The sequence below is a fragment of the Maniola hyperantus genome, chromosome 7 (genome assembly GCF_902806685.2).
Source record: "Maniola hyperantus chromosome 7, iAphHyp1.2, whole genome shotgun sequence".
In the NCBI taxonomy this organism is placed as follows: domain Eukaryota; kingdom Metazoa; phylum Arthropoda; class Insecta; order Lepidoptera; family Nymphalidae; genus Maniola; species Maniola hyperantus.
In genome coordinates, this window is record NC_048542.1 from 1,368,656 (window position 1) to 1,491,937 (window position 123,282).

At 38.2% G+C, this 123,282-nt stretch overlaps 7 protein-coding genes across 9 annotated transcripts; 5 read left to right on the forward strand and 2 right to left on the reverse strand.

The window, feature by feature from the left end:
• Nucleotides 1-1,033: 1,033 nt before the first annotated feature.
• Nucleotides 1,034-10,189, forward strand: grsm (granny smith). The gene is made up of 12 exons (XM_034970447.2): nucleotides 1,034-1,168; nucleotides 1,828-1,991; nucleotides 2,862-3,041; nucleotides 3,765-3,939; nucleotides 4,557-4,726; nucleotides 5,777-6,004; nucleotides 7,000-7,145; nucleotides 7,476-7,540; nucleotides 7,674-7,765; nucleotides 8,730-8,906; nucleotides 9,457-9,567; nucleotides 9,984-10,189. The coding sequence occupies exons 1-12, from the start codon at nucleotides 1,102-1,104 to the stop codon at nucleotides 10,080-10,082; spliced, it is 1,674 nt and encodes a 557-aa protein (XP_034826338.1). The 5' UTR covers nucleotides 1,034-1,101; the 3' UTR covers nucleotides 10,083-10,189.
• Nucleotides 10,190-12,704: 2,515 nt separating this feature from the next.
• LOC117983829 (coactosin-like protein) lies at nucleotides 12,705-47,360 on the reverse strand. 2 transcript variants are annotated; one of them, XM_034970459.2, is made up of 6 exons: nucleotides 24,936-25,214; nucleotides 24,080-24,237; nucleotides 20,145-20,227; nucleotides 17,509-17,619; nucleotides 16,827-16,956; nucleotides 12,705-13,798 (listed from the first exon to the last, which is right to left on the reverse strand). In XM_034970459.2, the coding sequence occupies exons 1-6, from the start codon at nucleotides 25,114-25,116 to the stop codon at nucleotides 13,682-13,684; spliced, it is 780 nt and encodes a 259-aa protein (XP_034826350.1). In that variant the 5' UTR covers nucleotides 25,117-25,214; the 3' UTR covers nucleotides 12,705-13,681. The 2 variants fall into 2 exon arrangements, with proteins under 2 accessions (XP_034826350.1, XP_034826351.1); XM_034970460.2 differs by lacking the exons at nucleotides 24,080-24,237; nucleotides 24,936-25,214 and adding an exon at nucleotides 46,958-47,360.
• Orc5 (origin recognition complex subunit 5) lies at nucleotides 14,024-15,550 on the forward strand. Its single transcript, XM_034970454.2, has one exon. The coding sequence runs from the start codon at nucleotides 14,095-14,097 to the stop codon at nucleotides 15,484-15,486; it is 1,392 nt and encodes a 463-aa protein (XP_034826345.1). The 5' UTR covers nucleotides 14,024-14,094; the 3' UTR covers nucleotides 15,487-15,550.
• Nucleotides 47,361-48,856: 1,496 nt separating the features above from the next.
• On the forward strand, nucleotides 48,857-50,019 carry Tcs5 (TP53 regulating kinase). Its single transcript, XM_034970464.2, has 2 exons — nucleotides 48,857-48,953; nucleotides 49,034-50,019. The coding sequence occupies exon 2, from the start codon at nucleotides 49,132-49,134 to the stop codon at nucleotides 49,846-49,848; it is 717 nt and encodes a 238-aa protein (XP_034826355.1). The 5' UTR covers nucleotides 48,857-48,953; nucleotides 49,034-49,131; the 3' UTR covers nucleotides 49,849-50,019.
• A 374-nt stretch (nucleotides 50,020-50,393) lies between these two features.
• mRpL39 (mitochondrial ribosomal protein L39) lies at nucleotides 50,394-55,343 on the forward strand. Its single transcript, XM_034970457.2, has 8 exons — nucleotides 50,394-50,584; nucleotides 50,661-50,840; nucleotides 50,919-51,019; nucleotides 51,491-51,632; nucleotides 52,193-52,411; nucleotides 53,078-53,191; nucleotides 54,475-54,590; nucleotides 55,190-55,343. The coding sequence occupies exons 1-8, from the start codon at nucleotides 50,512-50,514 to the stop codon at nucleotides 55,262-55,264; spliced, it is 1,020 nt and encodes a 339-aa protein (XP_034826348.1). The 5' UTR covers nucleotides 50,394-50,511; the 3' UTR covers nucleotides 55,265-55,343.
• A 578-nt stretch (nucleotides 55,344-55,921) lies between these two features.
• Nucleotides 55,922-61,395, reverse strand: LOC117983814 (gastrulation defective protein 1 homolog). Its single transcript, XM_034970440.2, has 5 exons — nucleotides 61,013-61,395; nucleotides 59,716-60,123; nucleotides 58,916-59,027; nucleotides 57,981-58,176; nucleotides 55,922-57,814 (listed from the first exon to the last, which is right to left on the reverse strand). Exons 1-5 carry the CDS (start codon nucleotides 61,193-61,195, stop codon nucleotides 56,689-56,691), a joined length of 2,025 nt encoding a protein of 674 aa, XP_034826331.1. The 5' UTR covers nucleotides 61,196-61,395; the 3' UTR covers nucleotides 55,922-56,688.
• A 1,513-nt stretch (nucleotides 61,396-62,908) lies between these two features.
• CtsK1 (C1 family peptidase 26-29-p) lies at nucleotides 62,909-83,091 on the forward strand. 2 transcript variants are annotated; one of them, XM_069499766.1, is made up of 15 exons: nucleotides 62,909-63,006; nucleotides 63,304-63,391; nucleotides 66,907-67,012; nucleotides 67,449-67,572; nucleotides 68,631-68,802; nucleotides 69,176-69,291; nucleotides 72,131-72,245; nucleotides 72,375-72,455; nucleotides 75,528-75,652; nucleotides 76,909-77,010; nucleotides 77,745-77,871; nucleotides 79,067-79,172; nucleotides 80,218-80,307; nucleotides 81,306-81,403; nucleotides 82,196-83,091. In XM_069499766.1, exons 1-15 carry the CDS (start codon nucleotides 62,943-62,945, stop codon nucleotides 82,380-82,382), a joined length of 1,701 nt encoding a protein of 566 aa, XP_069355867.1. In that variant the 5' UTR covers nucleotides 62,909-62,942; the 3' UTR covers nucleotides 82,383-83,091. The 2 variants fall into 2 exon arrangements, with proteins under 2 accessions (XP_069355867.1, XP_034826339.1); XM_034970448.2 differs by having other exon boundaries at nucleotides 68,667-68,802.
• The last annotated feature ends 40,191 nt before the right edge of the window (nucleotides 83,092-123,282 follow it).

Consider the following 123,282-nt stretch of genomic DNA (forward strand, 5'->3'; position numbering starts at 1 on the left):
TTTGGACGATGGATAAGTGACAGTTACAACATGAAAATTTCTGAACGCTTTTCCACATGACATTAATAGTAGGGATGCACGCATTGGTTTTTAGCTTTCAATCGATTTGCGATCCGAAAAATTTAATTACATGCTCTTGAATCGATATCATTAAAATGGATTATTTCTTAGTTAGTATAGTATAGTATTTTCAGTTGGTTATTTTCTTAATTTACTACTTCTTATACTGGACTTTCATTTAAATTAATCATTATTAGTAGTTAGTTAGTTACCTAAATATAAAAAACTTGCTCTGGGGCGCCACTTTTATATAGTCTATGGTCACTATATGCATAAGGTCTTGTATAAATTCCACGGGTTTTTCGCACTAAGGCGAGGTATTTTATTTTTCTGGTCAGGCTTTATGTATAACTTAACTACTTAACTAATTTAGAATCGATTCGAACCTCAAATTTCAACCCTTTAAATTATTCATTGATTCATTCATCATCAGTCTATAGTCTATACTATAGTATGGGTCTGCTCTCAGAGTGAGAAGGGTTTGGCTTTCCACACTGGTCAAGTGCGGATTGGTAGACTTCACACACCGTTGAGAACATTATGGAGAACTCTCAGGCGTGCAGGTTTCCTCACGGTGTTTTCGTTCACCGTTAAAGCGAGTGATATTTAATTACTTAAGCTATCATAGCTTACATCGACTCATTAATCGATAGAAAAATTAAAGGCACATCCCTAAATCATTGAATTGACATGAACATGATTGACATTTTAGTTTTGACAAATGAGTCAAGTCAAATGACATGACACATCATTTCATACAATGATTTGGCAATAACTAAATGGATAAAGAATAATTTATTTTAAATAAACGAAAGCTTATCATTGCACTTTCTTCGCGATAAAATAATATAAACAGTTGCATTTAATCTATCAATCGATACCTAATATCAATGTTGTCTAGATAGCAATTTCACGGTGCACTAGATTGTGAAAAGTGGGTGGATATCTACGTAAGTGTTTTTAAATGTTAGCGGCTAATATTGCTTACTTTTATCACGTTTGTTATTATTATCGACACGTCATAGTGTTATGTAAGTAATAATGCTGATAGTTAAGCTGATACCATGCAATGCCACTGCGTTGCATCGACACATAATGAACTGTACAGGTGAATGACCTTTACGAAGTTATATTTGGCTAAATTAATATTATCCGTTCATAATTTGCATGTTCATGCACTTTGGCTCGAATTGAGGTTATATATTTTAATTATTCTACTATGGACTAGTAGGTATTCTAGAATACTAGAGCTCTAAAGTGTCTGTATTTCTGTCGTGTTGCTTAGTTACCTTTTTGTGACTGAACTGATCCTAATGGCATAGATATAGTTAGGCAAAATTATACTTAACTAGCGACCTGCCCCAGCTTCACATGGGTGGCTTATTACAATTTTTTGGAGTCTGTAACTCAAAAAGAAAAACTGAACTCTTTTAGGATCACTTTGTTGTCTGTCTGTCTGTCAAGAAACCTATAGGATACTTACCGTTGACCTAGAATCATGAAATTTGGCAGGTAGGTAGGTCTTATAGCACATGTAAGAGTAAAAATCAGAAAACTGTGATTAAAAATTGACAATACTGTTGGCTATATAAAAGATACAACTGGCTTTTGCTTATACCTTGATGTCCAGTGTCGTACTGACCGATTCATTAAGCTTCAGTTCAGAATAAGCTGCTTATCTAGTATTTAGTACATAGTGTCTGTTGATATAACTTACCTTCCTACTTCAATGAGGATATTTGACTCTGACTTCAAATTAAATTGCAGTAAGAAGAATGTCTCACTCACCAGTTAGCATAAAGTTCAAGTGGGGTCTGAGTGCATCAGACCCAGAGCAGAAGCCAGTGCTGTTTGTGGGGCAGGCCTCCCACCTTGCTGCCTTGTCCTGGCAGGACGTTAGCTGCAAGCTCCAGCCCAAAGTCTCTGAAGAGGTAAGAACAATTCCAGTAAGGAGAATGTCTCACTCACCAGGTAGCATAAAGTAACTTGCAACTTGTACTACTGCCTGAAAATCAGCGCTGCAGTAGTCAAATACTGCAGCATCATGCTGAGGCAGTAGCCCTTTTAACTCAAACAAGACATCATTTTTGTTCCTAGTACTGTCGAGCTCAAAGTTTTAAGTTTACCTAGTTTTAATTTTTAACATTTGGTTTATATGTTTTGTTTTTTTTTCTTGTTTTGTGAGCTGAATAAACATTTATTTATTTATTTAAATTTAGAACAGTTGTTGTTGAAACTTTCTGATGTAGTACCACGGTACAATAGAGCTAGGATTGTTCAAATAAATTAAAAGAAGAATTGCAAGACATACTTATTCAGTTAAAATGTTTGAGGAAGTTCAGGACGTCTAGAAAGTAGAAAGTACAAAAGCAAAATAGAAATAAGCATCAAGTTCTAAATTATCTAAAGGTGAATATAAGTGTGTAATATATTTTGTTAATTTTACAGAACCGATTTTATTAATTAGTTTCCGACAAAATTCGGTACACACTAACGCCGCGATAGTATCGCCCTGTGGAGATACGCCCATTGATATCGAATTATCGAATTATTATTGAACACCCGGCTGAGTTTGTTGTGGGCTCTTCTCAGACCTGGGCGCGTTTGGAACCCTCGTAGCTATCAACTTACAAATGCAACAAGTGACTTTCAAAAAGTGTAATTTATTACCTATTTTGAATAAACCATTTGATTTGATTTATGTCACCCAGCGAGACATCGCCGCGATTCTCTCGTCCGTGGAGATGGCGTCTTAGACAGTGTCTACTTTTGGTGGTCTAATTGTTATGTAATTCAATCAGGCTTGGCGCCGAGGCATTAACGTAGCCTCACCAGGGGAGTTGTGTGAGATATGGCCGCGCGCTGCTTCGCTTGGGGTTCTGCCGCCGCGCCGCTCGCGCCACGCGGCGCCCGCGCGCTCTCACGCACTGTCCAAACTCGTGCGCTCCGGCTTGCGCTCCTCTTCTGAAGAGTTTGTAGTGGTGAGTAATGACGAGTGACAACCCTTTTGTGAACTTGTGCTTATTAATAACCCGCAAAGCAACCCCTATTTCATGCCCAATAAGGAGGACACTTAGAATCCTTTAATAAATAAATAAATCATAAATTTTGTTGCCTTTAAGTTACATTGCTGACATAAATTATATAAGGAACACAGATAAAGAACAAATATTAACAATTAAGTAGACCTAGGTGTAGGTCTAGGACTAGGACTAGGCCTGACTTGTTAGTCATCACCTGACTAGGCTTGCCTCATTTATTGTTAAATAAAGTTAATTAACTTACCAGCTCTGCCCAGCCAGGAGATGCTTACCAGTGATAGTGATAATGATCCAATGATAACCCCAAAGCAACCCTTACTGATGTCCTCGACTCTAAGAGCTTGTTGTGGTGTGCAATGATGATTGACAACCCCTTTAGTGAACCTTTGGCTTATGAATGAGCTCCTTAAGTGCCTCTTAACAGCTAGTAGACCTCTTTAATGACTGATTGACCTGATCTATCAACGCACAGCTTAAACTACTGGACGGATCGGGCTGAAATTTGGCATGCAGATAACCATTATGACATAAGCATCCGCTAAGAAAGGATATTTGAAAATTCAACCCCTAAGTGGGTAAAATAGGGGTTTGAATTTTGAGTAGTCCACACGGACAAAGTCGCGAGCATTAGCTAGGTTATACAATAAAATGCATTAATTTCAGCTGGTATGTCGCAAACGGGATGTTCTCGCGAGCGCAGTGGCGATCGCCCGCGCGGTCCCGCTGTACAGTGCCCGCTCCGGGCCCAGTCCGCTACCGGGCAGCCTCACGCCGCCCGTCACCCCCACCACCACTGCGAGGAACACGCTCACTGTGGAGATACACATCGCACATGATGGTGAGTGTCGCACAGTGCCCACGGGCGATGCCAATTTCGATCGCGGGCTGGTGTGAATGCATAGCGTAACTAATACCTACGACACGTGTGCATCATCTTGAATTCCCCGTTCACGCCTGCCCACCGTACATGTGCGAGGGGCAGGGTAGCGCTGCACGCGGACCGTACACTGGCCAGTGTACCGGTTTCGTAATGCAAGCTGAGACAGTTTACTAATACGAGTAGGCATAACTTACCTAGTTGTACCCGCGTTTTTTAAACAAATAATAACTTTTTTTTTTTGTAAGCGAATATACCATTTAAGTATATTGCATTCAATTAATTCGTTTTGTGATATAAATGTAACTATCTATGATTAAACGTGTAAGATAATATTCCTTTATAAACTTTAAGAGGCGCGACTTAGCCTGTAAGTATTAATAATTTAAGTTTAACATTATAATATAACGTTATATATGTTTTGTAAAATGTTTATTGATAATAAAGAATTTAAAAAAAAAAAAAAAATTCGATCGAGTGCAGGCAGGCCTTTTGCCACATGCCCGGTAAACGGGACGCTGCCAACGTCGGTCGCATCCCACACCAGCGCTATTCATATGTTAATCTTTTATTTCTAGAAGGTGATTCTGAAGAAGAAGGCCTGGGTCCATTAGACCCTGAACTGCTAGAGAACACGTTATCTACTGAGGAGTTGAGCACAGTGCAGGATGTGGCGGATGCAACCAGGCTCGCCGCGCGTATCACTGACACGCCTGCTAATATCATGGATGTAGACGCGTTTATTGAGGTAAACATCATCATCATCATCATCATCATCATCCGGATCAACTCTTAATGTATACAAAAATAATACTTCATTTTATAACCCGATAGTTAGAATGTGCAGATTATATAACGAGTTGGTCTCCTCCAGCGATATCGATATATTCAACGGCAAATCTGCTGTGTTTATCAAATCAGTCCGAAAGTGTGACACCCTGCGCACCATATAATAACGTAATTCTACTTTTTAATTCAATTAATGTAATTCACTTATACTTTTGTTTTCTAAGTTCTTATAATTTATATTAATACGTTTTTGTTTTGTATAATAACTAACACAATAACACGTAAGTACTTTATTTGGTGTTCGATTTTTAACAAATTTTTAGTTATATGTTCTTTTATTATAGTATAGGTATTGTTTAATAGTGTGTCCGTTACTAACTTCGTACACGTCCATTACTAATAACTGCATTTGTACACACTTTTTTTGGAGAGTGACTAGTTTTATTCATGGCTTGTATTACTTTATCAATTATTGTCATAATCTGTTTTGTGTGTCCAATAAATAAAAATAAAATAAAATAAAAATAAACCTATCGCCGGCTCACTACAGAGCACGGGTCTCCTCTCAGAGTGAGAAGGGTTTGGCCATAGTCTACCAGAGATATAGGGTTCCAAACATAGGGTGCCGTACCTCGAAAGGAAAAAGTAACCCTTATGGGATCACTTCGTTGTCTGTCTATCTGTCTGTCCGTCCATCCGTTATTTGTGATTACATCATTAAAAAAAGTGTTCATCAACAAATGAATAATTAGTATTTTCAAAGTAACATAACTATACCAAGTGGGGTATCATATGAAAGGGCTTTACATTTACCTGTACATTTTAAAACAGGTTTTTATTTATTTTTATGCATAATACTTTTTGATTTATCGTGCAAAATGTCGAATAAATACGACTGTAATACGGAACCCTCGGTGCGCGAGTCTAACTCGCACTTGGCTGTTTTTTTATACACATCACTGCTTTTTTCAGTACAATTAACAAAACAATTGTCCTTTCTTCTTTCTAGGAAGCATGCAAAGTAGCCAAAGACCTGGACATAGCTGAACCGACGATCATCCGTGGAGAGGAACTGAAGGAGCGGGGCATGGGAGGCATCTACGGCGTGGGCAAGGCTGCAGTGAAGCCGCCTGCACTCGTCGCACTCTCGTATACCGCTGTGGGTGCGACAGAGACGGTCGCGTGGGTCGGCAAGGGCATCGTGTACGACACCGGCGGTCTGAGCATTAAGGCACGGGTAAGATTCTTTCTTCCCAGTCCCACTCGCTTCAGTAAAGCCGCCTGCACTCGTCGCACTCTCGTACACCGCCGTGGGTGCGACAGAGACGGTCGCGTGGGTCGGCAAGGGCATCGTGTACGACACCGGCGGTCTGAGCATTAAGGCACGGGTAAGATTCTTTCTTACCAGTCCCACTCGCTTCAGTAAAGCCGCCTGCACTCGTCGCACTCTCGTACACCGCCGTGGGTGCGACAGAGACGATCGCGTGGGTCGGCAAGGGCATCGTGTACGACACCGGCGGTCTGAGCATTAAGGCACGGGTAAGATTCTCTCACCCCAGCCCCAACCGTAAACAACTCGAGAAATTGGTATTTGAGAGGTTCCAATGTGCTAGATATAACATCATCATATAAGAAAACTCAGCGTTAGTAAACCCCTCTAGACCGCATTATGACTTCCATTTTCAGATCCAAGAATACTGACTTTTTTTTTCAAGGGCAATGACACCGGCAGTACTGAGTGTTTAGAGTTTTATAATACAACTAGCTTATGCTCGCGACTTCGTCCGCGTGGAAATTAAACCCCTATTTCACCCCCTTAAGGGTTGCATTTACAAATATCCTTTCTTAGCGGATGTCTAGGTCATAATAGCCGCATGCCAAATTTCAGCCCGATCCGTCTAGTAGTTTGAGCGTTGATAAGTAGATCAGTCAGTCAGTCACCTTTTCCTTTTATATATTTAGAAGAAGAAGATATTCTCCTTCTAAAGGTCGATGCACATTACTTTCTGCCGCGTACTTTACGTTCCCTAATAGCTCAGCCATTCCAAAAGCCAAATTCCTAAAAGGCCGGCAATGCATCGGCGGCTCCTCTGGTGCTGCAAATGTTCATGGGCAACGGTAATCACTTAACATCAGGTGACCCGCCTGCTCGTTTGCTCGCTATATCTATAAAAAAAAGCCATATCTCAGCCTTGTGCTAGGGCTGTTTCATGATATACTCGCTGTTTTCAGACCTCCATGGTGGGTATGAAAGGAGACTGTGGCGGCGCGGCGGCCGTCTTAGCTGCCTTCTCAGCGCTGGTGAAAGCCAAGCCCAGCATCAACTTGCACGCGGTGTTGTGCCTCGCCGAAAACTCCGTCGGACCGCACGCTACCAGGTAGCTCAACCTTGATAAAATAAGATAAATCGTTCAAGTGCCAGTCAGACTCGCACAGGAAGGGTTCCGTACCATCGTACAAGAAATAATACTTTTTTTTAATTTTCGTAGCGGCAATTTTAAAATTTTTAGTATTTGTTATAGCGGCAATAGAAATACACATTCTGTGATAATTTCAGGTCTCTACCTATTATGGTTCACGAGCTACAGTCCGCTGACAGACAGACGGACGGACAGCGGAGTCTTAGTAATAGAGTCCGGTTAGCACCCTTCGGGTTCGGGCCCCTAAAAGGGCCCTATTAGTTATAATATATAAATTTTTTTTTACAGACCTGACGATATCCACCAGCTGTATTCAGGGCGCACTGTAGAAATAAATAATACTGATGCAGAAGGTATGAAACAAACTCACTTTATTGTAGTCCTTCTTTGGATACCTTTAATACCACAAATTAACGAAAAATAATTAGACTGTTCCAAAAAAACTTGTCTGCATAAATATAATTTGGGTTTCTCGAATATTTACAGGTCGCTTAGTGCTGAGCGACGGCGTTGTATTCGCTCAGCGGGATTTGAAGGCGGATACCATTGTTGATGTCGCCACACTCACTGGAGCACAGGTTATATTATCTATAATATAAAAATCTTAATATATAAAAGGAAAAGGTGACTGACTGACTTACTGACTGAATGACTGACTGACTGACTGACTGATCTATCAACGCACAGCTCAAACTACTGGACGGATCGGGCAGAAATTTGGCATGCAGATAGCTATTATGACGTAGGCATCCGCTAAGAAAGGATTTTTGAAAATTAAACTCCTAAGGGGGTGAAATAGGGTTTTGAAATTTTGTAGTCCACGCGGACGAAGTCGCGAGCATAAGCTAGTGAATCACTAAATGTGTTGGTCATCGCAAATCTCGAGAACAGCTGAACCGATTTCGCTAATTCATTTTTTATAATATTCCTTGAAGTACGAGGATGGTTCTTACGGAGAGAAAAATTTAATCGACTGTTAGACGGAATGAAGTTCGCCAGGGCAGCTAGTAGCATAAATTGTTAGTTATATTATGCTCCAGTAAACATGCTTCCATTATCCGAGTATAATAAGTACGGTAAACCTCACCGAGCCACGAATCACATAAAGACTGCATCAAACAAATTGTTAAATCGTCTACTAATTCTTAATACTTTGTCCTACAACGAATCGCATGTTGCGACAAATCAAATAGTTCTATTTACCATGACCTGTCTGCTGCTTTGGGAACTCAGTGTCTAACAATGAATGATAGCCAGCGAGCTCATTTGACATTTATTTTTAATCCATTAAAGGTTTTCTTCGAAATATTATTTTAGTATCACTCAGTGAAGTAGCAATGTAGTAACTAACCAATGTCAAATGAGCTTGGTGGCTATCATTCAGCGTTAGACACTGAATTAGCAAATCACCACGCAGATCCAGAAACACATTACGAACATGCAACATATCGTAGCATCTAGTAAAACTTTGCTTTTAGATTGATTTCTGACCGTTTATATAGTTTCACGAATAAGTGAACCATAGTTTAACGATATTCGCAGGGTACAGCAACAGGCAAATACCATGCGGCCATCGTATCCAACTCAGCTCGCCTGGAGCGCCTGTGTGTCAGCTCGGGGCTGGTCTCCGGGGACTTGGCTCATGCTCTGCCCTTCGCCCCGGAGCTACACTTCTCCGAGTTCAGCAGTGTTGTGGCTGATATGAAGAACAGTGTTGCTGTGAGTACAATATACTAGCCTCAGAACCACCCTTCTTGACTTGGCTCCCAACAAGTCACACCCAATCATGTAACAGTGTGACTCATTGGGAATCTATTCTATCGATTTTTTACCCATCGAGTCATACCCACAGTAACAGTGTGACTCGATGTGCAAAAAATCGATGGATTCCCAACGAGTCACACTCAATCATGTCACAGACTTGGCTCAAGCTCTGCCCTTTGCCCCGGAGTTGCACTTTTCCTAGTTCAGCAGTTATGTGGCCGATATGAAAAACAGTGTAGCTATGCAACACTGCATCAATATACTAGCCTCAGGACCACCCTTCTTGACGGTGGGCTCCCAACAAGTCACACCCAATCGTGTGACAGTGTGACTCATTGGGAATCTATCGATTTTTTCCTCATCGGATCACACCCACAGAAACAGTGAGATTCGTTAGAAAAACGAGAGGTTAGCGAGATTAAGAACATGGCTAACGCCATCTAGTGGTATTTTTAGGAATTAATTTTTCTTTATTTAATGTTAACAATGGTTGTGTTTGAAGCAGGACCGCAACAACGCCCAGCCGTCTTGTGCGGGGCTGTTCATCTTGGCACATCTCGGGTTTGACTTCCCCGGTGCCTGGCTGCATGTGGACATGGCGGCGCCTGCGCATTGCGTGAGTACCCCGCCCCTCTCCATCGTAGTCCTCATTGCTGAAGGTCGTGGCCCCTTTCCATTAATCCGATAATGGTAGTAGTTTTCCTGGGATGATGGGTTCCCACTCAGCCGTGGCGTGCAGCTCATAGAGACATAAAAGCACTGCTTACCCAAAAATAGTTACCCTAGTTGAAATAGCTCAATGATCCTTTATGACTTGCCAGTATGCCAGATAGCTACCTAGATACCTGTTTTAAACCTTGTGCACGCCACTCCCAGATCCTTCCACACACAGTTCGACTGGGAATGTTAGTGATAATAACGTGCTCTCCGAGGCACTAAACGAAAAAGTCAATTTTAAATTCCGAAGTTGGTCACCCATCCAGTTACCGACTTGGGCCAACGTTGCTTAACAGTTGATAACTAATTTTTCAGGGCGAGCGTGCAACCGGCTACGGTGTGGCACTGCTGACTGTTCTGTTTGGCGCCCAGACGCGCAGTCGACTGCTCAAGGCGTTATCGCCCAACAAGTGACGACGGTATACCCTCACCACCGTCCGCGTGAGCGGCCTCTGACCACCACCCATACCATCCACCATTAAATCAAAATCAAAATATTTTTTTATTCGTTTACCGTTGCTTAGGTTACCATTGCTACCTTAGAATTGGGTATTTGATTTTTTTTTATTACTTTATAATAAACTAGGATAAAAATGATGCCGTAAACTGAAAAAACTAATTAAATCGATCAAATAACAAAAAAGTTATAAGCAAATATTTCTGATTAGACAGTGATAGCGATATAGCATTTTGACGTCATACCTCACTAATGCCATAGTAGCTTCGTGCGGTTTCATACAAATTTTCGTTTTGCGAGAAAGGGATGGAAGACCCTCCCACTCCAAAATTAAAATGCCTGTATCTTTGTAAATTTTTGTTGGATTTTAATATTTTTTTCAGCGTGTCATTATTTTCATCATAGTTTGTAATAAAGTAATAATATTTATCAAATTCAAAAGTAGGAAAGTACCCAATTTAGGGTTTATTATTGTGTGATAGGCCAAAATATTCAAAGCCCCTTATGCATTGTACTTACATTAATTTAGTTAAAATTTATATGGCGATTGAGAAGTCCATCCTTCAACGCCATCTACTTCTTTTATCGTAGCACGATAGCAATATATTTTCATATTGATGGTATAAGGCAGTGGTCCGACCGCCGGCGAGAAAACGACTAACTATCGGCGATTTTCTCTCAAGAAACGCACAATAAATGTACATTCCGTGTAAACGAAAGAGATGCATATATCAAAAGTTGCTCTCTGACTGTTCACACTGCCGGCGACGACTCGCTTTACTAGTTTTGTCGCTGAGCGACGAGCTTTTAAAAATAAACTCGCTCAGCGATGCTCGCTCGCTTACGTACGTACACGTAACGCGCGCGCAGGTTTGCACAGGACTGAGCGACCGCGGGAAAATGGCGCGAGTAATCGCTTGTCGCACTAGCTTATAGTCCGGCGACAAAACTATTGAAACTACACACTCGCTTCCCGCTGATCGCCAACTCGTTTAAGTTTCTAGTCCTACTCGTTTCTCGTTCAACGTCGGCGGTCGGACCACTGCCTAAAGTGGTGAAGAGTGTCTTACGAAACCGTCGTTATGTACCTACTTATAAGTACACTTTTAATTATAATTATTTTAATTTTAATGAAACATTAAATCGAAACAGATAATAATATTAATTAATAAAAATAATAATCATACATTTCACACGAAATAATAAACTAAATGACACCATAAACTGAGAGTATCTTACCAAAATAATAGTGTGTTCAAATAAAAATAATAATGTTTAATAGAAAATAATATAAAACACGTCACTGTTTTTAAAAACATAGTTTTAGGCGCAACACACACCTGCAGAGTGTAGCGGAGCTGAGGCGTATCGTCTTTTAATAAAATAACTCACTCTTCTTTTAATAAAATAACTCAAACTCTTCTTTTCTATATTGTCAAACGGTTAAAATTCATCATCATTATCAACCCATCACTGGCCAATTACTGAGCCGGGTCTCATCTCAGAATGCCATAGTCCGCCACACTGGCCTAATGCGAATTGGCAGACTTCACACACCTTTGGGACCATTATGAGAACTTTCAGGCATGCAAGTTTATTCACGATGTTTTATTTTACTGTTAAGGCCAATGACATTTTATTGCTTAAAACATAGATAACTCCGAAAAATTGGAAACGTATGCCAGAGATCACCACTTTTTTGCCTAATGTCATGTCGGCACTATTATGCCAAAGTAAATAAAGCTTAATTTGAGTAGTTATCAAGAAAGACGCCGCGTCTCGACTTTGCCGATGTGCCTTGTGCTTTGTTACTGCGCCTCGCCGCCACTCTCCACTCTACAGACGTGCGTTGCTCCTTAGGTTTAGATTTTTTTGTCTCGAGATAATTTCGTTTAGTCTCAAGCTATTCCAAACTTTTATCAATATCTAGTTATAATATCTTTTCAGTGAAAGTTATTTCGAATTTTTATAAATATCTATTGTATTAGTATTTTTTAAGAAAGATATTTTAATAATGAATATATGAAGTAAAATGTATTTTTTATGTAATTAACAATAATTTATTATTAGGTATATTATATTGTTAAAAATAAAATATTTGTATGGCTTAATAATAATCAACTGTTGTAAAATTAATAAATACACCTTACGAATTGTAATAACTTTATTTTATTCTCTTAAGCTCCATTTGCTGCGCTTAGGTGTACGTGTAAAGTCTGTTCACTATCATAGTGTCGCTACCCAATTATTTATTTTTATTTATTACAATAAACATAAGAATAATATAGCAGGTATTCTATTTTATTCTTAGAATAGAAAACATTTATTTAACAAACAAACACAGTGAAAAATAATATAATAAAAGCAAAATAATAAATGCGCCTGCGGGTGTAGCGACACTAAGTTAGTGAACAGACTTTATACTTTATACACGGTAAAAAAGTAGTGGTTCGATCCCAATATCGCCAATCTAGGTCGAGTGTGTAGCATTCGCCATTGGAAGCCACGACGCATGAGCTAGGCCGGCTATTCTTCAGCTCTGTTGTAGAATCAGGGTAGGTAAATTTAAAAAAAACCCCTTTTGTTTTGTTAATTTTTATTACCTGTCATCAAAAATTATGTAGGGTGATATAATACTAGTCAATGTATAGGTATAAAAGCAAGTAAAATCCCAATGCTTGTATACAAATGTAGACAAAAAATAAATGCACTTTTTGCGCCTTACACATGGCAACATCGCAGTTATTATGTCATTCTCATTCTAAATATTATGAATATTGCACCCTGCCACTAAACTAAGGTTTATTTAAAAAAATCAGTCCATGAATAAAAATATTTTTTTACAATCGTTAAAAAAATAAATATATCTCCGCCGTCAAGAAAAATAAATAACAATTTGTTTAGTTACTGACTGATATGAAATAAAAAATCGCAAGTATTTATAAAGAAAAAGTTGACTATTCTACACAAAGGTTTTTTTTAAATATTAAAAGGGCAAGATGCAGCAGTAAAAATATAGTAGCAGACCAAGATTTTCAGTCAGATTACTGCCGAGAAATATTATAAGTATTATACAAATATATTGTCACACAATATATTAATACAAAATATAAATCGAAATTTCAATTTATACGATATAAAACATTACAAAAATTTTAAATCCTTTACGATTACTTTAATCTACTAATTTTTTTTTGAATATGCCACTTTTGACCTGAATTTAAAAATAGTTACCTTTCACACAAAATATCTCCTAACAAAGCAATACATCGAAAAATATGCCCTTTAGGTGGTGTAAATTAATATATAGGCAATAAATAATCATCAAACAAGGAACGTGCCTTATCCTAACCGCATCAAATCGTTGATAAAGATAAAATACAAGTAGGTAACTAGGTATTTCAATATTCTGCCTCTCATCCGTATAATCGATACTGCTTATTGTGCCTTTGTAGGTGCCAAAATTTCTGCTCAAAATAATTTATAGTTCGACTACGAAGTATTGCTTTGTTAAAAACGTATACTTTGGTAAGGTGGTTTCGTTTTTCTATTCAATTCATAAATCCCTGATCCCAGTCCCGTAGTTGGCCCCGCCTGCCCTGTTTAGGGTGTCTTTGAATTGATCGATGTCTATTTCCGATTGACTTTCCAACTGAAGCTCCACTGCGAAATTCTGAAACAAACACAAACATTTTATTTAAATGTTGTTTGTAATATTCATTTAGTTTATAAAAAGGCTTGTAGCTAAAATGTAAAATTCAAAAGAATTAGACCGTAAATTGATTAATATAAAAACGGTGTTGAAAGGCGGCACGTTATGTTAGCGCTCAATCATAAAACGAAACGTTAAAATTTATGTTAACCAATGAGATTTGTTTATTTCTTGACATTTCTTGAAATTGACATTTGCGATTCATAGTTGAGCACGTTGTTTACTTTGATGATGCTGATGTTGATTATTTCGTAAATATGAACGAAATATATGAAAAAGTGCCTTGTAGAAAAAGCCAACTGCATGATTTGTTGAATCTTTTGGGTGAAGACGATGAACCGCTACCAGTTTCAGTATTTATCAGCGGCAACATGGCTACTGGAAAAAGTCTATGTGTAAACACAGTGCTGCAATATTTAGGGTTCAAACACGTTATTATAGACTGCATAGAGTGTTATACACCGAAGATTATGTACGAGGCTATTCTAACAGGACTTTACGACGATCAGGTAGATATCAAATGCGATTCTTTATGGGAATTGATGAATAACCTAAACGCATACAGTGCTCAACTAAGTAGCTATGAACCCGTCGTGTTGGTGTTCGATAGAGCAGAACGCTTTCAGAATATGGATCAAAGCATAATGCCCACATTTTTAAGACTGCGCGAGTTCTGCAGCCTAAATATTTGCACATTTTTCGTTACTCATCTCACCTACGACAACTTCAACTTCAAAATGGGAGTCCGAGAGCCTATAAAGATGTATTTCCCAAACTACAACAAAGACGAACTGTTCAGAATCATATTTATGAATCAGAAAGCGTTCGTGCGTCACTTGACAAGCAATCACAATGTTGATCGCGGAATAAAAGAAGATATTGAACGGCCAGAGTTGTTTGAAAACTTTCTTAATGCATTCTTGAGCGTCTTCTACCGACCGTGTCGGGACTTAATCGAGTTACAGCACATGGCGAAAGTAAACTTCGTGAAATACTGCGAACCCATCATAAGACACGAGATTAAATCAACTGACTTACCAAAGTTGTGGCGCCACATTGCACCCATACTCAAAATAAGCTTAGAATTACTCTACTTAAGAGTGAGCACATCAAATCCTACCACACTGTCCCCCGGTAAAGAAAACAGTGAGTCAACAGAACCACAGAACTACAATTTTCAGAATATTTTAAAAGAAGAACTTCTATCAACTAAAACATTTGCTCAAAGTTTTGAACTCCCATACTATGCGAAATTCCTTTTGATCGCTGCTTATTTAGCCAGTTACAACCCACCGAAAGAAGATAAGAGATTGTTTATGAAAAATCATGGAAAACAAAGAAAACGATTACAACAAGTTAAGGCGAAGGCTAAAATTAGTGAAAAACTTAACACACAGCTTGGACCTAAAGTATTTACATTGGATAGATTGCTGGCAATCTTTTACGCTATATTAGAGGAGAAAACCAGTTTAACGAGTAATTTACTGGCTCAAATAGCCACTTTGGTAGAATTAAAGTTAATTGCAGGCAGCAAAGAAATAGATTTGGACACTTCTAAGTATAAATGCATTGTTGGTTACGATTTTATTTCAGCAGTTGCTCAAACCGTCAGTTTTAATGTAAGGAAATATTTGTACGACTTCATTTAAAGAAAGAGTTTCATTTAGAGATAGAAAAGTTTTTATTGAGCTTTTAATAAATAATTTATTTTTATTATAGTGTTTCACTGGCCCCGATTCTCTAGTCTCTCTCTAAATTAAATTTGGAGTGTCTGCATCCTTTTCTTTTTACTAATGCTAAAAAAGGAACGGAACATGACTTTCACATTTAAAGACTCTAAATTTTAGTGCACAATACAAATTTAAACAGTAGGTTCGCGAGTGCGTGCTAAAATCACGGGTTTTACCATCTAAAAATTAAATTTAGAAATGTCAAACTGCTTCTGTCCTTTTCATATTACAATAGTAAGAAGAGGGTGCGAATACTCTAAAATTAGGTTGTGCTTAGAATCGGTGCCACTTTCCAGTGAAAACAACAATTTACAAACTTTACCACTTTATTTTATTACTAACTTATGCTCACGACGTCGTCCATGTGCACTACATTTTCAAACCCCCATTTAACCTACTTAGGGGTGGAATTTCGAAAAATCTTTTCTTAGTGGATACCTACTCTTTATAAAGAACACACCCTCCAAATTGCATGTCTCTAGAACCAGCGATTTTGGCTGTGTGTTGATATATGTATAAGTCAGTCAGGAAATCGCTGAAAATAGATAGAATTCTATTCTATTCTATTCTAGTTACGCTCTCTTCTCCCTTTTTCCAAACTTATAAACTTTACCACTTTATCTTTATATTAGTAGTGAAAAATAAATGAACTGACTGCTTTAAAAGGAATTAACTATAGTTGGAATCAATATCGTTATTCACTCAACCCATTTATATGATAAAGGCGATTATGATGATGATAAAATCAATATTTAACGGTCGTGATAAGTAATCGTAACATCGCATAATGCCGAGCCACTATAAGACTTATTTATATCAGCACTTCACTATATCTAAGTTAATACTAAGAAATGCTTATTAATATTAATAATACAGGATAAAATCAACTACATATTACTTTGATTCGGAGTTGTAAAATATAATGGGTTCTTCAAATTCACAAATTAAGTAGGTAGGTAGGTCCGTGTGGAGTATATACATTTCAAATCACTATTTTACCGCCTTAGGGGTTGAATTTCAGAAATCCTTTCTTAGCGGATGTCTACGTCATAATAGCTATCTGCATGATAAATTTCAACCCGATCCGTCCAGTAATTTGAGCTGTGCGTTGATAGATCAGTCAGTCAGTCAGTCACCTTTTCGTTTTATATATCTAGATTTCATTGAAACACTAGTGACTTGTAACATTAGTGAATTGAAAAAAGCTGGAAATGAATACTATTTAATAATAAGCCTGATAATAAGAACGAAATACTCACAGAAATGATATCCTTAATGATGGCTTTGTCGGTGGACATCTTGGCGCGGTTGATGACGGACACGTTGGGCCCCACCCACGTCACGAACATGAACTTCTTGCGCTTGGACATCTCGTCACCCATTTGAAGTCTGCCAGACAAAAGTACAAAATTAAAAGGTCTCCTGCCGCCGCTCCTGTCGGAAAGAACGTTAGGAGGACCTTATAGGAACGTTAGGAGGTTTAATAGTTTTACTAGCTTATCCCCGCGATTTCGTCCTCGTGGACTACACAAATTTCAAACTCCTATTTAACCCTAACCCTCTTAAAGGGTTAAATTTTCAAAAATCCTTTCTTAGCGGATGTCTACTTCATAATAGCTATCTGCATGCCAAATTTCAGCCCGATACGTCCAGTAGTTTGAACTGTGCGTTGATAGATCAGTCAGTCAGTCACCTTTTCGTTTTATATCTAACTAGCTTATGCTCGCGACTTCGTCCGCGAGGACTAAAAAATTTCAAAACCCTATTTCACCCCCTTAGGAGTTGAATTTTCAAAAATCCTTTCTTAGCGGATGCCTACGTCATAATAGCTATCTGCATGCCAAATTTCAGCCCGATACGTCCAGTAGTTTGAACTGTGCGTTGATAGATCAGTCAGTCAGTCCTGACCTTTTCGTTTTATATACCAAATTTAATCGTTACCTGATGTACCCAAAGGCGCGCTCGTCGTCTGCGAACTGCGTGCGGAACTCGGTGAAGTCCGAGCCGCGCGCCGAGCAAATGATCCGCGCGCCGTCGAACTTGAACACCGCCCTGTGGAGTGTGGACACATCAATACACCATTCGTTTGAACATCAGCTAAAAGCGCAACGTAAGTCTACTCTGTGACGTAAAGCTCTCGCCGACACCGATTGCAGAAGTCGAGCCTCGCTCTTTTTTAGGGTTCCGTTCCATTCAGCTTTATCGTCCGCGACAGGTTGAGATGACAATCGGGATATGAGGCGGGGCGTTCCCTCCCCGATTGCAATCTCGTCCTGTCGCGTACTAAGTACAATATGTCTTTGATACGTTACATTACAAAGAAATAAAAATGAAGTGTCTGTCTAGGATTTCATTGCCATCTGTCTTTTCCATCTTATTTATGATTAGATAATTTATTTGCACCTTATCAAAATCCAAATAACTACCTAGGTATTCTACCTGTTTTTAAAATTCTTGTCAGACAAATAGATGTCGTCAGTTGGTCTGTTTAAATTTTGAACCATAGTCTTATAGGTTTGAACCGATTTTGGTTGGTAGAAGTCTATTTTTATCCTTGAGGCTGGTTGAGGTCTAAGTATAGAGCGCACTTTGACTTTGCTCAAACTTAAGACACTTAAAACGAGACAGCTGTATATTATATCTGGCAAAAATCTGCCTCGTTTTAAACAAAACTTAATGCTGAGCAAAATCAAAGTAGGTAGGTACGCTCTATAGATCTTAGGCTGAAATCTATAGAACGCAATTTGACTTTACTCAGACTCAAGACGATGTTAAGACGAGACAGCGTTATAATATAAACGGCATAAATTCGTCTTCTTTTAAAACGACCTTCTTTCAAACCTTAGACCTAGTGAAAAGCATTTTATTCCGCGTGGACAAAGTCACGGGCAATATTCTAGTTAGTATAAAAAAAAACTGCAATCAATAAAGTTATCTATACAAACAGTTTTGCTTTTGATTCAATCGGTAAACCGCTTAAACCATTTTTTTATCCAGCCAGAAGCCAGGCTTTTCTGTAAGCCTTTAAAGTTTAAATTAACATCGCCCCGCTTGTTTTTTTGGGGTTCCGTACCTCTAAAGAATAAACGGAACGGAGAATTACTTTGTTGTCTGTCTGTCTGTCTGTCAAGAAACCTACAGGGTACTTCCCGTTGACCTAGAATCATGAAATTTGGCACGTATAGGTAGGAAAAATCTGAAAACCGTGAATTTGTGGTTACATCACACAAAAAAAATTAAATGTGGTCGCGAGCTAATAATATTGGTGTTTTCAATTTTCAAAGTAAGATAACTATATCAAGTGGGGTATCATATGAAAGGGCTTCACCTGTGCATTCTAAAACAGATTTTTATTTATTTTTTTATGCATCATAGTTTTTGAATTACCGCGCAAAATGTCGAAAAAATACGACTGTAGCATGGAACCCTTGTTGCGCGAGCCTGACTCGCACTTGACCGGTTTTTTGCATCGCGAAACGGCTTCACAGACATAAAAGCTCAATTATTGTGATTGGTACAGAACTACAGACTGCAGACACTGCTTAGCTACCATACAGACTACATACAGTGCGCGGCCGAAAGTAATGTACATCGGCCTTTAGAATGGCATTTCGGCTTTGTAGAGCGTTGTCTCTGTCACTCATACCTATATGACGTTTTGTCGGTCTCAACGACAGTGACAGCGCTCTACAAATTTGCTATCTCCTTCTAAAGGTCGATGTAGGTACATTATTTTCGGCCTCGTAGATATACTGTACTTATTATATTTTTACTGGCGCGGCCCTTCGCTCACATTCTGTGGCCTTACTGTATGTTTTCTACACTATGTTTCAGAGCACAGCAGACGAGTGTACGCAAATTTTTGGCCGTTTTTGTTCCATGTCTCGTCGTATCGCGATGTCTTTCATTTTTTTTTTGGAAACAGGTGTTTTCTGTTTATGAATACACTTTCCGTATTTGTTTTTTACTGTTCTGTCAAACTCAAAGTGATCGTTTTTGATTTCATTTCCTGTCAGTTGAGCTGGGTGTCAACGTCATAAGAGCCTCAATAGCTCAACGGTTAAAGGAGCGGACTGAAAACCGAAAGGTCGCCGATTGAAATCCCACCCGTTGCAATATTGTCGTACCGACTCCTAGCACAAGCTTTACGCTTAATTGGAGGGGGAAGGGGAATATTAGTCAGCAACTTGGCTAATATTCTTTCTAAAAATATAATATTATTATAAGCTAAGCTAATAAGCTAATATTATTTCTAAAAAAAATTTGAAATTTGGTACAGAGGTAGCTTGCAACCCGGCGAAGGACATAGGCTACTTTTTATCCCGGAAAATTTAAGAATTCCTACAGTATTTTTAAAAACCTAAATCCACGCGTACGAAGTCGCGGGCATCAGCTAGTAAAAAATAAAAAAATATTTCGTAGTCTAATTTTTATCGTCTTTGGTATAATGGGAACAATTTCATACCAAACAATTGATGTCGTACCTACGAAACTTAAGGAATTTTAGGTTTAGGACAGCGGCACCTCTACGCCACTCCACTCCGTCTGTGAGCGTTGTGCTTTATAGTAAAACTTACCATTCTGTGGGTGAGGCGTCGGACCTTACATCGTCGTACGCCGATCGTATCGTGTCCCGGTCTATCCCAGTTGTCATGGCTACCTGGAACAACACACAATCTTATTTGACATCTCGTGAGATCACTGCATAATAATTTTAAAAGTTTTTAAAAACCCGACTGCGGTTTGCAGTTGTATGTTTTATAATAAAAACTAACTTATTCCCGCGACTTCGTTCGCGTGGACTACACAAATTTCAAACCCCTATTTTACCACTTAAAGGGTTGAATTTACAAAAATACTTTCTTAGCGGATGTCTACGCCATAATAGTTATCTGTATTCTGCATGCCAAATTTCAGCCCGATTCGTCCAGTCGCGAAGAGCTGTGCGTTCATAGATCAGTTAGTGAGTCAGCTTTTAGTTTTATATAATAGATATCCAGCCACAAGAGGATAGCAAGAGGAGGCAAGTTTTTACCTAGTTTTTGAAATTATAAACACGAGGACGAAGTTGCGGACAAAAGTAAAGTGAATTTTTTCAGTCAAATTAAATAGAATAGGTATATACAGTGCCGTATTGCACACCACCTCATAGCAGCTATGACCTGTGTAATTAATTTCTATAGCCAATTTTGTAGTTGGTATTATATTCTGTGCCTGTAGGCATTAAGTGACAAACTATTAAATACTTAGTAATTAAAAAAAACTGCATTCCACGAGCAGCGGCGAAGTAAAATGAGTAAAATGTGTCTTTTACTGATCTCCTTTCACCCGCATACTCGACACTCGTCTCTGCTGCAGTCGCTTGCGATGTGAAAACGACATTTCTTTGTAATTAACGCCTCTTGTTAAATTGGTAAGTTTCTGCACGGTAGGATGATTAGTTTTCAGACTTTAGTAACTACTTTAGTAATTTAGAAATGAACTAACTAGATTTAATTTAAAATATAAGCTAAAATCCTATTTTAGCGTTTAAACTACCGTGAGTGATTTCCATTATAAATACTATCTGTCCCGGCTTACTCACGTGTGTAGTCGACGTTAGCCCGACTAGTTTCGAACCCATCCGGGGTCCTTTTTCAAGGGAGTCCGTCCGCGCACGCGCCGCGGTTTTGAGTGACGTGAGTAAGCCGGGACAGATAGTATTTATAATAAAATCCTATTATAATAAACAAATTGTAATGATCCCCATTTTTGTATAAAATGTAATGTAATAAGTAACACTATTATTATTATTATTATGTATTAGGAAGTAGACGGAATGACACACTTTTTAAACCTTCGTGGTTTTTTGCTGTGTCTAAATTGGATTTGTTAAACATACTTTATATTGGTAATTTAAAAAAAAAAAATAACTAATACATATTTTATTTATTTATTTATTTGATGTACCGACGATAAATTGTAACAACATTCATAATATTTAAAAATAGGTCACACATAATTCTAATACTATTACAACTATCAATAATTATGGGCATATACAGCATTGCAGGTCTCCGGTTCAAATTTTTAACAACAAATAATCGATAAGAATAGTGAAAAAATACATTACAAACTATTTACATTATCAACTAATTAAAATGTACCTACTGTTGCTAAATTAATGAAATTGTCATAACGGAAACTAAACACAGAGGGTACTCAAAGAAGAACGAAATGCTGAAATAAATAAAGCTTAGTTTGAGTTGTCATCAAGAACAAGAAAGACGCGCATGATTCCACTTCAATCCACTCTGCTGGTCTGTGTCGTGCTTTAGGATTTTATGTTTTAGAATGGAACCATAAAAAAAAAAATTACTTAGATGTTATTTTTACCTGGAGACGGAATTGCATCAAAAGAATCGTCAACTTCAGAATATTAGACTAGGCATAGCTAGGCGTTGGAGCTCTATCAATTTAAAAAAATTCAAACCAACGCTTCCGGTCTGCCCTCCGCTCTGCTCTAAAGTCTAGCCTCGAGGTAAACCTTTTATTTTTGCAAAATCTATTGTTTGAGGAATCTAAATAGTTTTTGTTATGAAACAAATCCAGCCGCCCTAAAGGGCTCTTGGCCAAACCACTGTGATGAATGCTTGCGTAAATGTTTTTTTTTAATAGAGATAGTGAGCAAAGCAAACGAGCAGGCGGGTCACCTGATGTTAAGTGATTACCGCCGCCCATGAACATTTGCAGCACCAGAAGAACCGCCGATGTGTTGCCAGCCTTTTAGGAATTTGTTGGTCCGCCCCTTGAATAACCCCATGTTGTAATCTAGTGCAAGCAGGCTCGCGCAACGAGGGTTCCGTACTACAGTCATATTTTTCCGACATTTTGCACGATAATTCAAAAACAATGATGCATAAAAATAAATATAAAACTGTTTTAGAATGTACAAGTAAAGACCTTTCATATGATACCCCACTTGATATAGTTATTTTACTTCGAAAATTGAAAATACTAATTATTAGTTCATGACCACAATTAATTTTTTTTGTGTGATGTAACCACAAATTCGCGATTTTCAGATTTTTCCCCAAATGTCAGCTATAAGACCTACCTGCCAAATTTCATGATTCTAGGTCAACGGGAAGTACCCTGTAGGTTTCTTGACAGACAGACAACAAAGTGATCCTATAAGGGTTCCGTTTTTCCTTTTGAGGTACGGAACCCTAAAAACTACTGGGTAGGTAAGTAAATAAAGTTTGGGGAACGTGGGCCGTGGCGTGCCGCGTGTCACGAGTCACGACCCGCGAGCAGCCGGGTGCGGCAATCTATATTTGTCAACACCCACCCTTCACGTTATTTCACCATATTTTCCCTTTCAGCCACCAAACAATGGGCTCCAATAGGCATGGCATTCCTACTTTAATTAAACATTTAAGTAGGTACTTTTCCGCGTGTGTGTGGTTTGATTTTTAATACTAATTCTTTCTAGCTTTGTAAAAGAGTTCTAGTTATTGGAAATAAACTGTATACCTTGGACGATCTAACCTAGGTTAGATCGTCCAAGCTGTATACATAAGATTATTTAGCTTATTTAAAGAAGAAACACAAATTAATAAGGTAAAAAATATATAAAAACAAGTAATAAAAAAACCGGCCAAGTGCGAGTCAGGCTCGCGCAATGAGGGTTCCGTACTACAGTCGTATTTTTCCACATTTTGCACGATAATTCAAAAACTATGATGCATAAAAATAAATAAAAATCTGTTTTAGAATGTACAGGTGAAGACCTTTCATATGATACCCTACTTGATATAGTCACTCACTTCGAAGGTTGAAAATACTAATTATTAGTTCATGACCACAATTTTTTTTTTTGTGTGATCTAAACCCTAAATTCACGGTTTTCAGATTTTTCCCCAAATGTCAGCTATAAGATCTACCTACCTGCCAAATTTCATGATTCTAGGTCAACGTAAAGTACCCTGTAGGTTTCTTGACAGACAGTCGGACAGACAGACAGACAGACAGACAGACAACAAAGTGATCCTATAAGGGTTCCGTTTTTCCTTTTGAGGTACGGAACCCTAAAAACAGGTAAATAAGTACAGTACGCGGCAGAAAGTAATGTACATCGGCCTTTAGAATGAAATTTCGGCTTTGTAGAGCGTTGTCACTGTCACTCGTACCTATATGACGTTTTGTCGGTATTGTGGAATTCTAAAGGTATAGATCTCGCTGTCCTATCTAAAATCTAAATGCTGTGAAGGCATCATCATCATCATCATCATCATTAACCGATAGACATCCACTGCTGGACATAGGTCTCTTGTAGGGACTTCCACACGCCACGGTCTTGCGCCGCCTGAATCCAGTCCGTCCACCTAGTGGGGGGTCTTCCAACCCTGAGTCTTCCGATGCGAGGTCGCCATTCCAGGACCTTGGGACCCCAACGTCTATCGGTTGTACGAACTATGTGCCCTGCCCATTGCCAGGGCACATAGTTCGTGAAGGCATAAAAGGAAGATACCTTGGAGGAACAAGAGAACCCCGAATGGCAGGACTCCACATCACGCACGTCTTCGCTCGACTTTACTGACACGTCCTCTTTGCCGTCCTTCACGATAGCGTACAGCTCGTCTATCCTAGTTCTCAGCTGTTTTATATCACCCTTCAATTTTTTCTTGTCTAAAAAGAAATAAAGGAAACCCGTTTGTTTAGTCATCATCAACAGGCCTTTGTGGGCCCCTGGCCTACTCAAGAAGATCATCCCATCTCTATCATTTGCGCTCATTTTCCAATTTTTTATTTAAATAAACTCACTTAGGTCAATGTTTTTTATTTATTTTATTTTATTTAATGTTTTAAAGTAGGTACCTAATATTATGCAGTGGTAAATTCATTTGGCTATTGAAAACTTATGCAATACTAGCTTATCCTCGCGACTTCATTCGCGTGGACCACACAAATTTCAAATCCCTATTTCACCCGCTTAGGGATTGACTTTTCAAAAATCGTTTCTTAGCGGATGCCTACATCATAATAGATATCTGTCTGCATGTCAAAAATCAACCCGATCCGTCCAGTAGTTAAGCCGTGCGTTGATAGATTAGTCAGTCAGTCAATCAGTCACCTTTTCCTTTTATATATTGTTTAGATGAGTAAATAATTTTTTCATACTCAAAGAAGTAAAGCGCAGTGTGGGACGACCTCCAACCCGCTGGACTGACGACCTTAAGAAGATAGCGGGAAGTGGGTGAATGAGGAAGGCGGAGGATCGTGTGTGGTGGCGTGCTCTTGGGAAGGCCTATGTCCAGCAGTGGACGCAAACAGGCTGATTGATTGATTGATTCAAAGAAGATTTCAATTATCAAAAAGAAGAAAACCTGTCGTAATTTCCTCAAGTGCGACCATCTTCTCCGAAAGCTGTGCTAAAATCTTTCTCATCTCGTCTACATTTTTGGACAGGATATCGAATTTGTTGATAATGCTGCACTGGTTCGATGTCAACTTGTCGATATGGCTCTGCAGGTTTTTGTGACTGCTGTGCGATGTTGCATCGGCCATGACGGAAAGCAACGATTTTTATTCACCCCCACAATTAGTAACTATCGTTTGAACATTATTTGGGGGGTTTACGGTAAAATTAAAATCTGTGAATTCTTTTTAACAGTTTCTGTCTAATGGGGCCTTATTTGACATTAATGACGTTTGGATTAGGTTTTAATTTGACTTGAAAAAGTGTCGAATAATAACTCGAAAAATTCAACTTTTTGTGAAGAACTGAAAATACCTATAGGTACAGTACGCGGCAGAGTCTCCTCTGTGGCGGAGGGATGTGTCATGTGACCAAAAAACTTAGCTACGTTGTCGGTATAAAATTCAATGGTCGATCATTTACCATAAGTATCTACCTACATAATACATATAAATAATCCAGTCCCTTTATGTCCGTGATTTTTCCTGTTGTTATGAGGCAAGTAGGTAAGTAGTATTTGTTGTGTGACCATGACTGGACAATAATACACGGCAGGGCGAATTGATACAAAAGCCAATGACATCAACGGGATAGCAAAACATACAATTGTTAATGCCCTAAAACCTAAGCCCTAGTCGATTGACACTAAAATCACAAAAGACCATAGTCGTAGATGCAGAATCAGTATAAAAATCGACTAGAGGGATTTAAACCAGTTGAAGGAGTTAGTTTAAGGAGTTAAACTTTTTTAGGTCGACTGCAATACCAATTCGTAATAATCGATCGATTCTCATTCTCATGATCTATTTGAGATTAATTTTAAGGCATTAGAATTGAGGAGGTAGATAGAACTTTGAAAAAAGCTTTATCCATTCATCCACAATTCACAGTTGAACCTGTATTCAACAGTGGACAGGTTCAATCAGTGGGAATTGCAAGGTAAGAACAGAATCAGTGAAGAACTACCCTAACCCAGGAATCTCTTCTCTCCCTACCTTACCTATAACGTGAGGTTTATAAAAGTTACAGGAAGTTTTAAAGGGGTGGGCTGCCAGGAAAACAGTAACCTTCCAAATATGCGAAATTGGTTGAAATCCTCTATCTATGGGAAAAATGGTCGTAATATAGGACCGATAACCCGCCTGGTGATATCGGGCGCCCCTCTATAAATATATAAACATACCAGAAGTGACATTAAATATTAAGGGGACTCAGTTCGGTGCTTTCTTCATACAAACGTAGGAGGGAAATTACAACAATATTCGATATTGTACGCACAAAACTAAGACTTATATCGATTTATCTCGTCATTATCTAGGTTTATTGATATATAAAACTTTGAAAAAAATATTGATTTAAAAGTAACGAGGCTCAAAAGATTCCTATTTTAACACTAAATTAATGACAACTTTGGGCGTAAATAAATAAGATTAGGGATATGAAAATTCTAAAACAATTTATCATTAGACGTAGTTTATTTATTTATTAGTTGAAATAATTTTACTTTGCAAACATAAATTCAGCAGTTTTTTCTCAAAAATACTTTTCCTGAACCCTTTTCGCGCGCTTGATTTCAGTGAAAATCATCGTGCCTCTCAACTTTCTCATACAATGTCAAGTGAAAAGCAAACATGTTACCCACGTGCGCTGCCAATTTCGGTCGAGCGTCCTGCGTCACCTTAATCAGAACGCGCAGAGGTTTATCGAGAGTTTTACCTTTTATAATAAGCTAACTGCAATATTAACTTGATTAGGGCACAATAATTGCTATTGCAACCACTCAATCAAAATAGCAACCCAAACACAAAAAGCATTTAATAGTCGTCAATTCTCGAGTCGGAACGAGACTAACTTAAAAACCATCAACCACCCGCATTTATACAATCGACTCAAGATGGCTTCCTCGCAACAGATTAGGTGACTTCCGTTTCAAAATGCGTCATCTACAAGTGCGACAACAAAGACATAGCTACATCATATTTCTGCCCTTGGTAATGATCTAATGACTGTACCACAGATTTGAAATGTCCCTAACAAATATTTAGTCAACAGCACTTCAATGAGATCAGCGGGACTGATGTCGCGGCTATATATAAATATCCGTTGTTTAGCTAAGCGTCCAGCTATTCGGCTTTACGGCGGAAGTGGCCAGTTGATGCACAAACTAATGGAAGATAACGCAATCTGAACCAAGTGAAATTGGAGCTACTTTCATCCTTTAAGTACAGGAAATAAAGTACCTAAACCTAGCCAAGCTTCACGCAAATCCTAATTCTACCACTGATAATGCTTTGCCCCTACTGTTTGCACTATTTCTGCAGCCAACTCCAAATCATGCCGAGAACATCGGGGCATCCGAGGATACTGTCTCAACTCTCATGTTGGATTCATTGATTCTTGGATATTTTCGGCGTCAGCCTGGACTTAGTTTATCTTTTTGCTCGCTCACTTAACTTAATGTTAAATCAATGTTAATTTGTTGTAAAGTTTTCTATTAGATTCTATGACATCAATAGTTATAAAAGATATTCTGTTTATTATTGTTATAAAAAGAATACTCGACGAAATTCGTGGCTTTCTTCACAGGAGGCTCTCGTTTGGAGTTTGGACTCGTCGTAGCTTTTAAGTTGTCGAATGCCTCACAAAAATGGAAAATTGCTTATTCGTGAACTATTTAAAAAAATCCAGCAAAAATCTATTTGATTTGAATAAAGATAATTTTGAGTTTGAATCTAAATGCAGTGTACTATGAAAGTCTAAATACCTACATTTTCTTCTCGGTTTCAGTTTCATAATTTACACCAAAACCACTGGAGTTGGGTAATTCTGCAAATTCCTGCACCGTGGCAAAGGTGTGAAAACATATTTAGACCAAAATGCCGTGTCATGACCCACTTGGCAACACTACACAAATTGTTTTCGAAAACTACACGAAATATCGGATTACGTGCCCAATCTACGAGCATGGTCCCAGAGGGGAATGTTTTACGAAACTTTGCATGGCCTGAAATAGCTAATGACCTAATATTTTTTAGAGTTCAAATGGAAAAACGGAACCCGTATCGGTCACTTTGTTGTCTGTCTGTCCATCTGTCCGTTGTGTCTGTCCAGAAACGTATAGGGTACTTCACGTTGACCTAGAATCATGAAATTTGGTACGTAGGTAGATCTTATAGAGTATAGGAATAAATCCGAAAACCGTGAATTTGTGGTTACGTCACAAAAAAAATGTGTTCATGAACAAATAATTAGTATTTTCAATTTTCGAAGTAAGATTACTATACCAAGTGGGGTATCATATGAAAGGGCTTTACTTGTACATTCCAAAACATATTTTCATTTATTTTTATGCATCATAGTTTTTGAATTATCGTACAAAATGTCGAAAAAATACGACTGTAGTACGGAACCCTCGTTGCGCGAGCCTGACACGCACTTGGCCGGTTTTTTAGGGTTCCGTACCTCAAAAGGAAAAACGGAACCCTTATAGGATCACTTTGTTGTCTGTCTGTCTGTCTGTCAAGAAACCTACAGGGTACTTCCCGTTGACCTAGAATCATGAAATTTGGCAGGTAGGTAGATCTTGTAGCTGACATTTGTGGAAAAATCTGAAAACCGTGAATTTAGGGTTAGATCACACAAAATAAATTAAATTGTGGTCATGAACTAATAATTAGTATTTTCAACTTTCGAAGTGAGTGACTACATCAAGTGGGGTATCATATGAAAGGTCTTCACTTGTACATTCTAAAACAGATTTTTATTTATTTTTATGCGTCATAGTTTTTGAATTATCGTACAAAATGTCGAAAAAATACGACTGTAGTACGGAACCCTCGTTGCGCGAGCCTGACACGCACTTGGCCGGTTTTTTTTAAATATAAGCTAAATATATAGAAGGAAAAGCTAACTGACTGACTGATCTATCAAGGCACAGCTACAGACCCGTCCGTCCAAATTTCGGACGGATCGGGCTGAAATTTGGCATGCAGATTATTTGACTGGCTGAGAATTGAGATGCTGATGATCATTGCTTGATATTATTGTAAAAGTAGAAAAAAGCTAAAGCGCAATTTTGGGAAAGGAGATTAGGCGATTTTATGAAGAAGACCAAATACGACCCATTTAGTACCCATGGGTAAAATAAATAAATAAATTAATGTAACAGTAATGTGTGAGTAAGTACCTGAGGGTGAAATCTATTGAGCGCACTCTGACTTTGCTTAAGACATAGTTAAAACAAGACAGATGTACCTCTCAGACCTCTCACATAAACCTGTCTCGTTTTGTCAAAGTGCGCTCTATAGATCTCGCCCTCAAAGTCAAATTATTTATTAATTTATTCATAATGTTACGCTTACTAATGGTCAAAATTAGTAATTTGTAAGATGATAAAGTGGTGATAATTAATTACGTAGGTACTTAAAACTAAAGTCTGGCTGGAATTGTTTGCTCATGTCTAATTCAGGCCAATATTCACGCGTTTCCTGTTTATGTCTCGAGTAACGACATTTAAGGATAATACTGTTGATATTATACCAAGAATTCTATAGATTTATTTGGTCAGAATATGGTTAGGTATTATTTGCCTAATACGTGAATAATTGCAGATATTTTCCAAAAAAATAAATTATTGGTAATTTTTTTATTATTTTATTTATTGAGTCTTTTTTTATTTTTTGGCTAACAAAAGCACAGAATAATCGTGGTCGTAGTGTAGAAAAGTTGGCGTAAAGTAGAGTAAATTATCAGTAAGACTAATCAACCAATCGCATGTTCCCGTGCGGTAAAAAGCTCGCGCCTGATTGGTCCGCCAAAGAAAATCGACTACGCGCATTTGCTGCGCGTTGCTACTTGCTCCGATCAAATCAGCATCACTTTCAGTAGATCTATCTACGGTATTGCTCTCCACAATGCTAAAGACCATTATGAGAGAACCGGCGATCCGTGGCAAGGATCATGACCCTCAGCAATGAGCAGAGACAGAGAGATACCTATAACTTTATTTAGGGTAAACTCCAAGAGCTAGCAAATCTTGTTGTTTCGTTGCTGTTCCATCATCGCTGCACGCGAGGCTGCATTTTTTTAAAATTGAAATATTAGCCACTCTAATCATTAATAATATTCCCGTTTCCCCTCCAACTAAGCGTAAAGCTTGTGCTAGGAGTAGGTACGACAATAGTGCAACGGGTGGGGTTTGAACTGCCGAGCTTTCGGATTTCAGGCTCTATATTTGGCATTGAGAGGATAGCACCGCAGACATCCTTTCCCTTACATTTAAATCACATCTTAATACGACTTACGAGCAAAAGGATGTCGTCTGCGAGCAACCAAATGAAAGGAAACGCGGGTATTTAATTTAAATCCCCTCCCTCGACCCTCCCACCACCTAAGTCCCCCCATTTCATCAAAATAAATCAAGTACCACGTCTAAAAGAAGATCTCTTCTTTTAGGCGCGGTACTTGAGCCCCTACGAGGATCTACTTGTATCTAGGGTTCTCATCTTACTAATAGGGCTGGCATTTCTCGCAGGGGACATTGTAAATCAATGTATGTACATTGTACGTACATAATAACAAAATATAGGTAAGTAAACCTTCACTCACAAGTCACGACCCTTTCTTGCATGTGACATTATGTAAAAAATGGAACAAAACATCAATTCACGCATATTTTAAAGCCACCGGCCGGCACCAGTAAAATGATTTGGCTTTTTGACAGCCGCAAAAGAAGTTACCCTAATCCTCCCAACTAGCAAACATTCTTCGATAATAATTAATTATAGAGCTACGTAAATGTAATACCTACTATCCCTTTCACAATGTTTTCTTCAGAATGGATGGATGCATGTATTTCGAGGCCACGGCCACGGATGCAAACGGGTTGATTGATTGATGCATAATAATTGAAATAGAGTCGGTGCTCGGTGCTAACCAGAGATGTAGGTATTGTAGGTACCTATGTTTTTGACATAATGATCCTGTAATTTGACAGAGAATGTTGCAAATGCCGCCTCTCCCTTCGAGGGGAAGGACCGGGTTGCTCATTCCATCAAAACACATCTAAATAAAGGCGTGCGTTCAACTCACGGGTTCGCGTCATGATTATTTTTAATCTGTCGAATATTGACCTAACAGCTTGGCGACTGGAGTGCAAATACCTACATAATTTGGATTTCTAAAACCCCACATGTTATAGAAATCCAAATTCGATAATAAATTAAATTATTTTTCAATTTTTAGTGTTTGTGTATCGAAGTCGGTTTTTATTTTTTTCACAATTTTTGGGGGCCACTAAAAATTTATTTCACAATTTTTAGTGGCTCCATGGTATTAAAATATGCTATGCCTGGTTAAAAATCTACTGTTTACTAAGCTATTACACTGATCGCGAGCAATTTACTCTTATCCGTTGAGGAGTTCCATTATCTATCATCGAAGACGTTCATCAGATCTTCACCAAATTTATATGGGACCAACTTTGAAGTATACCCTTTCAAACAAAAAAAGAATTTTCAAAATCGGTCCAGGCGTCTTCGAGTAATCAGGTAACATACATTAAAAAAAAAAAAAGATTCCGACGAATTGAGAACCTCCTCCTTTTTTTGAAGTCGGTTAAAAACCCCACATGTTATGCAGACCCAATTTTTCAGGAGACAAAAACTGGTAATTATTATGCTGTCTGGGATCGAAGTTCGAAAGGCGATAGTTTAGGGGTGGATTTTACAACTCGTATCCTCACCTTAAAACATTTTTTTTTTTTGCAAAAAAGACCCCTAAATTATTGCTAGTTCGATCCCGTTCGACACACTGTGTGTGTACCTATACATGCTACGTTTACTAAGTATATTATAGTCGCACCATTATTCATTTTCTACAATTTTCATACAGAATGTATTTTTTACAATATTTTGCTTATCATTAAAACACAAATGCCGTCATTTTTACGCAATCTTTGTAACATTCATTATGATAACGGAAATATTAAATCCACTACATTATTATATCGTAACTAGCGTATGCTCGCGACTTCGTCCGCGTGGACACAAATTTCAAACCCCTATTTCACCGTCTTAGGGGTTGAATTTTCAATCGATCCTTCCTTAGCGGATGCCTAGCTATCTGCATGCCAAATTGCAATTCGATACGTCCAGTAGTTTGAGGTGTGCGTTGATAGATCAGTCAGTCAGTCAGTCAGTCAGTCAGTCCTTTTCATTTTATATATTTAGGCTAAAGTAAAATATAGAAATATTTTATATATAGCTATACACAGTGTATATATAGCTAAGAATTTTATTGAAGCAATAAATTAGCAATCGCATTTCTTTAGTTTCTTATCTGGTAACTGGGTGGATACGGGTAAGTTCTTATCTATAAGTCTTTTTTTTATCCATACACCTTTGGTTTCTACACGGCATCGTACCGGAACGCTAAATCACTTGACGGCACGGCTTTGCCGGTAGGGTGGTAACTAGCCAGACCAGAAATTTAGGAATCATAAAATTCCAACCCCTGCCGGGAATCGAACCCGGGACCTCCCACTAATAAGATCACAGCGCTTACCACTGCGCCAGAGAGGTCGTCGTGTTAAATAAATAGATTACTTAATATGCGTAATAAAACCAACATGGTCCGTTGAATTTACAAATTGCTCTAGAAACAAACCGCGCAACTATACTACGTGCTTATTATAAAAAAGAGAAATTATAATAAAAACCGGCCAAGCGCGTGTCGGGCCACGCGCAGTGTAGGGTTCCGTAATTGGGTATTTGACTACATCAAAAACAAATTATTTCTCTGTGATTATTACATAGAGAATCTTCCAAAATACGTAAAATTCAAGTCCTTTCTTAGTTTAAAGAATTAAACTAAAAAAGTACGTCATTATGATGTGATGTCACAGTAGAGTATTTCCAAGTATTTCATACAACATCGCATTCGCATACCAAGTGCGCGTTTTGACGTTTGATAAAAAGTTACTGATTCTAGTTGTCAAATACCGTATTGCTCACAATATACGGTCTACTAGCTGTAGCAGGTTTCCTCACGATGTTGCCTATCCTTCAAGCAAGTGATATTTAATTTCTTAAAACACACATAACTTCTCCGAAAATGCGGATCCGCGGATGCGGATTCGAATATATCCGTAACACCCCTAGTACAGACGGACATGGCGAATTCCTTGTTTACTACGGAACCCTACAATGAGAAATTATAATAAAAACTATACACAATGTTACTATGATTACGTTGGTCACGAAAAATCGAAAGTGCAAAAATTGCTGCGCGTGAAAACAATTAGGTACTAAGCAGAATAGATAATTAGACAGACGAGAATGTAAAATTAATTGCTTAATTATTAGATATCGTATGAAATTATTGTTTAGAGATCTATTATTGATTAGGATAATGATTTATAAATCATCTTGTCATATAGGTAACAGTATTCAGTATAAAGTCTTGCAAATTGCTAATGCGCGTTGCCGCTATTTTAGTGACGTCAGCACTAGACTGAAAATTCGAGCTGATGTAATATTTTTCAATAAGTATTTTTATTTCGGCTGACGTCAAAATGACGTCATTTCGATGCTAATGAGACATGGTTCCAGTGCAATAGCAATTTGCGGGACTTACATGCCAATTTTTTATTTTATTTTATTCGTTATAGGCGCACGCTTGACCACGATCACACCTGATGGAAAGTGATGATGTGGCCTAAGATGGGACGCGTAATAGGGATGAAAACTGCTGGCGTGTGTACCGAAAAGAGCCGATTGGCGTTTTTTAGGGTTCCGTACCTCAAATGGAAAAATGGAACCCTTATAGGATCACTTTGTTGTCTGTCTGTCTGTCTGTCCGTCGGTCTGTCAAGAAACCTACAGGGTACTTCCAGTTGACCTAGAAACATGAAATTTGGCAGGTAGGTGGGTCTTATAGCTGGCTTTAGGGGAAAAATCTGAAAACTGTGAATTTGTGCTCACATTACACAAAAAAAATTAAATTGTAGTCATGAACTAATAATTAGTATTTTCAATTTTTGAACTAAGATAACTATATCAAGTGGGGTATCATATGAAAGGGCTTCACTTGTACATTCTAAAACAGGTTTTTATTTATTTTTAGGTATAATAGTCTTTGATTTATTATGCAAAATGTCTATAAAATACGATTGTTATACGGAACCCTCAGTGCGCGAGTCTGACTCGCACTTGGCCGGTTTTTTTAAACAATGAAGCAATTTTTGAGCAAGTGGGTGAAAATAATAGTGCATGTCATTCGAAACGCAATCGGCTGGCAAGTTGCCCACACTGATGCACTCTGAAGTTCGAGGTCACGTGATTCTAAATTTGAACTTTCCCGCCGCGGGTATTTCTGTGCGCACTACCCTCCGTTGGTTTAAAATTAGCTTGTTACCAACTTAGCGACTTGTTACTGCTATTGAACATAGGTAATTATTGGTTCACCCCGAACCCCGTGCTTGTGCTACTTTATTTTTCTAGGTCACAAGAACATAGTGAACTGTAAGTACGTGTTAGAATAAACTAAGGACAGTTATTGGACTGTAAATTAGATTTAAAAATTAATCATAAGTAGAAGTTTAAGCTAGAATAATATTACTTATTAGCCCATAGGCTAGATGGTAGTAGTAATAAAGCTGCCATTTTATAATGGTGCTTTATGGTAGGAAAAAAAAAAAAAAAAACCCGAACTAAGATCGTAGGTAGGTATATAAGTCCCGCAAATTGCTATTGCGCTGAAACCATGTCTCATTAACATCGAAATGAAGTCATTTTGACGAAATAATAATCAGTATCAGTACCCTAATTATAAAAGCGAAAGTGTGTTTGTTTGTTGGTTTGTTGGTTTGTCCTGCAATCACGTCGCAACGGTGCAACGGATTAACGTGATTTTTTGTATAGATATAAATAAAGACGGAGAGTGACATAGGCTACTTTTTATGCCGGAAAATCAAAGAGTTCCTGCGGGATTTCTAAAAAACCTAATTCCACGCGGGCGAAGTCGTGGGCATTAGCTAGTCCGTAATAAAACTCGGTCGTAACCAACAACAAGAAGGCTCGTTTCAGTTTGTCGTCGCGTGAAGATGCCGGAAGTACTTTGCCACGTGCTCCACACAGCATCCTTTGTTCCGAGATCCATCTCAGCCGGGGCGATGACCTCCATATCGAGAAAAGGGCTTCGATATTACGAAAATATTACTGAGCAGTGAAGGATGGATCCTCCCTACCAGGACGCGGCAGAAAATAATGTACATCGGCCTTTAGAATGACATTTCGGCTTTGTAGAACGTTGTCTCTGTCACTCATACCTATATGACGTTTTGTCGGTCTCAACGATAGAGACAACGTTTTACGAAACCGCTATCTCTTTCTAAAGGTCGATGTACAATATTGTCTGCCGCGTACCTACTGCAATTTATAAGTAATCCATACTAATATTATTAATGCGAAAGTATGTCTGTCTGTCTGTCTGCTAGCTTTTCACGGCTCAACCGTTCAACCGATTTTGACGAATATTTGGTACCTACAGAGATAACTTTCATCCCTAGGAAGGACATAGGCTACTTTTTATCCCGGAAAATTGAAGAGTTCCCACAGGATTTTTAAAAACCTAAATCAACGCGGACGACTACTAATAAATTATAAATTTCCTGTAGTTGAAACAAAATATAAAGTAGGTAACTAGCTGATGCCCGCGAATTCGTCCGCGTGGAATTAGGTTTTTTAAAAATCCCGTGGGAACTCTTTGATTTTCCGGAATAAAAAGTAGCCTAAGCACAGATGTGCGAATAATATCCTTTATCTATGAGCCTAAGTATGTCACTCGCCAGGTCTTTTTCTATACCCATACAAAAATCACCTCACTCCGTTGCACCGTTGCGACGGACCAAACGGTCTCACCAAACGTTGCTAGAATTCGAGAATCGAAACACAATACAGTCAAAGTAAAATGGACCTAAAGAGCCTTGAATTGAAGTCAAAAATTCAATGCCACTGATTTTAATTTCGCAACGTTTCCGCTTGGAGCGCTGGCTGTAGTTGTGTAGACAAAGTTGAGCTTTAAAACAAGGCAGTATCCAGTGGCCCTACCGCGGTTGTTTGACAGCTACAATGTCACGATCGCAATCATCTCTGATTGGTTAATGCTCGCTCACTATTGGCCACAATGCATTGTTGCTACAAGAATCGCACAAATTCAGCCAATCAGGACAATTGAGATTGTAATAATGATTGATGCAGGTTTTAGACAATCGCCCTACAGTTTACTATAATGCGGAAGGTTTTTGACACTCGAATACTATCAACGTTGGTGAGACATAAAATCTCGTACTAAGCGTACAAGTTGTTCTAATCGCTGGAAGATTCGAGATTTTATTACAATGCTTAGTCACAAGTTAATTATAAGTTTAGAGCGGAAAGCGCGAGAAAGTACCATATTGCCTCATTGGCTGTGAGAAATGAGCATTACTCATAATTCATTCATTCTTTATTTATTTACTAGCTAATGCCCGCGAATTCGTTCGCATTGATTTCATTTTTAGGGTTCCGTAAGTACTTCAAAAGGAAAAAGGAACCTTTATAGGATCACTTTGTTGTCTGTCCGTCTGTCGTGTCTGTCAAGAAAACCTATAGGGTACTTCACGTTGACCTAGAATCATGAAATTAGGTAGGTAGGTAGGTCTTATAATACACGTAAAATGAAAAATTTGAAAACCGTGACTTTGTGGTTACATCACAACAAAAAAAATGTGTTCATGAACAGATAATTAGTATTTTCAACTTTTAAACTAAGGTTAGGTACCCAAGTGGGGTATCATATAAAACACCATTGCACATTCTAAAACAGATTTTCAATTATTTTTATGCATAATAGTTTTTTAGCAAATTGTCTAAAAATACGACTGTAGTACGGAATCCTCGTTGCGCGAGTCTGACTCGCACTTCACAATTATTAATATCGCAATTTATAGAATTAAATTTTTCATTAAAAATGCGAGTTTCTTGGAAGAATGATTGCCTAGAACGCAACCTATGGGCTATACGACTCTTTATTTATTATATTACATATTAACACGAACTATGGCCATAATAGATTTTTAGTGAGGACATGCGATATATACAATAAGAAATATGTACAATTAGATCATTTTCAACACAAATTTGGTAAATTTTTAGCTGAAATAAAAAAGTTTAAATAATTATATGTAGGTTTAGCACGATTAGAATTATATACTTTATTTGTAACCACTTCATAACAAACTAACTTATTATAATTTAATTTAATGTAATTACTAACCTAACTAACTCCCGCACAAAAATTAAATAGATATAATGTAAATGAGTGAACACTTAATAGGCATATGTACAAACTAGAAATAAGTAGCTAAGTAAAAATGTAAAAGCTGTTTGTGTTCCATAATAATAATAAAAAAAAAAAAAAAATTACTGACGTTATAATTTATCGAAACTCACAAACCAATAAAGTTTTCGAGACTTGCAAACTTGTACTAAGGGTACACAGTTGACCTCCGCCGCTAATTCCTATTTGGGCCCGCTAAGGTCAACATGGTAGGTTGCCTTTTTGCAACGTTTCCAATAATCAAGTACTTTAACCGGTAATTGAGCAATTCGCAACCACCTGGCGTCAAGTGCACTGCAGTTGAGGGGCTTCAATGAGTTAACTTTTTATATTTATTCATTTATGTTAATTGGGCTACGCTTATATTATGTTGTCTACTAGATACCAGCAAGTAAGTATGTACATAGATATGGTCATAGCGCTAGATTAGGTGTGCCGTACAAAATAAGCTATTTTTAGGGTTCCGTACCCAAGGGGTAAAAGGGGACCATATTACTAAGACCGTCCGTCCATCTGTCACCAGGTTGTACCTATCTCAAGATTCGTGATAAGACAGTTGAAATTTTCACAGATGATGTATTTCTGTTGCTGCTATAACAACAAATACTAAAAAATAGAATAAATAAATATTAAAGGGGGCTCCATACAACAAACGTGATTTTTTTGCTTTTTATTTTTACTCGATATTGATTACGGCAACAGGTAGACGCTTGAAATATTTACAGAATATTTAGTTATAGGTACACTTTAAAAATAAATTAAAATAAAACACATATTTAAGGGGGGCTGGCTCCCAAACAACAAACTTGTTTAAAGTAAGTTTACTATATTAAGTGGGGTATCATATGAAAGGACTTTTCCTGTACATTCTAAAACAGATTTTGATTTATATTTACACACAATTATTTTTGAGTTATCGTGCAAAATGTCGAAAAAATACGACGGTGTAGTCCTGTTGTCCCCGTTATCGATATCCGGTATCTCCCCGTTAACGGGGACATCGGGATTTGAATTAAATTATTAAAAACTTATCCCGTTGTCCCCGTTGTCGTTTCTGTTTAACGGGGACAACAGTATTTCAATAAAATTATTGAAAATCTATCCCGTTGTCCCCGTTCTCTATTCCCCTTCAACGGGGACTGCGGTAAATGAATAAAATTGTTAAAAACTCTTTCCGTTGTTTCCGTACTCTGCCCCCGTTAACAGTATCCGAGAGTCAATTCCACAGTCTTATGGAATCTTGCTATGGGGTAAAGCAGCAGATATTTGAAAAAAATTCGTATTACAAAAAAGGGCAATACGTGCAATTTATAATTTAAAACCGCGCGATTCCCTAGGAGAGAAATTTAAGGAAATAGATATTCTTATAGTAGCTACTCAATATATTTACAATAATATAATTTTTGTTAGACATAACATTCTCCGTTACAAAAAAACGGTGATTTCCACGACAGACAAGCTAGGAACCGTAATAAACTTGCAACTACTACGCTTATCTAAGATTTTTTTTACGAAAACATAGAGGTTTTTTACAGAGGTAAAATTGAAGTTAAAAGGTTATATGAAAGTCCTATGTTTTTGAAGTTACAGGTATGAAAATCGCCAATAGGCTTGAGTTATTTTGGAAAATCCCCTCTTAAGGTTTGTAGAATAGGGGATGAAATTTTGTAAGCGAATATTCTTTTTAAGGGGTAAGTTTTTGTATCAAATGTAATGTAATAAGTGCTTCTATAAACAATGTAAATTGTTCATAGAAGCACTATTATTATGTATTAAGAAATAGACGGAATGACACACTTTTTAAACCTTCGTGGTTTTTTGCTGTGTCTAAATTAGATTTGTTAAACATTCTTTATGTTGGTAATTAAAAAAAAAAAGTATCTGATAAAGAAAGATTTTGTGAAAATACACTCCTAAGGGGGTGAAATGGGGGTTGAAAGGTTACATGAAAATCCTATGTTTTTGAAGTAAGAGATATGAAAATTGGCATTTAGGTATTCTGGGTTCTGTGCCTTAAGGTGAGTAGGTTAGTGACGCCTTTTGCAGCGGGAAAATTTCTGATCTCATGAGAAACCAGAAATTTTACGCGGACGAAGTCGCGGGATTATCTAACATGATTTATACAGATTTTTATTATTTAAAGCTAGTAACCTAAATGACAATTTTCACGTCTCTAACTTCAAAAACATAGGACTTTCATACAACCATTGACCCCCCTTTCATCCCCATAGGGGGGAATCTTCTTACCTGATACCTACCCCCTAGAAAGAACTTACGTTTCAAATTGCAAGTTAAAATAACAATATTTAAAACTTTTCTATAAAACTATTTTACCACCCTTACGAGGGGAATTTCCCAAATTGACTTATACAGATTTTTATTATTTAAACTTAATAACCTAAATGTCGATTTTCACTTCAGTGAGTGAGTGATATTTCTATATACACGGTGAAATTTTAGTGTTTGTCTTCCCGCAGCAGAACGATTTGCCCTCAGTAGTACTATGGAAATTTTAAGTTAAACTTAAAAAATACAAATGTTTTTGTCTTAAAATAATTTTAAAAAATCGACAACTCTGAAGTGTGAAAAACAGTAGTACCTCCCTAGATGTAACGTGAATAGTGGGTAGGTACATCCACTCGAACCACGCTGTCAATAAAGTGAAAAAGTTTAGAGCAAAATAAGCTCTCACGCGTAGTGATGTGGCATAAACTAGCCTGCACGCACGTGGTATCACTATTGGTTCGAGGTCTCTCTCGAGGTCTTTTCTCGATTGTAAATTTGTCATTTTTGACTCAAATAATTTTTTTTATTTTTAAATCGATTGTAATACCACGACACAATCATTTTGCTTTGGGGAAAACAACCATTAAAATTTCAGCGTGTATATGTCGCAGGTATATTGTCAAAGCAGTGATATTATAATTTCAGTAGTGATATTATAATTAAACGGTAGATTGTCAATCGACTTCATTTCTCAAAATTTAACGGTCTGGTTTTAGTGTCATTGTAATGTCACGGGGACACTATAGTGATATTGTAAGGCAATGATATTTTGACAATTTGCTGGTCATTATGAGGCCGTCTCTGATTGGCCGTTTCGAATGTCAATTTTGCAATCATAGAGTTATAAGTACTATTGTACTAATATCATAGAAAGTAATAAGATACTTTTCTGGAGGAGGACTTTTTTGACCAATCAGAATGCTCGACGTCTCCCACTGCCAACTTCACTCATAATAAATAAATAATGAATAAATAAATAAATATCTTTATTTGCAAAAAGATTTGGCACATACGACTTTGACCACTGGCTCCCAAAGAAGTAGAAAATGTGTCATGGGAGCCAGTAATATACCTAGATTTATTATAATGTCGCTATAATGATCCCGTGATATTACAATACCACTAAGACATAACTAAAACCAGGCTATTAAATTGTAAAAAATGAAGTCGATTGACAATCTACCGTTTAATTATAATATCACTACTTTGACAATATACCTGCGACAGATATAAGAAGAAGAAGAAGAAGATAATTTAAAGCTAAACACCTCCATGTTTATGGTTTTTACTAAACGATTTCATTACAGTGAAAAAACTGTGTATATGGTACCTAGGTACTTAGTTTAATTAAATAATAATGTCGACTCTCGGATACTGTCAAAGGGAGCAGAGTACGAAAACAACGGAAAGAGTTTTTAACAATTTTGTTCATTTACCGCAGTCCCCGTTGAAGGGGAATTGATAACGGGGACAACGGGATAAGTTTTTAATAATTTTATTCAAATCCTGATGTCCCCGTTAAACGGAAATGACAACGGGGACAACGGGATAAGTTTTTAATAATTTTATTCAAATCCCGATGTCCCCGTTAACGGGGATACGGCTAACGGGGACAACGGGACTACATGAATACGACGATGAGTCAATCTTTTAAGTCAAGCTTTTCTTTTTATAAGCATTATTCAGTTATTTTAATGTTAAATGAAACCGATTAAGCAAGCAGAGCCGCAATCAAAGACTAGTTTAATGGTTCCCAATATTTGAGAGCACATTTGCCAGTCATCTTCGTACTGGGCAGTCATGCAAGCAGTGGCGTGCACAGTGTTTGAAGCCAGGGTAAGCATTAGTTAGGTAGGAATGTGTTTACTGACAGGTCATAATGAAAAATATGCATTGATCTATTACAACTAGGGTAAGCAGTGCATTTATGCCTCTATGACCTGCACGCCACTGCATGCAAGGCCCGTTACTCGAAACTTAATCCTAATTAGATTTGAAGCATTGCGAGAATCATTCACTAATCTTCTGTTATATGCATCGATATAAATGACAAGATATGGTCAAGCGAACAAAAAATTTCACGGTTTTGGAACCAAAAAATCAGCGCCACCGCCCACCTCTTAGATACTAATGACCCGTTTGAAATCCAGACGTCACTGAGGTTGCATTGGTGCTAAAGCAACACTGAGCCGGTGCCATTTTGTTTGTTGAATAGCCCTGTCCATACGAACTAATATATAAGTCAATGGTTATAGGCACCAAATAACTGGTTTACTGTTTATTTATAAACGGATCTCTATATTTATGCATATAATGATAGTTAAGCTTAGTTTACACAATGGTAGTGATTCTGTTATAGGTACCAAATAACTGGTTTAGGTACTGTTTATTTTATGTCTTTTTTCTTGTACCTTTATTTGTATTTAAATTTATTATTAATTATCTAGTTAGTGTAAGTGGCACTGCCGTTCTAATAAGATATAAAAAATAAAATAAATAAATAAATAAACGGATCTCTATATTTATGCATGTGATAGTTAAGCTTGGTTCACGAAATGATAGTGATTCTGATGGCAATTGGCAACTATAGTAGATCCAACGACTAGAGAGATTGCGTTTTTGTTTCGTTAGTAGTGAGCCTATTTCGTAAAACCTGCATCAATCATTATTACAATCTCAATTGTTCTGATTGGCTGAATTTGTGCGATTCTTGTTGCAACAATGCATTGTAGCCAATAGTGAGTGAGCGTCAACCAATCAGAGGTGATTGCGATCGTGACATTATAGCTGTCATTCTCCCGCAATCGCGCAGCAGATATCAAATTAATGTGTGCGAGAGGGCACACAATATTATTTTGTACTAACTGATACCTGTGACTCCGTCCGCGTGGATTTAGGTTGTTAAAAATCCCATGGAAACTCTTTGATTTAATCACGGGATAAAAACTGGTTCGTCCTTCAATCACGTCGCAACGGAGCAACGGATCGACGTGATTTTATGCATGAGTATGAGAGTAGGAGTTTAAGACCTGGAGAGTGATATAGGCTACTTTGTATCTCGGAAAATCAAAGAGTTCCCACGGGATTTTTATAACCTAAGTCCACGCGTACGAAGTCGCAGGCATCAGCTACATTTTAATAAGTGACAAAATTAATTTAGAATTAGCAGTGTGAACCAAGCTTAACTTTTAATAAGTGGAAATCAGAAATGTGGCATCGCCGCCGATCGCGACGATCATTACAATTTCTGAACGCTAACTCAAATGGCGGTTTTTTATTCGAACAATAATTATTATGAGCACGTGCTCCTATTACCTACATTCTAAGAAATATTATTCATTGTTAAATGATGGATAGCGAATTTATTATACTTAGGTATTGATTTATTGATGACATTTTATTGGTTGGAAACTAAAAAGAACCACAATTTAGAGAGGAATGGAATAAAATGACTTCTAGAAATAAGAAATTAATAACATAATTAGAAATTCTAAACATTTTTAAATTAAACGTTCTACGTTGAATGGAAATGGAACGCAATTTTAGACAGAGGTTGTTTCCTTGTTGGTGTGATCTTAAGTAAACGTACAGAGCGACAAGGCTATCTTGGCGCGTGGTGAAAATCGGAACTAACGTTGCCGTTGAGTGTCCCCTTTGTTCTTGTTTGAATATTCTAAGCCTTTATTGTTCTCCAATAGCGCCCCCCTGTCAATGTCATTAAAGTGCCAAGAGAACCTTGTCGCATTGTACTGTACCTACCTACCTTATATAGTACGCGACAGAAAGACGACCTTGGAAGGAGATAGCGGATTTGTAGTGCACTGTCTCTGTCGTTGAGACCGATAAAACGTCATATAGGTATAAGTGACAGAGACAACGCTCTACGAAGCCGAAACCTCTTTCTAATAGGCGATGTAAATTACTGTAGTTACTTAATAATAATTGATGTCTTTGAAGAAAGCGCATCTTACACGTCATCATCACTTACCATCAGGTGATATTGGAGTCGAGCGTCTATTAGAAGCTAATAATGTTATTATCTTGGCTCGTACTTAGCTCGTATCATAGTGATTAAAGATAAACCGATAATCATTAAATGCAATAAATACTTACCTACTTATCAGCTTTTCAAATAAATGGCGTCTAATTATTATTATCAAAAAATCTACTTTCTAGTAGGTACCTACCTATATACTATTGGTAAATGGTAACCATTATTTATTTACTAGATGATGCCCGCGACTTCGTTTTTTAAAAATCCCACGGGAACTCTTTGATTTTCCGGAATAAAAAGTCTTTCTCCGGAATGTAAGATAACCAAACGTCATAATATTATAGGTATCTTTGGCAGGGTGTTCACCCTTTAAATACCTAATAAATATTAGACCGTTAAAAACAAATTACTTTATCAAAAACGTCCGAGCAATGCGAACCGGAAGTCTTCGGCTTAACTGTAATGGCAGTACATCCTGTCTACAATGGGATTTATTTAAGAAAAAAAGTCATACAAATTTAAGTTATATTATCGTATGTATTAACTGGGTATTAAGTATTAACATACGTGTACCTTACCATGTATAAACATTGAAGATCAATCAACTATGTTTCACGTAGGTGCGGTCATTGCCCTGCCCTGAGTTCGGCATGAACTTGAATCTACAAAAGCGCTGTTCGAGTTTCAAATGTTTGTCACAGAAAACCTAATTCTCGCACAAAACAAATAAGAGTTAATAAAATAAAAAAATTCTACTGAGAATAAAAAGTAAATAACTGACATTCTATTTTCTTACATTAATTTTCCGGTTTTAAAATAAACATTTTGTAAAATAAAGTGACTGTCTTCAATTAAAAGTAAAACACAAAAGTATTTATACATGGAAAGTAAAAAATCTCAATTCTCAAGGTACCTAACTACTAAGTAACGATCCAACTTTTTTGATGGAAAAAAAGTAGAGCACTAATTGGCTCAACATTTCTTGTAAACATCATGTGTATTGTTTAGAACGAGAAATGTAATTGCTTTATTTCATGTAAGGCAGTATTCTAGATAGTAAAAAATGTAGTGAGTTTTTAAAAATATTTTTTGTCTTTTATATTATTATTTTTTTCGACTGGTTCCTCCTTCACCTTTCTACTATCGTACCGCAAGGCATCGCCAAGGTCTGCCCCCCTACGTAGTCAAAATTCCACGGATACATACGAAGCGATTTGCCTCCTCATTTTTAGACCCCAAAATACTAAATTTTCAGAAAGGGTTTCTAATAGCACATAATGAAATTCCTTTTTTTGCATTTTTTCTAATTTCAAGAGCAAAAAATCAAAGACCACAAACAAAAAATAACGATCAAACGTCTATAGATACTTACTTGAAATACACACTTAGGTATATTTATTTTAAATTGAGAATAGATCCATTATGTTAATTCAAATGGTTGTTCATCGACCCATGACCGTCGTGGGTGTGTTTACAGTCATGCTTTTTTGTAATAACAGTAAAAAAAGTTGGTGCGTTTTTGTTATACATATATTGATATTGTTTTTAACACATTTTTGTTCTTAAATTATTTTGTAATACTCTAGGGGGTTACTTTTATTTCGGTGTGTATATTGATAAAAGTATTTTGAGATATTTGGAAATGGAATAAATAAATAAATTAAAACACAAAACAAATGGAGTGGAAATACGCACAGACGGGAAAAACAATCTAAATATATGAAAGGAAAAGCTGAGTGACTGACTGACTCATTGATTTATCAACGCACGGCCCAAACCACTGGACGGATCGGGCTGAAATTTGGCATGCAGCTATTATGCCGTTAAAAAAAGATTTCTGAAAATTCGACTCCTAAGGGGGTAAAATAAGGGATTAAAGTGTAGTCCATGCGGACGAAGTACAGCATATAAGCCTAAGCTAGTTAGATAACATATGTATTACTTAAGTTACTTTATGATGGATTGTTATCTATTGGTCAATTATTAATAAATAAGTAAATATTTTTTGTCTGAGTATGTTTATTTGTCTTTCGCATTTGCATTTTGCTAAAATATAATATTGTAACGGCCATATTTGTTCAGATCTCGGCCATCCATTGTTCATAGCTGTACCGTTTCACTAATAAAATCTCTTGGAACTAACTGTTTAATTTCACCGCTCCCATGCTTTTGGTGGGAAAATGGTGATTTTGAATCGCTTTTAAATCGCTTTACATATTTTTATTAAGTTCAAAAAATTAGGTTTTCAATTAAATGCATTCACCAGTTTCAACCTGCTATAAAAAAAATTGAATTTGTTTTGAGCTAGGTACTCCGCGTTTAGCAATAACTATTTGCCAACAGATTACAGATAGAATAATTATTATTTAGTAGAATAAATGCGTCTCCGCATTGATGTGTTATTCTACATATTTCGAATCGTAACGATATCATAATCTCAAATGAGTTCCGTTTGAGTAAATCTTGTTAAAATTGATAAAGCAAGTGTCTAAAATATATTGCAATAAATATTGCAAATCCATACTAATATTATAAATGCGAAAGTGTGTCTGTCTGTCTGTCTGCTAGCTTTTCACGGCCCAACGGTTTAACCGATTTTGATGAAATTTGGTGCAGAGGTAGCTTACATCCCGAGGAAGGACATAGGCTGTGTTTTAACTCGGAAAATAAAAGAGTTCCCACGGGATTATAAAAAATATCTTAATCCACGCAGACGAAGTCGCGGGCATCATCTAGTAAATTATAAATATTTGCAAATTGCAAAATAATAGTCACATTTAAATGAATTTATTTAATTTTTAGGACGTTCATTTAAAATTATCCAAAATTATCAACAAATTTACATCATATATCTATGTATTTTACGGGTTTTAATGATACCTTAATAGCTGTGACGACCTACCGAGTACCGACATAAAATGAAAAATCTAACAAGATCCCAATTGGAATTTAAAAATAATTTTATGGAATTCCGTTAAAAAAGTTATAACAAATCAAAAGAATAGGTAATCTTAGTTTAGATAGGTGTTCATCTTCCAGAGTCCAGACACAAATTCAAAGATTTCCATCAAACGAAAATAACATTAGCTGGATACAGGCACGCCTGCATTGCTATATCTACGAAAATGCACCCAGACATTTCTATAGCACGCCACTTCACCCCCCCTCGCATATCAATACGGTGCGCCATGGTTAAGCCATGACTAACAGAACATACGGCTCTCTCATGGCTATTTCACACAACAATCAACATAAAATAATATTTAACTTACTTTCTTAGGCCCATTCTGTACGATGTTGTCGTATTCCATACCTTCCACAGCAGACATTTTCACTTTTAAAAAATATTATCACTAAAAGTAAAAATTTGTATACACTCAAAAGAGTTTTTATTTTTATCGCTTCTATTTTTTAATTAAATGCACTTTATCAGTTCTTGGACTTAACCCAGTCGATTAGGGATGGCACTCGATTGTAAATAGTCTCGTTAAATCACTGTGTCCATTAAAGAATTTGGGGGAATTAGGCGGTCACCGGATCGTACGTCGTGCGGACTGCCGGCACGGGTGCAGCCAATATCAAACGCCCACACAGCCTCCCTTGCTCTCTAGCGAGTGAAACAGTGCTATCATACCTACCTACTATGTATAGAAAGTTGATATGGCAACAACGAGTGTTGAATGTTAAAGTGCGGCCTATCTACGACGATTTTGAATATCTTTGCTGCAACGTTTCTGTTCACAGTTTTAATCATTATTATATTTCTATATTAATTACAAGAAAATAGGTAATAAGAGTTCATAATTTGCAAAAATATATATGCCCTAGAAGTCGGAAGTACTTGCATAATATATCATTATTACTTTCCTTTCTTATTTTTAAGTTTTTAATGAACTAAAATAAATAAACTTCTACTTTTTGAACTATATTTTCTAAACGAAAGATAAATGTCAAATATGACATTATGTCTAGTGTCACTGTCAAGTCAGTGTTTCCACTTTTAGGAATTTCCTAGGACCCTATTATAGGGCGAAATGACTCATATTAGGTAGTGCTTTTCATATTATACCAAACGTGACACTGGCGAAACACTCTGTGCCCAGCTGGCACACCTAAAAGCTAATAATTGGGAATTGAATTCAATTCATATTATACCGAGGATTACGGTAAGTTGGAGTAAAACCGAACTTCAGGTGGTAGGTAGCCCTATTTTTCACATCCACTTAGTGTTTACGCCATTTTTACTGTACAAATCTTATGCCTACACACTCGAAACTATATAAAATATTTATTTTTTCCAACCTACTCCTATCCATATACATTGGCCCGGGACCGAAAGAGACAAAACTGCAATCATAGAAAAACTCATTAGGAAGAAGTTTAGTCGCACCTTGACCACGCCGCCGCTAATCGCTCGCATTGCATAATTGCAATATTAAAATAACAGATCGATCTGACGTGTTAACAAAAATAAATTAATTACTTATGGTGGAACGAGTGTTAAAATCAGCGACCAGTGAAGTGTACCTATCGAAGGAATAATTGATATAACACCCAGGTGAGTCCCACAGGGCCCTCCTTTTCACTTAAAGATTTCCACCACTTAGTGTAAAAAGGTGTATTGTAGGAGATAGGCTCATAATATGTGCCTCTTTCAAGCTACTTGACACTGGCAAAGTGGTCTGGCAGTGGCACTACAAAAGAAGAAGAAGGGCTAGAAAAGGAGCAAGATGTCAATTTATCTGGGAATTCATAATTATTCGTATGAGACTATTTAAGAGGTAGGTATTATAATTTAAAATGAAAGAAAATGATACGCATAAAGGTGTTTGGATCCTAAATCCCAAATCTAACTCCTAGGATCCTAAATTGTAAGACAAAGGTTCGTCACAAGTATTACGATTAAGGATCATGAAATGATATTAAAAAAGTGAAATGATGTTGTTAAATAATAATTAACGTGAAATAATTGTTATGCGCTCTAAATCAAGATTTTTTTTTAGGTCAGTTTAGGCACTAGTATAGATACATAGGTTTTAGTATGTACATAATAGTACAGTAATTTAGAGTGAATTCTTACAGAAATTAGGGTAAAACCAAAATCACGCGTGGAAACACTGTATCAAGTATCAGTCATCAACTGTCAAAGTCCTGTCAAAATCAAATTACCAGCCCAAGACCCCGCACTGCCCGCTAACCTTTTATTTCTGGTCGGTGCCGCTATAATGTACCTACTCTGTGGGTGCCGCTATGGCTATTGGCGAAAAAGTTAATAATATTTTATTTGTGTTGACTAAAATAATTTAAGAGTTTTAAAGATACATAATTATTATACTTACTTCTTACAGTTTTCTAAATCCACATCCAGCCAGGTGGGTATCAGAAGGCAATAATAATAACATTTTTTAGGTTATAAACTTATTCTACAAAATTAAAATACCACAAAATGGGGGAAGAATTAAAGATATTAAAACAAGGTGCCGAGGCTAAACTTTACATCTGCAATTACCTTGGAAAACCTACTCTAATCAAGGAGAGATTCAAGAAGAACTATCGGCATCCTGACTTGGATACTTCAATAACCAAAGAAAGAATGAAAAACGAAGCCAGATCTATTGTAAGGTGTAAAACAGCGGGAGTCAAAACTCCAGCTTTATATTTGGTAGATTTTGAACGCAGACGTATCTATATGCAACATTTTGAAAACAGTATTACAGTTAAGGATTTTATTATAAACTTAAAAAGTAGTAACAACCAGGGCGATATGAATACATTAGATGTGTATGCTGATAAAATTGGTGAGGTGATACGTAAAATGCACGAAAATAATATAATACATGGAGATTTAACTACATCTAACATGTTACTGGTTGAAAGAAATCCAAGTAATGTAGAAGAAAATCCTAAATGGTTAAACCATACTAATATAGATTTAGTACTAATAGATTTTGGCCTATCTTTCATAGATTCAAGCACAGAAGACAAAGGTGTTGATTTGTATGTGCTTGAGCGAGCTTTAATTAGTACACACAATGAATATCCAGATTTGTTCAGTAGAATATTTGAAGCATATAAAAATTATAGTAAGAATAATATAAAGGAAATAATTAGCAAGTATGAAGATGTTCGAGCAAGGGGAAGAAAGAGAACTATGGTAGGTTAAGTAAAAACTTAAGTATTAAGTAACTAGATAATTAGTGTCTTATATTAAGCAACCTTTAATTGGGAAATCATTTCCAAATATTGTAAAGTTGTTTCTAATTTTCTATCATTGCATAAAATGGTAGAATTTCGTATTCTTATTAGAAGAAAGAAATAAATGAATCATTTCATTTTCAATTGTTTTATTTCTAAAGGTAGTTAAAATTTCTTTAAAGAAAAATTATTCACAACAAATAAAAATATTGAATTCTATATCCTATGTATATTTTATTGTTATTACTTAGTTACCTTTAAAGAGATCAAACAGGGATTGCACAAAACTGATAGTTTTTTTTATTTTATAAAAATGAACGTGCAATCGGGTCCTAACTCCTAAAGGGCTAGGCTAGAAAGTACAATCTAAAAAATTAAAAAATCTGCTCTTTACTTAAGGTTGACACACATTTTGTTTTTTCAATGGAAGCTGAAGGAGGCAAAATGGTGTCAGACCGGTCTTAAAAATAATAATAATGAGTATGGCAACATTTCTCTCTCAAATGTCAATGTCAAACTCATGTTTTGATTTTAGAAAATAACCTCAAAAGTCAAAATTTTTATTTGTTTGTGTAAATTATTTGCAATTTTTAACAATTATTATTACAATACATTATTATAGACATTCACAATGAAGCAACATGCGTTATCCTTTTCGAAAAGTCTGCTTTTAAATAACAGTGCAAAAAATCTTGCTGCAATAAGTAATAATTCTGATACCTACAAAATTAAATTTACTTTGATTTTAAAATTATATTAACAGTTTATTGTGATTTTAAGGATGTCTAAGCACCGAGGAAGCTGTTGAGCGCCGCAATCACCTTTTTTTGTTAGAAAAGAAACGGCAACTTGAAAAAGTAGGAAGAATTGAGAAAATTGAAGTGAACTACAAAGGTGTACCTAAAGACTGTACTTTGGTTATGAACAAGGATATTTCTACACCTTACGATTGTGCGAGACGTAAGTAGACATTACTCCATTACTTTTACTGCGCTTAAGTACCAAATATAATATTAATTTTTTTAATTTTCTTTGTAGATTTCAGTGAATGGCACACGGACAATAGTGCACTGGCACTGTTAGACGGTACAGTACATTGGGACATGCATAGACCACTCACTGAAAGCTGTACATTACAAGTAAGTAGTTGCGCTTAGTTAGGCAAAAGGGTTAGAACCCAGAGTTGTAAAATCAGTAAAAAAAATTGTTGATAGTTGGGTCTGATTCAGTCTAAATAAAAATAAATCCATACTTAATATTAAAGATGCAAAAGTGTGTCTGTCTGTCTGCTAGCCTTTCACAGCCCATCCGTTCAACCGATTTTGACGAAATTTGGTACAGCGAGAGCTTGCATCCCGGGAAAGGACATAGGCTACTTTTTATCTCGGAAAATCAAAGAGTTCCCACGGGACTTTTAAAAACCTAATTCCACGCGGACGAAGTTGCTGTTAGTTTCCTGAACTGATCTGTGACCTGTCTTTTGACTTAATTACTGCAACTGCATAAAAGCCAAGTAATAATTTACCTCATTCTTACCTGTTTAATTTGAAAAATGATTTTCAATATGAATCTGTAGTTGGTAAATAAACATCTTTTCTTTCTTCTTCTAGTTCCAACAGTTCAACATAGCAGAGCCACAGCAGGTCAACAAAGCCTTCTGGCGCACGTGTTCCCTGGTGCTGGGCGCATGTGCCACTGTGGCCTTCAAGAGTGCCGTGCCTGCGGTGCTGCACAGCTTCCCCGGACCTGACAGTAAGGATCTTTTGATAATATGGAATAAATTAGCATTTAAACTATTGTGAGTGATGGGATACAAGCTAGCATATATGCATGGATAAACATAGGATTACTTTTATAGTAGTAGTAGAGTGCTCTGAACAGCTTTTTGAACTCATTCCACCCTCCTTTTTCTACAACCGCACCGCGCGCCACCGTAAGCAATTTCACCCTCAACCACCTGAGTGTCTGGTGCACTTCGACCGTCCGCTGTGCGATATCCTTCTTTCCACGCACATGCTAACTGTGGAACAAACTCTCATCAGCGGAGTTCCCACTAGATTACAACATGGGGTTATTCAAGGGGCGGACCAACAAATTCCTAAAAGGCCGGCAACGCATCGGCGGTTCCTCTGGTGCTGCAAATGTTCATGGTCGGCGGTAATCACTTAACATCAGGTGACCCGCCTGCACGTTTGCTCACTATCTGTATTAAAAAAATATCGACTATTATTTCATTCACAATTTCAAATCATTCTTGACAAAAATTATTACCATTTAATGTTTTTGCATTTTGTCTCTTTTCTTCATTACAGTCCGAAGTGGTTCATTCATATACGACATAGATCTGCCAAGCCTATCAGATTGGCGGCCTAGTCCACAGGAACTACACACTCTCACGGCGGAGTACATAAGTCTGTGCAGGAAAAAGCTGCCCGTGGACAGACTCGACGTTAGTGAAGAGTTGGCGTTGGAGATGTTTGTGGATAACCCGCACAAGACCAAGCAGATACCTAGCATTGCCAGGACCAATGGTAAGAGATAATGACAGACACATATAAGTCCCGCAAATCGCTAATGCGCCTGGCCGCCATTTTAGTGACGTCAGCACTAGACTGAAGTTTCGAGCTGATGGTATATTTTTACTTAAATATGCGTCAAATAGCCATTTACGGGGCTTATAACATAAAAACCGGTCAGGCGCGAGTCAGACTCGCGACCGAGGGTTCCAGACTGCAGTAGTATTTTTCGACATTTTCGACATTATAATGCATAAAAATGTATAAAAATCTGTTTTAGAATGTACAGGTTAAGCCCTTTCGTATAATGCTTCACTTGGTATACTTATCTTACTTTAAAAGTCAAAAATACTAATTATTTGTTTATGAACACATTTAGATTTTTTTGTGAGGTAACCACAAATTCACGGTTTTCGGATTTTTCCCCTTGCATGTGTTATAAGACCTACCTAGTACCTACCTACCAGTACCCTATAGGTTCCTTGACTGACAGACAGACAGACAGACAACAAAGTGATCCGCAGGGGTAATTGTCTTCGTCTTGGGAATTCTAGATGCAACACCCTCGCTGCGCTCGGGAGTTACTCTGATATCCCTTGTTACACTTGGGATTTATCCCAGGGCCAGTAACGTAAGACATTGTATTACACCCATGTTGAATAATCTATTATTTTATTGCAGGTAAAGTGACGCTGTACAAAATAGACAAACACGTGGACATATCCAAGGGGCCCATGATCAGCAACACGGGGCAGATCGGCAAAGTGGCTGTCACAGCTGTCCACAAACTCACTGGTGAGTTCTATTTTATTGCAGGTAAAGTGACGCTGTACAAAATAGACAAACACGTGAACATATCCAAGGGGCCCATGATCAGCAACACGGGGCAGATCGGCAAAGTGGCTGTCACAGCTGTCCACAAACTCACTGGTGAGTTCTATTTTATTGCAGGTAAAGTGACGCTGTACAAAATAGACAAACACGTGAACATATCCAAGGGGCCCATGATCAGCAACACGGGGCAGATCGGCAAAGTGGCTGTCACAGCTGTCCACAAACTCACTGGTGAGTTCTATTTTATTGCAGGTAAAGTGACGCTGTACAAAATAGACAAACACGTGGACATATCCAAGGGGCCCATGATCAGCAACACGGGGCAACTCGGCAAAGTGGCTGTCACAACTGTCCACAAACTCGCTGGTGAGTTCTATTTTATTGCAGGTAAAGTGACGCTGTACAAAATAGAGAAACACGTGGACATATCCAAGGGGCCCATGATCAGCAACACGGGGCAGATTGGCAAAGTGGCTGTCACAGCTGTCCACAAACTCGCTGGTGACTAGTATTTTAAGGGGATAAATTAGGGGTTTGAAATTGGTGTAGTCCACGCGGATGAAGTCGCAGGCATAAGCTAGTACGGCTAAAGTATTTTAAGGATTATAAGTCCCACAAATTGCTATTGCGCTGGAACCATGTCTCATGAACATCGAAATGACATCATTTTGACGTCAGCCGACATAAAAATATACCTACCATCAGCTCGAAACTTCAGTCTAGTGCTGACGTCACTAAAATGGCGAACACGCGAATTAGCAATTTGCGAGACTTATAAGTACCGTGAATGTGGAGCAAATGCGCGTAGTCGATTTTCTTTGGCGGACCAATCTGGCGCGAGCTTTATACCGCACGGGAAGACGCGATTGGTTGATCAGTCGCCCCTAGGCATAGCGCCCACTTGTTTATTTTTATTTTATTTGTTTTTTGCAATCAACAGCGATATATACAATATAATTTTACATAATAACAGACTGAAAATAAGGCCAAATAGGATTACAATTTTTTACAGATTACTTAAATAGATATTAAATATAAATTTATAACAGTACGTTTGATAATTTAAACAAGCTTTACAATAATATAATAATATGAAAATATAAAAGTCAATTAACTAGTAAAAATACCACACTACGCTGCTTTTTACTCAAGTTGTTTGCTGGTCACTGACCACTGTAGTATTCTGTGCTTTTGTTAACCAAAAACCGGCCAAGTGCAGACTTATAAAAAAATATTTTTTGCAGGTTCAAGTGAGAGTGAAGTGAAGCAGCTGTACAGGTTTCAAGGCGTGGCGCTACCCATCGGAGTGATACTGAACCATTTCGCCTTCTCCATACTCATCGAGAGAGCTAAGAAATTGGTAAATATGTTTATCTTACTGATAACTACTGGCGAAACCTCTCCGTTACTGGCGAAACTTCAAAGTCTTGTTCACCGCCGCAAGGTTGCCGGCTTATTGGTGTTTTATATATACTAATAAAAAAAACCGGCCAAGTGTCAGGCTCGCCCAACGAGAGTTCCGTACTACAGGCGTATTTTTTCGACATTTTGCGACGATAATTCAAAAACTATGATGCATAAAAATAAATAAAAATCTGTTTTAGAATGCACAGGTGAAGACCTTTCATATGATACCCCACTTGATGTAGTTATCTTACTTCGAAAATTGAAAATACGAATTATTAGTTCTTGACCACATTTTTTTTTTTTTGTGTGATATAACCACAAATTCACGGTTTTCAAATTTTTCACCTTATGTCTGCTACCTACCTGCCAAATTTCATGATCCTAGGTCAACGGGAAGTACCCCGTAGGTTTCTTGACAGACAGACAGACTCTACAAGTGAGTACAACTAAAATGTCCCATTGGCACCCTAGGTACGGAACCCTGAAAAGAAAAGAAACCCGATTTTTGGAATAATTTGTTTAAATAATTGTTTTTTCTTAATTTTATTGCAGAACTCAGCGCGATCGCCAATTCATCCGATCGTCGATACGAGGGAACCTCAAGAAAGCGTCGCTGCTAGAGCATAACAGATAACTTTATGTATAAGTAGTATTTTTATTTAGGTACTGTATTATGATAAGAATTTAATTTAGAAATAAAACAATTTCAATATTAACGTCTCGTTTTTCTTCAACACCTTTTTTGGGTTCCGTACCTCAAAAGGATAAAAGGAACCCTTATAGATTCACTTTGATTTTTTTAATTTATAGACAAGACCTTGGCTGCAATCAGACCTGGTGGCAAGTGATGATGCAGCCTAAGATGGAACGCGTTTGACTAGAAGATGCCTATTCACTCTTGACTTCAAGGTACCCATATTATAATTGGAGGGGAAAACTGATGCTGGAAGGGTGTTCCAAATCTTAGCGGTTCGGATCAGAAATGAGGAGGCAAATCGCTTCGTACGTATCCGTGGAATTTCGACTACGTACGGGTGCAGACCTTGGCGATGCCTTGCGGTACGATAGTAGAAAGGTGACGAAGGAACCAGGAATGTGTGTCATCATATAACCTTTTTTTCTTTTTAGCACCTAATCTTCACTATCCAGGACGCTCGAGTAAATCCCTATTTAGCATCTTTGGTTCTACTATAACTCCGAAAAGTTAGAGGTGCGTGATCGAACCCCCGACCTCCGATTAGAAGGCGGACGTCCTAAGCACTAGGCAAAAATAAAATGCATTCATTGATTTTCTATGATTTATTTCATTCAACGCTAATAAAATGCGATTAGAATAAAATTACATTATTATACAATAGTATTTACATTGACATTTTAACTACATAAAAATGTATAGTTATAATAATTATGTCCATAAATAATTTCTAAGTTTAAAGTGCAAGTGTGAAGCCTGTGGAGTTCTTTAGGGCTCCGTACCGAAATTAATTAAAATAAATAAATAAATAAATAATCATTTATGAATACTAAAATGTCCCACGTAACGTAGTAATAGGTCCCAATAGGACTTATTACTTATACTATTTATATTTTAATAGGTCCCGTTGGCGCCCCTATTATTATTAAACAATTATTAAACCCCCACAGTCCGTCCGTCCGTTTGTCAGCGGGCTGTATGTTGTTAACGGTAACAAGTAGAGAGTTGAAATTTTTACCGAATGTGTATTTTTATTGCGGCTATAACAACAAATGATAAATTTAAAAAGTGCTATTCCTTATACGATAACTAGTTTATGCTTACGACTTCGCCCGCGTGGACTACACAAATTTCAAACCCATATTTCACCCCCTTAGGGGTTGAATTTTCAAAGATCCTTAGCGGATGCCTACGTCATTATATCTATCTGCATTTAAAATTTCAGGCCGATCCGTCCAGTAGTTTGCGCTGCGCGTTGATAAATCAGTCAGTCAGTCGCCTTTTCCTTTTATGTATTTAGATACGGAATCCATCGTGTGCGAGTCCGCCTCGCACTTGATGGATTTTTATAATTTTTTCAACCGTCCGTCTTTGGTTTCTTAGCATCGGAAGGTCCATCTTCACCATCCTGAAAAATAGGTTTCGGCTGAGTCTTCTTATAAGCCGGAGCAACCCAGAACGGGTTTTCCTCTGCGTCCTTTGCATACTTCAGGATGGCCTCTCTCGGATCCTGGTCATCATCAACTCTCTTACTCAGACCAAGGTTCCTTATTACAAAGGAACTTAAGGTACTGCCTGACGCAGCGACTCTGCCTCCTTGACCTGATGTGATCGGCAAGTCTGGGCGTCTGGACTTCATAGGGTCAAGTCTGTCCTTCTCCATTTTCTTCTTACTAGTCCGTAGCTTCTCTTGTCTGAACAATGGTAATGCATGTGGGGTTATTATTTGCTGTGAACTGACAACCTCCATAGATTGTTTCTTTCTATGAGTTTTGACTATACACAGTTTGGCTCCACGTAAACTCTTTTTGTTGTCATAATAACACTTGGCTATACCGTTCCCACATCCAACGAAAATCTGGTTTAGTTTCGCATGCCATACCCCTTTAATGACATGGGATTTAGTCACTTCTATATCCGTGACGGGTTCAAACGTTTTCGCGTTGAAAAATCTCAATCTACCCACATTTTGATCCCTTTGTAAGGATTCCCCCGTGAAAACCATAGAATCGTCCGGACTAAAACTGCAATCAGTTTGCTCGTACCTCGAGAAAAGATCACCGAAAACGTTTAAAGGTTTCTTGAAGTTTCTTAAATCCCAGATTTTGAGCGTATCGTCATTTCCTCGACTCACTAGATTTGAGCCGAGATATGAGAAGGATATACACGAAATTTCGGATTGTTTTTGATGCGCGTCCCGCAAAGTTACTGTTGTGTTGACAAAATTTTTTCTGTGATCCCACATTTGTATGGAGCCGTCGAAGCATCCGCAAGCAACGGTGTTGCCATCTCGGGAAAAGGCGCAGGAAGTTGGGTTGGTTTTGAGGCCGCCTTGTTGTCTTGGTTTGATGACGTGTTTGTGTTGTTTAGGGTTCTCCGTGAGCCAGAGGCGCAGGGTTCCGTCCTGGGAACACGTCATGAACTCTTCTCGGATGTGCGGATGCCAGCATCCGCTGTTCAGTGTTGCAGTGTGGCCTTTGGTTCTGTAAAAATTTATAAACAACATTGCAAGAACAGGATTTACAGTGTACAGAAAAGGAATAGAATCAAAAGGAATATAAGGAACCCTTGTAGGATCACTTTGTTTTCCGTCTCCGATCCGTCCGTCCGTCAAGATCCGTCGTGTCTGTCAAAAAAACCTATACCTACCTGGCCATATCAGTAATGTACTGGTCCCCCTTGACACACTCCAGCACCTCGAAGCCGTCCCTGTCCAGCACCTTGGCCTGCGCTGCACCGCTGACTACCAAGATGGAATCCCCCGTGGCGGAGTACTGCAGGGCCTTGATTGGATGGTTCTCGCAGGGCTGCAGCGTGCGGAAGGATCGCATTGATGCGTCCATACCTGAAACAATTTAAGAATGGATTGGCTGGTAAAGCAACATCATCATTAACGTCAACTCTTCGCCAGCGCACTACTGAATATGGGCCTCCTCTCAGAATGAGAAGGGTTTAGACCATAGTCCACCATTTCCGGTGGGAGGTTACATCACACAAAAAAAAACGGCCAAGTGCAAGTCAGGCTCGCGCAACGATGGTTCCGTAATTCAGTCGTATTTTTTCGACATTTTGCACGATAATTAAAAAACTATGATGCGTAAAAATAAATAAAAATCGGTTTTAGAATCCACAGGTGAAGTCCTTTCATATCATACCCCACTTGATATAGTTTTCTTACTTCGAAAATTGAAAATACTAATTATTAGAATAGAATAGAATAGAATAGAATGTTTTTTTATTCATGTAAACTTAGTGCTTATGAATAGTCAGGTAGTTTTAATTTACCACTGGTTCGGAATGCCGTTCCTACTGTCTTAGGTTATGACCACAATTTAATTTTTTTTGTACCTATGATGTAACCACAAATTCACAGATTTTTCCCCTAATGCCAGCTATAAGACCTACCTACCTGCCAAATTTCATGATTCTAGGTCAACGGGAAGTACCCTGTAGGTTTCTTCACAGACAGACAGAGAACAAAGTGATCCTATAAGGGTTCCGTTTTTCCTTTTGAGATACGGAACCCTAAAAGAGACAAAATTTTGTTAGATAACACTGAATTTAGCAGCTAGATGAAGTCTTACCAGCAAAGTCCCAGAAGGACACCTCGTAGTCCACAGAGCCAGTCGCCAGCCTGGCACCAGAGGGGTCCACGGCCAGAGCCACCACTGCTTTTGTGCCGTGACGCATTTCAACCTGACAAACATGAATTTATTATTAATTACTAGCGTAGGAGAACCAGAGTGACCGACAGCCCAATGAATTAGACAGCTGAAGTGGCAGTGGGCAGCCCACGTCTGCCGCAGAACCGATGGCCGATGGGGCAGACGTGTTCTGGAGTGGAGACCGCGTATCAGCAAGCGCAGTGTGGGACGACCTCCAACCCGCTGGACTGACGACCTTAAGAAGATAGCGGGAAGTGGGTGGATGAGGAAGGCGGAGGATCGTGTGTGGTGGCATGCTCTTGGGAAGGCCTATGTCCAGCAGTGGACGCAAACAGGCTGATTGATTGATTGATTACTAGCTGATGCCCGCGACTTCATACGTGTGGATTTACATTTTTCAAAATCCCGCGGGAACTCTTTGATTTTACGGGATAAAAAGTAGCCTATGTGTTAATCCAGGGTATAATCTATCTCCATTCCAAATTTCATCCAAATCCATTCAGCCGGTTTTGTGTGATTGAGTAACAAACATCCAAACATCCACACTTTCACATTTATAATATTAAGTAGCATTTCTTGTACAATGGTACAGAACCTTTAGTGTAAGAGTCTGACTAGCTCTTGACTAGTTTTTTTCTTTCTGTAAACCAGGTGATTTTTCAAAAAATCAAATTGCTGAAAAAAAATCTTAAAGTCTATAATTGGTGATTTGAGCTAACCTCATGTGTATTAGGTATTCGTTTCTCCAAGCTCAGGTCCTCATCATCAGAACCGCTCAATTCATCATAACTGTCTCCATCACTTTTTGTATCATCATTTTTACCATCGTTACTTTTTACTTTATCAGGATCTTTTGCCAACAGAGTTGAGGGTATAGGGGGCCCTATCAAGTCATCATCATCATCATCACTTGATTCATCACCGGATTTATCATTTCTTGTTGATTTTGGTGGTAAAGGACCTATGATATCATCTTTTTGTTCAAGTTTCTTGTCAGAACTTTTTTCAGTTAAACTTTCTTCCATCTTCTTTTTGCTCACTTCGTGGGCAGTTTTTCTTGCTTGTTCTATCATTTCTTCAACATTAAAGTTCTTTGCTTTCTTGCCAAAGTTTCTAATGCCCATCACCTAAAATAAATAAACAAATAAGTAAATTAAAATAGCCACACACTTCATCTATAGCAAATAAATTATGTTTAGAAATACCATCAGAATTTTGTCTATGCGAATTGTGGAATTTATAAAAATCATTTTATTGTGGGTGTGTACATCGTGGAAAAAACCTATATATGCAAAATCTCAGACAGTTTTAAACACCTGAAGTCTCTGGCATCAGTAACTAACTGATCTTTAAAAAGTTTACTTCAGGTGTTTAAAAAGCATCTAGCACTATCCAGGTTTTTTAACTATACCCATGCATAAATCACAACCTATAGCTTTGTTGCAACGTGATTGAACGGTAAACCAATAAACAAACACACTTTTGCATCTATAATTATAGGTAGTGTTATTTTTACTAGATTTTTTTTACTAGTTGATGCCCATAATCTGCCAGCTGGATTTAGGTTTTTAAAAATCCTATGTGAAGAAACTCTTCGAAGTTGCAGGGTTAAAAATAACCCATGTCTGTCCCAACTACATGTATTGGGATGCAAGCTATACCTGTACCAAATATCGCTAAAATCGATTAAACGAATGCGCCGTAAAAAGGACAGACACAATCACATAAGTATACTTATAATACTAGCCCCGGCGAACGTCGTACCGCCTAACAGTCGATTCTTTTTCAGGATTTTAAAAAAATATTTCTCTCCTCAAGAACCATCCTCGTACTTCAAGGAATATTATGAAAAAAGAATTAGCGAAATCAGTTCAGCTGTTCTCGAGATTTGCGATCAGCAACACATTCAACGATTCATTTTTGTATATAGAGATTAGTATAGATAAACTAGCTAATGTCTGGCATGCTTTTTAGCAATCTATCTAAAGAAAATCTTTGGTAAAATTAATAAATTACTTGGTGGACATGTTGGCTTTCCAAGTCGTCTGCAATTTCCTCAATATCCTTCTGTTCCTGGATCGGCGTACGTCCGAACGTGCCGAAACCTGACGTAGATTCATCCTTGTTTTCATCTAAGCTGCCTTTGGTAAAATTAAAGCTAATTTTACCGAAAGATATTGGTTTTGTTTTCTTGCTCATTTTGAATAGGTGGATTAGTAAAGTTTGGGTCGAATTTTGGGCACTAATATGGTTCTAGACTCTGGTCGTTTTTATACACCAGTTAGTTAAATTATTACGATTTTTGCAATTATTTTAATGAAAGACTTGAACACACAGATTTATTTGTAGTTTGTACCATTGTTTTCTAATTTTCAAAAACTTCAAAGATGATAACCTCCTTGACATTGACAATGATATACAAGAACCATCCTACTCTATGACAATAACTGTCAACTGTCAAAAGGTTTCTTTTGGATCCATCGAGTACCTCACCGACCAGAAATAAAAGGAGTACCTACCTACCTAGTACTTAGAAATTCTTTGTTTGGATCTTGGATCCACGGATAGCCTGTGCTTGAATCTTATGCCGGCTTCAGACAGTCGGCCAACAAGCCAACACTCCAACAACCACACACGTCAACAGTGTGGAGACGAGAGACGATCAAAACAGAAGGGGACAGCATGACAACCCACAAGAGGGTGGCGTTAGTTCCAATTTTCGCCAAGTGTCAAAAAAGCCTTGTCGCACTGTGACAATATTTTTTTTTTTTTTTTTTTTCATTTATTTGGATCACTAACAGCTAATCATATACATCAAATACAAATTTAACAATACAAAAGTTTTAAGATAATATGACGAGCTAATTAAAAGTAATCACCGCATGCGAATGTGTCAGGTAATTTTACTACTAAAAAAAAGTTACTTAATTAAAAAATAATAATAATATAAATAATATAAATAAATAATAAACTAATAAACAAATGTAGGTAAGCAGTTCACATGGCATCAAGTAAATTACTATGGCAATTCACTTAATGCCATATGAACTGAATTCCGGAATTTAACCAGTGAGTCCGCGTGTATGTCTAGCACATTGAGCTTATTATAAAGTTGACTTATTCTAGGGATTGGCGAGTTAGCACCCATAACTGTTGAGCGTCGAGGAAAAGATAAAGAAGAATTTAAAGGTTTTCTAGGATATTTCGAAGGAACCCTTAATTTAAAGCTATTTGAAAGAGAAGAACAATCTATTTTGTTGTTGAAAATCTTAAATAAAAATATGAGATCGAGTTTTGTTCTACGAGTTTCTAAGGATTCCATATTAAAGAAATTTAGTCTGCTATTATAACTTCTTAGGTTTTTTACTTTTCCAGCCGCAAACGTAAGATGCCAAAGAAAGCGCTTTTGCACTCGCTCAATCCTAAGCATATGTGTAGCATAGTGAGGCCGCCAAACAACACTGCAATATTCTAAAGTGCTAAGTACTAACGCCTATAAAACAATATACGTATAATAATAAAAAATATCCAAATAGGTACATGGCGCGAAATAATTTGCAGCTGAAGTTGGAGCGTATGTACACGTCTGTCTCGCCTCGCCTGAGTGAAGCGACCGCAATGATGTGTGGAGGGTCTGTTCGTGTGAGTTGGTCTCCTTTGATCTGGGCACGATTTACCGCCATCCGAGCGACCACGCGCCAACACGAGCCAACATCGTCAAACATATTGTACGAACTATCAATCCACACGTGGAAGGCTGGACGAGCAGTTCGAGTGTTGGCCGACTGTCTGGAGTCGGCACTACCAGATTTTGTAGATTCATGTTGATGTTGAAGTGTCATTGATTGTCATGTTTTGTGACGTTTGTGACATGCTAGTTTTATTTAATTTGTCAATGTCATTCTCATATTCTCATTTGTGTAGTGGATGTGGGTGGTCGTTCGAAATGTTTGCTTTTACTTTAATTTGTGTTTTTATCGGATCAGCTTTAGGTTTGCACATTGATAAAGGTAAGCGAAGTATATCGCAATATTTATAATGCTTAAAACATATCCAGGTGCTCGGTGCACTATTTGAATATAGACTTACCGGCAAAAACGATTTACGCTGTGCAATTTTTTTTAATTATAATTAATTAACTATAATTATAATATTTTTGCCTTTGTTTCGGCCGGCTGGTGTTTTATTTAAGTAATTATTTTGAATTTGGCTGCCTGTAACTGCGTTTGTAGCACTTTAACAACAAAAAAGGACTGTTTTCTGCTTCTAAACTTTTTTACCTACCTGTTTTAATTTAATTTTTTCAGAATCGCCCCCGCAATGGAGTGACGTATATACGGTCAAGGGAGTATTAAATATTCCGTATGCAGAACTTCACGAACCGTTCTATGCTTGGTAAGAATTTAAAAAATACACTTTTTTAATTAGCAAAACTGTAAGGTAGATGTGTGGGAATAATAAAACCCTATAAGGTAAAAATATAGTCATCCGGTACTTGCTTTTTCTGCTCTAAACTAGTGTAATTTACTAAAATCAAAAAAGGCAGTCGGTAGGGACTCCCAACACAAGTAAAAACTTAAAACTATGAAATTACACTGTTTATTTTTTGGATTTTCAAATTAATTGGTGTAGTTCGCAAAAATTATAGGTAGGTATTATATGTTACGGTTTTTAATTGAGAGCTTTAAAAAGTCAAATCAACAACATGTAAGTAATTCGTATTTATATTCCATCAAGAAACCCTATATTAAAGCTTTTTAATAGTTATCCTATTCTATGCTATTTTAGGTACAAAACAAAACTATATGAAACATCTGAGTATACAAAAATTGATGATTCAATGCAAATTAATGCATATTGTTTACTGCAGCAATATGATTATACAGTTTATACCTACTACATATAACTACTTATGTAGGTATTAAATTGCTGATCTGTGGTATTACTCATATTACAAACAACTAATAATATGTGCTATCTATTCTATACTAGAGGATGTACGCGACTTCGTCCGCGTGGATTTAGGTTTTTAAAAATCCTGTGGGAACTCTTTGATTTTCCAGGATAAAAAGTAGCCTATGTCCTTCCCCGGGATGCAAGCTATATCTGTACCAAATTTCGTCAAAATCGGGTGAACGGTTGGGCCGTGAAAAGCTAGCAGACGGACAGACAGACACACTTTCGCATTTATAATATTAGTATGGATTATGCACTAGTTGATGCTGCAGTTTCATTTGCATGAATTTTTTGCACATCCGTTTAACTTTAACGACGGCGAGCAACTTAGGCTACTTTTATCCCGGAAAATCAAAATGTTCCCACCGAATTTTTGAAAACCTATATCCACGTGGGCGAAGTTGCGTGCCTCATCTTGTATTTGAAGTTTTAACAAATCTCAAGTGTAAGTAAGCATTGACTTATATATTACTTTGTATGGACAGGGTCGTTGAACAAACAAAATGGCACTGACTCATTGGTGCTTTAGCACCAATGCAACCTCAGTGTCGTCTGGATTTCAAACAGCGGCCCTACCGCGGTTGTTTGACAGCTACAATGTCACGATCGCAATCATCTCTGATTGGTTAATGCTCGCTGACTATTGGCCACAATGCATTGTTGCAACAAGAATCGCACAAATTCAGCCAATCAGAACAATTGAGATTGTAATAATGATTGATGCAGGTTTTAGACAATCGCCCTACAGGTCGTTCATTAGTATCTAAGAGGTGGCGCTGATTTATTTGATTCCTTAACTGTGAAAAGTTTTGTTCGCTTGACCATATCTTGTCATTTATATCGATGGTAAGTAAGTGATTAGCACAACTAGAGGTCATGTGTGGCGAGACATTATAATGAACTTTATCTATGTTATATGTCCAACAGGTCATGTTGGTCAAAGATAATTTCTGTTTATTGCTTATTATTTTATTGTTGAACTAGCTGATGCCCGCGACTTCGTCCGCGTGGATTTAGGTTTTTAAAAATCCCGTGGAAACTTTGGATTTCCGGTATAAAGTAGCCTATGACACTCTCCATATCTCCGGTTTTTAGGGTTCCGTACGTCAAAAGGAAAAACGGAACGGTTTCTCTATCAATTAAAAAAGAAACTACACAAATCGGTTCAGTAATCTCGGAGATTTCGGTGTACATAGGTAAAAAAACACAACTCCTCCGTTTTTGAAAGTCTGTTAAAAAGTAGCCTATGTTACTCCCTGGTTAATCCTCTACTTGTCTGTGAAAATAGGTTCAGCCATTCCGAAGATTAGCCCGTTCAAACGGACAAGACAAAATTTTTAAAAACGTGTGATTCAGTTATGGTACAGTTCAAATAACTATAATATGAGGTAGTTATTTCGAAATTACAGGCAAACACTTCAATTATGTTTATTAGTAGGTATAGATTTATTTTGTTTAGCATTGCAGAGTGTTAACCCAGTTTACAGTTTATTTTGATTAGGATTGTAAAGTTTATGTAAACACTAGGTATAGTTTGGTGCCCCGATTATGGTTCTGAAATAACAATCAATAGAGCCTCAATAGCTCAACGGTTGGGGAGCGGACTGAATTCCGAAATGTCGCCGGTTCAAACCCCACCAGTTGCACTATTGTCGTACCTACTTCTAGCACAAGCTTTACGCTTAGTTGAAGGGGAAAGGGGAATATAAGTCTTTAAGTAGCATGGCTAATAGGTATTCTTTTTAACAACAAAATAAAATCATCATCATCATTCGATAGATGTCCACCGCCGCCGCCGCTCAAACCCAGCGGCTCCCTGCGACCTGCTGATATATCTTCTTTCAACGCAGTGGTTTTCGGGCTTCCCCGTGCGAGGTTGCCATTCTAGCACCTTGGGACCCCAACGTGTTTCGGTTTTTCGAACTGTGTGCCCTGCAGTGGCGTGCACAGTGTTCGAAGCCAGGGTAGGCATTGGTTAGGTAGGCTGTTTACATGCAGGTCATAATGAAAAGTATGCATTAAGCTATTACAACTGGGGTAAGCAGTGCATTTATGCCTTTATGACCTGCACGCCACTGGTGCCCTGCCCAATAGCTCAACAGCCCAGCGTTAAGGCGATATGCGTCCCAAAAGTGGTGTTGAGACTCATTTCCGATGTTCAAACAATCAAGTTTTGGCTTCAAAAACTATTTTTTTTTTTAATATTATAAAAATTAAAGATATTATTTAGTGAATTATGAGAGCTAAAACACGATTGGCACAATTAAAAAAATTGCGAAGTTCCCCAAAATACGAACCCGGGACCTCCCACTAACAAGACCACAGCGCTTACCACTGCGCCAGGCGCACCTAATACTCGTTAAAACTTGTTAACATATACGTATAACTAGCTTCTGCCCGCGGCTTCGCCCGCGTGGCCTACAGGAAACAAATGGCATTTTTTTTCAGAAACAAACATTATAACATCAGGACGCGCACTCTGAACAGCACCGAATAACACATATAACCTTCCAACCCCCATTTCACTCCTTTAGGGGGGGGGGGATTTTCTCATAGTCGTTTCTTAGCTGACACCTAACCTCAAGAAAAACCCTACTTTCCAAATTTCAAGTCAATTATAATATCAATAATTAAAACTTTCCCATACAAACTTTCATCCCCTATTTTACCACCCTTATGGGCGAATTTTCCAAAAATCCTGAAACACGTATTTCTTCATTTGTGACCGAAAACCCAAATACCAATTTTCATGCAAATAACTTGACAAATGACGGACTTTCATACAAATTTCCATCCCCCATTTCGGTGGAATTTCGAAAAATCCTTTCTTAGTGGATACCTACTCTTTACAAAGAATAGACCCTCCAAATTTCATGTCTTTAGGACCATGATTGATATATATGTCAGTCAGTCAGTCAGGACTTTGAATTTTATATATATAGATATTGCTTCAGGTTCGACAGCAAAAATGGAAAGTCACGGATCGATTACTACGGTGCAATGGTCAAGACCTATCAGCTCGCATCATCTGTGTATCCTGTCTTCGGCACTTCGATCAAGGTATGTTCGTCTTGTCAAATTGCCGGCCCAGCGGACTAAAAGACTGCGATAAGCGATTGTTGCATAAAAAAATCGAATAAATCGAACAGATTAGCCCGCTTCCATCATATAGGCATCATCACTTACCACCAGGTGAGATTGCAATTAAGGGCTAACTCGCATAAAAAAAGTCTTATTTGTCTTCACAATAAAAAACAATCGAATAAAAATCCACAATCGATTGTTCGATTAATTCGATTGTTATTTAAACTATCCGTTAAGAATGCAGATTGTTACGCACTGTCGATTGTTATCGAATAACAAAAACAATCGAATAATTGGATTGCTTTTCGAATGAATCGCCATTCGCTAGTCAGATCATGAGAGTGGTGACCTCAGAATATTTTTTTTTAGAAATCTAAATAAATACCTAAATAAAGAAAAATTTATTCGATAGATCGCCCCCGTGACGACGGAAAAAGTGCAAAACCAAGAAACCTGTCTTCAAGTCAATGGCACTAAAGACCAGAACATCAATGTACAGACGGTGTTACCCGATATGACCGACTTCAAATATGTCGGTGAGTATAATGGCTCCAGTACACATTGACCCAATGCGCTACTATGTATAAACGCTGTTTGTATGAAAACTCCCAACATTCAATAAGATCGTCTTTTGACGAGGTCTATCTCAAAAACCAAACTAGTTAGGAACGTGAAATTTCGGTATATTTTATTTACTATACAAGCTGTGATAGCCTAGTGGTTAAGACGTCCGCCTTCTTATCGGAGGTCGGGGGTTCGATCCCGGGCACGCACCTCTAACTTTTGGGCGTTATGTGCGTTTTAAGTAATTAAATATCACTTGCTTTAACGGTGAAGGAAAACATCGTGAGGAAACCTGCATGCCTGAGAGTTCTGCATAATGTTCTCAAAGGTGTGTGAAGTCTACCAATCCGCACATGGCCAGCGTGGTAGACTATGGCCAAAACCCTTCTCACTCTGAGAGGAGACCCGTGCTTTGTAGTGAGCCGGCGAAGGGTTGATCATGATTGTTATGAGCGCAAACTCGCCAACAAACTGATGTACAGTTTGGCGAGATATAATATATTGTTATCTTACGTGTTAAGGCACTATAATTTAAAAAAAAAACACTGAAAACAAAGATTCATAAAGTGAACTGTGACCAGAACAAACAAACATTTTTTGGGTTTTTAGGGTTCCGTACCTCAAAAGGAAAAACGGAACCCTTATAGGATCACTTTGTTGATTGACATTCGGGGACCGTGAATTTTGGGTTAGATCACACAAAAAAAATTAAATTGTGGTCATGAACTAATAATTAGTATTTTCAACTATCGAAGTGAGTGACTATATCAAGTGGGGTATCATATGAAAGGTCTTCACCTGTACATTCTAAAACAGATTTTTATTTATTTTTATGCATCATAGTTTTTGAATTATCGTGCAAAATGTCGAAAAAATACGACTGTAGTACGGAACCCTCATTGCGCGAGCCTGACTCGCACTTGGCCGGTTTTTTATTTCATGGTTTGTTGCGATGTCTAAGATCAGAAATGGAATATTTTATACACCCACAATTTGTTGTTATTAAATGTTATGTACGGAACCCTAAAAGAGCGGGGTCCTACTCGCACTTGGCCGGTTTTTTTAGATACAGAAACGATGCAAGACTCTGACGCGGCGAAATGGCGCATGGTGCAGACTATCGGCGACAAGATCAACAAGTACACCATGTGGGTCAAGTACAAGAAGAGTCTGAGGGGCGACCCCATCCCCATTCCTCTCAGGTGAGATTAACTTGAAGACTAAAACTGAGATCTACAGAACATACTTTAACTTTCCTCAGACTTTACTTAGAGTTAAAGTGAGCCAGACTCAGACTAGGCAGAGGTAAAACGAGAGTTATCTATCTCGTTTTAACTCTGCCTAGTTTGAGCAAAGTCACAGTACACTCTATAGATCTCAGCCTAATGCTACTTTGACTTTGCTCAGACTTAAGTTTCATTTAGAACGAGACAGATTTATGCCACCAATACTCGTTTTAACAGTCTGAACAAAGACAAAGTACGCTCTACGGATTTTCACTAATCTCAGCGCGCACAGATGAATTCGTCGTCGGAACTTTGTTGTATAATATAGTGATTATTGTCGTATTTCCAGGTATGAAATGAAAGGCTTCAACTCTCTGCTCGGCTCGCACTACGACCACTACTACATCGACTATAGGGACTACGACGTGGACGACATCGACCAGGACGTCTTCAAGATCGATCCCAGTAAGTTGAATACTTTACAGGCATAACACTGAGGCCACACGATGCGTTTGAGCGGGGGCACACGATGCGTTGCGGCGGCACACGGTGCGTTGCGGCGCCGGAGCGGCGTCGCTGCGTCGTCTTACATAGATCTGTGGCAATTCACACGATGCGCTCCGGCGCCGCACTGGACTTGCAACCAGTGGCGTGCACAGTGTTTGAAGCCAGGGTAAGCATTAGTTAGGTAGGAATGTGTTTACTGAATAGAATAGAAGAATAGAATAGAATAATGTTTATTCGAGGTATATAGGTGGTACATGGTGCAGGCAATATCGTCCTGTACAGCAGTGCAACACCTCGAACAGGTAGGCCACTCAGCTTGTGTTGAGACGTCGGGCCCCTCAGACACAAACCTCTAGAGCAAATATCTGAGGTACCAGATGCCCCAACGCTGATTTTCAGTGACCGCCTTTTAAATATTACCTAAACGTCAGTGGCATAGAATATATAAAGTTGGCGAGTAAATGGATAAATAAAATAAAATAAAGTGTTTACAGTTTTTAAATTTAAAGTGATATAGGACATAAAAGAAGAAATAAGAAATAATACATTGAAATAGATGTTGTAAATTGTAAGAATAGGAAAATTGTACAATAGTTTTTTTTTTTTTTTTTTTTTGTAAGTATAATAAAGAAAAAATAAAATAAAATAAAATAGCTCGCAAGGTGTGGATGAGAAAGTAAAGTTTGGTAAGATAAATAAATTTTGACTAAATCTGTAACTTTTGAATATTTAAAAGATGTTTTTTGAATTTTACTTTAAAAGCGCCAGAAGTCTGGAGGTTTCTATAAGGTGGAGGAAGGTTATTCCAACATTTCGTTGCATTATACTTAAAACTACCTCTGAAAGCCGCAGATGCATGACTGACAGGTCATAATGAAAAATATGCATTGAGCTATTACAACTAGGGTAAGCAGTGCATTTATGCCTCTATGACCTGCACGCCACTGCTTGCAACCACCGAGACGAGGCGGGGAGGGGTGAATGCGTTGCGACGTCGGAGCGGCACCGCTCAGTTGTTTATGCGTCACAAGGAAGGACACTGTCCAACGCTGCTACGGCGCCGCTGCGACATAACAAGTAACAACGTTGCGGCGCCGCACCGCTCGTGTGCCCGCTGATACGGTGAAATCTTTGCGGTGCGGCGCCGCAACGCATCGTGTGCCCCCATCATGTCTTTGCGGTGCGTTGCGGCGCTGCACCGCTGTGGATTCAAGTACAGTAGGTACGCAGCCGAAAGTATAATGTACATCGGCCTTTAGAATGACACTAGCTTATGCTCGCGCCTTCGTCCGCGTGGACTACACAAATCCCTATTTCAACCCCTTAGAGGTTGAATTTTCTAAAATCCTTTCTTAGCGGATGCCTACGTTATAATAGCTATCTGCATGCCAAATTTCAGCCCGATCCGTCCAGTAGTTTGAGCTGTGCGTTGATAGATCAGTCAGTCAGTCCCCTTTTCCTTTTATATGTTTAGACAAAGACCTCTGTAGTAAGTACCTACTACGCAAAAGATAGGACGCTTGTTAAAATTGCTCGGATTTTAGTCACGTTTAATTTTTTTTAACATACACAGAATATTTTACATAGTTTAAATATTATGACAATAGTTAATCATAATAAACGACATTCCTAAAATATCCAAGAAGTGATAAAAAAAGTTCGTTTGCTATACGAATATGTCAAAAATGTTTTTATCGAGAGAAATGCGTGTTTAATTATCAATATATCAATTATATAATGATATAATTAAACACGCATTTCTCATTTTGGATAATTATCAAAGCATAAAGATTTTATATAAAATCATGTTCCTCTGATCGAATTTCTGTCGAAATGTATAAAATTCGAAAAACAAGCTGTGATAGTCTAGTGGTTAGGATGTCTGCCTCCTAATCGGAGGCCGAGGGTTTGATCCCTTGTTGGATTTGAGTTATGTGCGTTTTAAGTAATGAAATATCACTTGCTTTAACGGTGAAGGAAAACTCCGAGAGGAAACGTGCATTCCTTGAGAGTTCTCTAATCTAATCTAATGTTCTCAAAAGTGTGTGAAGTCGGCCAATCCGCACTTGGCCAGCGTGGTAGACTATGGCCGTGGTAGCTATGTAGTGAGCCGGTGATGGGTTGCTCACACATTACACTCTCAATATCTTCATACTGATGACCTCCCTGGCGCAGTGGTAAGCGCTGTGGTCTTGTTAGTTGTAGGTCCAGGGCTTGATTCTCGGCAGGGGTTTGGAAATTTATAATTTCTAAATTTCTGGTCTGGTCTGTTGGGGAATATGGCCGTGACTAGGTACCACCCTACCGGCAAAGCCGTGCCGTCATGCGATTTAGCGTTCCGGTACGATGCCGTGTAGAAACCAAAAGGGTACGGGTTTGATTTAAAAAAATCTGCCACACCCCGTCCCAGGCTAGCCCGCAATCTAAGATAGATTGCATCATCATTTACCACCAGCAAAAAATAATTCTCATAGTCCATGTGCAGCTAAATAACTAGTCACTTATTTTTAAAGAATATTAGCCATGTTAAATGACTAATTTTTCATTTCCCCTTTCCTCTCCAACTAAGCGTCTAGCTTGTGCTAGGAGTACGTACGACAATAGTTTAACGGATAGGGGTTTTGAACCGTCGATCTTTCGGTTTTCAATCCACTCCTTTACCTGTTGAGCTATTGAGGCTCTTATAGTCTACTTTGACGATTTTCCTGGCGTAGTGGTGAGCTGTATTGGCTTAAAAATAAGAGGTCTAAACTCTAATTACTTTGTACCTATTTAAGCTCGTACTATTTTGTTCCAGGCCTCCAATGCTCGTCATTCCCGGGCCCCGGGTTCCGTCACTTCGCGACTTTCAACCCGATGAAGGAATTCGTTCACCCCATACATGACGCTCACGTTCAAGAGGAATTCGAGAGGTAAGGGAAACAATATAACGCTGGAAACACACTTTACAGTACGCGGCCGATGTAGTAGTCAGTTAGTTTCCCCCTTTTAATATAAATCGTTCGATAGATTTTATACATGTTATAAATAATTTGTTTCAGGTTTAAATTGAAGCACAAGAAACAATACTCGTCAGATATTGAGCACGCCAAGAGATCTAACATTTTTAGACAAAATCTCAGGTGAGTCTTACTTTACTAGCCATAACGCGTTTATGGTTTGAAATATGAGATACTAGCGAACCGCCCCGGCTTCGCATGGCTGCAATGTAGATACTAATGTGGTGTCAGTGAGGAGTGATTAATAATTCATACTTCCATACTAATACTATGAATGCGACCACCCAAGTAACACAAAACTGCATTAAAAGATGTCACATGAGGTCCACATCGGTACTTTAAGCGTTTATGAAGAGTTATTAGAGTCCACCGTCACTGCAAAAGCCTAATATTACGCTTTCGCCTGTATATTGACTTTATTAAGCACCACGAAGGCACCGCTGTAATGCTGCGAGCGTTACTAGCAGGTGCACAGGTCATGTTATTCAGCTATTAGCAAGTTTAAGCACTGTCAGCTATAATAAAGTACATTTGTGGACTCTAACTCAGCTATTTTCTGAATAAAAGGTCACAATTGTATCTTTCATATGTTTGCATTTTAACAGAGCACATGTGAGTTATTATAATGCTATCAGTTATTCTGTGAATTCCATTAACGCTTTATGCTGCATATAGTGGAACTTTCACAGTTTTAATCAGCTGATATACGCACTCCATAACTGCACTTATCTAGGTCTTGCCACCGCCGCCTCTGTCTCGTTTTGTTGCGCGTTAGTTTTAATTTTACGATAATTCATATGTATTTTGTTGCGTAATTTAAAAGATCCACGCGTTCAAACCTACATAAAGACAGCGGGAAGCGACTTTATTTTATACTATGTAGAAATAGAGATTGTGCGTCACAACGGAAAATGTGGCTATAGTCCGCTTTAAACTAAACTAACAAGTCTGAATCTAGTAATATCCCTTTCATCATGCTTCCTGTGTAAATGGATAACACTGATGATTTAAAGCTTATTTCGTGGTTTAACGATATATTTTAATGTAGATAACGTCGTCCCGTCGTGACCACGACCCGTAGCAATTGGCTTGAAATATCGACAAATAAAAACATCAAATTCATCGTGGTATGTACCCGTTATCTACATTGAAATACGTGGATAACACTAGATTTAGCCAAAATATGAAAAATATTGGTAATCTCATGCAGGCCAGTTTATGACTTTTGACTAATCAAGACTACTAGATGGCGCGATTTAATTAACTTTTTACCCGACTGCATCCGGAGGGGAATGATTTTTAGAGTGTATGTTAGCAAAAAAGTTTGACGTCGCCAGTTTCTTGTTTGCATTGTATCTAGGGATTGCAATCCCGCAGCTTACTCAATCCCGCGGGATTGATATGCGGGATTGATCAATCCCGCGCGGGATCCGCGGGATCCCGCATATTTGAAATTATTCACAGTAGTTAAACTTTTTGCCCCGTTTGTATGTAAGATAAAGTATTAATTTTTTGATCTTATAGGGCTATAAGATCGAAAAATTAATACTTTATCTTATTTAAAATTATGTTATAAAATCGAATTGAAACTACAGGTTTTTGTTTCAAAAATCAAGTATTATTAATTAAACATGTCTTACATTATGTACGTATTATAACGCCACAGACCTTTACCAAGTTGATTGTCGTCGCCTTTATTCCCTTTCTCGGAATTCTCAGTTTCATTGGACTTGGACATGATTCATTTATTCGTTATCTGCAAGTATGTATTTAATGTGTACTTGTAAGCAAATGTTCACGCCACATTACGACATATTCCCATTTACGGGCATAATCAGCATATAAAATAGCACAAAGCAAAAAATAAATAGAATACATTAATATACTTACGTTAAACGCCGGACGGTGAATACGAAAACACTCTGTCTGTCACATACAGAAACGACGCGCGAAGCGCACGGTGGTCGTAATCTATGGTGGTCGGTGAGTCTATGTGACACGAAGCCGCCCGCCAGCCCCCGCCACTGTGCGAAACGGCAACGTCGTGCTCGAGCCACTCGCTTTCTTACGCAAAACTTCACGAATGTTTTAGCGGTAAATTTAAATTTGCGGGATCCGCGGATCCGCGTTTTGAAGGTGCGGGATCCAGCAGATTAATAAGTGGAGCGGGATCCCGCGGGAATGCCGGATCCCGTTTTGCGGGATTGCAATCCCTAATTGTATCGTATACGACCGAGCACGTGAGTCTCGGTGATTTGGGTCCGATCTGACCCAATTTTTTTACGCAGATGCGGTCGCCTTTCAGCTCTATTCAGGCGATTATAAGCTTTATCCTGATAGAAATAGAGTTTAATATTCTTTGCGTATGAATCCGAATGAACCAATTGACCATAGACAACATTCACTCAAACCTAAGTTCATACAAAAAAAAAGAAAATTATTCAAAGTCATAGCGCGCGGTTCTGTGGACATGACGGGTGGCGCCGGTGCAGTGGCGCGTCCGATCGTAATTTATTTGGCATACAATCGGCCATGTTAGAGCCCTCGCCCACGGCGACTTTTTGTAGCGATACAGTAGCGATGCTGTCGCGCTTCCGCATCGATACAGTCGCGAAGCGGTCGCTAGCTGTGTGCCCTCGCCCACGGTCTTAGATTCAGTCGCGATGCAAACGCGATACTGTCGCGCTTCCGTCTCGATGCAAACGAGAAAAAAATGTTGCACTGATGCTTGGTTCTCTATTCATGCGCCACCCTCCCTCCGTTCTTTCCCCGATGTCGTCCGACACGGTCGCGCGTTTGCATCGATACAGTCGCGATGCAGTAGCGCGTTGCTAATCCGACTAACACGCGTTAGTAGTGATGCTGGCGTGAGTTTAGTAAACGCGCGACAGCATCGCTACAAAAAGTCGCCATGGGCGAGGGCTCTTAGACATTGTGGAGGTTAAATATGTGAATTGATTTTAATTGTGTCTCATGTCAATAAAGAAACGAATCGAAACGAAGTGGCGTTAACTATTCCCTCTCACTCGCATGCTGTACACAGATATAGCGCGTAAGTGAGAGGGATTAACGCCGCCATTTTGGAATCGTTTCTTTCTAGGTTTCTTTACATACACGGCGCGTAAAGGTTACCACACACTTATTTATTTATTTACTGGGCTTTGACTAAAAGAGTATTTATTTATGCAACTAAAGGTACATCCACTCCAACAACCGCGCTAACCGCGGCTTCACGTTGGCCGTGAACCATCTCGCGGACCGCACAGACGATGAGTTGGTCGCGCTGAGGGGACGTCGATACTCTGGCCCCAACCCTATGGGTATGCTATAATGAAAATTTCAAACCCCTATTTCACCCCCTTCTAAAGGAGTCCAGCAGGTGTGGATTTCATCACATTGTAAAAATGGCCACCGACAGAAGCCGATGGAAACAGATAAGCCATTCGAGGGCAGTTTGCCAGGACCACGATCTTCAGCAATGAAGGAACGACCGGAGAGAGAGAGAGAGAGTGATTTCACCCCCTTAGTGGTTGAGTTTTCAAAAATCCCTTCTTAGCGGATGCCTACGTCATAATAGCTATCTGCATGCCAAATTTCAACCCGATCCGTTCAGTAGTTTGAGCTGTGCGTTAATAGATCAGTCAGTCGGTCATCTTTCCCTTTTATATATTTAGACTAGCTTATGCTCGCGACTTCGTCCGCGTGGACTACAAAATTTCAAATCCCTATTTCACCCCCTTAGGAGTTGAATTTTCAAAAATCCTTTCTTAGCGGATGCCTACGTCCTAATAGCTATCTGCATGCCAAATTTCAGCCCGATCCGTCCAGTAGTTTGAGCTGTGCGTTGATAGATCAGTCAGTCAGTCAGTCAGTCAGTCAGTCAGTCAGTCACCTTTTCCTTTTATATATTTAGATACCATATTTTATCTATGGAGAAAAGTTAATATAGGACTCTCTCTGTAGCGTAATCCCATACAAATGACAAAGATAAAAACTCAGTGGGTGTTAACCATTTTGAGGCACCAACCAATCACAAAGGAACAAAACATTACAAATACAAATACAAATACAAATATAAATTATTTATTTGCTGATTGTAGGTACATTTATAAGTTGTCAATTACAATTTTTGTTTCGAGCTACAATCTACCATACTATGGTGTGCAAATTTGAATAGGTACACAAATAGAATTATTAATAGGAATCCTTACTACAACAATACGCAACACAACAATTATTTATTAATACAATAGCTCAAATATCTCATTATTAACATATTATTCATAGTTCATTCGAAGTTCTATTTGAACATAATGTATAGATGTTATTTATCAGAATAAATATCGCGATCTTATTGAAGATATTCCATCTCTCTTATATTTCACTAAAACAGTGAATGTCAGATTTTTAAACGTAGCAACACCGCGTATAAGGGGACAGCGTGACGCTTCACAAGATGGCGGCGTTAGTTCCGATTTTGGCCACGCGCCATATAAACCTTGTTGCACTGTATCTCGAAAGATAAGGTTAAGAAGAAATTTTTTGAATATTGTTAATAATAATTTTATGTGGACAGGTCTGCCGTTCCCTCACAGCGAGAAGGAACTGCAGGAACTGAGTGACAAAGTACCATCTGAATTTGACTGGAGACTTTTCGGCGCTGTCACACCTGTCAAAGGTAGGTTGTATTGTATTGTATGACTGCTTGTTGGTCTAGTAGTACGCTTCATCATCATCATCATCGTCAACCAATAGACGTCCACTGCTGGACATAGGTCTCTTGTAGGGACTTCCACACGCCACGGTCTTGCGCCGCCTGGATCCAGCGGCTCCCTGCGACTCGTCTGATGTCGTCCGTTTACCTAGTGGGGGGTCTTCCAACGCTGCGTCTTCCGGTGCGAGGTCGCCATTCTAGCAAGGTAGTACGCTTATTCGGGTGAAAATCATGAGTCGAGATCCAGGTCGGGTAAAATATGAAATCTGCTTAGACCAGTATTGGTACCGATTCTAAGCACAACCTAATTTTAGAGTATTCGCACCCTCTTCTTACTATTGTAATATGAAAAGGACAGAAGCGGTTTGACATTTCTAAATTTAATTTTTAGATGGTAAAACCCGTGATTTTAGCGCACAGTCGCGAACCTACTGTTTAAATTTGTATTGTGCACTAAAATTTAGAGTCTTTAAATGTGAAAGTCATGTTCCGTTCCTTTTTTAGCATTAGTAAAAAGAAAAGGATGCAGATACTCTAAATTTAGTTTAGAGAGAGACTAAATTTAGTTTAGAGAGAGATTATTATTCTATTCTATAACAGTATTAGTAAGTCAGTTAATTTAGATTTCTTGTTAAGCATTTTCATGCTTAAAATGAGGCACTTTTGACGATAGTAATTTTATTGTTGTATGGTCACAGATCAGTCCGTCTGCGGCTCGTGCTGGTCGTTCGGCACCGTGGGCGCAGTGGAAGGCGCCCTGTTCCTGCACAATGGAGGGCACTTGGTTCGACTCAGCCAACAGGCTCTCGTCGACTGCTCCTGGGGGTGAGTACACGGAGTGAAATTGATAAAAAAATAAAAAACCGCAATGAGGGTTCCGTACTAAAGTCGTATTTTTTCGACATTTTGCACGATCATTCAAAAACTATGATACATAAAAATAAATAAAAATCTGTTTTAGAATGCACAGGTGAAGACCTTTCATATGATACCCCACTTGATATAGTTATCTTACTTAGAAAATTGAAAATACTTATTATTAATATATGACCACAATTTAATTTTTTTTGTGTGATCTAACCACAAATTCACGGTTTTCAGATTTTTCCCCAAATGTCTGCTATAAGACCTACTATCTATAAGATATACTACCTGCCAAATTTCATGATTCTAGGTCAACGGGAAGTACCCTGTAGGTTTCTTGACAGACAGACAGACAGACAACAAAGTGATCCTATAAGGGTTCCGTTTTTCCTTTTGAGGTACAAAGATTCAAAGATTCAAAGATTCTTTATTTGCGGAAACATTTTACAACGAGATGTTATTACATAAAATTGTCCAGTAGAAATGTTTCGCCTTAAATATTAGGCATGCAAAACAATTAGTAAACCTAGTAAAACAATAACTATAAGTAATTTGACGCACGTTGTCTTTGTCTATGTTAAAATTCAAAATTTAAAAATATCTAAGTTGAAAAAAAATCGTTAATGTTATATAATGTCTTGTCTATTAAAAAATCATGCAATTTATTCTTAAATTTATTTATATTATTACATTTCCTTATCTCCCCTGGTATCTTATTATATTATATCTTTACCGCCATGACACAAACACTTTTGTTAAGGAATGAGGTTTTGTGAGTGGGAAACCGAAATCTGTCTTTACAGCGTTCTCGGTTAATTCGAACAAACAAATTTTCGTTATTTTTTAAAAATAGAGCTAGTTCGAATATATATAGCGATGATACAGTGAGAACATTGAGTTTTTTAAAGTAAGGCTTGCAACTATCCCTTTTTTTATCTTACATATCGCTCTTGTGCACCTTTTTTGGGCAATAAATACGTGATTGATCTCACTTGTGTTGCCCCAGAAGATTATGCCATAGCGAAGAATTGAAGCTACCTGTGCATGGTATGCCACCAATAATGTTTTTTCATCAGCTTTCATTAGGGTACGGAACCCTAATAAAAGTCGATAATAGTCTGAAAGTGATAATCCCTAAAATATGGTAATTTTTCAGTTTCGGCAACAACGGTTGCGACGGTGGGGAAGATTTCCGGGCATACCAGTGGATCATGAAACATGGCCTGCCCACCGAGGAGGACTATGGCGGCTACTTGGGACAGGTATTTCTAATTGCCCTCCTCGGGTATAAGCTGTGATAGCCTAGTGGTCAGGACGTCCGCCTTCTAGTCGGAGGTTGGGGGTTTGATCCCGGGCACGCACCTATAACTTTTCGGAGTTACGTGCTTTTTAAGAAATATCACTCGTTTAAACTACCGTGAGTGATTTCCATTATAAATACTATCTGTCCCGGCTTACTCACGTGTGTAGTCGACGTTAGCCCGACTACACACGTGAGTAAGCCGGGACAGATAGTAAATATCACTCGCTTTAACGGTGAAAGAAAACCTGCATGCCTGAGAGTTCTCCATAATGTGATCAAAGGCGTGTGAAGTCTACCGATCCGCACATGGCCAGCGTAATAGATTATGGCCAAAAACCCTTCTCATTCTGAGAGGAGACCCGTGCTCTGTAGTGAGCCGGCGATGGGTTGATCATGATGATGATGATGATGATGATTCTCGGGTTGGGTATAACGGTGTATGGTAATGTCCAGTGGCGTGCAGCTCATATAGGCATAAACGCACTGCTTACCCACGTTGTAGTAAATCAATGCTTATTTATCATTATAACCTGCCGGAAAATAAGTTCATACAAAAATGCATACCCTGGCTTGAAATCCTGTGCACGCCACTGGTAATGTCCCAGTGGTGGGTCTGCTTCGTCGAACACTCACTGGCGGAGTAACAAGGAGTTGCTGGTCCCTTGGGCTCCGTCGGCAGCGGTGGGATGGAACTTTGTGAGGTTTTTAGTCCGTTCCTACGGACTCCTGTCCGTTCTCCCTGATAAGTATTCCTCACGAAAAAAAAGGTATTACTAACTTACCAAGATTATGCATTTTAAGATATGAGTTTAGATACAGTAGCGTACATGAAACTACATAATTAGGTATTAAAACCCTCGTCTGGTGGCTCGTTTTTTTAACCTACACTCTTGTTTTATTACCATTTATTACTATGCAATTGTTTCACAAACTTTTACAAGTGCTTTCGTTTCTTCTGAGAAGTCCACCTGTTTTTGAAGATATTAAAATTCTCGTGTTTTTAGGACGGCTACTGCCACGTCGACAACGTGACCCTGGTCACGTCGATGAAGGGATGGGTCAACGTTACCGCCAAGAATGAAAACTCTTTGCGGGTGAGTATTTCAAAATACAGTGTGACTAGGCTCTTTTGGCGCGTGGCAAAAATCGGAACTAACGTTGCCGTCAAGTGTCCCCTTTGTTCTTGTCTGAATAGTCTAAGGCTTAGACTATCATATAGTCCCGCCTATTATATAGTTATATTATATAGCCCCCCCCCCCCCCCCCCCCCCCCCCCCTCCCCCCGTCAATGTCATTCAAGTGCCAAGAGAACATTGTCGCACTGTATTGTGCTAACGGTATAGAATGAAATTATCCTGACCTTTTTATGGTACCCAAAGGGTAAAACGGGACTCCTTTGGGTACGGAACCCTTTTTTTGGGGTTTAGTAACAACTAAGATTCCGCTGTCCGTCCGTCTGTCTGTTTGTTTGTCACCAGGATGTATCTCATGAACCGTGATGGACAGTTGAAATTTTCACAGATGATGTATTTTGTTCCCGCTATACAGGGTTACAGGAAAATAGGACACGATCCCGATAAGGGGTTATAGTACAGGACATTAGCTATCAAACGACCCCTAAAGTGAATTCTGTGAAAATTTCAAGTCTCTACCTATTAGGGTTCATGAGATACAGTCCGCTGATAGACAAACAGACGGCCGGACAGACAGACGTACGGACGAAGGATATGTACTAGCAAGAAATAAAAAAAAATCTGATGAAATACATTGTTCCTTTTTTTTTTTAATTTTTAAAGTTACAAACCCCTTTACCTAGAAAAAAATAAAAAAATGAATAACTCGAAAACGATAACTTTTGCATAAGCACTTTAGGGGTCGTTTGATAGCTAATGTCCTGTACTATAACCCCTTAACGGGATCGTGTCCTATTTTCCTGTAAGGCTGTAACCCTCTATATAACAACCCGCTGCGGGCGAACGCGGGTAACGTGCGGGTGTACGGGGCGTCCCCCGCCTCATACCCCGATTGCAATGTCAACCTGTCGCGGACTATACCTTCAGGAACCGTAAAACGAATACGATTTGTTTTCCAGTACGCGATCTTCAAGTACGGGCCCGTGTCGGTGGCCATCGACGCGTCCCACAAGAGCTTCAGCTTCTACTCCAATGGCGTGTACTATGAACCTAAATGGTAAGTATAACCTTCTATCGCTGATTATAATCCATATCCATACTATTCTTAAATAACATATAACATAACATATATCTTTATTTGCAAAAAAGGTTTGACACATAAGACTTTGACCACTGGCTCCCAAAGAAGTATAAACTGTGTCATGGGAGCCAGTCGCAAATGCGAAAGTCGGTCTGTCCCGCGTCTGCTAGCTTGTCAAGTCCCACTTCTTTAATGAATTTTTACAATGTTGAGGTCCTAATTGGATCGCGCTTGCGTAAAAGATGCTTATTCTTTTTGCTTTTTTTTATAGAGATAGCGAGCAAACGAGCAGGCTGGTCAATTTACAGTAACGGGAGAAGCGTGCTCAATTGATCCTGGGCATAGAGGCTATATTAAACGGGGTGTAACCAAAACGCTAGCAGAAACTTAGCGTTATTGTTATACCACCTAAACACAATCAAATACCAATACCCATTTTCCTCGTTTTGTACTTTTAGTGATTAAGTATTTTTCAAACCGGCAATGTATTGCATGCAAAAGTCCGGTCAATGCCCCGCCTACGATGCGGCATTGACTCCGAGTGGGCCTACTTACGCAACGTTAGTTGACCTCTAGCGTCAGTCAGATTTTTATTTGCATTAAACTTTTGTTTTATTTAAATTTTTTTTTATTTCTTTTTCAGTAAACTTTTACAAAATTATAGTTTTTTTCTCGTGTTTTTTGTGGTATCATATCAGTAATCATCAGTACTATCACAATGATACTGTATTATAATGATTTTTCGATGATACTATTTTAATTTCACAGTAAAAACCAAGTGGAAGAGCTGGACCACGCAGTCTTAGCAGTGGGCTACGGCATCCTCAAAGGGCAGAAGTACTGGCTCATCAAGAACTCTTGGTCCAACATGTGGGGCAACGACGGGTACGTGCTCATGGCCACCAGGGACGACAACTGCGGCGTCCAGGCCGCGCCCACTTACGTACTTATGTAATATGAAAAGATCAGAAGTGGGATGCTGATCAAAATTTTAAATCTCCTTTAAGGCGATTTACACCAAAGCCAGTGGGGTTTTTGTATGTCACCCGTATAATAATTAATAGGGTTACCATCTTATTGATACATGGATTCTCAAAATTATAGATTCTTGGTCCAACCTGTAGGGCAACGACGGATACGTCCTCATAATTAGGGATACCATCTTATAAAACTCTGGATTCTCAAAATATCGCGTCCCAAAAATCTATCTGTTGTTTTTTTTTTTTTTTTTTTTGTAGAAATATCACGTGAAAATTTCGCGTAAATCCCAAAATTGATGTTTTAGATTTTGCTATTTTAGACGTAGATAAGCTACGGTATCCTTAAAAGACAGAAGTACTGGCACATCAAATAAATGTGTTGACCCTATGTAGTGCAAATTATAGATTAAACTATACAAAAAAAAACTAAGCATCTTTTTATAGTCAAAGCTGTAATTATTTCTTTATCAAGTTGGTTCCTTGATTTCCCTAAATGGTAATACTTTATTTAGTACAAAACTTCAAAATGATCTGCAAAAATGTGAAGTTTAATAAATTATTGGTGTTTATTTGTATTCGTAGATTTAAGTGTAGTAGATTTTATTTTTACCATAAATTAATATTGTTAAGGCTTAGAAATATTGTGAAACTGAGCTATGAAATCTCATTAAACAAATTTTTATATATTTGTCTTTTATTTCACTCAGGATAGTTTTTTTTAGATTATATCTATAAAAATAATAACAAGTATAGTACTGTTTTAGAAGTTTATTATCATGAAACAATGACATACTTAAGGCCTGTGCAGACGAAGAATTATTGTCCATGGAAAACAAAAGTCCGTTGTCTTTTACTACGGTTTTCTATTGTTTTTTTTTAAACCAGAGATAGCGAGCAAACGAGCAGGCGGGTCACCTGATGTTAAGTGACTACCGCTGTCCATGAACATTTGCAGCACCAGAGGAACCGCCGATGCGTTGCCGGGCTTTTAGGAATTTGTTGGTCTGCCCCTTGAATAACCCCATGTTGTAATCTAGTGGGAACACTGCCGATGGGAGTTGATTCCACAGTTTGCATGGAAATAAGGATCTGACACAACGGACGGTCGAAGTGCACCAGACACCCAGGTGGTGAGGGTGAAATTGCTTACGGTGGTGCGCGGTGCGGTTGTAGAAAAAGGAGGGTGGAATGAGGTCAAAAAGCTATTCAGAGCACTACCCCATTGTAAAAGCGATAGAACACGCATAGAAAGCTTAAGTCTCTGCTGTGCTCCAGGCTTTCCAACGAGTTCATCATCTGCGTTCTGCGTTATTTTTGTCCTCCGCGGACAATAGTCCGTCGTCTGCGCAGGCCCTTATTATAAACTACATTTGAATACATAACAAATCTATGTATTAATCACTAATGTGGCGGTGTCCATATACACATGTGCCCAATCTTTACTTGTGTCCCAGGACATATATCTTCATGTATAGTCTTTTTATACTGAAAAACAAATAATAAAATTGATCAGAAGAAATGTAACATTTGGAATTTTTATGATATCAGTACCTACCCTTATTATAAATGTGAAAGTGTGTGTTTGTTGGTTTGTCCTTCAATCATGTCGCAACGGTGCAACGGATTGACGTAATTTTTTGTATGGGTATAGATAGATAAAGACCAGTGACATAGGCTACTTTTTATCCCGGAAATCACAGAGTTCCCAAATCCCACGGGATTTTTAAAAACCTAATTCCACGCGGACGAAGTCGCAGGCATCAGCTTGTTCTTTCTAATTTTTTTCATTCATAGAGAACATTGTGAAAAGAATGACATATATTTAAGCTTGTTACAGTACCCGGCAGGAAATGTACATCGACATTTTGAAAGAGATACGGTTTCTTAGAGCGTTGTCTCTGTCGTTGAGACCGACAAAACGTCACATAGGTATTAGTGACAGATAACGCTCAACGAAGCCGAAATCTCTTTCTAAAGGTCGATGTACAATATTTTCTGCTAGCTACTGTATTTTAGATTCATTATCATCATCGTCATTTCACTCTATGTCCATTGCTGGACATAGGTCTCTTGTAGGGACTTCCACACGCCACGGTCTCGCGCCGCCTGAATCCAATGTTTCCCTACAACTCGTTTGATGTCGCCTGTCCACCAATTGGAGAGTTTGCCAACGCTGGCATTTCCGGAGCGAGGTGCATCAATACTTCATCATCATCAGCCCATCGTCAGCTCACTACAGAGCACGGGTCTCCTCTCAGAGTGAGAAGGGTTTTGGCCATAGTCTACCACGCTGGCCATGTGCGGATTGGTAGACTTCACACACCTTTGAGAACATTATGGAAAACTCTCAAGTATGCAGGTTTCCTTACGATGTTTCCCTTCACCGTTAAAGCAAGTGACATTTTAATTACTTAAAACGCACATAACTCCGAAAAGTTAGAGGATATACCCGGGATCGAACCCCCGACCTCCGATTAGAAGGCAGACGTCCTAACCACTAGGCTATCACAGTTGTTTGCTGTCACCAATACTTACTGTCCAATAGTTCCACGGAGAATAGTACGGTATCCATTTTTTAGGTTTCTCATCCTGCTTCGGCTCTTTACCAGGTGGTAAGTGGTCATGCTCCTCCCCAGATTTCCCAGTTTGAGGTGACCTTAACATATTGTTGAGAACATTAATAACTTTAGCATACGCGCTAAGCCTTTTGGATTCTGATTTGATTGCTTTAATCTTCTTCTGGACTTGTTTAACCAGTTGCAATGTTTTATCTTTTAAATCTAAATTACTTCTGGGTTTGAAAGATTCTGATAACTCTGCAAATCTGATATCTTTCAACTTTTTTTGGAGTCTTTCAAAATCATTTTTGGAGGTTTCGAATGGCTCTAATAAATCTTTATCGTTCAAATCATATTGTAGTTTGTATTTTTTATGTTTAACATCTTTAGGCGATTTAAATATAATGTTTTCGTGTTTTGAATCTTTGTTTTTGAAATAATTATCGTATCGTATATTCTTTGATTTTATGTCATTGAAAAATTGGTTTATTGTTTTCGTTTTGTGTACTCTTACTAAAGGTTTAAATGCAGTGTTGAATTTATGATCGTATTCAATGCCTGATGGTGCAATCCCATGTGGAACAATTCTTTTTACTAGTAATTTGTTTTTATAGTTATTATCTTCATGGACACTTTTCTTGAATACATTCCATAGTTCTTTTTCTTCATTTCTATTCATTATTTCATTGTTATCTTGAAATCCTGGTCTTTTAATACTATAATCAGCAACATCATCTTTAAATTCATAATCATTTACAAAACCTTGCACTAATTTTGGTTCTGGTAAATCATTTACGTCTATTATTATATAACTACTTATAATTCGGTTTAAATGAAAAAATATAAGACAATGCAATACTCTTTCAGTTGTGAAAGTTATCATTTTGTTAGATTTGCAACTTGTGGTTGATTACAATTGGCTAACGGCATATCCTAAGAATTTAATCAATGATGATTGGAATATAAATTAACCGTGCAATGTTTTTCACATTTTATCATGATTTTAAGCGTATTTTACTTACTTCTTAAGGAGAGTTTCATTGGTTGGTTTAGTTGGTGTAAAATATTGGTAGGTATACCTGGGGGTGCCAGCCAGGTAACCTGCCAGTGTGCCTGGGTGCTGCTGGTCCCTTTTGGATACGTCCGAGGGGAAGACCAGTATGCGGGCCGGTGCACCCCGGTAACATGGCTAATAATTTCTCTTCGGGAATATTGTTGGCGGCTAATGACCTGGCAGGGGGAGATTTCTACGCGTGTCCCTCTGTCTAGCAGAGGGCATTACTTATACTAGACGAGGCGCCAGTGTCGACGCGCAGGAGCGCCGCTGGGTTTTAGTTGCTTTTCCGGTGGCCTCTCGGCGAGTCCCACATACCTTCCTTCCAGTTGGGTAGCTGGCTGGCTTCCGCAGGCTGTAAACGCATTTCCCAGCTATAAAAAAATTTCCTTAATTCATTTCTAACGCAATAGCTGAGATATTGTCCGTTGATTTCCGTGGCGACATTTTGTCTTGCTACCTATATCACTCTTTCGATAAAAGATTATTTGAAATCAAACAGCATTATAGTCGAACTCATTTATTTTAAAAATATCTCCCAATGAAGTCAGTCAGTCTTTGCTTATCCAAGTTCCCTTGGTCCTGGGTCATGGCTGCGTAGATGGGAATATCGAACAGGTCTACTTCTGGTGGCTGCAAATCCCTCACTGGATTGTTCTTCCCGTATAGTTTCTCGGGTCTCATGTTGCACCATTTGCAGTATGGTTTTGAATTGCCTGCGACATAAAACCGAAATAGGTGGAATTTCCACAACAAGTTTCGTCAACAAGTTTCAACAACTAGTTCAAGAAAACTTCTAACATGATATTACAGATTGAATCTAAAACCAGGAGAAATTTTACCTGTTAAATATCGAAAAATAGGCTTAGAATTATCTGTTTCTAATAGCTCTTCAGAGGATGATATCCTGTCTGCAAACATTGTTACAAGTTCAGGCATTAAAAACAAAATAACGTGTGTTGATTTCATCTGAAAAATGTGCAGAAAATAAAATAATATTATTGAAATACCGTAAAGTCGAATTGTTACTTATTTAGTGAGAAGTCAAGCGGTAGATTAAATTTAATTTTTTTCATATTCACCTTACGCAGGTACCTAAAGACCAACGTGAAAATTAATTATTACCCATAAAATGTTCTCAAACATGTGTAAAGGCTGCCAATCTGAACTTGGTCTGCGTGGTGGACCATGGCTAAACTCTTCTCCTTCTAAGAGGATTCAGTAGTGTTCAGTAGTGAGCCGGCATTAGGTCGAGATTATGATGATTCCGATAACAAGATGATGATGTTTGTTACTTGTGTATCACGTCCTAAAGAAAATTCCAATACCAAAAAGCTGTGTATGTAAAATCTAGTAGTTTAGTTAGCGACCTAAATGTTGTACAGAAGCAGGCATTACTTTGCTGTAGTCTTACAAGGAACCAAATCTGTTCCGTGGCCCGCCCTCCCACTACTAAACAAGCAGGAAAAGTAAAGCAAGCAAAATTAAGCTTTTGGTTCCTTTTAGCCTAACCTTTGAATACCAGGAACACGTCATAATAGAGAGATAGAGCCAAACTACCCGCTCGGGACGCAAATAAAGGTAAGGACCCACGTGGAAAAGTATTAACCATAAAATGTCTCGAAACACGTCACGTCCCCTATAAATGTTCCCCTAAAGATCCCGTTGTAAATTAACCCTAAAAGCTTTCCCCGGGACCGAAGCCAGTTTGTCGCGATTTTTTGACGCTTGTTGGATTATCTAAATATACCTAAGTATAAAAGGAAAAGCTGACTGACTGATTGACTGTCCGTATAGCTCAAACTACAAGACGGATCGGGCTGAATTTTGGCAGCTTTAAATAAGACAGGACTTTTGAATCATCATGATCAACTAATTGCCGACCTACTACTACGCTATTGCCATAGGAAGGTTTTAGACGGTAGTCTGCCACGCTGGCACAGTGCGGATTGGCAGACTTTAGGTACACACCTTTGAGAACATTTTGGAGAACTCTCAGGCATGCAGGTTTCCTCACGAAGTTTTCCTTCACCGTTAAAGCAAGTTTCATTTAATTGTTTGAAATGCACATAATTCTGAAAAACTGGAGGTGCATGCCCGGGATCGAACCCCCGAACTCCTGAATAGAAGGCTGACGTCTTAACCACTAGTCTATCATCCATTGACTTATATTATATTATTACTTCGTATGGATAGGGCTATTGAACAAACAAAATGGCACCGACTCAGTGGTGCTTTAGCACCAATGCAACCTCAGTGACATCTGGATTTCAAACGGGTCGTTCCTTATAGTAGGTACCTATCTAAGAGGTGGCACTGATTTATTTGGTTCCAAAACCGTGAAAAATTTTGTTTGCTTGACCATATCTTGTCATTTATATCGATGCTTCATCGCTTCTTTTAAAATGAAATCCTAATTACAAGGATTGAAGTACGATCGTAAAACCAAGTAGAAGTGAATACCATTTTATCAATAAAATGTAACAAAAACACGGAGGATTTAATCTGTACGCGTCACGTCGTCTATAAATGTTCCCCTAAAGGTCTCGCTGTAAATTAACCTTAAGAGCTTTGTGTAGCAGCGAGCAAACTGGGTTTGCGCTGACTACGCTATTGACTGGCGGGAAAATGGCGTAAACTCAGTTTTTGTCCTAACCTAAAAATTATAACGTTTATACCATAAAATAAAATACCATAAAATTTGTGGTTACATCACAAGAAAAAAAAGGGATAAGTACAGTGACATAGACTTTTTTATCCCGGAAAATCAAAGAGTTCTCATGGGATTTTTAAAAACCTAAATCCAAGCGGACGAAGTCGTGGCCATCAGCTTGTGACAAATAAATATTTCACATGGGTATACTCATGTCTCCTTACTTATGTTTTATTTAAGTTTGGATTGTAAATATTTGTTTTATGTTAGGATTTAACAACCTCGTTGATAAGTCGGTACGTGTGTACAGCTACTAGCTCTATGTACCTCGGAATGCGGTAGATTTTTATGAATATTTTACGATAATATTTTTACGACAATATACAAGTGTTGGCATTGATGCAGTAAAACCGAAACGCACCGAAACGTGTCATATTTCTGGACATTGGCAGAATTTTAACAGTCGTCATTTTTGTGTAACCTTTAAGTATTTTTTCATATTTTTACAGGGAAAAAACCGGCCAAGTGCGGGTCAGGCTTGTGTACCGAGGGTTCCGTAGTAGTCGTATTTTTTCGACATTTTGAACGATAAATCAAAAACTATGATTCACAAAAATAAATAAAAATCTGTTTTACAATCCACAGGTGAAGCCCTTTCATATGGTGCCCCATTTGATATACTTACTTTGAAAATTAAAATAAACATTAAAATAACATTTTACTATACTATGATAATGTACTATAATAATTATTGGTTGAAGGTGTTAGATCAAAATAGATTTTAGACCAAATTGTACCACATTCTAGCAAATAAAAACTATTTCTATTTCTATTTACTCTGATGCAAAAAAGGTTTAGTCGCTTTTAGAACTCTAGACCGTCGGCAGTGGAATTAACACCTATAAAATATAATCCAGTGTATAATGCACCGCAGCCAAGGAATCTGTGGAACAGAAAATTGCCTTTCACACTCACGTTCGAGAACAAAGTACACGCGACTTCACTTTATGATGTCAATTTTGGTGTATAGCTTGATATAGGGTTACCATCAATGCTGATTTCCGAGGACAACCATAAAAGCAGACTTTCTTAACATAGGTAGCATAAAACATTAGCATAGCTAGACAGATCTGTTATCGAAAGCAAATCTTTCAAGTGGTTATAATAATATAAATTCAATTCAATATAAATAAATTGATCATTATCAACCGATGGATGTCCAATGCTGGACATAGGTCTTCTTGTAGGGATCTTTTACAGGCCACGGTATGAATCTAGCGGCTCCCTGCGACTCGTTTGATGTCTGTGGAGGGTCTTCCAATGCGCTTTCCGGTGCGAGCCGCGAGGTCGCCATTCTAGTACCTTGTAACCTCAACGTCAATCGGTTTTTCGACCTATGTGCGCTGTCCGTTGCCATTTCAGCTTCGCAAGCCGTTCAGCTATGTCGGTTAATCTGGTTCTCTTACGGATATCCTCATTTCTGCAAGCATAATATATAATAGCTCTCTCCATCGCCGATCCTCGCAAATGTAGGTACATGGGCTACATGGGCGAATTTAATACCTAGAAGTATTTTCAGCTGGTCTTTGGTAATGTGGACAGACTGATAGAGCAGTGCGTAGATACCATGAATAAATTAAAAGAATACAGAAACATAGTAGATATATTAATAATAGTTTTTCAGGACCAAATAAAAGCAAAATAGAAAATATAGTCATCCTACTCCCTTAGCAAAATTTATTTAACCCCAAATCTCGCCCAGGTTATAAAATGTGGTGTAATAAAATTTAAAATTTTTCCAAAATCGATATTGTGTTAAATTAGTTTAGAGATTGTGTACAATAGAATCGGCCCCATCTACTTGATACTACTAATAAATAAAATTGAAGTGTCTGTCTGTAATTTCGAAATAACTACCTCATAGGTTATTTGAACTTTACCATAACTGAATCACACGTTTTTAAAATTTTTGTCTGTCTGTCTGTTTGAACGGGGTAATCTTCGGAACGGCTGAACCTATTTTGACGGAACTTTCACAGACAAGTAGAGAATTAACCAGGGAGTAACATAGGCCACTTTTTTAACCGACTTTCAAAAAAGGAGGAGTTGTGTTTTTCTACCTATGTATAACCAAATCTATGTAAACCGGCATCAGCTAGTTGTTAACTAAAACAAATGTTAATAAAACGGGAGGCGCTGCTATTCTCGCAGAACTTTTAACATGAGTGGCGTAGTGAATAGATACCGCGCTGGTGTCTTGTATTTTTAACCGACTTCCAAAAAGGAGGTGGTTCTCAATTGAGCCCGTTTTTTAGAGTTCCGTACCTCAAAAGGAAAAACGGAACCCTTATAGGATCACTTAGTCGTCTGTCTGTCTGTCTGTCTGTCTATCTGTCTGTCTGTCTGTCTGTCTGTCCGTCTGTCTGTCAAGAAACCTACAGGGTACTTCCCGTTGACCTAGAATCATGAAATTTGGCAGGTAGGTAGATCTTATAGCTGACATTTGGGGAAAAATGAAAACCGTGAAAGGGTTAGATCACACAAAAAAAATTAAATTGTGGTCATGAACTAATAATTAGTATTGTCAACTTTCGAAGTGAGTGACTATATCAAGTGGGGTATCATATGAAAGGTCTTCACCTGTACATTCTAAAACAGATTTTTATTTATTTTTATGCATCATAGTTTTTGAATTATCGTGCAAAATGTCGAAAAAATACGACTGTAGTACGGAACCCTCATTGTGCGAGCCTGACTCGCACTTGGCCGGTTTTTTTTGTTAATGTATGTACGCCGATTTTTTCAAGGCTTCTGGACTGATATGCAATTTTTTTTAATCAACAGAAGATGTTTCCGTGGTGGTCCCATAATTTTTTTAAGTTATTATCAAATAATGCCTTAGCTTCACTTCACTCCATAGGTAGGTATGCACTACGCCTTACAGTTTCCTTTGACACTGAACCAGATTGACTTGATAAGAATTCGGATAAAGCTAACAATAATTAGCTCGTAATCTCGCCTCGAGCTGTGGGTTGTTCCGAGAGACATATTTATGGCCGCCATTACGGGAATTATCCTAAAGACGCCTCCTTACGTAGGTACGTTCGTAGAACGTAAATTCTTGCGTTTTGTGACATTTTACTTTAAAGAAATATAGTGTCGCAAAACGTAATGTAAAGAACAAAATAATATTATACAATAGGTAAGGTGGATAACCCCATGTTGTAGTCTAAAGGGAACACCGCCAAAGGCAGCTGATTCCACAGTTTGCATGTGCGTGGAAAAAAGGATCTGGCACAACGGGCGGTCGAAGTGCACCAGACAGCCAGGTGGTGAGGGTGGAATTGTTTGTGGTGCGGTGGTATGTGTGGCCAGCATTAGAAAAAAGGTTGCCAAAGATTGCAACCCACAAGTGACACAATGGAAACGCGGCGTTTTTTAGGCAAGTTACGTTCTACGCTAACTGGGAATAGGTACCTATAGAGTATAGGGGAGATGAGAATGTTCCCTCGGGCGCTTATCGACTATTTACTGCGCTAAACGCGTGTAACGATGACATTCTTTATTCTTGTGCTCCTAAAGACTGCTTGTGACACTGTCCGGTCATTAAACAATTCTATACTCTATCCACGGAGAGAAGTTACTAAATTCAACCTCTAAGGGGGTGAAATAGGGGTTTGAAATTTTGTAGTCAACGCGGACGAAGTCGCGAGCATAAGCTAGTCTTAAATATACCTATAAAAGGAAAAAGGAGGCTGAGTAGGAGTACTGACTGATCTATCAACGCATAGCTCAAACTACTGGACGGATCGGGCTGAAATTTGGCATACAGATAACTATTAAGACTTAGGCAACCTTTGAGAAATGATTTTTGAAAATTCAGCCCCTTATGGAGTGAAATAGGGGTTTGAAATTTTTGTAGTCCACGCGGATGAAATCAAAATGATTTACAAAAACGATTTTCTCGCTAAAGAGCCATCTACGCCGTTTTCAGCCATTTCTTGATGGATAGTTATTAGGTTCCTACAGGATATTCTTCCCACGCTGTCATGTAACACTTCCCAAGGCTTTGGTATCAAAGGAAGTAGAAAATATCGCCGCGGGTCGGTATCGGTGGTCTATTTATTTCGCTAAAAGCTCGCGCGCGACACAATGACGTGGTTTATTATTATTTTGCTCTGAAGGACCCGCGGCCCAAAACCCAATACGTAACCCTCGTCATACTAACGCCATGGTAAAAGGAAATACACCTCCTGCCCAGTCATGGGTAGGTACTTTTTCAATTTGATCTAAAATAGATATGGCGTTTTATACAAATGCATTTCTCCATACCTACTCACTCCTTGATCGCAATCGATCTACGCTATTACGTAGATAATTTATAAAATCAGTACCCTAATAAGTCCGAAAGTGTGTTTATTTGTTGGTTTGTTGGTTTGTCCTTCAATCACGTCGCAACGGTGCAACGGACTGACGTGGTTTTTTGCATGGGTATAGATGAAGACCTGGAGAGTGACATAGGCTACTTTCTATCCCGGAAAATCAAACGGGAATCAAGTTCCCACGGGATTTTTAATAACCTAATCCCACGCGGACGAAGTCGCGGGCATCAGCTAGTCAGCTAGTAGATGATAAAATATAACTACATCTCAGTTCTCAGAACGAATCCCCTTTCGTAATCTTAGGATAGAATCCTTTTCTTGGCGAGATTAATGAAGAATTAATAAGGAAGCCTACAATGGTATCGTACCAGATAATCCGTCCACTATTCAGCCTTCATTAAGGTAACGTCTCCTAAATCTGGATCGTACCATTAATAGAATAATGATATCATCATGCGATAAAGGGCCTACGGTATTTTTAAAGGTATGACAAAGCAGTAGCGTTTTGGTGCGGCCCTCAACGCTTCCTCGTGGCTTTTGCCTCGTTTAGTCGATGCAAAAGAGGCGTGTGGCCTAGCAGTGACTACGCATATCAATCGATTGCGATTGTTAAGCAATGTTGACGCAAGTCGGTAACTGGATGGGTGACCGAATTTGGTGGTCCAAATTTGGCCTTTTCGTTTCCTCCGTGCCTTGGAGAGCTGTACCCGTAGTACAAGATTTTACGTCTCACCAAACGAAACCAAATTCGAGAGTCGAAATACTTCCGCGTTACAGTAAAATGGACCTAAACAGCCTTGAATTAAAGTCAAATATTCAACGCCACTGATTTTAATTTCGCAATGTTTCCGCTTGGAGCGCTGGCTGTAGAAGTGTAGACAAACTTGAGCTTTAAAACACGGCAATTAAGATCCAGTTTACTGTAACGCGGAAGTATTTCGACTCTCGAATTTGGTTTGGTTTGGTGAGACGTAAAATCTTGTACTACGGGTACTGTTAGTCCTGGTTATTGTCACTAACATCAGATAATAACTGTATAACCTAAAACTAAATCTCGTTCTCTTAGTGAGTTGTATGCGGAAGGGTCTGGGAACCCACCGCATTATTATCCCAAGAGAACTCCTGCCATTATGTGATTAATTGAAGGAGTATCGACCCTCAGCAATGGGGTATACAACTATAAAGAAATTGATGAAAAATCCGCGAGTGAGCTGTGATTATGTTTACGACCTGCGTAGACTAGTGACTATTGTCCGCGGAGGACAAAAATGGATCACTAAGAACTGCTCTACTACTGGATTACGAGTAGGCACATGGAAACACCGTAGTAAAAATGAGACACTTTTGTCCGCCGAGGACAATAGTCCCTCGTCTGTTAATAGAACTTATATTGCGAACCAGGTCTTGCTTATTTTTTTTACTAGTGGGCTGGTGGCTATGAATAGTCGTAACTAATTGCTACGCGTAGCAATCCGCTACGAAACTAAAATAAAGATATGAAAAAAAAAACAATATCTGAGGCATTAAGGTGGTAAAGGTTGCGATGACACTACGAAGTACGTGATTTATTAAAAACTAGCTGCCCCGGTGAACTTCGTACCGCCTAACAGTCGATTCTTTTCAGGCAATTTTTTTAAATTTTTCTCTCCTTAAGAACCATCCTAAGGTACTAGAATGGCGACCTCGCACCGGAAGACGCAGCGTTGGAAGACCCCCCACTAGGTGGACGGACGACATCAGACGAGTCGCAGGGAGCCGCTGGATCCAGGCGGCGCAAGACCGTGGCGTGTGGAAGTCCCTACAAGAGACCTATGTCCAGCCGTGGACGTCTATTGATTGATGATGATGATGATGATGAAGAACCATCCTCGTACTTCAAGGAATGTTATAAAAAAAGAATTAGCGAAATCGGTTCAGCTGTTCAACTCTGTAAAGTGAGCGTACGTTTCTTTGGACCTCATAGGTTATCACTTACAAGTAGAAACAATGGTTGATTCATTACGAATCTCGAACAATTCCTAACCTTTTTTTAGACCTCAGGCTATCGCTATATTTTTGTCATGTCCCTTAGTAAGGCAACAGAGTGCGGGTAATGATTCGCCAATGTGCTCAGAGGGACATATTTACTGGCGCACGGGGCTAGCCGTTAGATTTTACTGGAGATTAAGAGATTCATGGCACATAGGGTGCTCTGATAGAAATTCCCTTACGGTTATCGTTACCGCTGGGACTAGAGCTTTATCATTTAGTACCTAACAACTAGTTTATGCTCGCAACTTTGTCCGCGTGGACTACACAAATTTCAAACCCCTATTTCACCCGCTTAGAGGTCGAATTTCAAAAAAATCCTTTCTTACCGGATGTCTACATCATAATAGCTATCTGCAAGCCAAATTTCAGCCCGATCCGTTCAGTAGTTTGAGCTGTGCGTTGATAGATCAGTCAGTCAGTCACCTTTTCCTTTTATATATTTAGAAGATTCATTCATTCATTTATTTTTAGAGACATCTGGAATATTAATTTCTATAACGTGTCTACAAAATATCAATGAGTTTGATTGATCATTCAATGACAATCAAACTACGTTTGTTTGGAGCGCGCAACTAATCAACTCCTCATAAGACAAGCATGACAAAAACTTACAACTAATATACAGACTCAAAGTCATCCACTAATGATAAGTGAATTAATTTGTATGACAAACACTATATCTTCATCAATCTCGGGCCCTTAAGTACCTCTCAAAGATCGTCTTGATGTGAGAGATTATCACCGAACTTGGTCTCTGATTACCATCATAACACTTTGTCACGAAGACTGATCGCTGAGGAACAATTAGTTAATGCTCGTCTGAAAGGACCAGCCCCCCGATTGTGTAAGAAAAACGTATTCATCGTTATCGTAATGGTCAACAAATTCTGCCCTTTGATTGGTTGATTCGCAGTTTACACTTTTTCACAGCCAATCAAAGAGCAGAATTTGGTGACGATTACGATAACGATGAAACGTTATTCTTACACAATTGGGAACCATATCTAAATATAAGAATAAGAATAAGAATAAGAATAATTTATTTTGAATTTAGAATTTAGGCACAAGAAACAAGTTTCCTACCCTCTGCACTATATATAAAAGGAAAAGTAGACTGACTGACTGACTGATTTATCAACGCACAGCTCAAACTACTGGACGGATCGGGCTGAAATTTGGCATGCAGATAGCTATTGTGACGTAGACATCCGCTAAGAAAGGATTAAGTATAATTTTGTAAAAGTGTGCTATACATTGCAAATAAAACATGTGACTGACGCTAGAGGTCAACGAACTTTGCATAAGTAGGCCACTCGGAGTCAATGCCGCGTCGTAGGTGGGGCATTGACCCAAGTTTTGCACGCTATACATTGCGGGTTTGAAAATTACTTAATATACTAAAACTACAAAATGAGGCAAATGTTTATTGGTATTGGATTGTGTTTAGGCACTATAACATTTTGATGCATTAACTATTGATGCATTAACTAACAGCTTTTATTTATATAACAGTTTTTTACCTATATTCTATTAAATTTGTATAACGCGAACTCGCTATCCTCACATAAACTTCAACAGTTTCTAGAGGATGGCGAACGGTCTATTTTAAAATGTATTATTGAAATTTACGTGATCAATAAAAAAAAAAACAATAACGCTAAGTTCTTGCTAGCGTTTTGGTTACACCTTGTATTTTTTTTTTTAATTCAGTTACAAGTTAGCCCTTGACTGCAATCTCACCTGGTGGTAAGTGACGATGCAGTCTAAGATCGAAGCGGGCTAACCTGGAAGGGGTATGGCAGTTTTTAATAAACCCATGCCCCTTTGGTTTCTACACGGCATCGTACCGGAACGCTAAATCGCTTGGCGGCACGGCTTTGCCGGTAGGACGGTAACTAGCCACGGCCGAAGCCTCCCACCAGACCAGACCAGAGAAATTATAAAATTCCAAATCCCTGCCAGGAATCGAACCCGGGACCTCCCACTAATAAGACCACAGCGCTTACCACTGCGCCAGGGAGGTCGACAAATGAGTATAGGTATACCGTATACTGATGCCAAGTGACGCTGGTTGTATCGTAGGGTAGTGTAGAGATAGTATCAGAGGTTGTGTCTGCATTAAGTATTAATTCAATTTATAGTATTCGGCTAATTTCGTCCGCTGCGCTGCGTCAAACGCTTGGCTAATGCACTAATTAGAATAATAATTATGTGCATGATTAAGTATACTAATTACAATGTTTGCCACGCGTTAAAATTTGGCCAGGAATGTCCTATGAGCCGGTATTGTTATTAGTATACTAAGCTTCCGCTGTCCGTTCGTCTGTGTTGGGACATTTAGAATTCATAGGAAAAATATCAGTAAAAAGAAAAACTTGGACGTCCTGTTTGAGATATATATTTGAAGTAAGCGAATAAGTCATCGAATGTAAAACAAAAAACTCTTAGAAAAAATAAGAATAAGAACATATTATTTAAACATAAACAATTTAGTTTACAGCCAGTTCCAACAGTCTGTCTGTTAGCAGGGTGTATCTCATGAACCGTAATAGGTAGAGAGTTGAAATTTTCACAGAGTTTGTGTGTATTTCTGTTGCCTATAAATTTCTGTTATCTATAAAAATAAATAATTAAAACCGGCCAAATGCGAGTCAGACTCGCACACCGAGGGTTCCGTACTAGAGTCATATTTTATCGACATTCGGCACGAGAAATCAAAGACATAAAAATAAATAAATTTTTTGACCCTTTCATATGATATCCCACTTGGTATAGTTATCTTACTTAGAACATTGAAAAAACTAATTATTTGTTCATGAACACATTTTTTTTTTTTGTGACATAACCACAAATTAACGGTTTTCGGATTTATTCCTTTACTTGTCTTATAAGACCTACCTAGCAAAGTGCGGATTGGCAGACTTTACACACCTTTGAGAACATTATGTAGAACATCCAGGCATGGAGGTTTCCTAAAGATGTTTTCCTTTACCGTTAAAACACGTGACATTTAATTGCCTAAAATATTATTTTGTTGTATAGAAAAAAGTCCCAATTTATTGATTCTTAAACATGGCGTGCCTTGTAATTACTATTGTTAGAGACAGTTTATATTATTGTTTCACGAGACACTATGAATATTCAATGCAGCCATTATAGGGGTGATCTGGATTACAAAGCCGTTCTGTTGAAGTACAATAGCAGTGGGTAAGCTATGTCGACCTGAGCCTGTTATCAGATGAGGGAAGATGGGCCCTAGTGGATTGACACAATATTTGTTCAATGAGGAAGTTTCAGGGCGAACGTTCCGTAAAATTTTCATAGATGGCGCTGTTTACTGCACCCACTAAAAACGAAAAATAATTTCCGAGCGAAGGTATACCTACGCTATAATAATTTGTACGTAAAACATCCTGCAAAACAACAACGTCAATAAAACATACGGACAGCCAGGCAGCTCTTTCAGCTCTGTCCTCTGAGGTTGTTAACTCAAGACTGGTTGAAAACTGCAGAGACACCCTGGCCCAATACCGGGTGGTTCTACGCTAGGTACCAGAGCATGCTGGAATAGTTGGCAACGAAAATGCTGACATTCTGGCTAAATCATATTTATATATATATATTAATATATTAATATAGGTATTATTTTTCGTTTTTAGTGGGTGCAGTACACAGCGCCATCTATGAAAACTTTATGGAACGTTCGCCCTGAAACTTCCTCATTATGATTATAACAGTCCCTTAGATGTATAATTACAACTTGGTACACTTTATCTAGCGGTGATAGGCTAGTAGATAAATACTAATGGATATAGGTAAGACCCGTAGGTAGTCGAAATTCCACGGATACGTACGAAGCGATTTGCCTCCTCATTTCTAATTCGAACCGCCAAGATTTGGAATTTGGATACCCTTCCAGCATCAGTTTTCCCACCGAATTATAATATGGGTACCTTCAAGACAAGAGTGAATAGGCATTTTCTAGACAAGCGCGCTCCATCTTGGGCTGCATCATCACTTGCCACCCAGAACTGATTGTAGCCAAGCGCTATTCTATAAATTAAAAAAAAAGACCTCAGCTTTCTATTCGGGAGGTCCGAAGTTTGATCGCCGGCACGCACCTCAAACTTTTTGGAGTTAAGTATGTGGTAGATATCACTAGCTTTGACGGTGAAGTAAAACATCATAAGGAAACCTTTTTTTTTTTTTTTGTTTTCGCTTAGGAGGGGAAAATCCTCATGGACATAGTGCCGGACTCCTACCGACTAAAAACCCCTCCTTTCTCTAAGCAGTAATATTCCCGCCTTGTTGGCCTACCATTACTGCCGCGGACTAACTTACTTACTTTCCATTATACCTTCCATGTATTTCTGAACTATCTGCCACTTTTTTTCTCTTCCAGCATTGTGCTCTCCACTCCAAACTCTCCTCCCAGCTCGGCTACGACATTCCTTCTTTCTTCCTGAAACTGAGGACAATGGAACAGTGTATGTTCTGCATCGTCTATCGGTTCAATGCAGTACATACACTTACTGCTGTCTCTTTTTTTTATGCGCTCTGTATACTGCATAAACACCCCATGTCCTGTGAAACACTGTGTCATTCGAAACGTCAGTATTCCGTGGTTCCTGGATACCCAGCTATTTATATTTTTAATCAGTCTATGCGTCCATCGTCCATTTGTAGACTGGTCCCATTCCTCTTGCCATCTAACCAGGGTCCTTTCTCTGATGGCTTTTCTTTCTTCTGGTAATTTCAGTCCATAGCTCTCAGATCTTTCCCTCGCCAAGAGATGAGCTGGGATTAAATTCGCCAGTACGAGGGCAGCATCAGTGGATGTTGTTTTATAGGCGCAGCAGGTTCTCAACGCCATCATAATGAAACCTGCATGTCTGAGAGTTTTCCATAGTATTCTCAAAGGTGTGTGAAGTCTGCTTATCCACACTTGACCAGCGCGGTGAACAATGGTTCAAACCCTTCTCATTCTGAGAGATAGAGATTAATAGATTGTTGATTATGATAAATGAATAATTTAGCAATTTTGAGGGCCAGGTGAATGGACAAACATACATAAACTAGCTTATGTCCGCGACTTCGTCCGCGGGGACTACACGAATTTCGAACCCCCATTTTATCCTCTTGGAGGTTGAATTTCCAAAAATCATTTCTTAGTGGATGTCTACGTCATAGTAGCAATCTGCATGCCAAATTTCAGCCCGTTCCGTCCAGTAGTTTAAGCTGTGTAATCTAAATATATAAAATGAAAAGGTGACTGACTGACTGACTGACTGACTGACTGACTGATCTATCAACGTACAGCTCAAACTACTGGACGGATCGGGCTGAAATTTGGCATGCAGGTAGCTATTGTGACGTAGGCATCCGCTAAGAAAGGATTTTTGAAAATTCAACCCCTAAGGGGGTGAAATAGCGGTTTGAAATTTGTGTAGTCCACGCGGACGAAGTCGCGAGCATAAGCTAGTAATAGATAAGTCAGTCAGTCAGTCATTCACCTTTTCCTTTCACACATTTAGGAGATCTGCTAAACACGACCCTCCCCTCCGTAGTCGGGTAACTAGGCCGACCACGTCTGTGGTACGTGGAGTAGACATTAGGCCGTTAGATAAAGCTGAAAGCCTCGCATAATTATTATTACTCCTAAGGCATGAACCACACAAAATGCGCGACTGTATTTTTTACTCCATTACATTAGCCCTTGACTGCGATCTGACCTGGTGGTCACTGGACTCAGCACTCATCCGCGAAATTTGGAAAGAGTATAATAAATGGCTCCTAGAATCTATAATAAATTACCAAAAGAACTCGCAGATAGATCTCTTAGTATAAGTATGTTGAAATACAAACTTAACTTTGATGATAAATTTTAAAAAAACTGTAAAATTTTCTTCTACAAAACTCAATACTATTATTTAATTATTTTTGTGACTAAATATATAATGTGACTAATTTTATCAAGACTATGTACACGTTGTTAGGTATATCATAACATATTGCATGCTGATAGGCAGAATTTGGCTGTACTTTTTTGTTTTGTAACATCTTCACTGTTTACCCATATTCGCAATAAAGAAGTTTGTATTTGTATTTGTATTTGTATTTGGTAAGTGATAATACAGTCTAAGATGGAAGCTGGCTGGCTGGCTCTTTCCTAAGGAGGTAACCCTTAGAGTTTGAATTTTCAAAAATCCGTACTTATTGATGTCTACGTTGTGACGTATCTAGCTATCTGCATGCCAAATTTCAGTTCAATCCGTCTAGTACCCGTAGTACAAGATTTTACGTCTCACCAAACCAAACCAAATTCGAGAGTCGAAATACTTCCGCGTTACAGTAAAATGGACCTAAACAGCCTTGAATTGAAGTCAAATATTCAATGCCACTGATTTTAATTTCGCAATGTTTCCGCTTGGAGCGCTGGCTGTAGAAGTGTAGACAAACTTGAGCTTTAAAACACGGCAATTAAGATCCAGTTTACTGTAACGCGGAAGTATTTCGACTCTCGAATTTGGTTTGGTGAGACGTAAAATCTTGTACTACGGGTACTGTAGTTTGAGATGTGCGTTGATAGATCAGCTAGTTTGGAGGCTCATTTGCTCTAGTTTGGAGATCATGGGAGGCTTTTTTTTTTTTAGCCGTGGCTTTAGTTGCCACCCTACCGGCAAGCCGTGCCGCCAAGCGATTTAGCGTTCCGGTACGATGCCGTGTAGAAAACGATCAAGGTTTAATGAAACTGCCACTTTCAGGTTAGCTCGCTTCCATCTTAGACTGCATCATCACTTATCATCAGGTGAGATCGCAGTTAAGGGGGAACTTGTATCAGAATAAAAAAGTCTGTTACTCAGTCTTTTCGTTTTATAATCAGCTTATTTCCGCGATTTCATTCGCGTGGACTACACAAATTTCAAATCCCTATTTTACTCTCTTAGGGTTTGAATTTTAAAAACTCCTTAGCGGATGCCTACGTCATAATAGCTATCTGTATCCCAACTTTCAGCCTAGTAGTTTGAGTTATGCGTTGATAGATCAGTCAGTCAGTCAGTCACCTTTTCCTTTTATATATTAAGTGCGTCTTCGGCGCGGCGTCGCGGGTTATGTACAATTCAACCTTAGCAACGCGTTCACGCGAAATAATTTAAGGGCAGTCGACAGTTTCCAAGTTTCTCGAAACTTCCCGAAACTCGTATCAAAAACTGTGAGCTTGAGGGACGAACTTTTAATCGTTAAAATTGTTAAGGACTCTTTATTACTTTCGCTTAAGAGCCGTGTCACCCCTTTCTAGACGTGGAAATGAAGGCAAAAACCTTCATCGCTACGAGACTTTCAAATTTTCGAGAAATTTGTGGTACAGAACAATGGAAAATGCTTAAAAGTTCATTGTACTTATCGTTCTTCATGTGACAATCTTCAAATCGAGGGGACCTTATAATAATTACTAGCTTATGCTCGAGACTTCGTCCGCGTGGACTACACAAATTTCAAACCCCTATTTCACCCCCTTAAGGGTTGAATTTGCAAAAAGTCCTTTCTTAGCGGATGCCTACGTCATGATAGCTATCGCCTATCTGCATGCCAAATTTCAGCCTGAATCCAATAGTTTGAGCTGTGCGTTGATAGAGTCGGTCAGTCAGTCACCTTTTCCTTTTATATGTTTAGATAGATAGTAGCAAGATTTCAGGTTTTGAGCATTTTTGTTTTATAATAATGTTATGGAAATCAAATAAATTAAAGTATTTTCTGAAAACTTAGAGTAGGTACTTATTAGGTACGTTCTTTCTAGTCCTAAGTATTTTCGCAGTGAACCTCCGTCAATTAATTTAACAGAGAATAGCAGTGAAGTAATTAGTAAGCCAGTAAACCGAGTAAGTGTTTGCTTAGCCCAGTTACAGCTTTACAACTTACAGCTTAATGAATAGCTTAATATTTCACGCGTTGAAAGCGTTTTGACTGTATACGAAATTACTTGCAAAATGTGAGAATATTATGGTTTGGTATTATGATTAATTAAACTTGTGCTATTAAAAAAGTCGTAATAGGCCTCAATTTCAGGAGTCCGGGATTCGATCCCATACCTCCAGATTATCTGATTATGTGCGTTTTAATTATCACTTGCTTTAACGGTAGCTAAAGGAAAACATCGTGAGGAAATCTGCATGCCTGACAGTTCTTCATAATGTTCATAAAGGTGTGGGAAGTCTGAAATCCCGCTCAACCAGCGCGGTGGATAACGGCCATTCTCATACTTTGAGGACTGAAGAGAACACTATGAGGGCGAGATCTATATAGAGCGCACTCTGACATAGCTTACACTTAAGACAGGGTTAAAACGAGACAGAGCTATATCTCTCACATAAAATATCTGTCTCGTTTTAACTCAATCTTAAGTCTGAGCAAAGTCAAAGTGCGCTCTATAGATCTCAGCCTTAGACTTACCTAGATCCCAGTTATAAGCTGTATGGAATGCAGATATACTGAATTATGCCTTTAACAGATACAATTAATAGGGTTCTTGTTATACGACTGGATCTTAAAAACTAACTGTTCTTTTCTTTCTTAAACTTTAATAGCTTTTATTTAATTAGCTCTATTAAATAAATAAAAAAATATTTGTTATTATTTTTGTATGAAATTTAGATACAAATGTAACAATGGATATAAAATACCAGTGAACACAATACCTGCTATCTGTACGTATACACTGAAGGCCAGAAAAAGTGAGGACCTTAAATTAATTAATTATGAAAACTTAAACATCATGCTAACAAACATAAACACAGTGTTTTTCTATTGTAATAGGTACCTACGTCGTGTCCCAAAAGCTGATCCACGCGTCTGGTGACCCAAGAGCTGGTGCTTATTTCGCTCAACGGTTGAGCCTTGCCGTTCAGCGAGGTAATAGCGCCAGTGTTTTGGGCACAATGCCCATGTAGATGCGTGGATGACAATTTAAATATTTTTCTTGCAGTTGTAAATGATTTATTGAGCGCAGACCGTTGGTTAGTTTTTAACAAGAAGAAGAAAGGAATTTATGAAAACGTCAAACGATACAAAAAAATGTATAGAAAATTGCAGGTGGTTATAAAAATATTATGTTGCATGAACTGACATTTGGAAAAGATAATAAATGTGTGATTTTAGATTATTAATGTTTGATTCCAAAATATTAAACATGAGTTATAAAAGTGACTAATTTATATATATACAATAACAAAAATACTATAAAGAAACAGTTAAATAATTAAGTGAACGATAAAATTATGAATCGACGAATTGGTACGCATTTGCTGCAAAGATGTTGTAGGCGCCTCAACAGCCCATAAATGACCATTTGGACGGCGTATATTTTTTGTAAATATAAATTTTTTAGTGATAAGTTTTTCTGTATGTATATACTAGATATAGTTTTTTGTTTTTTGTTATATTCTATTAAATAAACTTAAAAATGTATATAATCGGTACCTACTTATATTATTATAGTAATAAATATCGGTATTAATCTAGTGACATTGGTATACTTAGATTATTTATGTGAATGTTTTATTTAGGTTTTCATGTCTTTCAATTTTTTCCCCTATATTTTTATATTAATAAAGACTTCCCATTTCATTTGTCTGGCAGTGTACCAACTTTCAATTCACTAAAAAGACAGCGAAAATGATTTTCATTTCGTAAGTTAGGTAGCAAGCGGAAAGAGGAAAACAAATATTTTACGATGCCGTAACACAGGGAGATATCATATTATTAGAGAATGCAATGTTTCGCAAAATGGCGCACTCATCCTGACTGGTGTGACGCCATGACGCGGTTACCAACACACACGCCTGGTAACAGGCCGCCATTTTGTTGAAAGGTGCCAAAATGTGCGTAAGCCCTGCGCCATTATCTATGTAGTCTATGTTGTTATGCGTATGTATCACACACACAAAAATTCATGTAAAGTTGTCTTCACTTTTTAAAATACAATTGTGTTGCCTATATTTTCCAACAAATAAGTTTCATACTACAAAACTTCGAAAAAATATATATGTCTTTCGTTGTCATCGTTCTTCGGACTATGTATTCGTATTTTATATTGTTATTGTTTCTGAGATATTCATTTCTCTGCTTCGTATTAGCAGTTAGTATAATGCATTAATTTTGAGAACAGACTCGCCATATCTGCTCTACCTATGTGTCAACTGCCATGTTAAAAGTAGGATTTACCCTTAGAATAAGGTCTAAAATATGACAGAAATATGGCGAACCTTTTCTCCATGCACTATAAGTACAGCCAAGTAAAATGTTTCTAGTAAGTAAGTTATTTACAAAATTTGTATGCAACTATTGTTTTTGGTGTAAAAAATAATGGTACCTAACAATTTATAATACATACATTTACGTCGCTTGGTGTATAAAGTTAGCTCCTCTGCAGTAACACATCTCTATGCCGTAATGTTTTTAATACTGCGGCCTACGGAACGAACTTCGTATTCATAATGAAAAACTCTTTGAGATGGTATACCTACATTATAATTTATATTTTCTCATAAAACGCAATGTTTTCAACAATACCCACTTATATAAAGAAAGGATTTATTACGAACTACTTTACCAGCCTGCCCCGGCTTCGCTTGGGCGGAATTTCTCTGAATTCAGAAAATACTTTCTTAACGTAACGAGAGAACCTCATGTTTTTATTTCCAGTGGTTTAGTGGTTAACTAGCTTATGCCCGCGACTTCGTCCACATGGACTACACAAATCCGAAACCCCTATTTTACCCCCTTATAGTATATGAATTTTCAAAAATCTTTTCATTTGTTGGGATATTTCCTTACTGAAACCTTCATATAACTTAGAAAGCGTTCGACTCACATCAAAGTGGGTTAAGTCTAAAACGTACATATACCTATTCCATTAAAGCTCATCGCCGACTTGCGGGAGAGCGGCGACGCGTTCCGATCGGCCGAGTGTCGGCGTGTAATGAACTCGACCCACTTACTCCACGCGGCACGTAACGAACCCGGGTACTGTCGAGTGAAAAACCAAACTCCAGGCTCCAGAACTCCGGTAGGAGTAATAGAGTTCTGTGCTCCAGAAGCGCCGAGCGAATCGCGTCGATGTGTCGAAAAATGTGTAATTGTTCGGGAAGGTTTCTGCCATTTACTTAATTTTTTAAGCGAACTAAAGAAAAGGCAACTAAAGCAATCTATGTGTCTTAGTCAAAACTCAAAATGAACAGCGGAATTTACTTGCCACTAGACTAACAAGGCAGTTTAAAAGCATAGCTCATAAATATAATCGTTAATGCCATCATTAATTAATATTTCATTCCAGCAAAATAAATCAAAATTTAATATTTCAAAAGCACTTTTGTCACCGAGTGTTTGTGACTTAGGCCCGTTTAACTTAGTTAAGGCCGGGTGTACACTGCCGTCCTGTGATGATATGCGCGGGCCGCGTTAAACTTGTATGGCAGTACAGTCCGATCCTTTAGGTCCAGCTGCATGAGGGACGGTTAAAGCTGTTACACTTACTATTGAGTAACCAAGTATTATGCTCACGACTTCGTCCGCGTGGACTACATGAATTTCAAACCGCCATTTCACTCCCTTAGGGGTTGAATTTTCCAAAATACTTTCTTAGCGGATGTCTACGTCATAATAGCTATCTGCATGCCAAATTTCAGCCCGATCCGTCCAGTAGTTTGAGCTGTGCGTTGATAGATCAGTCAGCCAGTCATTCAGTCAGTCAGTCACCTTTCCCTTTTATATATTTAGAAGATTATGCACCAAATTCATGTTTTTTAAATGGTTGTTATTGCAAAAAATGTGAGTGCGACTAAATTGTATAACCAGCTGTACCAACCCTAACTATCTATATGTATAGATCGCTATTACGCAAAATTGCGAGCGCACTGTATCTCCAGAGTGCCTTAAAGGAGATCGCCCGTGAACGGCCCCTCTTTTGTGGCGTCGTGTCAAAACTTAAATTTTTTTTTTTAAAAGTGAGTTATTTTTTTACGATTATGTTTAAAACGACTTTTTTCACTATATTATTGAAAATATCCACAATTACAGTTAGAATCGTAAACATGCATTTATTTTGAAGAAATATTAATTAAATATAACCTCAATATCAGCAATATAAAAAATAAGATTTCTTTATAACCAGGGTGAATAAATAGAAATCGTTTGCAGAATATAAAGAGTTAATTATTTGTCTACAAAATAAAATTAAAAGCATGGTGACATAACAATTATATTAGGGGGGGCCCAAAGCTCCTAAGAAAATGGGCAATCTCTTTTGAATGGAAATTTGAAATTCAAGTCTCCAACAAAAGACCCCAATTTAGCCCCGAAGCGCGGTGCAGGTGCATGGCGGGGCATCTGATACCCACTAATAACTTATAATACCTGAGTATTTAGGCTAAATAATGCACCAAACTCATGTTTTTTAAACGGTTGTTATTGTAAAAAATGTGAGTGCGACTAAATTGTATAACCAGCTGTACCAGCCCTAAATATTTATGTGTATAGATCGCTATTGCGCAAAATTGCGAGACTGCATCTCCAGAGTGCCTTAAATTTGAATGGAAATTTGAAATTCAAGGCTCCAACAAAAGAGCCCAATTTAGCCCCGAAGCCCGGTGTGGCCCGGTGCAGGTGCATGGCGGGGCATCTGATACCCGCTAATAACTTATCACACAGAGTATTTAGGCTAAATTATGCACCAAATTCAACAATATTTCCCCTAAATTTCATCAGAATTTAGTGGAAATATTCGAATTACCTTGCTTATACAATATACCTACACCACTCCTTTTTAATTATAGTCCGTACAAAATTAGTTTTCATGCGCCACTACGTGTCAACTGTCATGTTAAAAGTACGGTTCAATAGCACCTTTAAAATAAGGGCTAAAATGGTATAGTACGCGACGGGTCGAAATGGCCATCGGTGAGGGAACGCCCCGCACAGCCCCTGCGCTAACCCGGTGCGGGTGAGTGAGGGTGACGTACGGGCGTCACCCTCGCTCACACCCCAATTGCTATCTCGACCTGTCGCGAACTAAACTATTGACATGACACATAAAGTTAAAATGGCGCGTGAGAACTCATTTTGTACACATTATAACTACTATAAAAATAAGGGCAAATACAGGAAAAATCTATTGTTTTAAATGCGCATCTCTGAGTTTCCATAATGTTCTTCAAAGGTATTGACGACCTCCCTGGCGCAGTGGTGTGCGCTGTGGTCTTAATAGGGGGAGGTCCCGGGTTCGATTCCTGGCAGGGGTTTGGAATTTTATAATTTCTAAATTTCTGGTCTGGTCTGGTGGGAGGCTTCGGCCGTGGCTAGTTACCACCCTACCGGCAAAGCCGTGCCGCCAAGCGATTTAGCGTTCCGGTACGATGCCGTGTAGAAACCAAAGGGGTATGGGTTTAATAAAAACTACCATACCCCTTCCAGGTTAGCCCGCTATAATCTTAGACTGCATCATCACTTACCACCAGGTGAGGTTGCAGTCAAGGGCTAACTTGTATCTGAATAAAAAAAAAAAAAAAAAGGTGTGTGAAGTCTACCTATCCGCACTTGGCCAGCGTAGTAGGAAACCCCTTTTCCTTTTGAGAGGTTGTATTTTTTCTTAGTGCGAGATAGGGTTGAGCTTGCGTGACAAGTAGTAAGAAAAGAAAGTAGGCCATGCGGACTCAATGCTGCGTCGTAAGTAGGGGCATTGACCCAAGTTTTGCACGCTATAAATACATTGCGGGTTTGAAAAATACTAAATCACTAAAACTACAAAATGAGGCAAATGGTTATTGGTATTTGATTGTGTTTAGGTAGTATAACAATAACGCTAAGTTTTTGCTAGAGTTCTGGTTAAATTCTGTACTATGCCCAGCAGTGTTGTTATTTATGATGATGATGATGATGAGATGGATGTCGACCACTCAAGGGTGCCAACCACCGAGGAGTATAGTCTGTAGTGCCAACGTTCACCACTTCTCGCTGTTCTATGTATTTTAGTAATCCTTACTTCCATACTAATATTATAAATGCGAAAGTGTGTCTGTCTGTCTGTCTGCTAGCTTTTCACGGCCCAACAGTTAAACCGATTTTGATGAAATTTGGTACAGAGTTTGATTACATCCCGGGGAATGACATAGGCTAAAATTTTAATTTTGGATTTTCTTTCGCAGGACGCTGGGGCCGGTGGAAAGCAACGCCCTGAGAGATTTTCACGTGAAAATTCGAAGAACCGGGACAACGACGCAGGATTTATGCAATTTCTTTAAGCAAATCTATGAAGTTTGTATGAGAAATTTTACTTTGCTATATCACCTCGGTACAGATGTCTATGCTGAGATCGGCGCACGATTTTCCGCGTTTTCCGCGCGGAAATTGGCGGAAAAGTGGTCAGGCGCACGGTCCTCACGCGCGGGCACCGTCCGAGTCGGAAAAGACCGGAAAACTACGAAAATTTGGGGTATAAATTTTGCCGAAAATTTTTGTAAGTGAAATTTTTTTGAAAATTTTAATTTTGGATTTTCTTTCGCAGGACGCTGGGGCCGGTGGAAAGCAACGCCCTGAGAGATTTTCACGTGAAAATTCGATGAACCCGGACAACGACGCAGGATTTATGCAGTTTCTTTAAGCAAAACTTATTATCCCGGAAAATTAAAGAGTTTCCATTTGATGTTTCCAAACAAAATGTTTGGATTTACCACGCGGACGAAGTCGCGGGCATCATCTAGTATAACAATAAATAATTTGAATGTTATATGTAACACCGATACATATAATTTATGTATGGGCACTAAACTAACAATTGCGTTTGGGCAATAAATTGTTAGTAGGTAGTCATTTTATGTATTTTATTATCAGTGAAACGAGAATTATAGCAAGTCAGAAACACAATGGATGGGCAATTAAAACTTTTTTGGCTGTAGCCTGTATATATTATAATAATAAATAATAAAAAATAAATAAATAAAATCATTATATTTCAGGTCTGGGACCCATATAAAACATGTTGATAATTAAAAATTAAAATGTGTATAAACAATAATATTTAGTTAAAATCATTTAAAAAATGAATAGTCATTTTGCGTTCGGGATCTGGGGTACCCTTAGCCAGTGTTTATAGAACACATTGTCAGGGGATGCCTGAGCGACGACTTTAATCATTTTATTATTAGAATTACGGACGGTTTCCCAGAAACCCGCAATTCTATTTCGTATAACGGCGTAGTAGTCCGGGACTCCAGCGTCGGCGAACATGCCCGACGCGCTACAATACCTCTGCATTTTTAATAAAATGCGAAGGGCATCATTATATTGTACCCTGAGGATGTTAAAGGATCTTTTGGTGTAGTTGATCCATAATTGTGAAGTATAAAAACTCATACAATAAGCTTTAAACAACGTAACTTTAACCTTCTCAGAGCACCGAGCAAATCGGCGAGCGAGCATGTTGCACCGTATTGCCAGTGACCTTCGCTCTCGTTCTATGTCAAAGTCGTCACTCAGGGACCCCGTCAACATATGTCCGAGATACCTGAACTGTTGCACAACCTGAACTGGTGTCCCATCTAATAAAACTGATAGGATACCAAGGAAAGAGGATACCATCTCCGGACCCTTACCAGCTCTAAAAATCAACATTTCTGATTTGCGTACATTGTATTTTAATCCATGTCTCAAGGCGTAACTTTCGCAAATTTTTTAAGTTAAAAATTAAAATTTAAAATTTTAAAATTTAAAAAAAAAGTTAAAATTTATTAGTTTCCTCTGTGTTTCAAAGGGCCTTTCGCATGTTATCATATTGTGCAAAGGCAAGGTTTTGTACCTACTGTCCTGTAAAATTAAGTTACTAAGATGCACCTAGTTTACATTATTTTCTGCTGCGTTCTGTAATTTAGTTGAAGTTATATTTGGGTACCTATATAAGTAATATATTTAATAATATTATCTATCTAAATTCTATTATATCTTTTCGAATGAAGAATCTATGTAGGTAATATTTTTAGAGAGTAAAACGCCGATGTACATTATTTTATGCCGTGTACTGTAAGTTTTTCATCGTAGGTACCTATAATGATTTCATTGTCAGCTGTAAAAAGGTCGTTGAATCTAGTTATAAGTCCCGCAAATTGCTGATGCGCGTGGCCGCCATTTTAGTGACGTCAGTACTAATCTGCAGTTTGGAGCTGATGGTATATTTTTATTTAGGCTGACGTCAAAATTACGTCAATTCGGTGTTAATGATACATGGTCCCAGCGTAACAGCAATTTGCGGGACTTATAATAAGCCATGAACTGGTACGAATGTTTCCTTTATATGAATTCGCGAGTGCTGTACAAACCGCGCACGAAGTCTGAGCATTAAAGTAGTTTCTCTTTACACAGAGTAGAGGCAGTAAAGCAAAGTGAGCACTCATAAAACGGCGAAAACTAACTTTATACGGACATTTTAAAGCTTTGCAAAAGGCGTGGAGTGTCTAAATCCTAATTTGCGTGTTTTACGCAAAACGAAATATTCAAATAAATCCGAAAGTGTATCTGTCTGTCTGTTACATTTTCACTACCCAAGTGTTTGTCCAATTGAGACGAATACGAAATAGCCTGCATCCCGAGACAGTCATAACTCTAACTTTGGGCTAAGTTTGAATTGTCATCATTAAAAAAAAAACAAAATCAAAAACATTTATTTCAGTAAAACAATTTCACATAGTGCGTAGAAAAGAGGCTGTGACTTGGGTCCAATCTATTGTAGACACACACGATTTCTACTCGGTGATTGTAGGCTTGCGCTTGACTGCAATCACACCAAACAGTGGCTGCCTCTTCAATATAGATAAATATATAAATACTTATTTTTAGGGTTCCGTACCTCAAAAGGAAAAACGGAACCCTTATAGGATCACTTTGTTGTCTGTCTGTCTGTCTGTCAAGAAACCTACAGCCTGACTCGGCCTGTTTTTTTTGGGACCATATCGCAAACAACACTTAAAGGCCGGCAACGCATCGGGCAGTTCCTCTGGTGCTGCAAATGTTCATGGGCGGCGGTAATCACTTAACATCTGGTGACTCACCTGCTCTTTTGCTCGCTATCTCTATAAAAAAAAAACTGTACACAGTACAAAACAGAACAAAAACATACAAGCAAACAAGCAAAAAGATTACAAATAAGTACGGCTTTCCATGCATTTCAACCGAGATAACTACAGCCATTTCGAGTACGTAGCTTTACAAGAAAGTGTACGTCTATACAATAAAATTAATCCAAAAAAAAAAATTGTAATGCGTGGATATAATACGTGCGTGTATTGGAATACTTTAAAAAAAAGTCTTGTTTTGGCAATCTAGCGACTCTTTGCCACCATTGTTCTAACGACCAAAGCTTCATCGTTAAATTCGCAAAGTGAAATTCGTAAGATAGTCGTAATAAAATGTTAATAATTTTATTATGTACGTGATAGTTCGGTACAACAACTATTACAAAGTTTTAATCACATTATTTGTTCCCTGTATGAGAGTTTCTCATTTGTTAATGTTTAGTATTCAGGTATCTGTATTTGGATCATAGTAGCTTTGGGAAATAACTAGTATAAAGTCTAATTAAAAAAAAAAAAAACTTTCTGACGACTTCTTTGACGTCAGATTCTATACACCTTTATTACCTGTTATCTTCCAAAGCCACCGTGATCCAAACAAACATCCAAACAAACGTTACTCCCAGTGTTGGTGAAGAATACGCAGAGAAACTTTCAGCTTTTATAAAATAAGGAAGGAATTTTATATAATAGGAAGGTACATATTTACATTATATCCAATCTTAAATGTCGCCTCATTTTACTTAATCAAACAAAATAAACGACGTGTCGCCTTTCAAAGAATTTCCGTTATTCGTTATGAATAAAATTGTAAGAGGGCCCTAAAACACCGTACTGTACGCTTAGTATAAGAATTTACGTCTCACCACAACGTTCCTAGACTTCGAGAGTCGAATAACGTCAAAGTTAAATGGACCTAAAGATCCTCGAATTGAAGTAAAAAAATTCAATGCCACTGATTTTAATTTCGCGACAGAGCTTGGAGCGCTGGCTGTAGATGTGTAGACAAACTTGAGCTTTAATACACGACATTTAAGACCCAGTTTACTATAACGCGGAAGTGTTTCGACACTCGAATACTACGAGTATCAACGTTGGTGAGACATAAAATCTTGTACTAAGCGTACTGTATTAAAAGTCACGGGGGCGACAAATATTTGCTTCTTTTTTATTTTCCTCATAAAATTAGCTTGCGTTGTGAAAATATTTTAGTATATTAAACTTTGTAACGGGAAAATCTTTAATAGCTCAAAAGAAAATTACTTACGTTTGGATTATAAGGAGCCACTAGCTAACCCGCCCCGGCTTCGCTCGGGTGGAATTTAGAAAATCGAGGTGGAGGTTGAATTTCCAAAAATTCTGAAACACGTACCTACCTATTTCTTCGTTTGTGACTGAAAACCCAAAAACCAATTTTCATGCAAATAACTTGAAAAATGACGGACTTTCATACAAACTTTCATCCCCCATTTAACCCACTTAAGGGTAGAATTTCAAAAAATCCTTTCTTATTGGATACCTACTCTTTACAAAGATCACACCCTCAAAATTTCACGTCTCTAGGGCCAGCGGCTTAAGTTGTGCATTGATGTATATGTCAGTCAGTCAGGACTTTGAATTTCATATGTATAGATACAGATATTTGACGTGCCGCATCACGTCGCGCGTGTAAGGGTAAAATCGAGGTAAAAACGAGACAGAGCTATATCTCTCACGTAAATCTGTCTCGTTTTAACTCAGCCTTAAGTCTGAGCAAAGTCAAAGTGCGCTCTAAAGATCTCAGCCTAAGTGTGTTTGGAGTTTGGACCTTTTCCTTTTCTTGTTTTATTAAAATCTATTACAGTTTGTACAGTTTCGACCACAGTTTTATGAACGGGTGCCATATTATTGCGCTATAGAGGTCTTTACAACCTCAATTCAGGGAGACGAATAAGTTTTATAACTGGGTAACATTTGTTACTCTTCGGGAGCGGTTTGCGATGTTCAATCTAATGGAAGTTCCAAAGTTAAGAGGGCTCAGGACGGAGCTTTCTTCATACAAACGTAGGAGGGTAATTACTACATTATTTGATATTGTACGCTCAAAACTAAGTATTATATCGATTTATCTCGTCATTATCTAGGTTTATTGATATATGAAACATTGAAAATAATATTGATTTTAAAATTACGAGCCTCAAGAGATTCATATTTTAACACTAAATTTATGACAACTTTGGGCGTAAATAAGTAAGATTAGGAGTATGAAAATTCTAAAGAAATTTAACATTAGACATAGTTTATTTATTCATTAGTTGAAATAACTATACTTTGCAAACATAAACTCAGTAGTTTTTTCTCAAAAATACTTTTCCTAAACCCTTGATTTCGGTGAAAATCATCGTGCCTCTCACCTTTCTCATACAATGTCAAGTGAAAAGCAAATAGGTTTGGTCGAGCGTCCTGCGTCACCTTAATCCTTGCTATCATAGCCGACATAACACTGGGGAGCCGTTGCCTAGGTCGGGTTATTTCTTGTTAAAACATCCACCGGACTCAATGAGCGAAAAGATAACAAAAATCTAGTAATTATTATCTACTGAAATCAGTACCCTTGTACCAGTGGCGTGCACAGTGTTCGAAGCCAGGGTAGGCATTAGTTAGGTAGGAACCTGTTTACATGCAGGTCATAATGAAAAATATGCATTGAGCTATTACAACTGGGGTAAGCAGTGCATTTATGCCTCTATGACCTGCACGCCACTGGTCAGTACCCTTATTATAAATGCGAAAGTGTATTTATTTGTTGATTTTTTGGTTTGTTGTGTTTATTGGTTTGTTGGTTTGTCCTTCAATCATGTTGCAACGGAGCAACGGATCGACGTGATTTTTTGCATAGATATAGTCAAAGACCTGGAGAGTGACATAGGCTACTTTTTATCTCGGAAAATCTAAGAGTTCTTACGGGATTTTTAAAAAACCTAATTCCACGCGAACGAAGCCGCGGGCATCAGCTAGTCTAATATTCTTAAAAAAAAACCAGGGTTCCGTACTACAGTCGTATTCTTTCGACATTTTGCACGATAATTCAAAAACTATGATGCATAAAAATAAATAAAAATCTGTTTTAGAATGCACAGGTCAAGCCCTTTCATATGACACCCCACTTGATATAGTTATCTTACTTCGAATATTGAAAATACTAATTATTAGTTCATGACCACAATTTAATTTTTTTTTGTGTGATCTAACCCTAAATTTACGGTTTTCAGATTTTTCCCCTGAAGCGAGCTATAAGACCCACCTACCTGCCAAATTTCATGTTTCTAGGTCAACGGGAAGTACCCTGTAGGTTTCTTGACAGACAACAAAGTGATCCTATAAGGGTTCCGTTTTTCCTTTTGAGGTACGGAACCCTAATTAAAGAATTTGTTGGTCCGCCCCTTGAATAACCCCATGTTGTGATCTAGTTGATAGATGGATCATAATTGTAATTAGGTAATTAAAGGCCCCACACCAGTGAGGCAGATCGATGCGAGAGCAAACAATAATGCCTGCCGCAGATTCTCATCATCGTCTCTGGAAGCTAACCGTTAATAATGTCTCTTTGCATCGTAAACAACTGTACTGTTAAGGTCGATCCACATTTGCGAGTTCGTTCGACTGTTTTGGTGAATTACGAGTATAGTGTATTAAACTAGTTCCTTGAAGAAGAAGCTTCTATGAATCGAACATATTAATATCGATTCTTAGAGAATAGAAACCTATAATCAAATAAACAAATGTTAGCTGTGATAGCCTAGTGGTTAGGACGTCCGCCTTCTGATCGGAGGTCGGGGGTTCGATCCCGGGCACGCATCTCTAACTTTTCGGAGTTATGTGCGTTTTTAAGTAATTAAAATATCACTTGCTTTAACGGTGAAGGAAAACATCGTGAGGAAACCTGCATGCCTGAGAGTTCTCCATAATGCTCTCAAAGGTGTGTGAAGTCTACCAATCCGCACATGGCCAGCGTGGTAGACTATGGCCAAAACCCTTCTCACTCTGAGAGGAGACCCGTTCTCTGTAGTGAGCCGGCGATGGGTTGATCATGATGATGCTGATGATGATGATAATCAAATAATCAAAAACATTTAATAAAGATTCATTTAATTACTAAAAAAAAAAAAATGTTTCGTTTAAAGAATATTACTTACAACAAGATTTGAGATTACATTCTGGAAAAAAGGCTCACACATTTATCGTAGGCTCTAGCTCGTAGCGCATAGGTCTCTCGTAGCCTAAATCGTAGCGTGTTTCTATCTATGTAATTATCTACATACCTACTCTAACTTTTCCGAGTTAAGCTTATTTCACACTACGGGATATAATCCGCACTTGGCCAGCGTGATGGCCAACCCTTTCTCATTATGAGAAGAGACCTGTGCTCAGCACTGAGACAGCGATGCAAAACCTTGTATATGCGTATTATTGAGGTTGAATTCTCTGTGGATACCGCTAATGGCACGGCATACACTTTCTGATATCTATTTTTTTTAAATAGATATAGCGAGCAAACGAGCAGGCGGGTCACTTGATGTTAAGTGATTACCGCCGCCCATGAACATTTGCAGCACCAGAGGAGCCGCCGATGCGTTGCCGGCCTTTTAGGAATTTGTTGGTCCGCCCCTTGAATATTCCCATGTTATAATCTAGTGGGAACACCGCCGATGGGAGTTGGTTCCACAGTTTGCACGTGCTTGGAAAGAAGGATCTGGCGCAGCGGACGGTCGAAGTGTACCAGACACCCAGAAGGTGAGGGTGAAATTCCTTACGGTGGCGCGCGGTGCGGTTGTAGAAAAAAGAGGGTGGAATGAGGTTAAAAAGCTCTTCAGAGCACTCCCCATTATACAGGCGATAGAACACGCATAGAGAGCTAACGTCTCTGCGGTGCTCCAGGCTTTCCAACGAGCCGGTTAGTTTGGGATCGTCCACAAGTCGAACATTTTATAGTTCGCTAGTCGACGTTGATGACAATTTTAAAACAAAATAAAGTTACGAGGCAATTAATTGTTAGTCCATTTGGCGCTTTGTTGCGGCTCTCGTTCATCAAATATGAATGGCGCCGATCCGGCTAACAATTCAGTTATCTGCTATTCTAATTCCTGATGTATCGCTAACAGCCCATGTTCGTTCAATTTTGCCGCTGTGTAACATAATATTATATGTATCGACGTTGTATATTTTTTTAAATATTTATTTTGGCAAAAAACATTCATTACGCGGCAGAAAGTAATGTACATCGGCCTTTAGAATGACATTTCGGCTTTGTAGAACGTCGTCTCTGTCATTCATAACTAATATGACGTTTTGTCAGTCTCAACGATAGAGACAATGCTCTACAAATCTGCTGTCTCCTAAAGGTAGATTTACATTATTTTCTGCCGCGTACTGTTTTGATAGAAATTACTTATTGAGTTATTTTAAGAATATTAGAGTAGCTGATGCCCGCGACTTCTTCCCCGTGGGATTAGGTTTTTAAAAATTCCGTGGGAACTCTTTGATTTTCCGGGATAAAAAGTAGTGCAGTTTTGTTTCTTTTTAAAAATAAGGAAATGTTTCCTTAAAGTGAAATGATCTAACTACCTCATAGTTCCTCTGGGGGGCCCATAGTTTTTTCCACCCTGTATAATATAGATTCCACTTTTTTCTAAAGATTTAATAATCTCAAAATGTCTTCACTTAGCATAAACACAGTGAGCTTATCGTCTTTTAAGTTAGGTGGGTACCCAATAATTATATTTCACCACCCTTCTGAGGTCTATACAGCAAAGTACCTTCTCGTAATTGTGTAAGTAGATATGGAGTATATTAGTTTAACCAGTGGCGCAATATGGGTGCAATAATAGGATGGCAAGACAGGCAGAATACCAAGGGCCCCCGACCGAAGAGGGCCCCATGAGGGACTACAAGGGAAACACACATTTATTATTACAAAATTTAGTAAAACGTCCGTCGTCTGTCTATCAGCGGGCTGTGTCTCGTGAACCGTTATATATAGTGTTGAACTTTCACAGAATGTCTATTTCTATTGCCGCTATAACAACAAATAAATAAATTAAAAAAATATTATTTCTTGTACTATGGTACGGAACCCTTCGTGATTTGTGTGCAAGTCCGCCATTTTTTTGTCAGTTTGTATTTTCGCCGAGGGACTATTGTAGTAGTCTTGGCTCTAGTGGTCTAGGTACTTTTGGGAAATCACAGCTTACTGCTTTGTAAACTGTATAAATTATAATAGTTTTACTAATAATAGTAATTACATTGAGGGAGGGCCCCATCCGACGAATTTGCCACGGGCCTGTAACGTATAGTTACGTCACTAAGTATTAAAAGGGCTTCCCTCAGGCCTCAAGCGAGGCGCAGGTGGTTTTGAGGGAATTCGCTTATTATGCCGCGCGTTCTACCGAGAATTACGCTTGCTCCCGGGGACCTTTATACGTGGTTAAATAGCAAGAATATTTAAGTGCCTACATATAAATATCATATTATTGACTCAGACTCAGAAAAATTATGGACACTTTCCAGATGTTTAACTACATTCTTGCTAAAATTATCCTCAATCCTAACGGATTAACGTACGCAGTAATCTGCGTGGTTGAAGGGCAAACCAACAAACACTTTCGCAATGATAATAATATGGATAGTGATATGCAGTGGCGTGCAGCTCATAGAGGCATAAACGCACTGCTTACCCTCATTGTAATAAATCAATGCTTTTTTTTCATTATAACCTGCTGTAAAATAAGTTTATACCTAAATGCATACCCTGGCTTTGTATTTGTATTTGTATTTGTATTTTGTATTTATTTCGATTTAGACTCATTACAAGCGCTTACGAAAGTCAGATCGGCATAGAACAATACAATAATAAAATGATTGTACAAAATATGGCATATTATAATCTAGATAATACTAGTTAAAAATGGCATAAAAATTATTACGTTACTCAAGCACTTGCTTGAACTCCTGTGCACGCCACTGGTGATATGCCATATTATTTTCCGTTACAATATTTTTGTAGAACATATCTAAACTATAAGAAATACGCCTTTCTTTACATTACAAAACTCCTTTCTCGTCAACACTGTAAACCGCCATGACAATATAAAACTCCTTTCTCGTCAACACTGTAAACCGCCATGACAATATAAAACTCCTTTCTCGTCAACACTGTAAACCGCCATGACAATATAAAACTCCTTTCTCGTCAACACTGTAAACCGCCATGACAATATAAAACACCTTTCTCGAGCAAGGCGGAAGTGGGCAAGCCGCAACACTTTAAGCGATATATGTGCGACAAAAAGCCTATTTATAATCTTTTATGGCAACACTTATTTATATTTACCGCTTTTATGAATATATGTGGTTTTGGTCACGATGTATAAATATTGTTTTCTTTGATGGGGCTATAGCATACTATGCGAAAGAGCCGCCAAGATTCTTATATTCTATACTGACTCGGCGAACTTCGTACCGCATAACAGTCGATTCTTTAATTTTTATTTTTTCCACAGACAATTTTTCACGGACAGATTCATTTTTATATATAGAAAAAAGAAGATAGGCAAATGCTTGACCACAATCACACCTCATGGAAAGTGATGATGTGGCCTAAGATGGGACGCGTTTACCTAGAAGATACCTATTCACCCTTGTTTTAAAGATACCTGGGTTGTAATTGGTAGGAAACACGTATCGTGGAAGATATCACAACCCAACCCATTTATTTAGTGCATCAGTGGGGCCGATTCTCTTGTACACAATCTCTAAACTAAACTAAATTAACAGGTCTAAATCTAGTGCTATCCTTCTCCGCGAGCAACATTATGAAAGGGATAGCAATAGATTTAGACGTGTCATTTTAGTTTAGTTTAGATATTGTGTACAATGGAATTAGCCACAGTGTCTTTGTTTGGTGGTTAATTCGTTTGTTGGTTTTTCTGTCTGTCACCTTTTCATGACCGATGGTAGATAGATACAGTTTAACCGATTTTGAAGTTTGTACAGGGATAGCTCGAATCATATCGAGATATCAAAGAAAGTTCTTACGGAATTTTGAAAAAACTAAAATCCACGCGGACTAAGTCGAGGACATCGTCTACCTATTATAGTCCTCGACATTTCGAGATGGCAATCGGGGTATGAAGCGTGACGACACACCCCCATCACCCGTGCTCGCCCGCAACGGGTAAGTGCGGGGGCTTTGCAAGTGTGCGGAGGGTTCCCTCCCCGATTGCCATCTTGACCTGACGCGTACTATAGTTATTATAATAAAACAGCCATGTTGGCACTACAAAGGCTGGCTTTCGTCACTAAATATCTTTAGCTCGCATATAAGTCTCATGTTGTCAAGTGGTAAGAGTGTGGGCACAACAAACAGCTATTTGTTACCTTTTATGTGTCAGTTATTTATGTTTACGGTTTTTATGGCTTGATAACGGATGGGAACGTACTGTAATAGGTGGAGATTAGGAATAATCTATAGGTAGGTACTTACTTACAATAAAACTTAATTAGACGATTTCAGTAGTTAGGTACATTGAATATTTTTTTAATTTTTAATATTATGAGGAAACATTTCTAAATATAGAAAAGGAAAAGGTGACTGATTGACTGACTGACTGAATGACTGACTGATCTATCAAGAACGAGGAATCGTCTCATTGCATAGCTGGTTGTTGGTGATTATACTATTTATGTGACCGAGTGAAGAACATCACGTCATGAGTCAAGACACTTTGATATATTAAAGAAGAGGCAGTTTCGGTCACTACAAGAGAAATATTATATTTTAGAACTAGCTGCCCCGGCGAACTTCGTACCGCCTAACAGTCAGCCTTTCTCTCTGTAAGAACCATCCTCGGTATACGAATATTATAAAAAAATAATTAGCGAAATCGGTTCAGCTGTTCTCGAGATTTGCGATCAGCAACACATTTAGGGATTCATTTTTATAGAGATGGAACTCTACATGATGCTCCCCTAGGCACATGCAGTGGCGTGCAGGTTATAGAGGCATAAATGCACTGCTTACCCCAGTTGTAATAGCTCAATGCATATTTTTCATTATGACCTGCATGTAAACCTAACCTAACCTAACTAATGCCTACCCTGGCTTCGAACACTGTGCACGCCACTGGGCACATGCCTAGTTTGCCTTAGGGTTAGGGATAATCTGCCTCTGGCTCTGGGGAGTAGAAAATCTTTTCATAGAATAAGAAAGTCATCCAGTGGAATGTTGGACCATTATTTATTTAAAAGAACTTACAAGATTTCAGAAATGTTCTTAAAATGGGCCTGAGTGGAGAGGCTGTAGTGCTGTAAGATTTATTGTTAGACCCAACTAGATCTATCTACTAAAGCGACGCGGGTTAGCAAAAACCCAACACAATTCGACCTATAAACTTCAACGTAAACGGACTATACTTATTATAAATTGCATCTTGTTCATTACATTAATAATCTAAATATATAAAATTCAAAGTCCTGACTGACTGACTGACATATATATCAACGCACAGCCTAAACCGCTGGTCCTAGAAACATGAAATTTGGAGGGTCTATTCTTTGTAAAGCGTATGTTTTCCTTCACCGTTAAAGCAAGTGATATTTTAATTACGTATGTTCTTTGTAAAGAGTAGGTATCCACTAAGAAAGGATTTTTTGAAATTCCACCCCTAAGTGAGATAAATGGGGGATGGAAGTTTGTATGAAAGTCCGTCATTTTTCAAGTTATTTGCGGTCACAAATGAAGAAATACGTATTTTAGGATTTTTGGAAAATTGCCCATAAGGGTGGTAAAATAGGGGATGGAAGTTTGTATGGATTTTTTTAAATTATTGATATTCTTAACTTAAAATTTGGAAAGTTGGTTTTTTCTTGAGGTTAGGTGTCAGCTAAGAAACGACTATGAGAAAATAGGGGGGGGCCCTAAAGGAATGAATTGGTGGTTGGAAGGTTTATAATATGTGTTATTCGGTGCTGGTGCAGGGTGCGCGTCCTGATGTTATAATATTTGTTTCTGAAAAAAAATTGTTTGCTGTAGGCCACGCGGGCGAAGCCGCGAGCAGAAGCTAGTTAATGAATAAACGAATTACTTACCTCTACTCTAAGTAATGTTCGATCATAATTATTATATGAAGGATTCATCCGGAGAGATTAGCAGTAATAACTTGTAGATACCTAATTACCTACATTTTTTTTTAAAAAACCTCTGACACTTCAGTTACTTTAAATTGGTGGCCACTATCCACGTTTTGGATCCATAAGTGAGGTCGGGAAGAACACACTGATTAAAGACTTTCATCTTCAGGCATTGGAGGTATTAACGACGAGAACCTGACTTAATCTTTCAACCGCTGCCCAACCCAGCCATAGCCCATATTCTTCTCTTGGCTTTTTGGTCGAAATGATTTTTAGTTGCATGATCTGACAAAGGTAGTCACTTAGTAAAGAAATAATAAAGATATCGAAGCGCTAACCACGCCTTTGTGAACTATTACGAATAATATGAATGTATTTGCAATAAGCATTTCACGCTGTTCTAGTGCACGTCTTTCTTTTTTTAACCGACTTCAAAAAAAGGAGGAGGTTCTCAATTCGTCGGAATCTTTTTTTTTTTTTTTTTATGTATGTTCCCCGATTACTCGAAGACGCCTGGACCGATTTTGAAAATTCTTTTTTTGTTTGAAAGGGTATACTTCAAAGTTGGTCTCATTTAAATTTGGTGAAGATCTGATGAACATCTTCGAAGATAGATACTGGAACTCCTCAACGGATAAGAGTAAATTGCTCGCGATCAGTGTAATAGCTTAGTAAACAGTAGATTTTTAACCATAATTCCATGGGACCACTAAAAATTGTGAAATAAAAATTTTTTACAAAAAAAATAAAAACCGACTTCGATACACAAACACTAAAAATTGAAAAATAATTTAATTCATTACCGAATATATTATGTATACAAGAGTTAATATAGTTCCATAATAATATTTTTTGGGGTCGGTGCCAATGAGGTGCCATTGCTGAGTCTCATAAAAATATGAAGTCTAGACGATTC

What these genes read in the sequence shown, in the direction of transcription:
- LOC117983829 (XM_034970459.2), bottom strand. Translation starts at nt 25,116, where the DNA reads ATGGCCGATGCAACATCGCACAGCAGTCACAAAAACCTGCAGAGCCAT. An exon ending in GACGCCTCACCCACAGAATG is followed by an intron (nt 17,620 to 20,144) that starts GTAAGTTTTACT and finishes CACACTCCACAG; the next exon opens with GGCGGTGTTCAAGTTCGACG. An exon ending in TCATTAAGGATATCATTTCT is followed by an intron (nt 13,799 to 16,826) that starts GTGAGTATTTCG and finishes TGTTTGTTTCAG; the next exon opens with AATTTCGCAGTGGAGCTTCA.
- LOC117983814 (XM_034970440.2), bottom strand. Translation starts at nt 61,195, where the DNA reads ATGAGCAAGAAAACAAAACCAATATCTTTCGGTAAAATTAGCTTTAAT. An exon ending in AAAGCCAACATGTCCACCAA is followed by an intron (nt 60,124 to 61,012) that starts GTAATTTATTAA and finishes TATTTATTTTAG; the next exon opens with GTGATGGGCATTAGAAACTT. An exon ending in GAATACCTAATACACATGAG is followed by an intron (nt 59,028 to 59,715) that starts GTTAGCTCAAAT and finishes CATGTTTGTCAG; the next exon opens with GTTGAAATGCGTCACGGCAC.
- Orc5 (XM_034970454.2), top strand. Translation starts at nt 14,095, where the DNA reads ATGAACGAAATATATGAAAAAGTGCCTTGTAGAAAAAGCCAACTGCAT.
- grsm (XM_034970447.2), top strand. Translation starts at nt 1,102, where the DNA reads ATGCTGATAGTTAAGCTGATACCATGCAATGCCACTGCGTTGCATCGA. An exon ending in ACACATAATGAACTGTACAG is followed by an intron (nt 1,169 to 1,827) that starts GTGAATGACCTT and finishes ATTAAATTGCAG; the next exon opens with TAAGAAGAATGTCTCACTCA. An exon ending in AAATAATACTGATGCAGAAG is followed by an intron (nt 7,541 to 7,673) that starts GTATGAAACAAA and finishes GAATATTTACAG; the next exon opens with GTCGCTTAGTGCTGAGCGAC.
- mRpL39 (XM_034970457.2), top strand. Translation starts at nt 50,512, where the DNA reads ATGAAGCAACATGCGTTATCCTTTTCGAAAAGTCTGCTTTTAAATAAC. An exon ending in AAAAAATCTTGCTGCAATAA is followed by an intron (nt 50,585 to 50,660) that starts GTAATAATTCTG and finishes TGTGATTTTAAG; the next exon opens with GATGTCTAAGCACCGAGGAA. An exon ending in TAGCATTGCCAGGACCAATG is followed by an intron (nt 52,412 to 53,077) that starts GTAAGAGATAAT and finishes ATTTTATTGCAG; the next exon opens with GTAAAGTGACGCTGTACAAA.
- Tcs5 (XM_034970464.2), top strand. Translation starts at nt 49,132, where the DNA reads ATGGGGGAAGAATTAAAGATATTAAAACAAGGTGCCGAGGCTAAACTT.
- CtsK1 (XM_069499766.1), top strand. Translation starts at nt 62,943, where the DNA reads ATGTTTGCTTTTACTTTAATTTGTGTTTTTATCGGATCAGCTTTAGGT. An exon ending in GACCGACTTCAAATATGTCG is followed by an intron (nt 67,573 to 68,630) that starts GTGAGTATAATG and finishes GAACCCTAAAAG; the next exon opens with AGCGGGGTCCTACTCGCACT. An exon ending in CTCGTCGACTGCTCCTGGGG is followed by an intron (nt 77,872 to 79,066) that starts GTGAGTACACGG and finishes GTAATTTTTCAG; the next exon opens with TTTCGGCAACAACGGTTGCG.